At 41.1% G+C, this 144,179-nt stretch overlaps 2 protein-coding genes and 1 long non-coding RNA gene across 3 annotated transcripts; all 3 read right to left on the reverse strand.

The window, feature by feature from the left end:
• Positions 1–3,266: 3,266 nt before the first annotated feature.
• Positions 3,267–31,988, reverse strand: LOC126278265 (uncharacterized). Its single transcript, XR_007550681.1, has 4 exons — positions 31,904–31,988; positions 17,368–17,553; positions 4,447–4,681; positions 3,267–3,810 (listed from the first exon to the last, which is right to left on the reverse strand). It is a non-coding gene; the product is annotated as an uncharacterized LOC126278265 (long non-coding RNA).
• A 1,810-nt stretch (positions 31,989–33,798) lies between these two features.
• On the reverse strand, positions 33,799–49,353 carry LOC126278263 (methyltransferase N6AMT1). The gene is made up of 2 exons (XM_049978266.1): positions 48,886–49,353; positions 33,799–34,225 (listed from the first exon to the last, which is right to left on the reverse strand). Exons 1-2 carry the CDS (start codon positions 49,351–49,353, stop codon positions 34,025–34,027), a joined length of 669 nt encoding a protein of 222 aa, XP_049834223.1. The 3' UTR covers positions 33,799–34,024.
• Positions 49,354–49,552: 199 nt separating this feature from the next.
• Positions 49,553–78,444, reverse strand: LOC126278264 (SNAPIN protein homolog). Its single transcript, XM_049978267.1, has 3 exons — positions 78,276–78,444; positions 78,028–78,193; positions 49,553–49,669 (listed from the first exon to the last, which is right to left on the reverse strand). The coding sequence occupies exons 1-3, from the start codon at positions 78,425–78,427 to the stop codon at positions 49,553–49,555; spliced, it is 435 nt and encodes a 144-aa protein (XP_049834224.1). The 5' UTR covers positions 78,428–78,444.
• Between the last annotated feature and the right edge of the window lie 65,735 nt (positions 78,445–144,179).

Below are 144,179 nucleotides of genomic sequence, written 5' to 3' on the forward strand. Positions count from 1 at the left end.
TATGTAGTGCCTCGAGAAATTCATGGTAGATTCTAGAGACACTCCTAATTCCAACATCGCAAACACACATTATTTTAAAGATAAGTGTGGTAAAGTAGAACAATGTTTACTGCCCCACAATTATGTGTGTGCAGGACACACGTGTATCGGGCAGATGACCAGCACAAGCAGGTAGTCACCGAGCCCACCTAAAAGTTACATGTCCCGCTCATGGAATAAATGCGTCGTACTCAGTGAGATGTAAAACATTATTGTTGAGAACATCTGAAGTGTGTTGAAAGAAAAGAAGGGACTTTGATTCATTCATTCACTCACTTATTGTCATAAGATATGGACAGTTGTCTTGTTAAACTTGGAGAGATTTATAGACTGTATTTATAGAGAGATGATTGTAATAGCTTCTGTCAGACCGGAAGGTGTCGAGCTTACGAGAAATATTTTAGTGTATGAAAACTGTCATGTGTTATGAAAATACAGTGAGATAGGGTTAAAAGTATTCTCAAGTGTACTGAGTTACTTAAAAGTATAGAAAATTCCCCCAGAGTAGCATCTATTCTTCAGAGGAGAAGCTTGGCAGAATATTGCAGCCAGCTATGCCGAAAGAAGATTGGCGGAGCAACTCCAAGCAAGTTTGACAGTCAAGGGGGAGTGTAAGTCTTGCACATCAATACCACACTGCCACCCTTAAGCACTGGAAACCACCAGACTGTGATTGCCTGGTATGTTTGCGGTAGTGCACATGAATCAAGTAAACATGGCCATCCCTAGGTTTCGATTTTACTGTTACTGTTGTTACTTTTGTGTCTCATTTCAGTCACGACTCCTGATCGAGGTTGGTCCCAATATTAGATAAGAGCAACATGGGGTAATTTCCTATTGGAGATTTTAATGCATTATAGAGAAGATATTATCAGAGATTTTGTTTCCTTTGTACATGCCTATGGCAATGTATGTTTCAAATTCTTTAGGTTCAGTAGACTCCGTGTATAATTAATATTAAAAAATCTGTAGTTCAATTTTTGGATTCACCTAAATCTACAAAGATACTCAGCAAGCCACCATAAGGTGAATGGCACAGGCCACCCCGTACCAATAATTGTCATTTCCCATCCTGTTCCACTCACAAATAGAGCAAGGGAAAAACGACTGTCTGTACGCATTGATATGAGCTCTAATTTCTCATATCTTGTCTTTGTGGTCCTTATGTGTACTGTATGTTGGTGTCAACAGAATCGTTTGACAGTCAACTTCAAATGCGGGTTCTCTAAATTCTCTTATAGAGTTTCCCAAAAAGAACGCAGCCCTCTAGGGACTCCCAGTTGAGTTCCTGAACCATTTCTGTAACACTTGCATTTTGTTTGAAACTAGAGGTTCGAGCCCTCCTGTGAATTGCTTCGATGTCCTGCAGATCTGGTGCAGATCCTAAACACTCGAGGAGTACTCAAGAACAGGTTGCATCAGCATCGTATATGCGATCTTCTTCCTAAAATTCACCCAATAAACTGAGGTTAACCATTTGCCTCCCCTATCACAGTTTTCACATGATCATTTTGCAAAATTACGCCTGGATATCTTAACGACTTGATTGTGTCAAACTGGACACTAGTAATACTGTATCCAAGCATTACAAGTTTGTTCTTCCTACTCATCCACATAAACTTTCATTTTTTCCACATTTACGGCTAGCTCCCATTCAGCATATCAACTGGAATCATTTTATATAGAGTGTACAACAGTGGTCCTATCACCATTTCTGATGCACTCCTGATGATACCTTTGCCTCTGATGAACACTCTCCGTCAAGGACAGCATACTGGATTCTATTATTTAAGAAGTCTTTGAGACACTTGCATATCTCTGAACTTATTCCATATGCTTGTACCTTCATTAACAACATGCAATGGGACATCACATCAAATGCTTTCTGGAAATATAGAAATACAGAATCTGCCTGTTGCCTTAGTCTATAGTTCTCGATATATCATGTGAGGAAAGGGCAAGTTGAGTTTCGCACGAGTGATGTTTTCAAAACCATGCTGATTTGTGAACATAAGAAGCTTAGCCTCAAGAAATGTTATTATATTCAAACTGAGCATGCCTTCAACGATTCTGAAGCAAACCGAAATTAGGGAAATTGGTCTGTAATTTTGCAGATCTGTTCTTTCACCTTTCTTATATACTGGTGTCATTAGCACTTATTTTTTTCAGTCATCTAAGAGTGTGGGCTAGTAATTCAAATAATTTAAGTATATAAAATGCAAGCTAGGTAATGGACCAATGCCTTGCAGTAATCTTTGTAAAATCAAACTGGGATTCCACCCGGACCTGGTGATTTGTTTATTTTCAAATCTTTCAGTTGCTTCTCTATGTCAGGTACACTTATTTATATGTGATCATATGGTAGTCTGCCCGAAAGTCATGTCTTGAATATGAAATTTAAAACTTCAGCTTTTGTTTTGCTGTCTTCAACTGTCACACCGGACTGTTCAACAAGAGACTGAACAGAAGCCTTACACTCGGTTACTGATTTTACATATTACCACAATTTTCTCAGTTCCGTGCTGGATCTTTTGCTAAGGTGTGACGGTGGTAGTAGTATGCTTCATGCATTAATATTTTGTTAGCCATCTAATCGGTTACGAGGTCTCAGTTCAATCTATTAAAAGCTAATATCAATTAAATTATACATCATCTTTATTTCAATTTATGTTGACACTACTTGATTCCTACAGGAATCTAATGAATACATAAGTCCACTTGTGGTTGGAAGCAATACTGTGCGACTGGAAAAAACACATTCAATGAGGAAAATAAAGTTCTGCGAACCTAGTTTTATACAGCTTACATGCGGTATTGGTTAGTGCTCTTTGCAGTTACAAGTACCGATCAATATATGGGAGGTTTATGATAAAAGTGATATTATCTGACTCGAAATGACTGAGTATCTATGGCAGGGTCTGTTATACACAGAAAATTCATGGTGGATTTCAGTGTACAACTGATACTGTGTGCATATGAGGCATAGAAATAATCCCCCCCCCTCCCCCACCAGAAGAAATACTGGACCGCCTAGCAACAGAACCACCACCACCAACACCACCACCACCACCACCACTGCAAGATGCACCACCACCAGGATGGTACAGGCAGCCTGAGGAAGATGATAGTGACGATAATGTCTGTGACTTAGGAAGTCGGGATGAGGGGTTCGCTTAGCATGGATGGTCAAGGCCCATACTATGTCACTCATTATCACAACAACTAGCAAATCAATAATTGACAATTTATTCAAAACAAGCTTTTATAAAACAGATAAGAGGCAATCAAACGTGGCCTTGTTTAAGACAATATCAACATACACAATCACATGACTTAAAAGATTAGCCATGGAGATTTCAATACTTAAGATACATAAGTTACAATCTGAAGGTGATTTTAAAAGGTGGCAAAGATAGTTTTTTTAAGGCAAGAATCTTCAATATGAAAGTGATTTACAAGCACACCAGTTTGTTACGAACCCAAATAACACAAGGAGCACAACAAGTTAATTAATACAATCGATTCACAAGCAAATTAAAAAACCACCTTTTTTTAAATACATGACACAGGTTAAATGGGCAATGATGCCAGGCTGCCCTGGGCAAAAGGTGACTTAACTTAAAATGTGGGAAGCAACAGACCAGCCTTCCAAAACAATGCCTAAATGCTGGGGCCCAACCGGGAGTCACTTCCCATTAGACGACAAGTCATAGCTTCTGAGCACCAAAGCAGAATGTGGCGCCTCTCCCATACACCCCAGCTCGCAGAAAACTGGAACACAAACAGATCACAGAAAACATGGCAAACACCAAGCAAACATCAATAAATACAAGTTAAGTGATCAATAAACAACAATACAAATGAAGAACCAATAAATGCTTTCAACAGAAGTGACAAGTGTTATGGCAATATCAATGCTGTAAAACATTTAAACCAAGAACTGTACACAATTCCAATGCTGAAAATATAGTATCAGACTTTTACACTCTCATAGTTTGTCAAACAATATTTCCACATGTTATTAAGGCCGACAATGTGTACAAAGATGAAACGGAAAAAAATTCAAGATAATACCACATTATTCAAATGCACAACATCACAATGATACTAGGTTTTGTGTACTTTAATTTGATTGCATAGGTCTGCAATGTAGCTGCCAATTGTGTAAGCTTGGTATGCAGAAAATTACAGCTAGACTATGACCTAATATCTTCAATACCTTACCGTTACTACCTCATTTGGGAACACTGCTTTTTTAAAGGAAGTATTGACTACTGTGCTCCATTTGGTCACACATCTTGCCAGTTGCTCTTACTTCAGCAATGTGTATGTTAGGGCAACCAACGAACAAGTGCACTCACTGCAACGCAAATCGTTCATTGAAACAAAAGCACCAAAATCACTTACACCTTCGATGGAGAGCGTTGTTCGAAATGGTCCAAGGGATGGTTCTCTCCAAGAAAACAGGCACCAAGGCAATGTGACAAACAGTGCCCAGAGTTGACATCAGGCAGGTCCACCACAAACTCACAACTGTCTGCAAGGTAGACCGACCGCACCGCTGATGGCCAAGCCTGCGTGATTTCCTCCTTCATTCCCACGAGCACATCCTTCCGCCTCACAGTGAGTCTGACCCCAACTGCTGCAACCGCAAAACAGCTCCCAGATCACAACAGGGGCAAAGATCATAGTACAGCTAGGTAATTTATAGTGACATGCCAAAGAGCTATATCATGTACCTTTACAAAGTAATAAATATAGGTTAAGAGGTCTACATTTTTTATATACAGTAGAGTCTCGATTATCCAATCTTTGGTTATCCGACCTTATGTGTTATCCAACCCTTTCACCACGCCAGCCGTGCACCAGCCAATGACAGGTCAGTGACTAACGTGTTGTTTGTTGATACTCAGTTCATTGTCGCTGTCTGCTGCTCCTCACTCCTCAGTGCTAACTTAGATCTGTAGTGGAGTGAATGTGTTGCACTTTGACATTGTAAAAAATTGTGCTTGAAAACCGAAAAAGGTGGTCGTTTCAATGGAAGAAAAACTTAAAACTTTAAAAGTGGTGCAAGATTATAACATCGGGAAAACAAGAGTTGGAGACTGCAAAAGAAATCACAATGAAATTGAGAAGTGGTGTTCTCAGCGAGCAACCTCGGCTGTTTTGGAAGATCGGAAAACCATGAGAAAATGTAATTATGAAAAAGTAAGTGAAGCTTTGTTCCTATGGTTTACTCAACAGAGAGATAAAGGTGTACCCATGTCAGGGACTATTTTGCAGGAAAAAGCCTTAAAGTTTCATAACGAACTAAACGAAGGTGAACCTGATTTCACAGCTAGTGTAGGCTGGCTCGGTAGATGGAAGAAAAGATATGAAATTTGGCAACTTAATGTCTGTGGTGAAAAGCTTTCAGAAAACTTTGAAGCTGTTCAATTGTTTAGGAATAAACTTCACAAGGTATTGGACAAGGAAAACTTAACAGGCGATCAAATTTTTAACTGCGATGAGACTGGTCTCAATTACAAAATGTTACCAGAAAAAACATCAGCGTCATGGGCCAAAAAGGGAGCTCCAGGCTACAAACATAGCAAAGAAAGAGTGACAATTCTTGCATGCACCAACGCCACAGCAAATTTGAAAATGAAACTATCTATGATAAGTAAGCCAAAAAAACGAGAGCATTTAAAAATGTATCTAAAAATGATTTACCAGTGAAATATTACAACCAAAAAAAATGCTTGGATGAGCTCAGACATTTTTAAAGTATGATTTTTTAATGAGTTCATGCCACAAACTGAAAAGTTTTTGAAAGCCAACAACTTGCCCTGCGAGCACTGTTTCTTCTAGACAATTCCACTGGTCATCCCAATGAAGGTGAACTTCAAGATCAATATATAAAGGCCATGTTTTTACCCCTCCAAATGTCACATCCTTATGTCAGCCTATTGACCAAGGGACCTTAGAGACACCGAAGAGAAACTACCGCAGAAACTTGCTTTCCTCTTTAATTAATGCTATGGACAAGGGAGAAGACATGCTAGAGCAGTTCTGTCGTATTAATTTGAAAGACATAGCTTATGATGTGGCCCAATCTTGGGAGAGTGTTGGAGCAAATACAATTTCAAAATCCTGGAAAATTTTGCTACAGGAAAATCAAGAAAATTCTCCAGATGCTGAAAATCTACAGCAGCAGATCGAATCAGAAAATACTACCCTGCTTTCATTGTTATGAGTAGTTCTGGGATGCTGATGCTGTAGAAGATGACATAAATGAATGGATTGTCCAAGATGAATAATTTGAAGAGACAGATGAAGAAATAGTCAACATGGTAAATGAAAAAGAAGAAGATGGAGAAGCGGATGTAGTGGAGGAAAGTGCGCCCAAGATTTCTGACAACGAAGGACACAAGGCCTTAGAAACTGTTGTAAAATATGTAGAGCAACTGGAGGAAACATCATCTACCAAGGTTTTACTTCTTAAGAGATTATGCGATTTAGCGGCGAAAAAACGGCAAGCAGCAGGCAAACAAAAGACAATTACTAACTTCTTCACACAGTAAATATCTATTCAGTCTTATTTGATTTGTATTGTATTACATGTTTAACTCATTTGGCCTACTTTAGTTTCATCTTTTTTTTTTATTATTTCCCGTGTTATCCGACCTTGCAGCAGCCGGTTTAGGTCAGATAATCGAGACTCTACTGTATAGAAAAAGAACCCACTTTCTTATGTATTAGCATTTTCTTGTGGTCTCACAGTTGCATTTTCACTTCCCGAGCACGGGGTCCTAGGTTCGATTCCTGGCGGGGTCAGGGATTTTCACCTGCCTCGAGATGACTGGGTGTTTGTGTTGTCCTCATCATTTCATCATCATTCATGAAGGGGGCAAGATTGGACTGAGCAAAGGTTGGGCATTTGTATGGGCACTGATAACCACGCAGTTGAGTGCCCCACAAACAAAACATCATCATCATCATCTTCTACAAGATGAATCCCTTACACCAAAGTATACCACCACAGCGCATGTGTGATGCTTTAGAAATATGCCATGTGATGCCTCTATAGCTGTTAATGTCATCATAGCATGCACAGGGAGTAAATGATACACTAGCACTGTTGCTGCTGAAGATGCAAATGCTGAGATAGAATGTGTTGTACTTAAACTGCCAACTGCCTTCAATATTTGTCAGTCTACTGTACAGCTTCTTTCAATTTATTGCAATTACACCCACCATTGTACCTCACTATATACCCTCAATTTACACTATAACTTTGATGCCACCAGCTGATTACCATTACAGCAACAACTCTGTACTTGTGATGTAATACATCTTTACCCTCTCAAAAGTATAACACCCATCAGATTCTGTTTCGGAAAACTCATCTGTCATTCAGTTTGATTTCATTTGGCACCTATCCAGCTCAGGAGATGACACCATCCTTAGGCAGAATAAGTTCACTCCTATTTCAATAGGAGTGCAGTGTCATGTTGATGCAATGAATTGAGTCAGGCTGATGTAGTAAACGGGCATGCTCATTCCAGTCGAAATTAGTAAATAATGCTTTAGCGATTTTCAGTACATTTTAGATATCCACCAACCCACACACACTGATGTAATTGACTTTCATTTGATGAACACTCCTTAACAATCAAATTCATCTGATCTGAATGCCAGTTATACTGTTCTAGTTGGGAGCTACTTTCTATATGATGGTAGTTACAGCACTTGTCTGGGAATACGGTGCACATTATGTTTTGTGTCCATATCTTGTAGAGTCAGACACTTGTGTTATAAAACACGAGTTAGATGGGGTTTTGGTGTAACACCAGACAACTACTACTCCATCACTGTTGAAGAGGAGCTTAACTGCATAGGGCATCACTTTCGGATAGCTGTTGGAACCACTCTGCAATACAGCAAACTCTTCCAGTTTCCATATGTTGCAATGTCTTCCACATTTTTGTCAATGACAAACATCACCTCTGTGTTTTATTTCTACCATCTTGTGTTGTGGTAGCTGTATAGTTTATGCCATGCAATGTTCAGCTTTCTGTGAGAGTCAGATAATCGAAACATGTTAATGTTGGTTTAAGAGCAGCTGACACGAACCTCTAAGTCATGGAAGAAAAAACAAAGGGTATGGCTGTATACACTGAATTGGTGTGTTACAACAAAAAAAATTATTAATTGGATTATGAAGGAACAATACAGGAACACTCTCATCTGATTGATAGTCTGTTGGATACGATCCTTCTACAGTAGAGGTGATGAAACTTTACACCAGTCTGTGGAAGTGACTTTGATCACAAACCACCTGCTCCAGTGAACCAATAACTGTATATTTAATAGCATCACCAGATATGGCCAATGCACAAAAGCAGGCTGTTTTTGTTTCATGATTCCAAATTGCAGACAACATTCCTACCTGAAAGCGTAATGCTATCAGCAACTCGTGTGTATGCCTGTAAACTCGAGACCACTTTTCTTGCAGGGTGATGGTAACATAGTCACTACGATCGTGTTCTAATAGCACAGTCCTTACGTGAAATGTATGGGTTGGGCTGTAGAATCCCTCTGCAGTCAGCTTCCAATATCGGTTCTCAATAGTGTTCCTCAAAAAGAAGATCATCTTCCATCCACGGATTCTCATTTAATCCACTTGTTGTGTGTAATCCAAGTATTTCTAAAAAAAAAAGGTGCAAACTGACCCTTGTGATCAACTTAATTACTTAGTGTATCAAATTTATATCAGTGATGTGCCGCCTGGTGGGTGGAGGAGATGGCTGGGCACCAGGCAATGATTCTTGACAGGAGTTCCTTTTTTCATTGTGGTGATATCTTTGGTAAAACGGGACCTGCCACAGTGTACAAAACAGCCACGTCCTCTTGAATTATAACTTGTTGCCGAATGTAAAATGATTTTTTTTTTCTCGACATGTGAGCCAATTTCATTGTAATACAATCATTGTAATACAAATGTGCATGACAGTTTTTTACAGGCACTGAACATGAGAGGTGCTCTCAGACCATGTAATTTCTTCAAAAAGCTGAAAGAAATTGCTTAATATCAATTTTTTTTTACTCTGATGATGGTTTCTAGATAATGAGGACATTCAGTGGTGATTGGTAATTTTCAAAGCAAAATAGTTGAAGATTTTTTTCCCTGATTTTATGTAAGCGGACATGTCTCTGCTGATCATTTGTGATCGGCAGTGGTGCACTTCATTGGATGTTGCAAAATAATGAGATGCAAATTGTATACTGCAGTTGAACATAAAAATTATACAAATTTTGCTCATAAAAATAAAAGAAAATGGACTTTGCCTATTTTCGTGGAAAGAGGACATTTATTATCATCATGATTGTGTTTTCCTTTTTTAATAGTTGCTTTATTATAGGAGTCATATTGATGTTAAATAGTCACTGCTTGGAATGGCACAGTGGCCGAGTTCCCTAACAGGTCATGGCTGGCCTTTTAGACAAACAACACTCAGTTGGGATAGCAATCATTTATCATGGTTTTGTTCTGAGGGATGCCACCTTCATGCTTTGTACTAAAGGCACTGTGGTGTGTGGCTGCAGTTGCTTTAGGCAGAAGGAGCTTTCTGTTTTGCAAGCAGTTAACTTTTGAAAAAGCCATTTGGAGCATTCTTGGGAGGAGTGGGGGGTTGTGCTGGTAAATTCCCCTTTTGTGCTATGGAGCACCACTCAAGGCATGCCGCATGTCACAAGTGACTGTGGAGGGTCGAGTGTGACCAGCAGCCCCAGACTGGTGGCAGCGGGGTGCAGACAAACTACGAGATGCTCAGTGGAGCAGCTAGCTGGCTGCAGAGGCTTGTGTCCTCTCTGTAGGTGGGTGGAGTGGGTCGCGAGGAAGAGAGCCTTGATTTTTGGCATTTTGTGATTGTACATCGAGGGGAATGCATGTTCAACTACCACCCCCTTTGCAGTCTTTCATGACATGTGCTACATTATGACCTGTTCATTATGAGTGCTGTTTTTTTTCATGACGATTTCAAAGTGTAATTAGAACTGTGATGCATTTTTTCCATCAGTTGTGGTATTGTGTACTGACTTCGATTACCTGAGCTGTAGGGTGGTTTTTGAGCAGGCGTCTGTAGCGAACTCTTACATTAAGCAATGATAGGTACTGTAGGCTTACAGGTAATACACTTTTTAAATGCCTCTCTGTTAAACACCAGCATCTCATCCATTGAAAATACTTCCCAGCAAAAAGAATAAAGATAGTACCTTACTCCCCTGCCTTTTTTCCACCAGCTTGTAAGTGAAGGGCAGAGTTTTGAGTGTGTCTGTCACTAATTTTGAGTGATATTGCAAAACATTTTCCCAGCAGGATAACACCAGTTGTATGGCATCATCAATTTTTGAGCTGTAATGTGATTGTAGGCCATTCTTGTGAAGTGATATGCATATTGTTGTGTAATTAGGCCCACTCTTTATAATTAATTGCATAATTAGGATTGATATTTGAGTTAGTTTCCCAACCAAAATAAATAAAGTACACTAACCTAACTATCCTCCCCTGTATCTAGAGTTTCCATTTTTTTTTTTTTTTTTTTTTTGGGGGGGGGGGGGGGGGGGTCTGCGCTTGGGCTCTTGATCCAGAAGAATCAGGGTTCTAGTCCTGGGAAGGGCACCATCATTTTTAATTTCATGTCAATTCCAAGTCCCTCTGGTGGTATAACTGTGTTAGAGGGTTGCAATTGGGCTTTCCATCCAGGAGGACCAGGGTTTGAGTCAAAGGGTACTGCCAATTTTAATTTCCCACCAATTCCTGGGTGGGGGAGGGTGAGGTGGGACATCAGCACAGCCCTAGGACAAAGAAATTCCTGCCAATAGGATAGGTTGGGGGAGGGGGATGGGGGAGGGGAGTAGGAGGCTGGTGGCCATGTGCAGGCATGTGACATCATCTGGGAGTGGGAGTGGGGCTGGGGGTGGAGGTAGGGGTGGAGGTGGGGGTGGGCTGGTCAGGGAGGGGTGATTAATTGATCAATTTAATTAATTTTCACATCAATTTGATATCAAAAGTGTCCTTGTGCCCCTAACTCCCTGCTCACTATTGACACATTCCTGCTAAGAAGACTTTCAGCAAGTGACCACCTTACTGACACAGAAGCTCAACAGATTGTTTCAGGAAGATATAAAGGCAGAGTATAAACACTGTCCTAAAAACAGAATTGTGTGAAAATGTCATAGTGTTAAGGGACATTTTACTCAAACTCTTAATATATCCTAATTCAGATTACCAATATAACAAATTAGCTTCAATAGCTGATGTCTTCTACTACCCAACGAAAACAAATGCCAGAGCAGAACAATTAGTAAAAACCTGCATTTCTGATAATCTATGGAAATATTTCCATATTTATACTGGTAGCTCCAAAACCCCAGATGCCCAGGTACATGTTACAAGAAATTGATTTTGCTTCCCATTGAAATTTCTACCTTTTTGGCAGAAGCCACAGCTTTACCCGCAGCTTTAAATTACTTGCAGAGCCTCATAGTCACAAATACTTTGATTTTAACAGACTGTGGAAACTTACTCCAAGATGTGCAGACACCTGCCATTCTCAAGCAAAATAATCTACTGATAATGTGCTACTAAGGAGAATGAATATCACGGAAAAAAATAAAATTTATTTGGATCAAAGGACATGCAAGCACTAAATACAATGAGATGATCCATGACTTAGCAAAAACCACTGGTCAAAATGGCACTTTTAAAAATATCTTGTGGGTAGTTTTACCATGGCCTAGACAAGGAAAGACCCAAAGATACACAGAGATCTAGACTCTCAATGTATGCCATTTATTTTACACAGCTTGATACACAATCATTTTACAATCACAGTCACTCAATCCAAATTAACAGTTCTGGGTGGAGACACTTCACTTTGTGCTGCATTACTGGTCAGCGACAGACTTTGGGGCAATGTCCCCACAGGGGCCCACTCAACCAGAATGTGAAACACTGAAGAAGGGAGGAAAGTTTGTTGACAACCAATGGGCAGCACTTGTTGCTGTGGGTGTTGTGCAAGTTTGCATGACTGGCCACACCAAGGCCAGCACTTTTGTGAGACACAACTGGAAAGTTTCTCGATTGGCTGCTGTGCGAGGTCATATGACTGGCCATACCACAGCCAGCACTTTCGCGAGACATGACCACATCATTTCATATGGCTTAGAGTGCTGCAGATGTTGTTAGTAGGAGAGTGCTGATTGACCTCATTGATGGTTTTTGATTGGAGACAGCATAAAAGCAATAGGGAGGGAGCTGCCAAGAAAGGCGTAACGGTGGGATGTCGTGTGCTGTGCTGGGTGCTAATGGCACTTCCTCATCTGCTGGAGACTGTATATGTTGGTTGTGTGTGAAACCTGCCACATTGTAGGGGTCATTTCTACGTCACAGGTTGTGCCGATTTGTGTGGAAAGCAAAAAGTGCAGATAAGTTTTGTAGCAAAGGATGCACTCACACAATCCAGTACTGTTGTATGGCTTCTATAGACAGGTGATTATCCATCAGTTTTACTACTACTTCTCCAGGCTGAAATTCCTTAACATCTATGATTATATCTGCTGTTTGTGCTGGCAGAGGCTAGTGGCAGGGGTGTTGCCTGAGGTGTTATCTTGTTGGAGATGGGTTGTGTTATCTGAGGGGTGAAGGATCCATGCGGGCTAAGTTTATTTATAGATACTGCTGTTATTTTGTTGTTTAAGTCTATATAAAATGTGTGGCTATGCCATTTCAGCCCCTGAAATGGTCCATTATAAAGCAGATGCAGTGCTGGCCCTATGGTGTCATCTTGAATCACTACACACTCAGTGAGTCCTTTATGAACGAACAGCATCTGTAGCATAAAAGCTGATGGAGGAGGCACAAGTGAGTTCTGTACATGCCTTTTGACACATAAGAATTCATTTAATCACTACAATACATGCATAAATAAGATTGTTCCTTGAAACTTGATAGTAACAGCTGACTATTACTTTAAATGGACAAGAGCCCTCCAGAACTACACTTTCATGGAATCTGATGTATTTTTATGAGACAGCATAGTATTTTGTTACTCGTAAACTAAGGTAAAAATTTTGGTACCTAATCACCAAGGTTACAACAATTTTAAATGTACCATCACTCAATAATGAGGAGCTCACCAAGCTTCCTTACATATAGCTGCAGATACTTCATCAAGAGACAGGAAACTAAGATGGAAAGCCCAAGCCCTGTTATCATGCCATGTGTGACATAACTATGACATATCAGACTCATCACCAAATTCACACTAAAGACAACACTAGTTAACCATTAACAAATCTAGATAAGCACATAATTGCACCTGCTTAACACACCATAGGCACAGGCAAATGGTTAATGCCAGGTGATGCTCCAGCAAGCTCTTCTTCTCAACATGCACTAGGTGGTGAGAAAAGCCAAACACCACACCTCATGCCAGAACCCAAAACCTTTCCACCATCTCTGGCCGCAGCAATCCAGTAATACCACGTGCAATGAACATGTGCACCAAGTAAGGGCTAACCTCCTGATGGTGTTGTAATCACAACTGACAGACCACTCAGTGAGATCTGCGGCCTCGATGCTGCTGACTTAAATAGACAAACCCATGATGAACATCTGACTTGCAGCCAGCCGAAGCGAAATCTATGGAAAAATTACAATACAAGAAAGAGGTACTGGCACCAGCCTTGCGACATATCAACCTCCCCCACTCATACTCAGACCTGGCCCCAAGCAGCCAACCACTCTCAGCCAGACTCACTCTTGCCCAGCATGGACGTGAAATACTTTGCCAGACGACATCTCACTAACCTCAAGATTAACCTGAATAATTATTCTAATAATCCTGCTAGGACCTCTATATGACGGTCTCATTTTCCCCTTAACATCTTGCCCAGTTCTAGCAGCACGATTCCTGATAGAAATGAGATTGCCGATCTTACCCTTAAAGGGACAACATCCTTGATTATATCTAACAGCCTGGCGATGATGAGCCAAATTAATATTTCACCTGGTCCTCTTCCAAATTTCTCTTAGAGCCACCAGTGTTATAGTCACAAGCAAAATGTCACTAATACTCCAGAGATAAGATAATGGAGAACAGAGAGTGTATGCAAACATAAGTGACACAGGCATTGCCCCGGTAGCCTTATGGTGGGCCAAATTAAAAGCCTGGTTAAGCATTGGTAAATTCGCGTGCCAGTGGGTTGGAGTCTTGGCATGGTAAATACTAAGAGCAGCCTTAAGGTTCCTATTAACCCATTCTGCAAAACAGAGGTTGGAATAATATGTTGTGGTGGTGAAGTGTTTAATTCCATGGTTAAAGCAAAAGTTCTTAAAGAGCCTTGAACCAACAGCAGGGGCTTCATTACTCACAAGAGATTTCAGTGGACCAAACCAAGGGAAGACAAATGGTTGACAAATGGTTGATGGTGATCTTGGCCATAACACCACGAGTAGGGAGCAACCACATGAAATGCGAAAATGCGTCAACAACTACTAAGACATAATTGTTACTTCCCCTTGTATGAGGCAAAGGACCTATATAATCCAGGAATATTCTATCTAGTGGATAGATTTTCCTCTGAGACCGAAGAAGCACCCGAATCGGGCTTGGCGCATTTGCAGTGATCGCAGCTCGCCACAGTTCGATGACTACCGCAATACATATGTAGACTCGGTTCGGAGTTTTATAAAGGCCGAGATTGCTGTCGACAGCAGAATCATGAAAATAGTGCTGCACCGTGGGTACCAAATGATTGGGTAGGCAGACCCTGAACTCCTGGCTGGCTCCCACCCATTTACATAAAACACCCTAACTCAGGCAGTACTCTGCACTCTGCTCTCCCACCTCAAGGCGCTGGTGAATGGGTCCCCCTATGGGATCTTCCCCTGTTTAGACTTCAGATCACAAAAGAGCCCAGGTGTTTCAGTTAGTATGTTATTCGTATTGAGAACCGGCTGAGAATTCTCCTTGCCTTCCCCTGACTCTTCCGTGAACATCCAACTAAGAGCATTGGTAATGACATTCTCAGATCTCCATACAGGCTTAACAGTAAAGCAGAAGGCAGATATCTGGACCGTCCAACGAGCTATTCAACCGGTGTTGCGGGGCCTGGCTCACACCCAACTCAGGGCTTGATTGTCCATCTCAAGAAGAAATAAAAATTAAACTTTTCGAGAGTGAACAACACCATCAAGCCTCACATTCATAGATGGAATAATTAGCCTCGGCTGAAGTAAGCTGACGTGAGGCGTAAGCTACTGGATGCCTTTCACCCTGTTGTTCTTGAAGAAGAACAGCAGCAATTCCAGCATGAGAGGCAACAGTCTGCACAATAAAAGTCTCATTAAAGTCAGGTACTGCAAAAACCAGAGGATTGGCGATAATGGTTTTAATTGCTTCAAAGGCATGCTGCTCCTCTTCCCCCCAAACAAATGGGTGATGCTTCTTATGCAGAGCATTAAGTGGTGTGGCCAGTTGCACAAAATTAGCAATGAATTTACAAAATAAATTTGCCATGCCAATGAGCCTTGGCTTAATAAGCTCCACACTTCGAGTCTAGAAAAACCCGATCAAGATGCTAAAGATGGTCAGAGAAAGATTTGCTAAAAATAACCTATCATGCAGATAGTTATATACAGAGCTGTACTTAAGACATCCTAGAACATTATCCAAGAGATGGGAAAGAACAGATGCACCAGTGGCAACCCCAAATAGAATGCAATTGAACTCAAATAAATTTCAAACGCAATTGATCTCAAATAAATTTCAAATGGTACAGAATGCCATAGCCACCTTCGAGTCCTCAGCCAGTGTTATTTGGTAGTATGCCTGATTTAAGTCCACAATGGTAAAGAAGCACGCTCCTGAAAACCAAGAGAAACAGTTGTGAAAGTCAGGCAAGGTAACTGATTCCAGGACAACTTTCTTGTTCAGGACCCTTTAATAAATGACAGCTCGAAAATCGCCTTCCTGCCCTTTAGGCACATGGAAGACCGGTGAAGCATAAGGGGAGGTAGAATAATGGATAACATCATCCTCCAACATACAGTCAATTTTAGCCTGCAGGATTTTCATCTAAGGAGGAGAAAGTCTGTGCAGCATCTGGCACAAAGGAATTCTATCCTGAAGCTGGATATTATACTGTATAAGGGTTGCAATGCTCAGTCTCTCCGACACAACATCAGGCTAACGATTCAACTATTCCTTCACAGACTTATGCTGCACATCATCTAAGTGACTGAGATCAATGTTGCCCTCACAGATGTGCACAGTATGTACCCCACTGCCATTATAGCATACACAGAATCCAAAACAATCTCCAGGCAAGAACTGAAAGTGTAAGGTAGTGCCAGCATAATCAAGTACTAACTGGGTACAATGCATAAAATCACAGCCTAGGATGATTGGTATGCTCAAGTTTTTTGCAACAATAAATTCCATGGGCCATGAAAAGCCCTGCACCTCTAAACTGACTTGCACGTTGCCTAACAAACGCAACTCTTGGCCATCCACAAATCTACATTTTTGTGCGACTGGCCTAGGAACCGAAAACCAACACAAATGTTGATACTCCAGGTGCCAATTTGGATCACTGAGAGAAACTGAACTGCCTGAATCAAGCAGGGCAAATATGGCTTTGTTGTCAATGCATGTACAAATTCAAGGGAGAGAGTGGATAGCCAATGATCCAATCGCCCTACAATTAACTGTACATTTCCTATGACAAACTGAGCCCCTTTTCTTTAAATATCAACTATTAGGACGGGAAGTTCATTGCTTCGAATGCTATTGAACAGAATGGTCATCAGCACCACAGTGAAAACAATGTCGGATCTTGGGTGATTGCTTCTGTTTAAACGTGAACTCACTAACACTGTCCTGACCATCCCTCAAAGCAATGCGCCATTTGTCAGCAAATGCGAGACCTTCTGCCATATCTACAAGATCTTGCAACTGACTCAGCTAAACTATCTGGTGCCGACTGTTCAGTCAATGAAGTTTGTATCTGCCTCATATTTAGACCCAAAACCTCCCCCCTGTAAACCAATAACCAGCAGGTGAATCTGCAATGAGCACACTTTATCACATAATTTCTGATGAAGATGGATATCCAACCCCACAGGATTAACGACTGTTATATCAGATGAATAGTTACTGTAATGCACCAAATGTGTCTGAACTCAATACAACTGACGCACGGTAGGTTGAGATGATTCTAAAAATTCTACAGTTTGTTTTAGTTCCTGAACTGTTGCTCAGACATGGAAAAGACACTCACCAAGAGCAGCAAAAAGTTGCAGAGGGAAGGTAATTGGTGTTTGCGCTGCGGCACGAAGACGGGTGGCGAAATCAGATACTCATCCTTCGGCAGATAATCCTCTGATTTGGAGTTCATGTATCAGATGTTCCTTGCATAAATGGGCAATGCCGGGAACCGCGTGTGCGTTAACAATGGCCATGGTAACTGCAAAACACAACAGAAAAAGTATAGATGAAGATACACAAAGTTACTACAATCGATAGCACAAAAAAGGGAAAGAAAACAGCTTGTATTAAACAATGTTTATTACCTTGCAAAGAGCCCTGTTAAAATGTGCATAACAAATGCATAAAACATTGGCATAATTTCTGTTAGTGTATCTACTTAATACAATCAAATCAAAACATGCCAATCTCTGAACCCACAAGACTATTCTGTACAATGACTTCTCTTTTGCAATGTAAATTAATACCAATGTATAACATTAAGGCATAACATAAGGCACACAAGTAATAACAAAAGCAACTTCTAAAACTTCAATGCTCAGCAATGAAGACACCGGGCACCTGAACTTCTGACTAAGGAATAATACAGTTAATGCCAGTAAAGGGAGGCACTAATTAAATAACAAACAATTAATAAAAAACAGTGCCTCAGCATTTAAACATTCCCTGAGAACATACACACATGAAACTCTCCTTCATAAAAATGAAACTTCACAACCTGCATACAAAGTATGAATATCATAAACAAATGGCTGATAAAGGAATACAGAATTATTAAGGTTGAGCTTCCAGCAATCTGATCGGGTACTAATTACAGAGTGAAATCCAGTATTACAAGTTTAAATCCACATTTCGAGTGAAAAGTGTATTTGCCAGAGCGGAAGAGGAACAAGCTATGAACCTTAACGACCTGACAGAACCAGGAACAAAGAGAACAGTAATACTCAATTTAAAGATGAGATCAAGACAGAAAACCAGCAACAAGGAGCTCAGTCAAATGAATCACAGTTCCACTGGCAACAGCCGAGTCGTCAAGCCCTGGTGCCACCTCCCATTACACTGGACAAAATAAAATGTGCTCTGCACAATTGCAACATCAATCAACTACAACAACATACTAGCAATTGCACATTCATATTACATAAAAGAATAAAACATAACATTATAACAGGAAAACTCACCAATTTTTTTTTTACCTCGACGCATAAGAATTCATTTAATACATGCATAAATAAGATTGTTTCTTGAAACTTGATAGTAACAGCTGACTATTACTTTAAATGGGCAAGAGCCCTCCAGAACTACACTTTCATGGAATCTGATGTAGTTTTATGAGACATCATAGTATTTTGTTGCTCGTAAACTAAGGTAAAAATTTTGGTACTTAATCACCAAGGTTACAACGATTTTAAATATAACATCACTCAATAATGAGGAGCTCACCAAGCTTCCTTACATATAGCTGCAGATCCTTCATCAAGAGACAGGAAACTAAGATGGAAAGCCCAAGCCCTGTTATCATGCCATGTGTGACATAACTCTGAAATATCAGACTCATCCCCAAATTCAAACTAAAGACAACACTAGTTAACCATTAACAAATATAGATAAGCACATAATTGCACCTGCTTAACACACCATATGCCCAGGCAAATGGTTAATGCCAGGTGATGCTCCGGCAAGCTCTTCTTCTCAACATGCAATGGGTGGCGAGAAAAGCCAAACACCACACCTTGTGCCAGAACCTGAAACCTTTACACTGTCTCTGGCCACAGCAGTCCAGTAGTACAACGCGCAATGAGCATGAGCACCAAGTAAGGGACAGCCTTCCGACTGTCTTGTAACCACAACTGACACACCACACAGTGAGACCTGCTACCTCCACCATAGCTGAACCTGCTCTGAACAACTGACTCACGACCGGCCGAAGTGAAATCGATGGCAAAAATGACACTACAAGAAAGAGGTACTGGCACCAGCTGTGCGACATATCAGTAGGCACTCCTTTGCACAGGCAAATACAGCTTTCATTTACAGTGTGCATAACAGTTATGCTTGCTTTGCATATTAGGGTCTGCAAGAGTGTTTCTCAATGGTGTTTGGGCCTGTGCAGCATGTGGGAGATATCATATACAAAAATTAAGGAGTCCTGGGAATCAGCAAAGGTCATGTATGTGCGAGGAGGTGACAGCTGCTGAATTGGCTGAGTGCATACTGGTGTGGGCTTAGTTCCCTCTAATTTGAATGTGTGTCCTCAAAACATGACATTGCTTTCTATGTAACTGTCACTTGTCTTCATGTAACATTGCTCCTGCATCACAGAAATCCATGAGAATACGTTTGAGGTGAACTTTATGGCTCTGATTGTCATCAGAATAAGTTAGTATGTTATCTAAATAAACATAGCAAAAGTCCGCATTAAACAGTACCCCATTGTAAGGTCTGCATAGCATTTTTTGAGCTGTACAACAGCACCAGAAACTCAAATAAGCTGAATGGCCTGATGATGACCACTTTAGTAACATTGTCTGGATGCATATGGATGTGGTAGTGTGCTATTTACAATCAGTAACAGAAAAAAAAAAACAGTTGTCCCCATGTATGCATGTGTACAGGGTAACTACCATAAATCATGCGTGAGTTAAGTGTGCTGTAGTTCCCACACTGTCATACAGAACTGTCTTTCTGAGCTACTAATGTAATGCGAGACATCCATGCACTGTCTGATGGGCATACAATGCTTGTGTGCAAGTCATTCATTACCATCTTAGCTGCCTGTAGGAAGGCCAGAGCGACTTTCTCTGTGCCAAACAGGGGGTACTCGTATTGTGTTTCTGTGTGCACCATGCCATTTTTAATGATGCACTGATATCATAGAACACGCTGTGCATCACTGGTCACTGTGTTCTTTGCGGCCACTGTGACCTGAGTTTGTTGTCACTGTAGCAAGTCAGGCTGCCTTACTTCCTCAACCTGTTGCAGAGGGGTATGGCTGACCATCAGAAGTGGGGCCGCATCATTCGTGGCCACAATTGCACATGTTTATTGTCATATCAGGTGAGGCTGTGTAGCTACATTGGCATGATGCAGTAAGGGATGCCTGGTGGTCAGAGGTGTGGTTGCATCATCCCACCAGGCATGTGTTTGTTGTCAGTGGAGAAGGCTGGGCTGCACAGAATCCTTGGCATGTTTCAGAAGGGCAAGCAGCCAACCAAACATGAATTCTAAACTGTACGGCAAAGTTTGGAGATGCATCACACCTGAATTTTGATTGGAAGGCTACTCTTCATTTCACATTTTACCACAAGTCAAAGCCACAGCCACCACACAGTTGGCAAAGAAAGCATTTGTTTGGCCTGGTACAGAGGAAGACTGCAAAGAGGCATCTTATAATTTAAATCTTGTCAATAACACAAGATTAGCCAATTTTTTCAGCTACATTTGGCACGTTTGTTTTACCAAACCAGTGTTTTGAACATATACAGACTGACATTGTTCGACCACGTCCACTGTGTAAAGGATGTATACTGGTTTTCTGCAGTAAACAATTGTTCATATTGGCCTGGAGCCCTTCTAAAGGAAGAAGCCAAAGCTGAAACTGTACCCAAAGCTTTCCTTCTGCTCACAAAGGTAGAAAATCACACACCTTGCAGAAGCGTCTTCAAAGTTAGTTGTACATAAAATAATCAATTTTTGAAAATATAATCTAACTGCATAGATAAAACATCTACTCACCAAGCACCAGCAGGAGAAAACACATGCCATATAAAGGTACTAAAATTTGCAAGCTTTTGGAGCTAGTAGTTCCTTCTTCTGGCATAAGGATTGGGAAAAGGGGTGAAGGAGAAGGACTGGTGAAATTTAGAAAATTGGGAGAGTTTACCAAAGTCGTGCAGAAATCCAGGTCAGGGGAGACTTGTGTGATGTGATGAAAAGGAAAGACAGAATGTTGGGGACTGCACCAGAGCAGATTTGAAAACCTGAGAGCTTAAAGAGGGGAGATAGTGTAATGTGCAAGACAGAGATCCCTGACAAAATATCATGTACATGTTTTAAGAGTGGAAAATTAAGTGCATTGTATGTAGTAGAAGTGAGGGGCATGGAAAAATAGACACACCAGAAGATAAAAGATGTAGAAAACTAAAAGGAGTGAAGAAAGGAAGTTACTGACGATAAATGCTGCAATCGAGAAATGAACATAAATTGAGGCCATGTGGGTGACAAGAATGAAGGACTTATTGTAATGTCAGTTCCCACTTGCAGAGTACTGAGAAATTGGTATCCAGGGGAAGACTGCAAATGGCACATGTGATGAAACAGGCACCACGGTTACGACTGTCGTGTTGTGCAACATGCTCTGCAACAGATATTCTATGTTGACAGTATATGCCTTATACCCTTTCATCCTAGCTGATACTCTGGTGATTGTTATGCCCTGTGAAAGGCTGAACAGTGTTTACATAACATCTGGTACACAATGTGTCATTCCACAGGTGGCTCTCCTTTTGATAGCACGTTTTGCCACTTACGGGACTAGTACAGGTGGTGGTAGAAGGGAGGGCCACTGGGGCAGGTGCTTAAGGGTAGAGAATGGGTGCAGAAAGAGCATACAGTCTGAAAAAGATACCGTGTTGATTGGAGGGTGACAAAAAACTATTCTAGGTTTGGTGGGCAAAATGTCGGACAGAAAGGATCTCGTTTCACGATATGATTTTAGGAAGTCATTGCCTTGTCAAAGTTGCAAAGCCTGCAAATTTCAATACCTTTATATGGTATGTGTTTTCTCCTGCTGCCCCTTTGTGTCTCTTCTAATGGCACATACTGGGTGTGCGTGAATGCCTCTACTTTTCAGTAAGTAGTAGTAGCAGCAGCAGCAGCAGCAGCAGCAGCAGCAGCAGTAAAAGTAACAGCAGTGATAGTTGTAGGTGAAGGGGTGCTCCTGCATGCACGTATGTTTGTACAAATCCTTAGCGGTGGTTATTTAACTAGCAATTGTAGTTAAATAAGAACTACTTAACACAACTCAGAAACCAGTAGCTTTTCTGATAATAATACTATGTTAAACACAGCTATGATGAGATCAAATAGCTTATAGTTGTTTAACAGCAATTAATTATTAATGCAGTTTCTGTCAATTGGTTCACACTATTAATGTGTATGTTGAGTTATCCTTCATCCCTAAAGGTTTTTCTTTATAATGTGAGCCACATAACAATGAATAAATGGGTGATTGTAGGTTTCTTAGTCTTCTTGTTTAGGATTTTGTGTAAAGAATTCATTCATGTTGTTCCACGCATTGTCTTGTTAAGACTGAATGGTTACCAGTTTCATATCGTTACGTTAGGATGTGGTGGTAGCAAAAAACGTTTAACTAAGCAAGAACATAATTTAAATTGTTATTTTCACTATTACATTTTATTGTTTATGTATTGTGAAGTGTATTTACACCTTGAACTTTCAGCAGTGAGTTAAGGAACTACATACCATCAAATACATCCAGTCTGTTACCCCCGGAAACCATCCTTGTAACCATTGATGCCACTTCCCTATACACAAATATCCCGCACATCCAGGGCCTCACTGCGATGGAGCACTTCCTTTCACGCCGATCACCTGCCACCCTACCTAAAACCTCTTTTCTCATTACCTTAGCCAGCTTCATCCTGACCCACAACTTCTTCACTTTTGAAGGCCAGACATACCAACAATTAAAGGGAACAGCCATGGGTACCAGGATGGCCCCCTCGTATGCCAACCTATTTATGGGTTGCTTAGTGGAAGCCTTCTTGGTAACCCAAGCCTGCCAACCCAAAGTTTGGTACAGATTTATTGATGACATCTTCATGATCTGGACTCACAGTGAAGAACAACTCCTGAATTTCCTCTCCAACCTCAACTCCTTTGGTTCCATCAGATTCACCTGGTCCTACTCCAAATCCCATGCCACTTTCCTTGACATTGACCTCCATCTGTCCAATGGCCAACTTCACACATCCGTCCACATCAAACCCACAAACAAGCAACAGTACCTTCATTATGACAGCTGCCACCCATTCCATATCAAACGGTCCCTTCCCTACAGCCTAGGCCTTCGTGGAAAATGAATCTGCTCCAGTCCTGAATCCCTGAACCATTACACCAACAACCTGAAAACAGCTTTCGCATCCCGCAACTACCCTCCCGACCTGGTACAGAAGCAAATAACCAGAGCCACTTCCTCATCTCCTCAAACCCAGAACCTCTCACAGAAGAACCCTAAAAGTGCCCCACTTGTGACAGGATACTTCCCGGGACTGGATCAGACTCTGAACGTGGCTCTCCAGCAGGGATATGACTTCCTAAAATCCTGCCCCGAAATGAGATCCATCCTTCAGGAAATCCTCCCCACTCCACCAAGAGTCTCTTTCCGCCGTCCACCTAACCTTCGTAACCTCTTGGTTCATCCCTATGAAATCCCCAAACCACCTTCCCTACCCTCTGGCTCCTACCCTTGTAACCACCCCCGGCGTAAAACCTGTCCTATGCACCCTCCCACCACCACCTACTCCAGTCCTGTAACCCAGAAGGTGTACACGATCAAAGGCAGAGCCACATGTGAAAACACCCACGTTATTTACCAACTGACCTGCCTACACTGTGATGCTTTCTATGTGGGAATGACCAGCAACAAACTGTCCATTCGCATGAATGGACACAGGCAGACAGTGTTTGTTGGTAATGAGGATCACCCTGTGGCTAAACATGCCTTGGTGCACGGCCAGCACATCTTGGCACAGTGTTACACCGTCCGGATTATCTGGATACTTCCCACCAACACCAACCTATCCGAACTCCGGAGATGGGAACTTGCCCTTCAGTATATCCTCTCTTCTCGATGTCCGCCAGGCCTCAACCTCCGCTAATTTCAAGTTGCCGCCACTCATACCTCACCTGTCTTTCAACAACGTCTTTGGCTCTGTACTTCCGCCTCGACTGATATCTGCCTGAACTCTTTGCCTTTACAAATGTCTGCTTGTGTCTGTGTATGTGCGGATGGATATGTGTGTGTGTTCGAGTGTACACCTGTCCTTTTTTCCACCCTAAGGTAAGTCTTTTTGCTCCCGGGATTGGAATGACTCCTTACCATCTCCCTTAAAACCCACATCCTTTCGTCTTTCCCTCTCCTTCCCTCTTTCCTGAAGAAGCAACCGTTGGTTGCGAAAGCTAGAAAGAAACTTCCACATGGGAAAAATATATTAAAAGCAAACATTCCAAGACTTACCAAGCGGGAAAGCGCTGGTAGACAGGCACAATAAAATAACACACAAACACACACACAAAATTTCTAGCTTTCGCAACCAACGGTCAGAATAGCTCAATCCTCAAAATATTTGCTGATTTTGGAACTACTACAAATTGCGTAGCTTTTCTGTTCCCTTGCTGAATGGATGAGTGTAGGACAAGCAATGAGACAGCTCTACACTGAAACCCAAGTGCCCAAACAACAGAAAGAATCCAGACATTGCATTTTTTTTTTATTCTGACAATGTATGAGCGAAACATGTTGCAGCCAAATAGTGTGATATTGGCATATTGACTACAGGAAGCAACAAATCAAAGTGAGGAAAGGAAACTGCTTACTTATAATGACACACAGTCACACACAATAGCAGAGAGACTAAACTAACTTTTGAGCTACAATTGGTAATGGTAAATCCTTGTGGAAAGCAAACAATTTTAGCAGCAAAGGCAACAAAGTCCTATTACCCAAAATCCACAAAGAGAACCATCCTGGCTGTCCCATTGTAGCAGGCTTCAAAGCCCCAGCAGAACGTATCTCAACTCTGGTAGACCAACACCTCCAACCTATCACCCGCAGACTCCCATCCTACATCAAGGACACAAACCACTTCCTAGAACGCCTCAAATCTATTCCCACTCCTCTCCCACCTGAAACCTTTCTTGTCACCATAGATGCTACATCCCTTTACACAAACATCCCACACACCAATGGTCTCTCTGCCCTTGAGCACTACCTCTCCCAACGCCCACCCGAAGATCTTCCAAAAACCTCGTTCCTTATCACACTTACCAACTTCATCCTCACCAATAATTACTTCACTTTTGAAGGCCAGACCTACAAACAAATCAGGGGAACTACCATGGGAACCAGGATGGCTCCGTCCTATGCCAACCTCTTAATGGGCCGCATGGAGGAGGCTTTCCTGAAGACCCAACAGCTGCTTCCCCTAGCCTGGTATAGGTTTATAGATGACATCTTTGTGGTCTGGACTCGTGGTGAAGAAACACTCCTTAATTTCCTCCATAACCTCAACTCCTTTTTGAATCTGAATTTCACCTGGTCCTTCTCCAAAACCCAAGCCACCTTCCTGGATGTTGACCTTCATCTTGTTGAAGCTCACATCCACACCTCTGTCCATATCAAACCCACAAACAAACAACAGTACCTTCACTTTGATAGCTGCCATCCATTCCACATCAAACGCTCCCTTCCCTACAGCCTAGGTATTCGTGGCAAACGTATCTGATCCAGTGATGAATCCCTCAACAATTACACCAATAACCTGACCAATGCTTTCCTCTCCCGCAACTATCCTGCAGACCTTGTCCGCAAACAGATCTCCCGAGCAATACATTCCTCCCCGTCCAACAACAATGTTCCTACCCTCAGACCACACAGAAGCATCTCCCTTGTCACCCAATATTATCCTGGCCTCCGCCAGGGATATGACTTTCTCAAGTCAACCTCTGAAATGAGATCATCCCTTGACAAAATTCTCCCCACACCACCCAGAGTTGCCTTTCGTCACCCCCGTAACCTCCGTAACATCCTCGTTAAACGCTACAATATTCCCAGACTACCTTCTCTACCCAGCGGTTCCTACCCCTGTAACCAACCCCGCTGCAAAACCTGCCCCATGCATCCCCCCACAACCACCTACTCCAGCCCCGCTACTGGTAAAACACACACAATTCAAGGCAGGGCCACGTGTGAAACTACACATGCCATTTATCAGCTGACATGCCTGCACTGCACAGCCTTTTACATTGGTATAACAACTAAACTGGCTGAGCGCATGAACGGACACAGACGAACTGTACGCCTAGGAGATATCCAATACCCAGTAGCGGAGCATGCCCTCCAGCATAATTCTAGGGACCTAGGAACCTGCTACACCGCATGTGCCATTTGGCTTCTCCCACCCAACACCAGTCCCTCTGAACTGCAGAGATGGGAACTTGCACTCCAGCACATCCTTTCATCCTGCCATCCCCCTGGACTGAACCTATGTTAAACAACCTCACTCCCATTTACTCTTCAGTCTTCTCCTCTCTCCTCTTTCCTCTTTCCCTTTCCTTTTTAGCCATTCATGCATCTTTTCATCCTACATCTTTATACTACATACCTCTTTACTTCTGTATGCATCCTCTTTGGTTTGAAGCTGGCACAGTACCTACAGTAGAATATCTTTGGCTTCCCTCTGACAATCATGCCTCCATCCTTGCTTCCCTCCCTGTTTTCCTTTCCCTGTTGCTTCATTACCTGGGTTGTGAGTAACTAAATCCACTTTCCCTTTCTTTCCCCTCTCTCCTCCCTGATGAAGGAACATTTATTCCGAAAGCTAGTAACTTAAATTTTCGGTTTCCTTTTTTTTTTTTTTTTTTTTTTTTTTTTTTTTTTTTTTTTTTGTGTTTCTATCGGCTGTACTGAGCTGAGGTAAGTACTGGCGAGCCCACATATAATGTTGATCTTTTTTGCACGTGTTACACTTTAAGATACATCACACAAATGTGCCAGTAACATTTTTAATAACGACTCAAATGTCTGAGCTTCTGGGCTCAAAATTCTTCTAAATGATCGCCCTCAAAGAGTTGATTTTTAAATGAGAGTCTGACGCCTTGTGATTTAAGAAACTCATCGTACATTCTTGCATATAGTGCATCTTGCGTAAAATGAAATCTACTTATGTAACGCTTTTCAAATCACCATTCGCAATATTTTCCCGCGACCTGTTAGAAATAGGTTCGTTTCAGCAGTTGCAAGAAAGCACCAGATAACAGGCTCACCGCACTTGCGCAGCTACGATGACGCTGGAAGCCCACGTATTCATACGTGTAAAACATTAAAAGATCTTACATATACTATGAAAGAAACAAGACATGAGACGATACTTCAAGAGCGTCAGGATTTCGCGAACCATACTGAAATGCATAATTCGGCTTAAAATGCACATCCGTATGTAAATTTTCTTGGAGTACCAGTACTCATATTTGGTTCTCTATTATGGCATAATGCCATACGTGCACTTGAAATGCAGCGAACAGTTGAAACTAGTCTATAGAGTGAAATTAAACACTTCGTTTCATATAAATTGACTGCCTTAGTAGAAAGGATTAATAAAAGCCAAATCTCTTTAGCAAACTGGCAAAAATAACTTCATTATTCTATAAGGTGATTAATGGTTTACTATCAGAAAGGTGGGGAAAAAATCAAACTACGTGGGAAAAAAATCAAACTATTAACATATTTTAGCCTGCCGTAATTATACGAACGTATTTTAATTCATTTGATAGCTCCCGGCACACAAATCCGTTTTGCTATCATTTAACGTGAGAGCAATAAATGAAGAGGAAATAACAAAATCACTGAACGTAATCACAGGTCACGTGGAGACAACCCACCTCCCCACAACAACTTGGACTGCTCTGTGGAGCCGGCCGCAGTGGCCGAGCGGTTCTAGGCGCTACAATCTGGAACCGCGCGACCGCTGTGGTCGCAGGGTGACTCCTGCCTCGGGCATCGATGTGTGTGATGTCCTTAGGTTAGTTAGGTTTAAGTCGTTCTACGTAGTGGCGCCCAGCCACACTACTGTAACCAGAAGCGGGAGGAGGTACTACTCATACGCGACTCAACTGCGCGTGCGCAAGATCCCGTGCGCAACTACTCATACGAATCTAATTTAAACAGTTGTCACGTCACGCTCATCAGAGGCAATTTGTAGTTATAAAGAATTGCATAGTGTTCCTAAAGCCTTTGACACACTTTGCTGTTGGCAGACACTTGTATGAGCACTGTTTTGCTGTTGTATATGGCGCATTTCCTTTGCAACTTAAATTTTATTTTCGTGTTTTTCCTCTCGTTCATGTTTTGTTGCTGCAGTATTATTCTGCAGTAGCGGGATATAATATCCTTTGTTAGAGTATTGGTTCTTACCAGTCAAAATCACAAAAATTTAGCTGAAAACTAAAACAATGGAAAATTTCCAGAATTCTAAACAATTCCCGGGTTTTTCCCGGATCTCCTCGGTCATACACACCCTGTGCACACATTCTCTCCATAACTGATGTTCATTATTCTAGTTAACAAGATTAAACTTTTTATAAGTTATCATTTTCACGACAAAATTTGGTGTAAAAATCTTACAAAATGGCTTTATGTGCTTGTTATACTTCAGTATCAATCAATGCACATGAAAACCTTTTAGATATTGTAAAGTTATATTAGTGTGCATGTAAAAAGTCAGATAGTGAAGTGATTTGCAGTGAAAAGGGATTGAGTACCATGTGATGCTTCACCCAATAGTATTATCTTGCTACCTCTGCCTTAAGCATGTAAACCAGGGTGCATGAAGGTCATTTGGTGTTAATTTCCATGTTGGTACAGGTATGACAAAGATACTCAGCCTTTGTAGCATTCATTTAGGACAGCACATAGCGAACATGATAAGTATTATTTAGGAAGTGATAGCAATTGTTTTCTTAGCTTTTATATTTATCTACAGGAAAGCCGAAACATTGGCCCATTGCGTTGCTTACTAGGAACACCACAAAGTACGCTACATTTGGAACACGTACATACCTGCTATCGTATTTGCACTTCACTAAAATTAAAGTACCCGTGGTCTAGGGGTAGCGTCTTTGATTCCTAATCAAAACGTCTTCGGTCCTGGGTTCGATCCCCGCCACTGCCTCAATTTTGATAAATAATCAGCATTGGCGGCCGAAGACTTCCGGCATAAGAAGTCAGCCTCATTCTGCCAACGGCTTTGTCAAAGACAGCGGAGGAGCGGATAGAGGTTCAGGGCACTCTTGTCCTAGGGGTGGGAAATTGTCCCTAAAGGCAGAAGAATCAGCAATGATCAACGACATGAGGATGCAGAAGGCAATGGAAACCACTGCATTAAAGACACATAACGTGTATCCACAGGACATGTGGCCTGTAGTTGAAGAAGTGTCATGATGATCTCTCCATTGGCAAAAGATTCCAGAATAGTCCCCCATTCGGATCTCTGGGAGGGGACTGCCAAGGGGGAGGTTACCATGAGAAAAAAGATTGAATAATCAACGAAAGGATAATGTTCTACGAGTCGGAGCATGGAATGTCAGAAGCTTGAATGTGGTAGGGAAACTAGAAAATCTGAAAAGGGAAATGCACAGGCTCAATCTAGATATAGTAGGGGTCAGTGAAGTGAAGTGGAAGGAAGACAAGGATTTCTGGTCAGATGAGAATCGGGTAATATCAACAGCAGCAGAAAATGGTATAACAGGTGTAGGATTCGTTATGAATAGGAAGGTAGGGCAGAGGGTCTGTTACTGTGAACAGTTCAGTGACCGGGTTGTTCTAATCAGAATCGACAGCAGACCAACACCGACAACGATAGTTCAGGCATACATGCCGACGTCGCAAGCTGAAGATGAACGGATAGAGAAAGTGTATGAGGATATTGAAAGGGTAATGCAGTATGTAAAGGGGGGCGGAAATCTAATAGTCATGGGCGACTGGAATGCAGTTGTAGGGGAAGGAGTAGAAGAAAAGGTTACAGGAGAATATGGCTTGGGACAAGGAATGAAAGAGGAGAAAGACTAATTGAGTTCTGTACCAAGTTTCAGCTAGTAATAGCGAATACCCTGTTCAAGAATCACAAGAGGAGGAGGTATACTTTTAAAGGCAGGGAGATACGGGAAGATTTCAATTAGATTACATCATGGTCAGACAGAGATACCGAAATCAGATACTGGAATGTAAGGCGTTCCCAGGAGCAGATATAGACGCAGATCACAATATAGTAGTAATGAAGAGTAGGCTGAAGTTCAAGACATTAGTCAGGAAGAATCAATACGCTAAGAAGTGGGATACGGAAGTTCTAAGGAATGACGAGATACGTTTGAAGTTCTCTAACGCTATAGATACAGCAATAAGGAATCGCACAGTAGGCAACACAGTTGAAGAGGAATGGACGTCTCTAAAAAGGGCCATCACAGAAGTTGGGAAGGAAAACATAGGTACAAAGAAGGTAGCTGCGAAGAAACCATGGGTAACAGAAGAAATACTTCAGTTGATTGATAAAAGGAGGAAGCACAAACATGTTCCGGGAAAATCAGGAATACAGAAATACAAGTCGCTGAGTACTGAAATAAATAGGAAGTGCAGGGAAGCTAAGACGAAATGGCTGCAAGAAAAATGTGAAGACATCGAAAAAGATATGATTGTCGGAAGGACAGACTCAGCATACAGGAAAGTCAAAGCAATCTTTGGTGACATTAAAAGCAACGGTGGTAACATTAAGAGTGCAACGGGAATTCCACTGTTAAATGCAAAGGAGAGAGCAGATAGGTGGAAAGAATACATTGAAAGCCTCTATGAGGGTGAAGATTTGTTTGATGTGATAGAAAAAGAAACAGGAGTAGATTTAGAAGAGATAGGGGATCCAGTATTAGAATCGGAATTTAAAAGAGCTTTGGAGGACTTATGGTCAAATAAGGCAGAAGGAATAGATAACTTTCCATCAGAATTTCTAAAATCATTAGGGGAAGTGGCAACAAAACGACTATTCATGTTGGTGTTGTAACATTACAGGACATATTGAAGTATTCGATACTGTAGACTTTTAGGGGATGTCGATACAGATATGCAAAATGTAAAGGGAAACTTTGGTGATGTTTAAATATTGTACTGTGTCAATATTAGGACATTTTGCACAGAAAGAACAAAAATAGAATTAATGTAAATATATATTAGTGTTAGTAACCTATTTTCATTCAATTTTGTAATTATATTTCATTTTGTAAAAGAAAGACTCACTGTTTGCTGTAGCTCTGATTAATTGTATAAATTATCAGTTTTGAGCTAAATTATTTCGTATAATATGGACAAGATACTTTTAAAAACTCACCAGCTAAAGAGAAAGACTGTAAATGAACGTTTAATGCACACTTCTGGAACTTTCTATGGAGAAATTCTATATTATGATCGCAAAAATACAAAAACTTGTGAAAACTGTTTCATAACCTAATTTCGAAAGACGATTTGTATCAAGAAATATTGCTAAAAAGATTTATTTACGTTTTGAAACACGATTTAAATCATTTTACATATAAATAGTTGTTCAAAATCACTCAAGAAATATCCAGAATCAAATGTCAAGATATTTCTGGAAACATCGGTACAAATCTGGTGAAGGTTATCCAGAAGCTGATAGAAAAATGTTATAAAATCTATTTGGAAATTATGCTTGTAAGAATTTATATGTACTGATCCTTTTACTTACTTTAATCTATACTAAAATTCTGTAATGTCTAATTTAGTTTTAAGTCGTGAATTGCTATCGTATTGTAAACAAAACATTGTCAAAGACTCTCATTGTTTGGAAAGATATTAATACACCTAGGAGTTGTCAGTTGCCAGTTCGGATATGCAGTGCGGTTAGCTCTGAGAGTCAGTTGTTGAGTCTGTGAAGTCTGTCAGTTCTGTTTGTAAATAAACGTCTGTAATGAAGAATTTCTTGTTGTCGTCAATATGAACTCAAGACCTTTTGCACGAAGCAGACACCTCCTAATGCAACGTTTTAATTTGGTTGAGGAAGCTGGGATCGCTATAAGTGCAAACAAATTGAAGTGGAACGTTTTAATGTGGTGTTGAGGAGCTGGGATGTTATAGTGTGTAGAATATATGAGTCTGGTGACATACCATCTGACTTTCGGAAAAGCATCATCCACGCAATTCCGAAGACGGCAAGAGCTGACTAGTGCGAGAATTATCGCACAATCAGCTTAACAGCTCATGCATCGAAGCTGCTTACAAGAATAATATACAGAAGAATGGAAAAGAAAATTGAGAATGCGCTAGGTGACGATCAATTTGGCTTTAGGAAAAGTAAAGGCACGAGAGAGGCAATTCTGACGTTGCGCCTAATAATGGAAGCAAGGCTTAAGAAAAATCAAGACACGTTCATAGTATTTGTCGACCTGGAAAAAGCGTTCGACAACATAAAATGGTGCAAGCTGTTCAAGATGCTGAAAAAAGTAGGGGTAAGCTATAGGGAGAGACGGGTCATATACAATATGTACAACAACCAAGAGGGCATAATAAGAGTGGACGATCAAGAACGAAGTGCTCGTATTAAGAAGGGGGTAAGACAAGGCTGTAGCCTTTCGCCCCTACTCTTCAATCTGTACATCGAGGAAGCAATGATGGAAATAAAAGAAAGGTTCAGGAGTGGAATTAAAATACAAGGTGAAAGGATATCAATGGTACGATTCGCTGATGACATTGCAATCCTGAGTGAAAGTGAAAAAGAATTAAATGATCTGCTGAACGGAATGAACAGTCTAATGAGTACACAGTATGGTTTGAGAGTAAATCAGAGAAAGACGAAGGTAATGAGAAGTAGTAGAAATGAGAACAGCGAGAAACTTAACATCAGGATTGATGGGCACGAAGTCAATGAAGTTAAGGAATTCTGCTACCTAGGCAGTAAAATAACCAATGACGGACGGAGCAAGGAGGACGTCAAAAGCAGACTCGCTATGACAAAAAAGGCATTTCTGGCCAAGAGAAGTCTACTAATATCAAATACCGGCCTTAATCTGAGGAAAAAATTTCTGAGGATGTACGTCTGGAGTACAGCATTGTATGGTAGTGAAACATGGACTGTGGGAAAATCGGAACAGAAGAGAATCGAAGCATTTGAGATGTGGTGCTATAGACAAATGTTGAAAATTAGGTGGACTGATAAGGTAAGGAATGAGGAGGTTCTACGCAGAATCGGAGAGGAAAGGAATATGTGGAAAACACTGATAAGGAGAAGGGACAGGATGATAGGACATCTGCTAAGACATGAGGGAATGACTTCCATGGTACCAGAGGGAGCTGTAGAGGGCATGAACTGTAGAGGAAGACAGAGATTGGAATACGTCAAGCAAATAATTGAGGACGTAGGTTGCAAGTGCTACTCTGAGATGAAGAGGTTAGCACAGGAAAGGAATTCGTGGTGGGCCGCATCAAGCCAGTCAGTAGACTGATGACAAAAAACTGTCAAAAGGCAGTTTTGACAACATTTTAAATTCTTTGGGATTAAGATTTCTGTTTGTTCAGACACCCGATTCATGTTAAGAGGATAAAAGATAGAGATAAATGCAAAAGGTTGGAAATGAAACAACTTCGTCTTACATATTCTTTATTACTTTAACAAACACTTCATGACAGCCAGGTAGTATTTTTTCTCATTTCTGAGTAAAATATAATTCTGTGTTTTCTGCTTGGTTGCAGAAGGAATGTATCAGTTACTAATCTTTTGCCAAAAACAAGAAATTAATAAATTCCTGTAACCAAGAACAGCATACTGGAAAACATACAAAATATTTTTTGAAAAACATCAACTTCACTCTCCCTAAGCTGCAGCCCTTCTGAAACGTAGAACCAAAAGATGTTCACCTCTGATTTTTCTTTGCATCAGAATATTCATTGAAAATCCCACACTGTTCATAATTTTTTCAATTTCAGAAGGACAGTTATCAGAAATAACCAGAAGATAGAAGACACCTGTCTCTGATAACAGTAATGGCACTTGTGAGAAAATACGATCCATCACCTGTGAAAAAATAAATAAATAACAGTTTAAATAGAATATTACAAAAGTACAGAGTAAATCTATGAAAAACAATATGACATAATTGTAACCATGTAAACATTTACTGTGATTTTAGTGTATCTGCATCTGTAACAGTTTAATTAAATAACTGATGCCCTGATACAAGGAGATTCCATTTTCAAGAAAGGATCCAGTGTAAAGTTTCTTAAACTGTTTTACATTCCCTGTAATGCTCTTTAGCACCATATAAATAGAGAATGGTAACAGTTTTCTAAGTGATCAATTCCTTTCTTTTGATTTAACAGAATTTTTTTGACACAGTCCAGCACTGCATGTTGAGTGAAATGTCATTAGGGTTGCAGCCTCAAACTCTCAGCTTGTCTGAAGCTGGTGTTAGTCAGTTATCCCTGAGAGCAATTGGCTATGTTGAATATGGTCCATTTAGGTTCTTTGAGTAGCTAGGAAATGAACAGTGTGAATTAGTAGACAGACATGTGCCATGCCCAGCATTATGTAAATGGAAGAAAGCACAGACAGAGAGATCTTCAAGAAGGGTAGAAAAAGTGATGCACAAAACTACCGTCAAATATCACTGACACATCTGTTTGAGCTCAAATGTAATGAGGTATCTCAAATAGAATAATATCCATTCTAGTCAGGATGGGTTTTGAAAACATCAATCATGCGAGGTGCACCTCATGCTTTTCTGACTTGACATGGTGAAAGTCTTGTATCAAGCAGTCCGATAGATGAAGTATGAAGCCATTTGACTCATTATCAGTACCACACGTACATTTATTGGAAGTACAATCACATGGGGGATCAACTGAAATTTGTGACTGGATTGAGGAAATTTTTCTTGGTAGGGTGGATGCAGCATGGATGACGTTTTATCGGCAGATGTACTTTCAGGCATGCCCCAGGGAAGGGTGCTGGGATAACTACTGTTCATGTTGTATATCAATGACCTTGCAGACAATATTAACATTAACCCCAGATTTTCACAAATGATGTGGCTACCTATAATAAAGTACTGTCTGAAAAGAGCTGCAGAAATCTTTAGTCAGATTTTAAAATGGTGCAAAGATTTGCTACTCATTTTAAATGTTCAGAAATGTAATGTGTAACTCATGAAATGTAAAACATGTCATTTTACTACAATATTAATAAGTCAGAACTGCACATGGCGACTCACAAGTACCTATTGTGACAAGCTTGTTGTGGTATAAAATGGAAGGACACAAAGGCTCAATGACAGTTAAAGCGCATAGCAAACTTCAATTCACAGGTAGGCTAACAGAAAAAAAGCAACCAGTTTCCAAAGGAGATTGCTTACAAAACACTTGTGAACTCATCTTTGGATATTGCTCATGTGTAGGACCGATGTAGGTTTACACACTTTCTGAACATGCCAGGTCAGTATTCTTGTTTCTTAGAAAATATCAGACTTCTTGGTAACATAGCTGCATTTCATCATCTAGCAAATTTCAATGAAGCATAATTGGACTGAATTATGAGCTTATCAAAACTAGGTATATCCATCATTAGGAAACGTCCATGGTCCGTATTTGTGCAAAAATGTCCAATCCGCAGACTTAAATTAGATATTTTTGAATTATGTGACATACACTCTAAGCAACATATTTTTCATGAGGGTCACTACCAATGGTGCAGCTGTTTGTAGAAGCACTTCATTCGTACCTGACGTATAACGCTGTCTCAATTTGAGATATTGTAGTTTATCCAGCACTGTCTCAATATTTTCGTGTTCTAAAACTAAAGCTTCTTAGTTAATCATCTGAAGCTGGATATGTTGTATGTTGCCTTGTTTAGAAACATTCATTCACTGACAATATAGGTGAAGTATTGTAGCAGTACATGATTGCATCCTACTAATTAGAAGTATGCCATCTTCTTTGATAAATAGTAGTTTTTTTTAATACTAGTGCAGATTTTCAATGTATTACTTTCTGCTCATGCTGGCAGTGGAGCATGTTTACAATTTCACTGTGTAAAATTTAAACAATTTATTGATTCTAAAATTATCATGTTTTTTTAAGGCAGTTCCATTTTGAGTTAACAGGGAATATTAAATGTATACAAACAGTTAAAAGGTTTGTTTCGTCCATGGGAGAGTGTCGTGGAGATGCTGAAGAAATTGAACTGGCAAGATAGCTGAAGATGGACACAAACTATACCAAGGAAGCCTGCTTACAATGTTTCAAGATCCAGCTTTAAGTGATGAACCTAGGACTATACTGTAACTTCACATCTATCACTCCTAAGAACTGCAAAGACAAATTTACACTAATTACAGCATGCACTGAGGCATTTAAGCAATATTTTAATGGAACGAGTTAAAAGCCCTATTAACTCGTGCAATGGGTACCACACACTTCACAGTAATTTGTAGAGTACAGATATAGATAAAATTAAATTGCAGAAGACATCACCAGGATTACATATTAACTATTGTTTCATATCTCACCACCAATTCGCTACTGCTGTGGGTTGCTCCTTATGACACAGCGATTCTTTAAAATTAGATCAGTGAAAATTGTGATACCCCTAGAACAGTAGGAAGGGGTCATTTTGAGCCCTAATGAAATATGCCTTAAAAGTACACTATATTTGAACCCTTTCGTAGACATTGGGAATTATACTTCCCAGCTTAAAAGTACCGAAAAAGCTTCTATGGAGTGCAGATTTCCATGGATCATGACATTCTGCCATCTGTAGGAGTCCCTCATGAACTTATTACCACCCACCATTTTCCGTTTCTCGCCAATACTTCTGATTGTTGTGTTATGGCGACTGTCCGTGGCGCTGTTTTGTCAGAAAAGTCAGGTTTTTTTTTCATTATTTTTGTGTTAAAGGAAAGTTTTAACAATATATTCATTATAGAAACATCTTAATATATTTCTTTGACGTTCATAACTGATTCCTGGGTAATTGTGATGCTATTCCAAAAAGTTATGACAATATCTTTTGGTGTGTAGCATGCTTCCCACTGACTTTTTCATGATCCTGTCAGTCAGATCTTTTCCTTGGAACAACTGTAACCTAATTCACACTGAAAAGTAAGTTTTCAGTGAGTATTACTTACCGACATGTGTTTACACAAATACAGCATATTGTTGTACTGATTGTGATGATATACTTCGATATTGTAGTTACTTATATCTAAACATAGCATTACCTTTACAGATGCCTGAAAAACTAGATTTCAGTAACCTAAAGCATGTGGAAGAGATTCCGAATATTCTGTTTCCTTTGCCAGAGCATGACAGCGATTCTAAAAAGGATGTGACTTTGGAGCCCATGGCCATTTTAACAGCTTGGATAAATCGTTTCGTGCCACATCAGTATAGTCGCACATACCATATGATTATGTGCATGAGGAATGTGTAGACGACCTGGCTGAAGGAGGAGGCACTCAAGACGACTCAGATCAACATAGTGTTGAAGACTGAGGTGATGACTGTTCACCTCTTATCAGTGAAGGAGACAGGTGTCATTCAGTAAAAAGTGCTGCTTCAAAACATGTTTTCAGTAAAGTGACAAGAACTATACAACTTTCAAAACTTTTTAATAATGATATTTTCAGCATAATCGTAAATGAAATAGAATAGGTTTTTTGTTGTTGTTGTTGTTGTGGTCTTCAGTCCTGAGACTGGTTTGATGCAGCTCTCCATGCTACTCTATCCTGTGCAAGCCTCTTCATCTCCCAGTACCTACTGCAACCTACATCCTTCTCAATCTGCTTGGTGTATTCATCTCTTGGTCTCCTCCTACAATTTTTACCCTCCACGCTCTCTCCAATACCAAATTGGTGATCCCTTGATGCCTCAGAACATGTCCTACCAACCGATCATTTCTTCTAGTCAAGTTGTGCCACAAACTTCTCTCCAATCCTCTGCAACACCTCATTAGTTACTTGATCTATCCATCCAATCTTCAGCATTCTTCTGTAGCACCACATTTCAAAAGCTTCTATTCTCTTCTTGTCAAAACTATTTATTGTCCATGTTTCACTTCCATACATGGTTACACTCCATACAAATACTTTCAGAAATGACTTCCTGACACTTAAATCTATACTTGATGTTAACAAATTTCTCTTCTTCAGAAACGCTTTCCTTGGCATTGCCAGTCTACATTTTATATCCTCTCTACTTCGACCATCAGCAGTTATTTTGCTCACCAAATAGCAAAATTCCTTTACTACTTTAAATGTCTCATTTCCTAATCTAATTCCATCAGCATCACCCGACTTAATTCGACTACATTCCATTATCCTTGTTTTGCTTTTGTTGATGTTCATCTTATACCCTCCTTTCAAGACACTTTCCATTCCATTCAACTGCTCTTCCAAGTCCTTTGCTGTCTCTGACAGAATTACAATGTCATCAGTGAACCTCAAAGTTTTTATTTCTTCTCCATGGATTTTAATACCTACTCCAAATTTTTCTTTTGTTTCCTTCACTTCTTGCTCAATATACAGACTGAATAACATCGGGGAGAGGCTACAACCCTGTCTCACTCCCTTCCCAACCACTGCTTCCCTTTCATGCCCCTCAACTCTTGTAACTGCCATTTGGTTTCTATACAAATTGTAAATAGCCTTTCGCTCCCTATATTTTGCACCTGCCACCTTCGGAATTTGAAAGAGAGTATTCCAGTCAACATTGTCAAAAGCTTTCTCTAAGTCTACAAATGCTAGAAACGTAGGTTTGCCTTTCCTTAATCCAGCTTCTAAGATAAGTCATAGGGTCAGTATTGCCTCAAGTGTTCCAATATTTCTATGGAATCAAAACTGATCTTCCCCTAGGTCGGTTTATACTAGTTTTTCCATTCGTCTGTAAAGAATTCGCGTTAGTATTTTGCAGCTGTGACTTATTAAACTGATAGTTCGGTAATTTTCACATCTGTCAACACCTGCTTTCTTTGGGATTGGAATTATTATGTTCTTCTTGAAGTCTGAGGGTATTTCGCCTGTCTCGTACATCTTCCTCACCAGATGGTAGAGTTTTGTCAGGACTGGCTCTCCCAAGGCTGTCAATAGTTCAAATGGAATGTTGTCTACTCCCAGGGCCTTGTTTCGACTTAGGTCTTTCAGTGCTCTGTCAAACTCTTCATGCAGTATCATATCTCCCATTTCCATTTCCATCTTCATCTACATCCTCTTCCATTTCCCTAATATTGTCCTCAAGTACATCGCCCTTGTATAAACCCTTTGTATACTCCTTTCCACCTTTCTGCTTTCCCTTCTTTGCTTAGAACTGGGTTTCCATTTGAGCTCTTAATATTCATACACGTGGTTCTCTTTCCTCCAAAGGTCTCTCTAATTTTCCTATAGGCAGTATCTATCTTGCCTCTACATCCTTACATTTATCCTCTAGCCATCCCTGCTTAGCCATTTTGCACTGCCTGTCGATCTCATTTTTGAGACGTTTGTATTTCTTTTTGCCTGTTTCATCTACTGCATTTTTATATTTTCTCCTTTCATCAATTAAATTCAATATTTCTTCTGTTACCCAAGGATTTCTACTAGCCCTCGTCTTTTTACCTACTTGATCCTCTGCTGGCTTCACTACTTCATCCCTCAAAGCTATCCATTCTTCTTCTACTGTATTTCTTTCCCCCATTCCTGTCAATTGTTCCCTTATGCTCTCCCTGTAACTCTGTAAAACCTCTGGTTCTTTCAGGTTATCCAGGTCCCATCTCCTTAAATTCCCACCTTTTTGCAGTTTCTTCAGTTTCAATCTACAGGTCATAACCAATAGATTGTGGCCAGAGTCCACATCTGCCCCTGGAAATGTCTTGCAATTTAAAATCTGGTTCCTAAGTCTCTGTCTTACCATTATATAATCTATCTGATACCTTTTAGTATCTCTAGCGTTCTTCTATGTATACAATCTTCTTTCATGAGTCTTGAACCAAGTGTTAGCTATGATTAAGTTATGCTCTGCACAAAATTCTACCAGACGGCTTCCTCTTTCCTTTCTTACCCCCAATCCATATTCACCTACTGTTTCCTTCTCTCCCATTTCCTACTACCAAATTCCAGTCACCCATGACTATTAAATTTTCGTCTCCCTTCACTATCTGAATAATTTCTTTTATTTCGTCATACATTTCTTCAATTTCTTCGTCATCTACAGAACTACTTGGTATATAAACTTTTACTACTGTAGTAGGCATGGGCTTCATGTCTATCTTGGCCACAATAATGCATTCAGTATGCAGTTTGTAGTAGCTTAACCGCATTGCTATGTATTCGCCTGACCAAAAGTCTTGTTCCTCCTGCCACCGAACTTCACTAATTCCCACTATATCTAACTTTAACCTATCCATTTCCCTTTTTAAATTTTCTAACCTACCTGCCCGATTAAGGGACCTGACATTCCACGCTCCGATCCGTAGAACGCCAGTTTTCTTTCTCCTGATAACAACGTCCTCTTGAGTAGTCCCTGCCCGGAGATCCGAATGGGGGACTATTTTACCTCCGGAATATTTTACCCAAGAGGACGCCATTATCATTAACCATACAGTAAAGCTGCATGCCCTCGGGAAAATTTACGGCTGTAGTTTCCCCTTCCTTTCAACCGTTCGCAGTACCAGCACAGCAAGGCTCTTTTGGTTAGTGTTACAAGGCCAGATCAGTCAATCATCCAGACTGTTGCCCCTGCAACTACTGAAAAGGCTGCTCCTCCTCTTCAGGAACCACACATTTGTCTGGCCTCTCAACAGATACCCCTCCGTTGTGGTTGCACCTACGGTACGGCTATCTGTATCGCTGAGGCACGCAAACCTCCCCACCAATGGAAAGGTCCATGGTTCATTGGGGGGGATAAAATAGGTATGCTACTCAAAATAGAGCTTTGTAACAGGGGAATGTTGGTAAAACAAAAGGATGGAGTCCTACAAACATTAAGGAGATGCAGGCATTTATTGGATGCCTTATTATTATTATTATTATTATTATTGGCATTCATTCAGGAACGTCCAGCATTGTCAAATTTTTGGAGTTCAGATCCAATTCTAAGAGCTGATGCTGTAGCAGAAGTAACGAGCAGTAAGACATTTAAAAAAAGTTGAGAACATCCACTGCAACAACGAGGGTCATAAATTTTGAAGCCACCCAGAGCATTACAAGCTTCACAAACTGCGACCTCTTTCAAAAAAACTTTTAGAGAATTTCAAAGCAAATTACAACCCCTCCTCTTTCCTATCTATTGACAAGAGCACGACTGCTTTTAACGGCTGCTCCAGTATGAAGCTGAGGAAACCAGTCAAGAGAGGAGGTAAAGTGTGGTCTTTATGTGATGCAGAGACAGGATACATATTGACTTTCGATATCTATAGTGGAAAATTAAAAGAAAAGAATGATGGTTACTCACTAGAGGTAAGAGTAGTCCGAAAACTAATACAATGTGTGCATCAGAGGGCTGCACATATGGTGTTTGACAACTTTTTTACATCGCCATGTCCATCTTACTGAAGAAAGGTGTTTACTCCTGTGGAACTGCCAAACTGAATCACAAAGCTGTCCCTATTAAAGTAGGTTATCAAGTGGAGACTTTCAGTTTCAAATAAAAGGTGCCATCTCAGCTGTGAAGTGAATGGACAACTGTGCTGTCACATTGCTGTCTACATTTCATGATCCATGAGAGACAACAGCAGTCGGATCATGAGAGACAACAGCAGTCACTAGCAAGAATAAAGATGAGACACAGTCACATGTACTCTACCAATTAGTTGTGGCTGATTATAACAAAATCATGGTAAGGTTGACAGATTTGAGGAACAGAGAAAGATATGCTCTAGGTAGACATTCTGTCAATTGGTGGCATTGAATTCTTTATTTCTTGACTCATCTAACTATAGTCAACAGCTCTTTGTTGTGGAAGATTCAGAAGTGCTCTACACCAAACCAGGATTAGATAACATTTTGTCCCAAATTAGTGTGACAGCTCACTGCTGGATATTCTAATATGAAATGTAGGGGCAAAATACCTTCATCCACAGCTAGTAATGTCCCACTGCGTATGATTAATATTTTTGCTAGTTTCTTGGGAAATAATTTGTTTTTACTCAGTAGTGTGTTATTTAAAACTCTTCCTAATATTTTATGAGAACACATCAATAAATAATTTAAAAAATAGATATTGTCATCATATTTCTTCATGATGAAAAGTGCCAGTGGGAAAAATACTTCCCATCTGCTGGTATCAGTCAACTGTAGATTGTAAACTAAAACAAGCCACAAAATTGTAATTACGTATTAATTGTAATATTATTTCAAATCTAACATAATTCAGTTCCCCTCCCCATCTATTTTGCGCATGAAATGGTAAGTGAGACTCATTTTTCCATTCTCCAGTGTGTCATGCACATACTTCTGCCACACACTTTGTAGTGGTCTCCAGAGTGTGAATGTAGTTTAAGATCTAGAATTTGTAGATTACTGCTTTGGATTCAAAATATCAAAATTTATAAACAGAAATGTTACCTATTTCTAAAGTTCCTAATATTTCTTAATTTATTTCACATTTGTTTCAAATACCAAAGTCTAACTTTGAACATATTATTGGTACAGTACTCTTTATATATATATATATCTTCGATCGACAGCTTTTTCACATTTCTCACAGATGTCTTTGGTCTTACTACCTTTGCGTATTCCACTATGACACTTCTTTTTCTTTTTGATTTGTCCAATAAAGCATACAATGAAAATGATACAATGTAAATTTTTTAATGCTATTCTTTCTATGATAATGAAATATATTGTACAAATTGAAGATAAAAATGTTTACATTCTGACAACTAAGTAAAAGCAATGATAACCTAAATCATTAAAACAATTTATGATAATTGTATCAATACATAAGGAGAAGCTACTATCAGTTGTCAAAACACTAGAAAGATTTCCTGTTTACTTTTCAATTTTGCTTGTTCCTTCTGATTTACTCTGAACAACAATTATTTGCAACTGTGAGTACAATTCATGTTGCACCTTACAGATTTCTCACATATGTTTTTATATTATATATTTTCTGTTATAGAAAAAGGTGTTTCAGAATGGGTGCCATACATTGTTAAAAAGCTAGCAGGTTGATCATATATTGTGTCTTGCTGTTTTAAGCATTTCATTTCAAACTGGTCCTGCATCTTTTAAAATGAAGTCTGAATCAGTGTTACTACCACTACTTAAGGTGGAAACTAAATTAATACTTTTCAAGGTCAATTCGTTTATCGAAGAATGGTATGCGCAGCAACACCCACAGCCTGATAAACTCATCAATCAGACAAATGGTGGCTATTTTATTTTTCAAGGAAGGAAGTCTAATTAAAGGAGTAATTAAATATTTGATATGTGGATTTAAATTCAGTATGTCACATCATCACTTTTGTGATGTGTTGTTAAGACAGCAATCCTTTATTTGCACACTGTGTACTGTTGTTTTCTATGATTGGTCTCGCCATTAATTTTAAAAAGACACAAGACATTCAATGCTGCACATCTATACTACACCAATGATAAACGTGACACATAGCGAGGAAATAATAAATAGGGTGGAAACTTCAAAATTCTTAAGCTTCCATACTGATCAGGATATAAACAAGAAAAAGCACATTTTGGAACTTTTAAAAACAACTTTGCACTTAGAATCATTGTAAATCTTGGGTAGAGAAAAATCAGTAAGTTGACATATTTTGCATACTTTCATTAAATAATGTCATATGGAATAATGTTCTGTAGTAACTCGTCTTTACAAAAGAAAGTCTTTGTTGCTCAAAAACGTACTGGAAGAATAATATGTAGTGCTCACCCATGATATCTTGAAGACATCTGTTTAAGGAGTTGAACATTCTGACTGCTACTTCACGGTATATTTACTCCCTCATGAAGTTTGTTGTAAATTAGCCACTACAGTTCAAAAGGAACAACGATGTACATAATTGCAACAACAGAAGGAAGAATGACACTCATTACTACACATTAAGATTGTCTTTAGTACAAGAAAAATTTTGAAACATCTTTAAAAAGTTTCTCCTTGACAACTCCTTCTGCACCACAGAAGATTTTCTGTTATTGTAATTTCTAAAATTTGGTTGGTAGGAACTACTAACTCACATCTGCGTATTTTTTTAAGTACCCTATGCAAGTTCAGCATGTAGTCATATTAACAAATTAATTTATATTAAAAACAAAGATTCCAAGACTTACCAAGTGGGAAAGCGCCGGTAGATAGGCACAATAAATAAAACACACAAACACAGACACAGAATTTCTAGCTTTCGCAACCGACGGTTGCTTCTTCAGGAAAGAGAGAAGGAGAGGGAAAGACGAAAGGATGTGGGTTACATCCTTTCGTCTTCCCCTCTCCTTCCCTCTTTCCTGAAGAGGCAACCATCGGTTGCGAAAGCTAGAAATTCTGTGTGTGTGTTTGTGTGTTTAATTTATTTTAAAGGATGTGGGTTACATCCTTTCGTCTTTCCCTCTCCTTCCCTCTTTCCTGAAGAAGCAACCGTCGGTTGTGAAAGCTAGAAATTCTGTGTGTGTGTTTGTGTGTTTTATTTATTGTGCCTATCTACCAGCGCTTTCCCGCTTGGTAAGTCTTGGAATCTTTGTTTTTAATATATAACAAATTAATTTGTAATGTGAATGTAAAATGACTTGTTCCATATCATTACAATTTATAATGCACAATGATTCATAGAATATCTAACTAAGTAAGTAATGTTGAGCAGATTCATTTATCTTTAACCTTGTCATCTACTCTTTGCTGCCAGACAAAGGATACATTAAACCACACATACAGTCACTTCTTCAATTTCTTGTTGTTGTCCTGCTCTTTGTTCTTTACTGCCCATGAATTCATCTACAAGCTCAAGAATGTATGCTTGCTTTTTCAGATTAGTTTTAGTCATTTGGTTGTGGATGATACATACATTTAGTGCGCCTTTAAATGTATGTATCTCCTGCAAGCAACCACAGTTGAGGGTTTATGAATCATTTGATCAATGAAACCACATCAAATTCCATGGTATTATAGAAGGAAACAGTTTCTTGTTTCTTTCTTTCTTTCTTTCTTTCTTGACTCCCTGACACTTCAGGATGTACAGTTATGATAATACCATTATTATTATTATTATTATTCTGCAAACAAAGGAAAATCTGGGATGGAATAATGTCAATATGATAAAAAGGATAGATTGCTACTCACAATATAGTGGAGACGTTGAGTCAGACAGGCACACAGAAAAGACCTCCTTCAAAATTAGGAGGGGGGCGGGGGGGGGGGACCAACAACAAAGACACACACACACACACACACACACACACACACACACAAACACACACACACACACACACACGAATGTGCATCTCTCTCTCTCTCTCTCTCTCTCTCTCTCTCTCTCTCTCTCTCTCTCACACACACACACACACACACACACACACACACACACATGACCACACTCTCTGGCTGATGAGCCTCTGCAGCTGGAGATAGTGGTCATGTGTATGTGACTTGCATTTGCATGTGGGCGTGTGTACTGTTTAGTTGGGAAGAAGGCCATTTGGCCAAAAGCTTGCTTGTTTGACAGTCTTTTCATTGTACCTATCTGTGACTCAACATCTTACTCTTCTTCCCTTGGGATACTGCCAGGGTGAATTATGCTTTATCAGTGGTTCCCAAGATGGATGAATAATTCGGAACAGTTGTTTATCGAGCAACTGGGTATTGCAAATCTTGTTCATTGTTCCACTAATGACACTTTCTTGTTTTGAAGATTATTTGAAAGATGAAAAAATGTGAAAAAGTTGTCTGTTGTCACATTCCTTCCCTAGTTTAGAAATAGCTCCACAAGGCAAAGAATGACTACTCTCCCAATGGACAGTTGTATGCTTGGCCTTCCTCCTAACTGACTTATAGGAATGCACTGCAAATGTACTTTGACGTCTGCAGCTAACCAAAATTTAGGTCCATAATTATTAGGTCAATGTGGATTAAACTGGGTAAACCTGCACTTATCTGTAACTGCTGATCAGTTGCAATATTTTCACCAGAATTGTAACTGTGGAAACAGTTTTCCATAAGCTTGTTCCACTTTTCAGAAATAGATTGAACTTATTTGCACGAATGCATTGAGCTCACAATGGCTTCTTTTCAAATAAAACGTATCTGACAAGTTGGCGGAATCCCTGTCTTTTAGGCTCCCAAAAATACAACTAAAGGTCATCTAAGGAAACATCTGTGGCACAAAGAACACCTCTAAAGCACATGACAGCAGTCATTGCCTTCAATTCCTGCAACAACACAGTCCAAACTGTGGTTTTCATTTCTTTCTGAGCATTTGATTATGTGTAGTATGTTTCCTAAGATACACAGCATAGAATATCTTAACTAAGTCGAAAAGCATAGGTGATGGAACTGTCCACTCAGTAGCACACATAGGGACAGGGCTATCTTTTCTTCAGGATATTCAAAGCAGCGCCTCTGGCAATGGCTTGTTAGTTATTTTCCATTCCATTTCATCTTTAGCAGCCAACTCCACTGTTGTGTGGCAGTTGACTCCCAAGACTATTGTGGAGAGAATTGAGATAGAGCAATGTCTGCTGACAATAGCTCCCCCTCAACCATACTATCTTTGTCATAAAGCTGTATCTGACAGAAAATCATTGTCTGAATCTGATCAGTCACTCTCTGATTCAACATCTGTGTTTTCAAGAATACTCAACATATCTCACTTACAAGGGAACAACACCTACTTGTCATCACTGATTTTGTCCAAATTTGGCCAGAAATGAAAATGAAAACAGTGGGAGCTCCAGATGGCTGAAAGTTTGGGAAAGAAATAGCAGATTTGGCATGGGTCAGGTAAGGCATGACTCGAGGTAATGACTGGCACAGCAGAAAGTGTGTGCAACAGTAACCCGATAGTCACGGGATTGAGCCCCTATGCTTTTTCTTTCTGATTTTCAATTTTTGTGTTACTTATAATGTAAGTAAACTAAGATATTGCACGATATAATATATTTACATGACTGAACTTTACGTGTTGGGGAACAAGTTTCCTTTATTAATTAACTCATGGGGAGGCCAAAAACATCCAAAAGTATGCAATGAGATTTTTCAACATGAAGAGCAACTATCATCGTGCAGTCTAACAGTGAGTCTGGAAACGATCATATTAGCAGTTTATGCCAGTAAGACCAATACTTTGACAAGTCAGCAATCTCTGACTAGAGTACCAAATAAGAAAGTCGCAGTGTAAACAACCGCAACAGTCTTTTCTAATGGATGGAGCGAGAACGAGAATGTATTTCTGCACAGATGCAAAGTCATTTTGTACAAGCTAATCTGAATGTATCCACTAATTTAGTCACCCACTTCTACTGGCCCTTAATGTAAGCTAACACCACATATATCGTGTCTCTCCTAAGAGTTGTCAGACGTATTTTCCATGGTGTTTTGCAGATTTTTCAATTTCATTTTTCGAATGTGTAGCTGGTGTCAGTCCAAACAAATACTGATGATCATATGTTTCACACAACAACCAGTGTCAATGGAATGCACTAGTTTGTTTCCCATTTCAAACAAAATTATTTTTAATTTGAAATTTTATGTGCTCATTTGACATTCATTTTACTGATACATATTACCAGATATACTAAGACACAAGGAATAACTGGTACTCCAACAGCAATTTAGCAGCATGCTCCTGTATGGTGGTAGCATTCAGTGCACGACAGTGCAGTGCTGTCATTGCTCATTATTCTTCATATTTTCTTGTCCTGTTGATACATGTTGGTAAAATGAATATCGTGCTTAACTACTTTGAATTGCTCTGTCAAATGGGCATGTAAAATCCTGCATTTAAAAATCATTTTTTTGTAATGGGGAACAAACTGACACTCTCAATCAATGCTGGGCATTGCATGAAAGATGCGATGAGCAGTATTTGTTTGGGCTGACTCCAGTTACACACTGCAAAACCAAAATTGCAAGTACTTCCAAAACATCACACAAAATGTGCCTGATGACTTATGAGGGACACCCTGTATTACATACATAAATTTGGTAGCATCTGTATAGTCTTACAAATGATATATCACAATCTTTAATTTTATAATGCAGGTAATGTGGAGATATAAATTTGATTCGCTGGGGAAGGGGGAAGGGGGGGGGGGGGGGGTGTGCCTGCTGCTCACCCTGCCCCCCGCCCCCCTCAACTCATGAGAGTGTTTTGTTCAATAAATATAAATCTGCAATAGATTACATTCACTGGAAACATGAAAACATAAATCCAAGCCACTACAGTAAATTGTGGCCTATACTAACTGAGAAAATGAATTATTTATATAAATCAATTCACAAATTCCACATCAACTAAATAAAATATGTTATTTTAGTACTGCATTATATTTTAACTATGGCTGCAACTAGTTAAGTAGATTTTCTTTTCTTGTTGGCTATTCTCACTGTTGTGACTGAGCTGTAGAAAAAAAATGATATCATCGGTATAGACAATGGCTTCAAATGTCTCAAAAACTCTTATTGTGACTGAATCTAAAAATCTGCCTTACAACTTTTATGTATTTACAGAAAAGGGAACAAGGTTTGCATAATAAAATAGATACTAACCTCCCTTCCTTTCAATCCGCCAGCCCAAGAGCGTGTTATGTCATCACTTCTGCCACATGAGCTTATCTCTTCTGAAGGAGTTACAACATATGGAGGATTAAATATCAATATGTCCACTACTCCCCGAAGTACTACAGCACTGACCAAATCAGTATTTATTGTATCAACATTTGCGCTGTTAGAGAGACTTGTTTTCTGTGTTGCTTTGCAAGCCACAAAACTGATATCTGTAGCCATGCAGTGACAGCTGTTACCAAGAAACATAGATATAGCTGTAATTACAGCCCCAGAACCACTTCCAACTTCCAAGCACACTGAGGGTTTGAGTGTACTGATTAACTGTAGATCATCTTCCAAGGCATCAATAAGCAAAAATGTATCCTCAGCTGGTTCATAAACAGCATCAAAATCACAACTTGACATATGTGAAAGTGATGGTGTGATAATTTTGAATTCATACTTGCTCATTTTAGAATAGCAAGCAGAAAATCAGTTCCCCAGTTTCCTAACAAAAATGCTATGTGCAGAAGGTAAATGTCCACAATTACACCATGCTGAAATGCCCAGTTGGACAAATCAAAATATTTTAACAAAGCAAGAAAGTCCTATCACAATCAAATAATCACAGCAAATAAAAGATGCATCGGCATCTGATATAAGATATCCTTCACTGTATTGAAGGGTTTGTTGCCTCCAGTGGTGAAGTACTTGGTGTTGGATCGAGTAAAGCTCGTCGCCGTGCTGACTCTTTCTCTATCAGCAAATGAACTTTGTTCAGTCGATCCTGTAAACAAGACGAATATGTTTGTATTAACAAACAACACCACCACTATTTATATGTTTTACAAGTTCTGTATCATAAAGGTATCAAAACAACTGTTGAAAACTATGCCAAGCTACAGTCATGGGAAAAAGGATTCGTATACCATTACTCATGTAGAACAACTTTATTTACTAGAGTTAAAAATCACAGCCAGGGATGTGCTTTGGCATACTAACAGTATGGGGTATCCTCCCTAACCTGTAACTATAAAAGAGTTAACTAAATTAGCCTTCTGCAAAAAGTAAATAAAAATTCTGTACCAAGTGGCTTCACACAGTATGGGAAAAGTAGTCATACAAACAAAATTATAATTTACATAAATATAATGACAATACTTTGTACGCATTCCTCCCCTGTGTATCATTTCTGTTAACCTCTTTGGCATAGAATGAAACAGATTTTTAGTAGCCTCTGAAGCGATACTTTGCCATTCTTGTTGTAGACAAGTCTTTCTATGTAATTCATGTTTTCTGACAGTTACTTCAAGCATACTCCAAAGAGACATTCAGTCAGATTAAGGACTGCATTAGAAACTTGAGAACATGGCGAGTTTGGTACAACAACACAGACGAACACTTTCCACAGTATGCTTAATGCCAGTGTCTTGTCGAAAGTAGTAAACTGTGCCTAAACCCATGCTATCAACATTTTTTTGCAGATTTTCCTTTACGATATTTCAATACTGAAATCTATCCATGTTACCAGATATAGCCATACATCCCCATATCATCATTCTTACTCCACCTTGCTTCACAATGGGTTGAATGTGATTGTGATTCTGTTCAGTATTTGGTCATCTCTACACCAAAATTCTGCCATCATTTACATTCACATTCAATTTAATTAAATTTACTATCACTAGGTGTAAGATAGATACTGCCTACAGGAAAAGAGAACCACCTGTATGAATATCAAGAGCTCAGATGGAAAACCAGTTCTAAGCAAAGAAGAGAAAGCAGAAAGGTGGAAGGAGTACATAGAGGGTCCATACAAGGGCGATGTACAGGAGGGCAATATTATGGAAATGGAAGAGGATGTAGATGAAATGGGAGATATGATACTGCGTGACGAGTTGCCAGATCACTGAAAGACCTGAGTCAAAACAAGGCCCTGGGAGTAGACAACATTCCATTAGAACTACTGATAGTCTTGGGAGAGCCAGTGCTGACAAAACTCTACCATCCGGTGAGCAAGATGTATGAGACAGGTGAAATACCCTCAGACTTCAAGAAGAATATAATAATTCCAATCCCAAAGAAAGCAGGTGTTGACAGGTGTGAAAATTACTGAACTATCAGTTTCATAAGTCATAGCTGCAAAATACTAACACAAATTCTTTACAGACGAATGGAAAAACTGTTAGAAGCCGACCTTGTGGAATATCAGTTTGGATTCCGTAGAAATGCTAGAACACATGAGGCAATACTGACCCTACGACTTATTTTAGAAGATAGGTTAAGGAAAGGCAAACCTACATTTCTGGCATTTCTAGATTTAGAGATAACTTTTGACAATGTTGACTAGAGTACTCTCTTTCAAATTTTGAAGGTGGCAGGGATCAAATACAGGGAGCAAAAGGCTATTTACAATTTGTACAGAAACCAGACGGCAGTTATAAGAGGGACATGAAAGGAAAGCAGTGGTTGGGAAGGGAGTGAGGCAGGGTTGTAGTCTATCCTCAATGTTATTCAATCTGTATATTAAGCAAGTAGTAAAGGAAATAAAAGAAAAATTTGGAGTAGGAATTAAAAATCATGTAGAAGAAATAAAAACTTTGAGGTTTGTCGATGACATTGTCATTCTGTCAGAGACAGCAAAGGACTTGGAAGAGCAGTTGAATGGAATGAACAGTGTCTTGAAAGGAGGATAAAAGATGAACATCAACATAAGCAAAACGAGGATAATGTAATACAGTCGAATTAAATCAGGTGATGCTGAGGGAATTAGGTTAGAAAATGAAACACTTAAAGTAGTAGATGAGTTTTACTATTTGGAGAGCAAAATAATTAATGATGGTCAAAGTAGTAGGGAGGATATAAAATGTAGACTAGCAATGGCAAGGAAAGTGTTTCTAAAAAAGAGAAATTTTTTAACATCAAGTACCAATTTAAGTGTCAGGAAGTCGTTTCTGAAAGTATTTGTATGGAGTGTAGTCATGTATGGAAGTGAAACACGGCCAATAAATAATTTGGACAAGAAGACAATAGAAGCATTCGAAATGTGGTGTTACAGAAGAATGCTGAAGATTAGATGGATAGATCACATAGTCATAGCTAATGAGGAGGTACTGAATAGAATTGGGGAGAAGAGAAATTTGTGGCACAACTTGATTAGAAGGAGAGATTGGCTGGTAGGACGTGTTCTGAGGCATCAAGCAATCACCAATTTATATCAGAGGCCAGAGTGGAGATACAAATTGCAGAGAGAGAGCACGAGATGAATACACTAAGCAGATTCAGAAGGATGTAGGGTGCAGTAGTTACTTCAAGATGAAGAAGCTTGCACAGGATAGGGTAGCACGGAGAGCTGCATCAAACCAGTCTCTGGACTGAAGACCAGAATTTGCTTTCATCTGCGAACAGTTCTTTGTCTCAGAAACTTGTGTTCTTACTTATATGCTCTCAAACAAATTCAAGTCTCAATTTCTTATTGTTCTTGCTGAGGTTTTCTTCTAAATACTCTAGATATATAGCCTGCAGTAGTTAAGATATAGTGAGCAGCCCTCGGTATGACTTCCTTCCTGAACAGATCATTAACACATGCAGACAATGCAGAAGCTGACAATGTGTGGTCTTTTTGACCATCCTTATTAACATCTACATCTATACAGATGCTCTGCAAATCACATTTAAGTGCCTGGCAGGGGGTGAGCATTGAACCCCTTCACAATAAATCTATGATATTCTACTCTTGAACAATGCGCAAAAAACACCTATTTCATTCTGTGTGTGTTCTAATTTCCCTTATTTTATTATAATGATCATTTCTAGCTATGTAGTTCGGCGTCAACAAAATATTTTCGTATTTGGAGGCGAAAGTTGGTGATTGAAATTTCATGAGAAGATCCTGCTACAATGAGAAATGCCCTTGTTTTAATTATGCCTACCCCAAATCCCTTATCATGTCTGTAACACACTCTCTCCCCTATTTCTCAGTAACACAAAATGTACTGCTCTTCTACACCTACATGACTACTCTGCAATTCACATTTAAGTGCTTGGCAGAGGGTTCACTGAACCACAATCATACTATCTCTCTACCATTCCACTCCCGAACAGTGCGCGGGAAAAACGAACACCTAAACCTTTCTGTTCGAGCTCTGATTTCTCTTATTTTATTTTGATGATCATTCCTACCTATATAGGTTTGGCTCAACAACATATTTTTGCATTCGGAAGAGAAAGTTGGTGACTGAAATTTCGTAAAAAGGTCTCGCCGCGACGAAAAACGTCTTTGCCGTAATGACTTCCATCCCAACTCGCGTATCATATCTGCCACACTCTCTCCCCTATTATGTGATAATACAAAACGAGCTGCCCTTTTTTGCACCCTTTCAATGTCCTCCGTCAATCCCACCTGGTAAGGATCCCACACCGCGCAGCAATATTCTAACAGACGACGAACGAGTGTAGTGTAAGCTGTCTCTTTAGTGAACTTGTTGCATCTTCTAAGTGTCCTGCCAATGAAACGCAACCTTTGGCTCGTCTTCCCCACAATATTATCTATGTGGTCCTTCCAACTGAAGTTGTTCGTAATTTTAACACCCAGGTACTTAGTTGAATTGACAGCCTTGAGAATTGTACTATTTATCGAGTAATCGAATTCCAACGGATTTCTTTTGGAACTCATGTGGATCACCTCACACTTTTCGTTATTTAGCGTCAACTGCCACCTGCCACACCATACAGCAATCTTTTCTAAATCGCTTTGTAACTGATACTGGTCTTCGGATGACCTTACTAGACGGTAAATTACAGCATCATCTGCGAACAACCTAAGAGAACTGCTCAGATTGTCACCCAGGTCATTTATATAGATCAGGAACAGCAGAGGTCCAAGGACACTTCCCTGGGGAACACCTGATATCCCTTCAGTTTTACTCGATGATTTGCCGTCTATTACTACGAACTGCGACCTTCCTGACAGGAAATCACGAATCCAGTCGCACAACTGAGACGATACCCCATAGGTCCGCAGCTTGATTGGAAGTCGCTTGTGAGGAACAGTGTCAAATGCTTTCCGGAAATCTAGAAATACGGAATAAACTTGAGATCCCCTGTCAATAGCGGCCTTTACTTCGTGCAAATAAAGAGCTAGCTGCGTTGCACAAGAGCGATGTTTTCTGAAGCCATGTTGATTACGTGTCAGTAGATCGCTCCCTTCGAGGTCATTCATAATGTTTGAATACAGTATATGCTCCAAAACCCTACTGCAAACCAACGTCAATTATTATATGTCTGTAGTTAGATGGATTAACCTACTACCCTTCTTAAACACTGGTGCGACCTGCGCAATTTTCCAATCTGTAGGTACAGATCTATCGGTGAGCGAGCGGTTGTATATGAGTGCTAAGTAGGGAGCTATTGTATCAGCGTAATCTGAAAGGAACCTAATCGGTATACAATCTGGACCTGAAGACTTGCCCGTATCAAGCGATTTGAGTTGCTTCGCAACCCCTAAGGTACCTACTTCTAAGAAACTCATGTTAGCAGATGTTCGTGTTTCAAATTCTGGACTATTCCATTCGTCTTCCCTGGTGAAGGAATTTCGGAAAACTGCGTTCAATAACTCCGCTTTAGCAGCACAGTCGTTGGTAACAGTACCATTGGCACTACGCAGCGAAGGTATTGACTGCGTCTTGCCGCTTGTGTACTTTACATACGACCAGAATTTCTTCGGATTTTCTACCAAATTTCGAGACAATGTTTCGTTGTGGAACCTATTAAAGGCACCTCGCATTGAAGTCCGTTCCAAATTTCGCGCGTCTGTAAATTTTAGCCAATATTCGGGATTTTGCATTATTCTGAACTTCGCATGCTGCTTCTGTTGCCTCTGCAACAGCGTTCGGACCTTTTTTTGTGTACCATGGGGGATCCATTCCATCTCTTACCAATTTATGAGGTATGAATCTCTCAATTGCTGTTGCTACTATATCTTTGAATTTGAGCCACATCTTGTCTACATTTGCATAGTCAGTTCGGAAAGAATGGAGATTGTCTTTTAGGAAGGCTTCTAGTGACACTTTATCCGCTTTTTTAAATAAAATTATTTTGCGTTTGTTTCTGATGGATTTGGAAGAAACTGTATTGAACCTAGCTACAACGACCTTGTGATCACTAATCCCTGTATCAGTCATGATGCTCTCTGTCAGCTCTGAATTGTTTGTGGCTAAGAGGTCAAGTGTGTTTTCGCAACCATTTACAATTCGCGTGGGTTCGTGGACTAACTGCTCGAAATAATTTTCAGAGAAAGCATTTAGGACAATCTCGGAAGATGTTTTCTGCCTACCACCGATTTTGAACAAGTATTTTTGCCAACATACAGAGGGAAGGTTGAAGTCCCCACCAACTATAACCGTATGAGTGGGGTATTTATTTGTTACGAGACTCAAACTTTCTCTGAACTGTTCCGCAACTGTATCATCGGAGTCTGGGGGTCGGTAGAAGGAGCCAATTATTAACTTAATTCGGCTGTTAAGTATAACCTCCACCCATGCCAATTCACACTGAGTATCTACTTCGACTTCACTACAAGATAAACCACTACTGACAGACACAAACACTCCACCACCAATTCTGCCTAATCTATCTTTCCTGAACACCGTCTGAGACTTCGCAAAAATTTCTGCAAAACTTATTTCAGGCTTTAGCCAGCTTTCTGTACCTATAACGATATCAGCTTCTGTGCTTTCCATCAGCGCTTGAAGCTCAGGGACTTTTCCAGCACAACAACAACAATTTACAACTATAATTCCGACTGTTCCTTGATCCAAGCACGTCCTGTATTTGCCATGCACCCTTTGACATTTCAGCCCACCCTGTACTTTCCAGAGGCCTTCTAACCTAAAAAACCGCCCAGCCCATGCAGCCTCCGCTACCCGTGTAGCCGCCAGCTGAGTGTAGTGAACTCCTGACCTATTCAGCAGAACCCGAAACCCCACCACCCTATGGCGCAAGTCAAGGAATCTGCAGCCAACATGGTCGCAAAACCGTCTGAGCCTCTGATTCAGACCCTCCACCCAGCTCTGCACCAAAGGTCCGCAGTCGGTTCTGTCGACGATGCTGCTGTGCCTGGTGAGCTGTGCCTTCATCTCGTAAGCAAGACCGGCAGCCTTCACCAAATCAGATAGCCACTGGAATCCAGAGAGAATTTCCTCAGATCCAAAGTGACACACGTCATTAGTGCCGACATGTGCCACCGCCTGCAGCTGGCTGCACCCTGTGCTCTTCATGGCATCCGGAAGGACCCTTTCCACATCAGGAGTGACTCCACACGGAGTGCACACTGGATTTCTTCCCCTCCTTCGCCGCCATATCCCTAAGGAGCCCCATTACGCACCTAACATTGGAGCTCCCAACTACCAATAAGCCCACTCTCTGCAATTGCCCGGACCTTGAAGGCTGAGAATGATCCTCTGAAACAGGGCAGGCAGCTGCATCTGGCTCAGCCAGAGACAGTGCCTGAAACCGGTTTGTCAGACGCACCGGGGAGGCTTTCTGATCAGCCTCCGGGGATGCCTTTTGCTGCCTGTCACGCCTTGGAACGACCTCCCAATCAACCACAGGCAAGGGCTCAGCCCCACTGCGGGCAGCAACCGGGGCAACCATAGGGGCAGACCAATCTGGGGACAGACGTGACGAGGTTGACATCCCTGTGATACCCAAGTCCGGCTCCCCACAGTTGTGCCCATTGACAACAGCCTCAAGCTGCATGACCGAAGTCAGCGCCGCTTGCAGCTGTGAGCGAAGGGATGCCAAGTCAGCCCTCATCCGAACACAGCAATCACAGTCCCTGTCCATTCTAATCAATGTTGAACAACAGTTACTGTAACACGAGTCCATGCCTAGATAACGCAAGCGAAACACGCAAAGAATGTATCAACTAACCTGTACAAATGCCTAACGACTGCGCTACAATCTGCCTGAATTTACGATTAGAGTAACTAAAACTTGAAATTACATCTCCTATACGAAACTCACATGCAATTTAAGTAAGAATCTACGAAGTAAACACTAAAGCGCAATGCTACAACTGTCAAATACTATAATATGCCCGAAATATATGAATTAAACAATGCAAGTACCCAAAAACATGCAAAGAAATTAATTAAACTATCTAACAAATAAGTAAGCTAGGGGTATACGACTTGCTGCTGGCAGCTGCTTATCCAACGGCGGCAGGGAGCACACTGGCTGTGACCAACCGACACTGGCTGTTCAAAACAAAAACAGAAGACAAACGACTAAGCGAATTTACACTATTCAGGTACTAAGGCGCGATGCTACAACCCTCAAATACTATAATACGCCCAAAATATATGAATTAAACAATGCAAGTACCCAAAAACACGCAAAGAAATTAATTAAACTATCTGACAAATAAGTAAGCTAGGGGTATACGACTTGCTGCTGGCAGCTGCTTATCCAACGGCGGCAGGGAGCTCGATGTATTCCACTAATCCTATCTGATAAGGATCCAATACCACACAGCAGTACTACAAAATATGGTGGACAAGTGTTGTGTAGCCAGTCTCTTTAGCAGATCTGTTGCATCTTTGAAGTATTTTGCCAATAAAACACAGTTTTTTGTTAGCTTTCCCCCAACATTTTCTATATGTTATTTCCAGTTTACGTTGTTTGTAATTGTAATTGCTAAGTATTTAGTTGAATTTAAGGCCTTTAGATTTAAATGATTTATTGTGTAACCAAAATTTAAGGAATTTGTTTTAGCACTCGTGGATGACCTCACGCTTTTCACTACTTAAGGTTAAGTGCCAATTTTCGCACCATGCAGAATTTTTTCTAAATCATTCTATGATTTGTTTTGATTTTCTGATGACTATACTAGAAGACAAATGACAGCATCATTTACAAACAACTGACGAAGGCTGCTCAGATTGTCTCCTATATCATTTATACAGATGAGGAGCAGAAGAGGGCCTATAACACTACCTCTGGGAACGTCAAAAATCACTTCTCTTTTACTCGATGACTTTTCATCACTTATTACAAACTGTGATCTCTCTGACAGGAAATCATGAATCCAGTCAGATAACTGAGACAAAAATCACAAGCTGCTTGTGAGCTACAGTGTTAAAAGCCTAGTGGAAATCTTGAAATGCGAAATCAATTTGAAATCCCTTGTCAACAGCACTCAACATTTCAAGTGAGTAACGAGCTACTTGTGTTTCAAAAGACTGATGTTTTCTAAAACTGTGTTGACTATGTATCAATAGAGCATTCTCGTTAAGGTAATTCATAATGTTCAAACACTATATATGTTTCAAAAACCTGCTGCATATTGACATTAATGATGTGGGCCTGTAATTTTCTGGATTACTCCTATTGCCTTTCTTGAATATTTCATTCTCTTTGTGTTAGCTACTATGATCAATTTCTTCTCTCATAATTAATGAGAGAATTTCTTCCTCAATACTATGGACTGCATAGTTGTCTGGCTTCTTCTAATAATATCACTTATTTCTGAAAATGATCTTCCCTTTTCATATTGGGAGATAACTATCTGCCCTTCCTCTGAAGTTGTTTCCATCCGTTTGTGGCCCATTTTGCTGTGCATGACATTCACCGCATTGCCAGAACTAAAAAGCATGAGGTGCAGCTTGCTGCTGAAGGCATCCTTTGCTGCAAGTGGTTTGTTAGCCATTTCTATGTTTACGTATCAAGTAGTGCACAAATAGTTTTTCTCCATAGTGTGAAGCCAGCTGGTAATTTGTTTAATTTTGCAAAAGGCCAATCCTTTCATATGTGCAAATTAGGAAGGAAACACCACACTGTTAGTTTACCAAAAACATTTATGTTTTTGACCTTTAAAGTTATTCTTCATCAACAACAGTGTATGAATACTTTTTCCTGTTATTGTAGAGGTCTGTTCAAGAAATTACGGAACATTCACAATTTAGCGCCAGTGGTTTATTGGAGTGAAACGCAGTTGGCATCCCTGCACATGCTTGTGTCCAATGTGTAACTGCCGGAAGTTTCACTGTTGTATGTCAGTTAGTTATTGTTCAGTGCTGTATTGAGTAGAGTGTTGAATCATACAGTTTGCGAATTTCAATATGGTAAGATTATAGGAGCAATGCGTCTGCATTAAATTTTGCATGAAACTCAAGAAAACCTTTACACAGACACATTAAATGATGCTGTAAGCCTATGGTGATAAGTGCTTGAGCAGTACTTGGTGTTACAAATGGTTCACACAGTTTAAAAATGGGCAGATGGAAGTTAAAGATGACCCTCGCTTAGGATGCCCTTCGACATCTACCGACAATGCTCATGCCAAGAATGTCAACAAAAATGTGCTTGTCAGTCAAAGCTGACTATTTGAGAAATTGCAGAAGAATGTAACATTTTTGTTGGATCATGTCTTCAAATCCTGACACAGCATCTTTGGATGTGTTGTCTTGCTACCAAATTTGTCCCACGGTTCAAGAGTCAAGACCAGAAAGACCTTCGCCTCAAAATATGTGAAGAGCTTTTGAATTGCACATATGAGAATAAGACGTTCCTTAAGAGAATCATAACTGGTGAGCAGTGAGTTTAGATTTTGTGGCATATGGTTGCAGGTGTGGTGGTTCTAAAGCTAAGTGATAACAATATTTTTTATGCACTATATTTGAATATTAAATTCAGTAGTTTCCAATCGTTCATCCAAATATTAGCAGTGTGTTTACATTTCTCAGCATGCTGTTGCAGATGTAGTGATTCTTAAGTTCTGACAAGGTTGTTTGTGCACTGTTATTCAGTTATTAAATTTAGTAGTTTTTAACAGTGTCTCATGCTGTTTCTGATGAAATAATGGTTTAATAAACTTTTGCCCACTGTTTTTTATAGAGTTGTTTGCACGTTGAAGTCATTTATTAAATTTAGTATGGTAGTTTGCAGTCGATGTTTCTTATTGTTTGTAGTGAAATATTTCAGTAAAACTTTCGCTCAACATGTTTAATTTCATTGAGTGTTCCAGTGGTCACTTGAATTTTTGTTTTGAGATATGAAATTGTGAGAATTTTTTGTGCTATTCATATTACTTGTGGTTTAGTAGAATTAATAACAGTAGTTGCTTTTTTAGTAGAGAGAGAAATTCGAGATTAATTAATTCTTTATTCCGCTCCTGGGATTGGAATGACTACTTACCCTCTCCCTTAAAACCCACATCCTTTCATCTTTCCTTTTCCTTCCCTCTTTCCTGACGAAGCAGCCGCCGGTTGCGAAAGCTCAAATTCTGTGTGTGTGTTTGTGTGTTTTATTCATTGTGCCTATCTACCGGCGCTTTCCCGCTTGGTAAGTCTTGGAATCTGTTTTTAATATAATTCTTTAAACAGTTCTACTATTGCAATTGAATTTAGATAACACAGAAATTTAGTTCTTTCAGTAACTGTTAACATTTTACCATGAATGAGAAGTGGGGGCCTTGTCGTAGGTTGGTAAGTAGTAGAGAGTGATGTGAGATATGTTCAAAGTATTTTCACTGGGGGGAATGCAGTGGCGAACCCAGCAAGCATTCTAGTGAGATCCTCTCCCGAAAAGGCAGAATTTGTAGTAGAAATAAGTTGATAGAGGAGCAGGAGCGTAAAATCTGTGCCCTTCAGGTGCAGTTACGAAATGCAAAGGAGGAACTAAATAGGGTGAGGAGGGTGATGCGTGAGAAACAAAATGGCAGTTTCTGTAGATGGCTAAAAACTCTGCTGTGAACAACTACATGATCCTAGCAATAAATAGTGTTCTAAGCCAGTAGGAGACATGAAAGCGTATCCCACCTTATCTATTGTCTTAGAACCATCAGTGTAGAAGATGATGGCACCCTGGAATTCTGCAAGGATGGCATGTACAAGAAGCCGAAAAACCACAGGAGTGACAGAGACCTAAAGGACCCAGGAATGGTTCAGTCCTAATATGTGGTCTAGGCACCATCCAAGAGGGGGCAGTGAGTGGAGATGGAGATCCTGAGAGAGAGAAGTGATATGCATTCTAACTGGCAATCCCACTCGTGGGCAGTTGTCATGAGGGAGACATCCCTCGTTTGCAAAGAGGTCAGGGTACACAGGATGGTCAGGGAATTGGTGAATGGTGATTGTATAAGAAACCAGGAGTTGACTCCATTGTATCTATAGAGGGGGAATCCCCATTTCTGTGAAGAGACTGTCAACAGGGCTAGTGCGAAAGGCACCAATAGCCAGAGGCACCCCACAATGGTGCATGTCAAGTATTTGCACAGTGGAAGAAGCTGCTGAGCCATTAACCTGAGTACCATAGTCTAGTCTGGAGAAGACCAGAGCATGGTAAAGATGGAACAGACTGGTACTGTCTGCACTCCAAATTGTGTGGGCCAGAGGCAGAGAGCATTAAGCTTCCGCATGCATGTAGTCCTTAAGTGATAAATATGGGGCAACCTGTCAGCTTTCTATTTTTGGACCACCACAGTACCTGTCAATAATGAGGGGGGACCCATGGATATGGGGACAGCAGTGACAGCAACATGGAGAATAGTGGCAGAGATGCCTTGCATGACTGTATCAATGCAATTCAAGAGGGAGGTGTTGAAGCGGAAAGTGGCCACCGTCGCAAATATCATCATGGGATGACCAATATAGGGAAGCCACGAGAGCAGGGAGGAGATCGTGAAATAAACAGCAGTAAAGGTGCCATGAGCGGCACTGAAGTGGGTGGAGGAACCATCACTGAGGAGATGCAAATCAAAGTCTCTGATAAGATGGTGAATTAGGCACTCCCCCACAGGGGATGGTATGCATTGAAGTCCCCAAGGAGGAGAAACGGAAGCAGAAGTTGCTATATTAAGGTAGACAGTTCAACATAAGGAAGTGGCCTATCTGAAGGGAGGTAGACATTACAAAGGGTAATTGCCATAGTCATTTGCTCTCTGTTCACTATTGTTTCCAGGTTGTTACAAAGGGGGATCTAGTCATTAATGACATTGGAGTGAATCAAAGTGCAGTCCCCGCCAGATGCTATCCTGGGGCTGGCATGGTTCTGACAGAACTCCCCATAACCATGAAATGTTGGAGAGTAGTCATCACAGAAGTGTGCTTCTTGAAGAGCAAGACAGAATGCAGAATGGGAGGAAACAAGATGTTTTATTTCCAGTACGTGAAGATAGTACCTGTTGCCACTGGATGATCATGTGGCAAGAGTCCAGGATAGACATAAAGAAGCCAAGAGGTGGTCATGTCACTCAGTCAGTGGTTGTCACTAACAAAGATGGGGTGACATCCATAAATAAGATGTCAGCCATGGGTTGTGAAGGGCAGATGGCGCCTCCAGGGAAGAGAGTAGGCAACCTTGGTGGGCACAGGTGGTGTGTTTCATGGCCAAGTTGTGGTAGGAGGCTTCCGGCCTGAGAAATGTCTGGGAGAGGGGTACTTGGGAGGGCAATGTGGGAGGGGGGGAGCCCCACCATCGGCAGGCGTCGAAGAAGGGGGGCGGGGGGACACACTTCTTCGGCCCAGGAGGGGGAGCGGCTCCTGGATGGGAGGTCATGGGAACTAAAGGGGAGGGGGACAGGCTGAGGTAAGGAAGAGGTAGGAGTGGAAAAGATTGTAACAGAGGCACAAGTTGAAGAAATGGACACTGGTTGGAGTCTCTCATATTTTTTGCGAGCCTCAGCATAAGACAGGGATCCAGGGCTCCGTACTCTTGGATCTTCTTTCCTCTCTTGTTAGCTGGGCAATCCGGCGAGCTAGGGGAGTGGCGCTCATGACAATTGACACACAAAGGTGGCAGAACGCAGGGGCTTCTCTCATAGAGTGGGTGTCTACATCACTACAGAGAGGGTCCGCAGTACAGCAGGAAGACATATGTCCAAAATGCAAGCATCAAAAGCACTTCGTGGGTGGTGGGACATGCGGCTTCATGTCTCATTTGTAGCACATAACCTTGACTTTCTCTGGGTGGGTATCCCCCTCGAAATCTAGAATGAAGACCCTGGTATTAGTGTGGCTGTCTTTGTGGCTCTTATGCACATACCAAACAAAATGAACACAGCACAGAGTTCCTGATCAGTTTGCATGATGAAGTCCCTATGAAAAATAACTTCCTGGCCCACATTCACAGATTGGTGAGGGGTAATAGACACTGGGACATTGCCAGGATGATCACAAGCATGAAAAGCTGTAGACTAGGTGGGAGAAGCAGCTTTAGTCAACAGGGAGCCTGACCACATCTTACTGAGAGACTCTACTTCACCAAACTTGTCCTTGATATTCTCCACAAAAGACAATGACTTTGTGGTGGTGAATGTGTCCCCATCGGTCCTAGTACAGATGAGGTAGCGGCGAAACTGTTCCATCCCAAGATGTAAAGCCTGGCCCTCCTCCCACGGTGTAGCCAGGAAGGGAAGGCTGCCGGATCATACAAAGCAGCATTCAATGATCCTTCACCATTCTAAGAGATGGCAATTTGAGAACAGGCAGATTTTTGCAGCTTGATATGCTTCATGCACCAAGCATCCACCCTGATACCACTCACCCTGATTAACGCTCTCCCCATGGATGCCACCCAGTCAGAGCCACCTGGCACAGCAGTCGTTGCCGGGAGTTCTGATGCTCTGGGAAGCAACCGCTCCTTGGTATACATGGAGAAGGAACAGCTCTTGTATCAGTAGTGTGATCCCTGTGTTGTCAGGGTCTCAGGCAGATGGGTGCACAACAGCCCGACCACATGGACTAGCCACTAGCTACATGTGCTGGTGACTTAGCAAGATGGAGTGGGCTACAGTGAGGAAGGAATGGGGGAGAGGAATCCACACCATAGACGCTAGAGTTGCTGCTACAGGGCACAGAAACAGAAGGATCCTGCTCCATGAGGTCCACAGAAGCATCAGCTGGCTTGTGCTGTTGGTCTGTGGAGTCCAACGCAGATAAACAGTTGGTGGTGCACACTGGTGACACGGAGGCTGGCCAGGCTAAGGTATCACGTGGCAACACCATCAAAGACAAACTTCAAGTCGGCAAAGGAGAAGACCATTTGCCTTTGGTGGATCCCCCTGGGGGATCTCATGCTCTTTGAAAGTTGCTTTCCATTAGAATGTTCTAAAAAGGGTAACAGCAGTAAAAGGAAGCCCAGGTGGCTGACTAGTGGCATAAGGATATCATGTACAACAAAGTGGGAATTGTATCAAATGTTAGAAATAGTCACAATCAAGCTACAGTATCCCATTGCAAACAGTATTCTAAGATGCTTAAAAATATTATTAGGAAGGCAAAGAGTATATGGTACACAAATAGAATAGCTAATTCACAGGATAAAATTAAAACCATATGGTCAGTCATGCAAGAAGTGTCTGGTCAGCAGCACAAGGTCAACGACATTAAGTCAGTTCATAGTAAAAACATTTCTGTTACTGACATGTCAGATATATGTACAGTATTTAGGGGTTGGGTTGGGTGTGGGATTGAAGGGACCAGACTGCTAAGGTCATCGGTCCCTTGTTCCACGATAAAATCACACGAAATAAAAACTGTCAGTCGTTAAAAACGGAGAACTGAGACAAGGGACGACACAATACAAGAAAGACAGACAAAGACCAGACAAACGGAACTAAAATCACACCGAGTGTGAAGGTGGTTGGCCGACCATGAAAATAAGGAAAAGCCAACCACCAAATGACATTAAAACCCACAGTTTAAAACCACAGGCCAAAGGCCCAAGTCAATACAGGAAATAAAAGGACAAACACTCAAATCATACGATAAAAACCCCCTGCCCGAATAAAACTCAACACGAAGTCCGCCATAGCAACGTCATCACATAAAAGGGCAGGGAGGGTATCAGGCAGCGCAAACGTCTGCCTGAGTCCTGTTAAAAGCGGGCAGTCCACCAAAATGAGGACCACCGTCAGAGCTGCCCCGCAGCGACATAGCGGTGGGTCCTCCCGGCGCAACAAATGGCCGTGCGTCAGCCACGTGTGGCCAACGCGCAGCCGGCAGAGGACGACAGAGTCCTTCCGAGAGGCCCGCATGGAGGAGCGCCACACACCGGTCGTCTCCTTCACCGCCCGAAGTTTGTTGGGCGTGGGCAGGGTGCGCCACTCGTCACCCCAGGCACCAAGCACTTTCTGGCACAAAAGCGACAGGAGATCACACTCCATAAGGCCGAGTTCCAGAGCCGGTGAACTCACTGCCTGTTTAGCCAGCGTGTCAACCCGCTCATTGCCCGGGATGCCGACATGACCTGGGGTCCAAACAAAGACCACGGAGCGGCCGCAACGGGCAAGAGCATGGAGCGACTCGTGGATGGCCATCACCAGACGGGAACGAGGAAAGCACTGGTCAAGAGCTCGTAAACCACTCAGGGAGTCACTACAGATGACAAAGGACTCACCTGAGCGGGAGCGGATATACTCTAGGGCGCGATAGATGGCAACCAACTCGGCAGTGTATACACTGTTCCCGGGTGCCAGCGACCGTTGCTCACAATGATCCTCTAGAGTAAGAGTGTAACCAGTGCGACCAGAGACCATCGAACCGTCGGTATAGGCCACGGCAGATCGGGGAAACTCGGCAAGGAGAGAAACAAAGCGGCGGCGGAGGGCCGGAGGAGGGACCGAGTCTTTCGGACCCTGTGCCAAATCCAGCCGAACGCATGGTCGGCGCACACACCAAGGGGGCACACGGAGATTGGCCCGGAAAACAGGCGGGAGAGGAAAACACTCAATCCCACACAGTAGAGCCCGGATGCGAACCGCGATCGTACACCCTGACCGGGGCCGCCTGTCGGGAAGATGGACGATCGAGTTCGGGAACAGGAGACGGTAGTCGGGATGCCCTGGCAAGCTACAAACGTGGGCAGCATAAGCGGCCAGAAGTCGGTCGCACCGGATCCGCAATGGAGGAACACCAGCCTCCACAAGTAAGCTGTCAACAGGGCTTGTCCGAAATGCTCCTGTGGCGAGTCGGATCCCGCAGCGATGGATGGGATTCAGCAATTGCAATGCTGATGGCGATGCCGAACCATAAGCCACACACCCATAATCAAGGCGGGACTGGATCAGCGCTTGATACAGCCGGAGAAGGGTGGACTGATCGGCACCCCATCCGGTGTGGCTAAGGCAACGGAGAGCGTTTAAATGCCGCCAGCATGTTTGTTTAAGCTGCCTAATATGAGGCAGCCAACTCAACCGGGCATCAAAAACCAGTCCCAAGAACCGATGCGTCTCTACCACAGCAAGAGGTTCACCGTCAAGGTAAAGGCGTGGCTCAGGGTGAACCGTGCGACGCCGGCAGAAATGCATAACGCAGGTCTTAGCGGCTGAAAACTGGAAGCCGTGCGCTACAGCCCACGACTGCGCCTTGCGGATAGCGCCCTGCAGCTGGCGCTCAGCAACTGGAATGCCAGCGGAGCTGTAGTAGAGGCAGAAGTCGTCTGAGTACAACGAAGCTGCGACGGACGATCCCACCGCCTCAGCGAGCCCATTGATCGCAATTAAAAGCAGGGAGACACTGAGGACAGACCCCTGTGGCACCCCGTTCTCCTGGACCCGGGAGGAACTATGGGACGCAGCAACTTGCACGCGGAAGGAACGATACGACAGAAAATTCTGAATAAAAATCGGGAGCGGGCCCCTAAGACCCCACCCATGAAGTGTGGCCAGGATGTGATATCGCCAAGTCGTATCGTACGCCTTCCGCATGTCGAAGAAGACGGCAACCAGATGTTGGCGGCGTGCAAAGGCTGTACAGACGGCAGACTCTTGGGAGACCAGATTATTGACGGCAGAGCGGCCTTTACGGAACCCACCCTGAGACGGAGCCAGAAGGCCTCGAGACTCGAGGAGCCAACTCAACCTCCACTCACCATACGTTCTAGCAACTTGCAAAGAACGTTGGTGAGGCTTATGGGGCGGTAGCTGTCCACCTCCAGCGGGTTCTTGCCAGGTTTCAACACGGGGAGGACGATGCTTTCTCGCCATTGAGACGGGAACACATCCTCAACCCAGATGCGGTTGAAAACATCTAGGAGGCGTCGCTGGCAATTCACAGAGAGGTGTTTCAGCATCTGGCTGTGGATGCGGTCTGGCCCAGGAACCGTATCAGGGCAAGCAGATAGTGCACTCTGGAATTCCCAGTCGCTGAAAGGAGCATTGTACGACTCCGCGTGGCGCGTGTGAAAGGAAAGCCTCCAACTTTCCAACCGCTCTTTCCGGGAGCGGAAGGCCAGTGGGTAATTCGTAGATGCGGAACACTGAGCAAAATGCACTGCTAACCGGTCCGCAATCGTGTCGGAGTCAGGACACACCACTCCATTCAGCGAAAGCCCAGGGACAGAGACAGGTGGCCGATAGCCATGGAGTCGCCTTATCTTAGCCCAAACCTGCGATGCAGAGGTACGGACACCAATGGTGGAAACATACCGTTCCCAGCACTCCTGCTTCCGTTGGCGAATAAGGCGTCGGGCACGGGCACGGAGCTGTTTAAAAACGATGAGGTTCTCCAAGGACGGGTGCCGCTTATGGCGTTGAAGAGCCCGCCGGCGATCTCTAATCGCCTCTGCGATCTCGGGCGCCCACCAAGGCACAGTCCTCCGCCGAGGGGACCCGGATGAACAGGGAATCGCAGATGCCGCCGCAGAAACGATGCCGGTGGTGACCGACTGAACCACCGCATCAATGGTGTCATGGGAAGGAGGTGCGATAGTGGCGAGAAAGGAGAACAAGCCCCAATCAGCCTTATTCAGAGCCCATCTGGAGGGGCGTTCAGAAGAGTGACGCTGTGGTAGTGACAGAAAGATGGGGAAATGGTCACTACCACATAAGTCGTCATGGACACTCCAGTGGATGGATGATGAAAGTCCGGGGCTGCAGATAGAAAGGTCGATGGCCGAAAATGTGCCATGGACTACGCTGAAATGTGTCGGCTCTCCCGTGTTTAAGAGGCAGAGGTCAAGCTGCGAGAAAAGAGTCTCGACATCTCTACCCCGGCCAGTAATCGCGGCGCTACCCCACAGGGGGTTATGGGCGTTAAGGTCGCCCAGTAACACAAAAGGAGGAGGCAGTTGTGCTATCAATGCAGCCAACACATGACGCGAGACATCACCATCTGGCGGAAGATACAAACTGCAGACAGTAATAGGCTGGGGCGTCCACATCCTTACAGCGACAGCCTCTAAAGGTGTGTGAAGAGGTACACATTCGCTGTAGACAGAGTTAAGGATGTAGACGCAGACTGTACTGTATTTAACAATCACTTTCTGAGCATTGCTTGTGGGTTAAATAAAATCTTAGTTTCTACAGGGAATCATATAACTCTCTTGGGAAATACTTTTCTGAGACTAATGTCTGAAATCATCGTCTGTGATACTTACAAGGGGGCTCATGGATATGACGGCATACCTAACAGAGTACTAAAGTAGTGTGCTGCACATGTTTGTCCGATACCTAGCTACATTTGTAATTTTTCCTTTAAGAATGGTATCTTTCCTGAACGATTAAAGCACTCAGCAGTAAAGTTTCTTTATAAAAAGGAAGAAAGGGATAATGTAGACAATTTTAGACTTATTTCCATGCCATTAGCGATTGCTAAAGTTATTGGAAAAACTGTGTACATAAGGATAATTGACAATTTCATTTCAGATAATTTACTATCAAATATAAAGTTCAGTTTAAGAAATGGTTTAACAACTGAAAATGCTATTTCTCTTTTCTCTGTGATGTACTAAATGGATTAAACAAAAGATTTTAGAACACTAAGCTTCTTTTTTTATTTAACCATGGTATTTGACCATGTTGATCACAAAATATTGCTCCAGAAGTTGGATTACTATGGGTAGCTCACAACTGGTTCACCTCTTACTTTAACAACACCAGAAGGTCATTATCCACAGTGTTGAAAATGGCTACAATGTGGGGTCTGAGTGGGGGCATGGTTAAATGGGGGCAGGGAGGTGCCCCCGGGGTCACTGTTGGGACCACTCCTGTTCCTTATTTATATAAATGATATGCCCTTTAGTATTACAGATGATTCTAAAGTACTTCTGTTTTCAGATAATAATAGCTTGGTAGTAAAGGGTGTTGTGTGAAATGTTGGCACTATTTCAAATAGCGCAGTTCACGACAAGTTCATGGTCTGTAGAAAGTAATCTAATGCTAAATTTTTCCAGTTTCTAACAAACAATTCAACAAAACCCAATGTTTTAATTTCACAGAATGGGCATATGCTTAGTAAAACTGAACAGTTCAAATTTCAAGGTGTTTGGAATATCAGCTTATTCCAAAGAATTAGCAGCTTTCACTCAGTTAATACTAGGCAGAAATCCAATCTGCATTTGGATCACACTTCCTTGTGCAGAAAAGAATACTACTGCTTCCATTTTCAATAAGTTACTACAAGAATTCAAAAATCTTAGCAATAATCCAAGAACCTACAAATATACATGAAGAGTTTCTTCATGTGTCACTCCTCCTATTCTGTTGAGAAGTTCCCTGAAAACTTAAGCTAATTCCTGTGTTATATTGTTCACTACATTTACATAAACTTATGGCTTGTCTTTTTTTGGGTTCATGGAAAATGTGAGGGAAATGGCCTGAATGTGGTGACAATTCATGGCTCTTGCAGCACAATAATGCACCTGCACATTTATCTACATCTACATCCATACTCCGCAAGCCACCTGACGGTGTGTGGTGGAGGGTACCCCATACTCCGCAAGCCACCTGACGGTGTGTGGTGGAGGGTACCTTGAGTACCTCTATTGGTTCTCCCTTCTATTCCAGTCTTGTACTGTTTGTGGAAAGAAGTATTGTTGGTATGTCTCTGTGTGGGCTCTTATCTCTCTGATTTTATCCTCACGGTCTCTTCGTGAGATATACGTAGGAGGGAGCAATGTACTGCTTGACTACTCAGTGAAGGTATGTTCTCGAAACTTCAACAAAAGCCCATACTGAGCTACTGAGCGTCTCTCCAGCAGAGTCTTCCACTGGAGGTTATCTATCATCTTCGTAATGCTTTCGCAATTACTAAATGATCCTGTAACGAAGCGCGCTGTTCTCCGTTGGATCTTCTCTATCTCATCTATCAACCCTACCTGGTACGGATCCCACACTGGTGAGCAGTATTCAAGCAGTGGGCGAAGAAGTGTACTGTAACCTACTTCCTTTGTTTTCGGATTGCATTTCCCTAGGATGCTTCCAAAGAATCTCAGTCTGGCATCTGCTTTATATGATTATTCCATTTCAAATCACTCCTAATGAGTACTCCCAGATAATTTATGGTATTAACTGCTTCCAGTTGCTGACCTGCTATATTGTAGCTAAATGATAAGGGATCTTTCTCTCCATGTCTTCACAGCACATTACACTTGTCTACATTGAGATTCAATTGCCATTCCCTGCACCATGTGTCAATTCGCTGCAGATCCTCCTGCATTTCAGTACAATTTTCCATTGTTCAACCTCTCGATGTACCACAGCATCATCCACAAAAAGCCTCAGTGAACTTCCGATGTTTTCCACAAGGTCATTTATGTATATTGTGAATAGCAACAGTCCTACGACACTCCCCTGCACCACACCTGAAATCACTCTTACTTCGGAAGACTTGTGCCCACTGAAAATGACATGGTGTGTTCTGTTATCTAGGAACTCTTCAATCCAATCACACAATTGGTCTGATAGTCCGTATGCTCTTACTTTGTTCATTAAATGACTGTGGGGAACTGTATCGAACGCCTTGCGGAAGTCAAGAAACACAGCAGCTACCTGGGAACCCATGTCTATGGCCCTCTGAATCTCATGGACGAATAGCGTGAGCTGGGTTTCACACGATCGTCTTATCTGAAACCCATGCTGATTCCTATAGAATAGATTTCTAGTCTCCAGAAAAGTCATTATACTCTAACATAATACGTGTTCCAAAATTCTACAACTGATCGACGTTAGAGATATAAGTCTACAGTTCTGCACATCTATTTGATGTCCCTTCTTGAAAATGGGGCTGAGCTGTGCCCTTTTCCAATCCTTTGGAACACTACGCTCTTCTAGAGATCCATGGTACACTGCTGCAAGAAGGGGGGCAAGTTCCTTCGTGTACTCTGTGTTAAATCGAACTGGTATCCCATCAGGTCCAACAGCCTTTCCTCTGTTGAGCGATTTTAATTGTTCTCTATCCCTCTGTCGTCTATTTCGATATCTACCATTTTTTCATCTGTGCGACAATCTAGAGAAGGAACTACAATGCAGTCTTCCTCTGTGAAACAACTTTGGAAGAAGACATTTAGTATTTCAGCCTTTAGTCTGTCATCCTCGGTTTCAGTACCATTTTGGTCACAGAGAGCCTGGACATTTTTTTTTGATCCACCTACCGCTTGGACAGAAGACCAAAATTTCTTAGGATTTTCTGCCAATTCAGTACATAGAGCTTTACTTTCGAATTCATTGACGTCTCTCGCATAGCCTTCCTCACACTACATTTCGCTTCGCGTAATTTTTGTTTGTCTGCAAGGCTTTGGCTATATTTATGTTTGCTGTGAAGTTCCCTTTGCTTCCACAGCAGTTTTCTAACTCGGTTGTTGTACCACGGTGGTTCTTTTCCATCTCTTACGATCTTGCTTGGCACATACTCATCTAATGCATATTGTACAATGGTTTTGAACTTTGTCCATTGATCCTCAACACTATCTGTACTTGAGACAAAACTTTTGTGTTGAGCCATCAAGTACTCTGAAATCACTTCTGCTAACCAGAAAAATCTTCCTACCATTTTTAATATTTCTATTTACGGCCAAAATCATTGATGCAGTAACCACTTTATGATCGCTGATTCCCTGTTCTGCGTTAACTGTTTCAACGAGTCGGTTCTCTGTTTAACTACTCAATGTAGTTTTCAGGTAAAGCACTTAAAAATATTTCACTGGATTTTTTTGTCCCTGCCACCCGTTATAAATGCTTGAGTCTCCCAGTCTATATCCAGCAAATTAAAATCTCCACCCAGAACTGTAACATGGTGGGGAAATCTACTCAAAATATTTTCCAACTTTTCCTTCAGGTGCTCTGCCACCACAGCTGCTGAACCAGGGGGTCTATAGAGATATCCAATTACCATGTTTGAGCCTGCTTTAACCGTGACCTTCACACAAATTATTTCACATTTCGGATCTCCGTCAATTTGCTTTGATACTATTGCACTTTTTATTGCTATAAACACGTCTCCCCCTTCACTGTCCAGCCTGTCTCTGCAGTACACATTCCAATCTGAGTTTAGAATTTCATTATTGTTTACATCTGGTTTCAGCCAACTCACTGTTGGTGCACGACTATTGCACAAAAAATGAAATCGCTGTGCCGCTTCATCTGCCACACACTACAGATCTGGCCCCTGTGGACTTTTATTTATTTCCAGAGTTGAAATCCTGTTGAAAGGATGAAGATGTGCAATGATAGATGAGATAAAAGAAAATTGAAGATAGCACTTTGTACAATCCAGCAAAAGGTGTACCAAGACCAGTTCCAAAAGTTGAAATGGCATTGGGAGCAGGATAATAATTGTGGAGGATAGTGTTTCGGAGGATACCATGCACAGTAAGTAAAAGGTAAGCATGGACAAATTTTCAGGGCAAAGTTCCAGAATTTTTTGAACAGACCTCGTTTATGAAGGTAGCACTAATCAGCCGAGCAACTGGGGGCACTGTGGTTCAGGTCTAACTTTAAATCACCACAAGTCAAAGGTATTAAACACATCCCACCAGTGCAAGAAATATAGTGACCTTTTCTTCCTGAAAGATTATCTTCAACAAATAACTGGTAGCCAAACAAAATTGACTATCTGCACGCAAGACATGATGGAATTAATGTTATCTATAACACAGCTATATAATAAAATGTCAATTATTTTCCTAGAGCTTTAAGTAATATTTGCACATTTACTTTATCTCTCAGTATTTTGGTCCTGAACCGGCAGATGTTTTCACAGCTCCACAAATAGTGGTGAACTTATTTACATCTAAAAGCCCTACACGTTACCTCTGCCCACCAGTTTTAGCTGCATAAATAGGCAGCACGAAGCACAAAACAATTGACAGAAAACAAGCCACACTAATAAATTATAGCCCCCAGGAATGTATCACACATGGTGCAGCCTGTATCCCACAATTCATTATTTCATTCACGCCCCATGTTCTGTAAATCCTACTATCAATGAGAGCCTTCAGGGCTGTGGAATGAATCAAGTTATAAATTAATAAGCAGCAGCAGCCACTGTAGGGTACATCTATAAATACACTCACAACAAAGCGTAACTAGTACTAACCTAATTAATGATGACTAGACGCATTACTTAACAGAAAATACAGGCTGGAATAACAATATGAATATGGATAGATTACTACTGGCCACTTAGAGAAGGCACTTTTAAAAGTAGACTATGAGATTTTTTAGCAGTCAGACAAAATAATCATCAGGCTGAGAAACAAGCAAAAACACACAAACGCATGCACACAAAAGCATGCACACACGCGTATATATGTGTTTCTCAGTCTGATAAAGGATTCTGGCCAATAGCTTAAAAAGAGGCCAACACTGTATCTTCTCTCAATTGCTGATTTTATCAACTACATCATACTAAGCATTTATTTAACTCTAATGGTTTCAAAGAAACGATAGCTGTCTATGTTCCAGTGAAACTGAAAGCCTCTTTAATGTGAACTCTAGTATTAACAGATATTTACATCACAAAAGTCCAATTGTTCTCATTAAATTGCAGGAGAAACGATTCATAAGGCACTTGTTTATTTTGCTTTTGAGTATCTGAGGACTTCAAATTTACAGGCTTATATCTTCTGGCAGCCTAGACACCTCTGGAGGGGTGCATATGCCATATACATCATTTTCACTTACTTCACACTACCAACAGAACAAAAGAAAATACACACACACACACACACGTGCATGCATGCTGACACCGCCACATTTAGCCGTCCCTGGTCCGAGACGACTGAACTCTGATCAACCTCATGTTCTCGCAACAAATATTACTCTCTTTGCAATTTCACCAATCAGTCCAAATAACTGGAGGAATTTAATAACAGACAACATTTCCTCCCCCATCTCTGACGGCAACATAGGACTGTTCTATTTCAAATGTAATATTCATACCTAACCACAGAAGCTACACAATATATTAAACGCCTTACTGCACTACAAACAGCAAAACCAATTAGGAAAAAAATAATAATAAAATTAAATTAAATTGGTAACTCACTGAAGAAGCTTCCAGACCTTACGTCCCTAACTACAAACACTGCTAATGATTTCACACATCAAAAACCAAGGCTCAAACGAACCCAATTCAACATATTACACCCAGTACATACACACAAAACAGCAGAGGGCACCATCAAACACAATAAGACAATATCTAGAAGCACAACCAACTCAAACTCCGCCCCGTAATGACATCACACACCACAACACCCTTATGTCACGGGTCAAAGCGGACGGAATCGGACACTTCCATTGCCCCGACATCTATTATGTATTTGTGGTTTTTGTTAAGGCAGCTGCATCAGGCTTCCTCAGTCTCCAACATCTATGACTGGCAGTGTCCACAAAAGCTGAATCAGGCTTCCTCAGCCTCCATCTATGATTTTCTTCAAGCCTAGTGCAGACTGGCCTCCCAATCTGCTCCACATAGCTAGACTGACACTTCTGGAATATGATCTTACAAACCCCACTTTTTATGATGGCTAGCCAGTTGACTTTTGCATTGAACAAGCAACTACCTATTGTCTGAGGGACATAAAAAAAGCACACAGAAACCCTCTGCCTTAAAAATTTCACTTATCCGATAAGAGGTAATCTGCATCAGTTCTTTTCCAGTTTGTCTTTGTTGTTCATTGGGGACAGTAGGGACTTTGCTTCCTTCTTCACTTATAATTCTGTCAATGATTCATTATTTGTAGCTATTTTTTTACTGTATTAAGTTCCTGGTCAAATTATTCTTGGAACATAGGGGTAAGAAGGAGATAGTGGATTATGTGGTGGATTGCTGCATGTTTACAGGTTCTAGGATGTTGGGAGGTGCTGGGATGAATGTGTCAGTGAAGGAGACTTTACAATAATTTTTAAATTTATGGTTGCTGTATTCTATCTTCAAGCTACTGCCTCAACAAAAACCCCAAATACATAACTGATGAAGTCTTACACACACAGAAAAACAGGGCAAAACTTAACCAGTTAGAAATTGAGAGACAGATGAGTATATCCCTGCACCTATTATGAAGTGAGCAATCCCAATTCAATTATTCTACCACAACTAGACAGAAGTAAAACTTTGGGCCACAATCTGCGAGTGCATAAAAAGTTTTAGGCTGATGCATAACTTTATTCCTAGGTATGTTTAGTCATGTTAGTGTTGAATACAGTAATTCCATATGTAATTTGTCAAAAAATCATCACTGAAGTAATTTCACATTAAGTGAAGGATTGATGCGTTAAGAAGTTGATATGTTTATCTTTACCTTATCATCATGTTTATCTTTGTTTTATCATCTTTGGAGTCAGTCGTGTACTTGAAAATGGGATTATGACCCAAAACCTGAGTTGTGCAGTAACCATAACAAAATCCATGAAACAAGGAAAAAATAGTGTGTGTTTATTTACTATAAGGCAACACATTGAAGGCTGCTAGTAATTACAATGAGTTTTTCACTCTGCAGTGGAGTGTGTTTCCCGGTAGATTAAAACTGTGCACTGGACCAAGACTCCAGCACTTAACTTTTGCCAAGTACTCTAACAACTAAGTTCCCCAAGCACGACTCACAGCCCATCCTCACATCTTTATTTCCACCAGCAGCTCATCTCCTACGTTCCTAAGGTCAAAGAAACTCTCCTGTGAGTCATGCTTGGGTAGCTCTGTCAGTAGGGCACATGTCCGCAATAGACAAAGGTTCTGAGCTCAAGTCTCAGTCCGACACACAGTTTTAATCTGCCATCAAGTATCACAGCTTGCTAATTTTTAAAAAAATATTTACTAACAATGACAGTCACAAACAGTTGTAAAACTGTTTGCGCATTTATGCCAGAAATATAACTAAAAATTAGTCTGAACAACTTTCTATAATGTAAATACTATTCAGCAAACATTCCTTGATCAGTTACTGAGGGATTTGTGAGAAGCAGAGGATTACGCTCTATGCAGCACATGGGCTTCTCCCATTTCATGCCTTGCTGGTATTATACATTTGTTTTGTAATTAGTGCTGGAAATCAATATAAAAATACAAGAGTGACACACACACACACACACACACACACACACACACACACACACACACACACACACACACAAAAATCACATAATATCATAACACAGACACTAATGGCAGTAGCAATATGGCCTAGATGATGAAGACTAATAATTGCTTGCATGTATGATTTGCTCAATCAAAGCCTACCAGTCAAATCAATCAAGGATACAATGGCAATACCAGAGTTCAGGTTCATGGGAGACTTTCATGATCAACATGACATGCTGGAAGGCACATATATGAACCCTAATGGTGAAGCATTATTCAAATTCCTGACAACCAAATATGTAAACAGTCTCTCTCTCTCTCTCTCTCTCTCTCTCTCTCTCCCCACACCACTATTTACTGGACAACAGAACACTTGCTCTCAAACCACAGGTTCCATAGCCCTAACATCACTAACACACTAACAGCTCAGGTGACACAAACATTAGAGTCCTCCAATCATCTTCTCCTTACTTTGTCAACAACCATAACCTCCCCCTGACCGTCTGTCCCCCAACCAACAAGCAGGGCTATCAAACACTATGTAGCAGCTGCCAGCAAAAAGATATGAACAAATCATAGATGTTGAAGTAAATGCTCCAAATATTTGCAGACAAAGCTGATCTTAATCACAAAAATAATCAGATTGTGCCTGGCACACAATAAGTGGAAACAGAATAATACACCTGACAACACCAACATAAAAGGACCCCATCTCCACAAAAAAAACCCAAATGAACATTTTTCTAACTCAACTCGGCAACTTCTGCATAAAGACTGGCTCTACAGCTTTGCATTAAAACTGACCAACACAATGATTCCCATACTAGGAAAACCAAAGACAGATTCATCTCATTCATAGACATCATCAGAACGACTCTTTAATAAAGACTGATTGCCATGCTGACTAAATTTAATTAAAGTTAGAGAGAGAGAGAGAGAGAGAGAGAGAGAGAGAGAGAGAGAGAGAGAGAATACTTCCATTCTAGCAACTGAGTTCCAGGAACAACCACTCAAGTAACAGTCTACCATCATGGCTCATGACACAGTACACAAAGTTAATGCCATGTTAGAAATCAAGAATGATTTCCCATCATACATGTAAAGCCACAAACTTAATCAAACATAGTGCAAACAAACAACTGTAAATCAATTTGAGCAAGTAATAATTGAAAAGTGTCTAATAAATGAACTAACTAAAGGATGAGCATCATAATTAGAATTACATTGTACATTTATAAATAACCGCAAGAGACCAACTTTCAGATAAAAGATTGTTGTAAAAATGCAGTAAAATATATAAACTGCCCAATACACTTAAAGCTGTACCAGCCATCACGAAGGGGAGTGATATTTTTTTTTTAAAAAAATCTGCAACACTGACAGACAATACACTGCTGGCCTGATGATCACCCCAAGAGTTCAATAATGCCAACAGATGATGTCTTACAAACAGGCCTACCAAACTGGCAGTGTCTGGATATTACAAATCAGTTACTTGTGGCTCAAAGTAAATACTTCGGGTAGCCCCTTTGTTAAATAACTAGGTTCATTCTGCCACATCTGTGTGTACCAAGGGGAAAGTGGCAGCTCTACTTATAACGTACTTATGCGGCTTAAGCTTTCAGCTGATGTGTAAAATGTTTCTGTATTATACGAAATTATTTAAAATTGGTTTGCTAAAAAATAATACCGTAATTTAAATTCTTTTTCGTCCATTCCTCTGCAATTTGTTGTACTGAGCATTCACTCTCATATTTCACAAAATACTAACTAGTACTCTACAGTAAAGCAACGCCTGTGATGCTATTGTGACATGTGATTGGTTCATAAACCGATCTTCCCTTACTTGTGCCGTCTGCAGGATGTTACTAACGACAGTTACTTTTTGTTTCGCTGTCATAAGTTTTTTCACATAGGCGTCCAAATCCAAGGGGCACTGCTGGGAATCTGAAATTTTCCTTAATTCCTCCGCGAGGCCTTCAATCTGTTGTTTCAACTCAACTTGGCTTATTCTGTTGGCAAAAGAAACAAGTGGTTCGTTTCGGATAGGCTATTATGACACTTGTAAGTTAACCATAATCTCTATTACAGTACCGAGTTGCGCGAACTCTTTCATCCAGTTGATCAATCGTTGGCTTCAATAAACACATCAATCCTTCAGCCAAAGTATCGCGGGTAGGATTTTCGCAGAAATCTTCTGTTTTGTCATCAATTGAAGTTGTCGTACTCTCGGTGTCTAATTCCATGATGTTTATCACTGGTTTACATTTTACATTGCGCTAGTGCAATCTTTGGAGGGTGACGCGAAAGATCACTGCTGTACGCAAGTAAAGAAAATTTTGGTGACGCTACCAGTCAAAATAACAATTAATTCATGGAACAATACATCCTATGTACGCTTAGGCTGGAAGTTTAGTGATACTTCGGTAAATAAAGCAGTGCAAAAAGGAAGCAAGTGTCAAATTGTAATGAGCCTAATAACTTACAAGAAAAACAAAATGTGATGATGGTACGGCACCTCGGTTGCTAAATCCTGATGAATCTGATCAAAAACGAAAAGCGAACATAGTTATTTAAGTTAATGGGCTTGTTGAGCGCAATCAATTTCCATAAATTTTTTCTGGGCTGTAAACGGCATCATGTTGTAAATTTTCCAATGTTTAAGTCACTGTTGCAAGTAGCCTTCACTGTTGTGCATAAACTACAGGTACGTCGCAAATTTTAACACTTAATACTGCCTTCACTACTGCAGTATATTTACTTAAAATGAGTGTACTTAAGATTCATCAAATGAATGGATGCCACAAGTGGAATGGAAGGGAGCTTGTATTCTTTATTTACTGTAATTTAAGGCTGAATTTTACAGACTCACATTGACGAATTAGAGGAGAACTGTATTTGTGACATGGTTTTGCTCCCACGGTGTTTGGCAATGGTTAGGATCGGCCAGTACTTTATGTGCCTTCAGCAGAAGAGCATACAGCCTCACTTTGAGGGACAGCTTTGTCGAGAATAAATTAACGTCCGATTCCAGCTGTCTGATTTGACCGATGACGCTATAATACGCAAAAGCGATCGTTTGCCTTAGTTGGTAAGGAAATCATAAATGATTTTAATAACAGGCTGATTACACTCTCCAAGATAGCGACAACAAGACAGATGATTAAGTTAGTGGCTAAACCTAAAAAAAGGATAGTATTTATCTCACAAGACTTTCTGCAAGTCACATGCAATATCGACAGCCGCAGGAAATGGTACTGATTTTGGAACAAGGAAGAATTTGAATGTTACTGTTCCTCATTTCATTTACAGCAATTTAAGCTGTCCTGCCAAACCACATTCTTGGAAATAGCCAGTTAGTTATTAATTTGGTTTCACGTTCCATTGACCATTTGCACGATAATTCGTAATGGTGTGGAGCGAGTAATTTCACGTACACGTCACAATTAAATTTTTAAGTATTAGTACATCCTGAATGTTTAACTTTTTTTGTTGATATCTTCAGATGTGAGTTAGTATTTCCTCTCCACTATCTTTTACACATCACAGTAGTAGAAATTCCTCTACAAAACAGAAGGAATTGTTAGTTTGTTTTAAAAATTCTCCTTCAGTTTCTGTCAGACATTTTATATACCCTTTAACCAGATGTCTACAAGATGATCATTTATTTGCATCACATATTAATCCTACAGCAATTTTTTGAGAAATGAAGACTTTCCTTCTTGACGATGTGTTATTTCAAAACATTATTCCATATGACATTGTTGAATTAAGTTGTTTTAGGAGTTCCAAAATGTGTCCTTTCCAGTTTAAATTCTCGTCTAATGAACATTTAAGTAATATGAAGGTTATGCACTGTTTATTATTTCCTCACCTTGTGTTACGATTATCACTACTGTAGAACCTCCACATATGCAGAATTGAATATGTTGTGACTTTTTAAAATTGGGTGTGAGACCGTTCACAAAATACCAGTCAACGATACTTTTAAGAACATTGTTTAACGTTTCTTCTGTTTCTGTGGTTATACTTGCATTGATTACGATATTAATTTCATCTACAAATACACAAAACATGTCAACTTACTGATCTGACTGTTCCCAAGATTTGAAACAATTCTAATTGCAACTGTGGCTGTGTTAAGATGTTATAAGAGTTCTAAAATGTGTGTTTTCCAGTTTAATTGCCTTAACTATGAACAGTTAAGGATTTTGAAGTTTCCATCCTATTTATTATTACCTCAACATGTGTTATGATTATCATTGCTGTAGAACCCCCAGATTTGCAGAACTGAATATGTTGTGTCTTTTTATAAAGGACAGTGAGACCTTTCGCAAAAAAAAACATTTCTTCTGTTTCTGTGTATATACTTGTGTGGATTACAATATTAGGGTCATCTACAAAAATAACTAACTGTGCTTGTTGTATATTAGATGAAAGACCGTTTACATATACAAGGAACAAGAGTGAACCTAAGACTGAGCCTTGGGGAACCTCATATGTGATTTCTTCCCAGTCATAATACTGCCCCTATACTACATTGATTGGATTACTAAGTACAACTTCTCCTTTTTTTTTGCTTAGGTGTGACATAATCCACTGCTTGGGTATACCACCAATCCCACAAAACTGCAGTTTATCTATGACAGTATTGTGATTCACACCATCAAATCCCTTAGACAGATCACAGAAAATAGCTACTGACACTGTTTTTAGTATTTAATGCTTGCAAAATTTGGTTGATGAACATGTAAAAGTCATTCTCAGTAAAGAAACTCTTCTGAAATTAAAACTATAATTTGCTGAGGATGTTATTGTTGCTCAAGTGAGATACTACTCTAAAATACATCACTTCCTCAAAAATTTGGGAAAATGATGTCAGTAGTGAAACTGGTTGGTAGTTATTGACATATCTCGAATCATCTTGCTTTTGGAGAGGTTTGACAATGGAGTCTCTCTGGAAAAATTCCTTGTTTTAGTATTGCATTAAATATTTCTGCTAAGACAGGGATTATTATATGGGAACAAATTCTTAGCATTCTCTTGAAAACATCATCAAAACCAGATGAGCTTTTGTGTTTGAGGAAATATATAATTTTCTTAATATCATAAGGAGAAATTGGTGATATATTTATTTCACTGAGTTCTATTAGAGCTACTTTTACAATGTACTGCTGTGATATTTCTCTTGATCTGTTTGTTCCTGTAATTTGTACTATGCTGAACAAATAATTATTAAATATATTTGCCACTTGTGACTCATCATTTATAGCCTTTACATTTGCTTCAGTAGTGATGTTATCCTGTTATGTGGCTGGTTCTCCTGTCTCTAATTTCACTACATTCAACTATTTTCAAAATAATAATTCAGTTCAGAAATAAAGAGCTAAATATTTTTGAAAAGGAAGAATATGAATTTTATTGCTACTCATTTTAGTTGCAGCTAATAAAGCTGTTCTCTTAGGTTCCTGCCTAACAATGCACTCAGAATCCTCCACACATTCAGAAATGCACAATGAAATATTTGCGACACAGAAGATTCTGAATTTTATTGTTCCTCGTTTCAGACAGAGTAATTTAAGCTGCCCTCTTATATTCCTGCCTAACCAAACACTCAAAATTGCCAAATATTTATTTCATCCTTCATTCTTCACCAGTCAGAAATATAAATAACATGGAATACTGCAAAACATACTTATATTACAGTCATGTGGAAGTATCAGAATGTGTTAACAACGCTAAGAAGTAAAAAATATTAAAATTTAAGTGGGAAATAAACCTATACCATCTCACCTCCATAAGCCACCATACTAGCCATTGCAATATCACTTGGACACTATATTTTGGTCTTCTGCCTTGATTATTATAGTATATTTTAAAGGCTTATATCACTGATGCATTATTAGCTGAAATTCAATTATAATACAATTATCAATGCGCCATTGGTTGGAAATGGTACAATGCAAATTGTAAAACAAAACATCTGAATATGACAAAATGAATATGGTGCCTCCCCCAGCGATAGTCGATATTGTTTGTGATGACAAAATGACAACATTTGTAGAAAATCTTTGGTGTTACCCATAAAAAAACACACAAAGTGTTTCAATCAGCAAATAAAATGAAATTAATGGTATTTTGGGTGCAGACAAACTTGAAAAAGATTAATAAAGATAAGGTGATGCAAGTGCTACCAAGACCTCGAAAAACAGATTGCGCGAAATTGTCTGGAATAAATGAAGCGAAAATATAAATAAAATTCGAAATTAGAATCGAATAATTCTCTTGAGTTATATAGTTCAAATGGAGACAGGAATAACAGACACATTCCACCAAGAAACGAAAAAGTCAAATAATGCACACAACTTCTCACAAAAAAAGCAAACCAAAATACAAAATAGACGATAATGTATGATAAACCTATATATCTTGATGGATGACACCAATAAAAGGTACTTCACTGCAAAATACACACACAAAGGAAAAATGCACAAACAAAAAAAATTAGACAATTGCAATTGTATTCGTCCCTTGATGTGTATAACTCAAACTAAAACAGGGACACCACTCACACACCAAGAAAACAATGAATTAACCTTAGAAAACACAAGCTTCTCCACAATAAACAGAACAAAAATACATATAAAAATTGAAATCGCTGTACAAACGATAATTAACAAGTCAGTAAAGGCAAAGGAAAAAAGTAACCAAGGACTCAGTCCCACACAATTAAATCATTACATCTAAACATATCACAAAAAAATACGCATCCACTGCAAGTGTGACCGACCAATAAAAACATGACAGAAGAATCGATTTCATATGTACAAGACCTAGACACTGCCACAATTGAAACAGGAAGCAAATTATTCGAAAAAACTAAAATTATCAATAGCATTACAACTTCTTTCGGTCTTGAGCATATTAGAAATGCATTTACATTCTTGGCTAAACCTAACCTGAAAAAATTGCAAAAACAGAAAAAATAATTGTAAAAAACAGCATAATATTTATAATTACTAATCATTTCAGACACAGTAATTTAACTTCTGCTCTGAAGTCACTACCTAAACTTATCTTCAGAAATCACGCCCAATTAAGAATTATAGAGTCAAGTATTTGTGTAGTATATGTATACTGTTTCTTTATCAACAATTTTAGCTATACTATCAGATTCGATCAAGATCACCACATCACCACATATTTGGATTAAACAGAATAGTTTTCAAATATAATATATTACATGGGAAACTAAGAAAAGCACAGAAAACATTTAATAACGTGTCAGTGTTGGGGATATGTGAAAAAAACATTTTCCAGCGTGCATAGTGGCACACAAGATATGATGTGCAGAATACATTAGACTCTGTGGAATATAGATTTTCCGTGTTTGTTGTTGGTGCAACATAATATAATTTGGTAGTCAGATGTATTAAAATGTGTTGTGCGAATAAAGCATAAGTTTATTTTGTCCCGTAAATCGTGTTACCTGTCATTTAGCTGCGTTAACCTGCATAAACTACAACAGGTTATAGGCCCAGGTACTGGATTAAAGAAATAATAAGCTTTAAGATGACGTGTATTTGCGCAAAAGGTGCGTGGAATTTCGTATAAACTTGTATGGTGTACGTTATATGAAGAAGAAAATAACTGTAAAATGAGTTCAACACAGATACCGCAAATAGAGCGGCTTGCAGGGGGCGAAAATTACGAGACCTGGAAATTTGCCGTTAAGATATATTTGCACCTGGATGACTTATGGGACGTCGTAAACGGTAAATTGGCACCTACAGAATCAAGTTTTGCTACTAAGGATCGGAAGGGGAAATCAAAACTAATCCTTTAGATTGATGCAGTGAATTATGTTCACATAGAAAAGGCTACGTCAGCAAAGGAGATGTGAGACAAACTGAAAAACGCATTTGAAGATGGTGGTTTAACCAGAAAAGTAGGATTATTTCGTGAGCTGATAACCACAAGACTGAATAAGTGTAAAAGCGTCGATGAATATGTGAATAAAATAATTTCAGCCTCCAATCATCCCAGGGATATTGGTTTTGAAATTGTGGATGAATGGATTGGAACTTTATTGTTAGCTGGACTACCTGAGAAATATTCGCCAATGATTATGGGTTTGGAAAGTTCGGTAATATCCATTACAGCGGATAGTGTGAAGGTGAAGATTCGACAGGACGTGAAGAATGAACCAGATTCTAATGCTCCAGAAAAAGAAACAGTTGGCTTTATACTCTAAGTACAAGAAAAAGAAGCCAATAAGATGTTTCAGATCGCAATAATTTTTTATTTTTAGAACATGGTGCTATATATAAGGAAATAAGTTTTGTATTTATTTTTTTCAGCACATGGTGCTTATATATATATATATATATATATATATATATATATATATATATATATATATATATATATATATATATATATATATAACTAGATGTATTTACACATCCATACATATTTTACACTCACACATATATACACACTCATTCCTACATATTTTTACACTCACACACATGCACACACACTTACACCACATATCACACACACAACCAATAAATACACTATGACAAAAGGGCCATACTATTTGATACATAACCCCCCCCACTCCTTTCACACACTCATTCTCTCTCTATCTCTCAATAGAGTCCCCCACCTTTACTTTTGCTTCAAATAAATAGTGTATGGGAGGGTTTCCACCTGATCCTCGCAAATGACTCTTTTATCGTCATGAGGAGACAATCCGACTTTAGATTTCAGTACAGTGTACACTTTGTCACCTCACGATCGAATACTAGTTTGCCAAACAATGTGCAGAGGAGCGGCTTGAATGCTGCGACCATACTGGCACTGCAAATACTCTTCCACCGTGAGGGCACGAGATGCCACACGTCTAACTCCCTTTACCTGCTTATGGGTGCACCCATCCATTGTACGATATGCGTACATTTTGGACCTCAATCCTACAAACTCTACAATCTGGAAACCATTCGCTTCATCTTTCAAGCGATGGATAACCTCTTTGTTCTTAGGAACAATACTGTAAGGATTATCGGCCTCATAAGAAGACATGTCGAATTCTTTACTGTGGCACCCAATTACTTCATATGGATTGCACTTCTTGATCCAGTAGATAAAGCTGTTTGTATTCATATAAAGCAACTTTGGTTCTATGGAATGAGGTCTCATGAACTCATAGTGGAAGTGCTGCATCTAGAATTTGGATATATCCAGTATGCACATCCCCAAATAAATAGGCTTCATAAACTCTATTGCAGTCTTCGACATCTCCACAGCAACGAAGTTTTGATTGAAGATGGTGGCAAGCTTAAAATTTGGCCTGGTGATACACTTTCTCACGCCATAACGCCCTTCCAATTCGGTTCTAATCAAAATATCGCGTTCACATCTTACATTCTGCATAGTTTTCTCAAAAATGGAATTGTTTAATTTATAAAAATCTTTTTCAAAATCATTACTCTCAACCGCCTTCTTTTCGGTATTTAGTTCGATATACTCTTTCAACCAGGACGATTGCTTGAAGGAGATAGGCCAGGTGATTGTAAGAAGTTTCATCCCTAAGCTGAGGCAATGCTGGAGATTACAATAATGAATAACATACCTCTGCTCATCTCCAACAGTAGCCACCAGTTTAGAGACAGTGCTTCCTCATAGAATTTGTCGCTCTGGACATAACGGGAAGTCACTTGTCTGTTCATGCAAATTATTAGGATATGTGATGTCTGCCTCAAGCACATACTCTACATCAGAATCTGCTGCAAAATCCATTATTTTTCTACCTAATCCGTTCACTTCGTCATTGGGCACCCATTGGAACCCACAATCTGGCAGTGGCTGCATCATGGCGTGCCCAAAAAAGTTATTCACATTTAATTACATAATGTAACTCGAATCAAGGGATGTGTTAAACCCAAAACCCATCCTTGGGTTATTTGCATTGGCATGACAAAGTCCCCCACAGATCCCGCGCTCAAAAAATAGAAGCATTGCAGCATGAGTCAAAAGTTCGATGATGCACCCCGTTTTTTTTAGCATAGCATCCCAGGACAACCCAGGTGCCGCATAATAAAAGGTGGGGTCCAGAGAGTACGTGGCCATACATACACTCTGGGGCATTTTGAAAACATCTGCAAGTAAATGCATGTCTGTATCCATGTACAGTCTTACATATTCTCCCAAACTGGGAATGTTGAATTCCCGCCAGACATTCCCAGCATGTTCATTATCTGGTGTAGTTAAGGCATCGCCTGTGAGAGTACTGGTAAATACAGATATGTCGGAAAACCTGGTTCATCGAGTTTTGCCGTACTATCAACATACTCGTATGAGAAAACTCCTTTCCTAGTCGGAAGTTGGAGCTTTTCCTCATCAGGAAATGCAGATCGAGTGATATGCATATGGCTCTGAGGTTGAGTTTCAACGAATTTGTGGAGTGAAGTCTGCATAAATCGTAAAGAGTCAAGGAAGCAGAGCATAATTTTTGGCGTCATTCGTTTTCAGAAAGAAATGTACTTGTCAACACCTTCAGGCAGGACACCGACCAGAACATTCTTCATAGCGAAATTAGCCAAGTGCTCAACGAGAAAATGAGCGTCATACTCACTCAAATTATGAAAAGAGACAGGTATGTGGCATGGTAACTTATACTTCAAATTGCATGTGTTGTGAGCTGCACTGCGGAACTTTCCTGTAAGATGGCAACAATCACTACAGGGAGTTTCCGTTGACAATTAACCACTTTTTCATACAATTCATCATCTTCCTTTGATTTTGTCATGCGAATGTTGGTGCCGTAGAGCTTATCAACTTTCCATGAAAGTTTTTCAGGCTCAGTGAGAAGCCAAACCGCAGGATCGTCCCCAACATAAGACTTGTAGCAGTTAAGTTTAGAATCATATCCACATACAGCTTGGAGTGCTGCCATATAAGGTACGTGTTTCTGGGTGAAGGTTGTATGTGTGGCTAAGGGGTTCCCTTCACAACGAGTAATAGGAGCCAGAAGGCATTCAAAGTTGGCATACACTACAAACGGGCATCGGTGCTGGTGGTGGACATTTTGAAATTTAATGAAGTTATTTTACTCTGTGGGCGTAATAACACATACAGAGTCCTTGGAAGCACAATCTAATAAATGTATCGCTAAAAACTCTTCTAATTAAAAATACTTCAGACAACTTAAACAAATATGTTTTACACCATTTGTTACTTAACTGGAAACAAAGGAGGTGGGACATGTCTTTGATCCATACATAGTGATAATTATCACCTTCAGAGAAGAGTGGCATGTTTACATGCAGCTCTTGATCACCTGCAGATTTTGAGAAATGGAGGGGCCCGACGAGGGTGTGCTTGTCTTGCTCATCTGACTTGTCATTATTCTTCTCTAGGCCACAAACATGAACCAATATTCCGGTATTCTGCGCCTCAAATTTAGGTATGTGCTTAATCATGATGGGGAATTCTATACCATCAAAGTTGTAATACGTCTTAATATCATGGAGACTGTAACTTTTTGGACACTACGGATAATCTATGTATCTGTACTTTCTCTCGCAAGCCATGCAAAACAAGCTTGATCCTTTTTATTTTCGACGTTAAAGCACGCCTTCTTGTTAGCTATATCTTTAAGGAGCTTGATATAGCTGGACCCTCCATTTACTGGATCGTAGACATGTATATGGATGTCAAGGTATGGTACAGTAGAGCCCCTCTAATCCGACCTTGGATGGTCCGCCACTCCGGTTAGTCCGACCATGCTGAGGCTCGCGAGCCTGTGCCGACTTGTCACTGACTGGACGCCTGTCGGGCCATTGTTGCGGTGTCTACCACTGTGAATATTGTTATACTGTACGTTATTGTGCAGTTTCATCCTTTGTTGGGATTAAAAAACTTCGTTGTTTGCTTTATTTAGTGTTCTCTACCGTATTTATTACTGTAGATTCACTGTGTGTACAGTTGTCTGTTTTTCAACATGTCTGCATTCGAATGTAAACACGTAACTCTTTCACTACATGAAATATTAGCAGTGCTACAAAGACTGGACGAAGGAGATTCTCCCCAAAAAATTGCAAAGAAACTGAAGGATTGCAGGAAGAATCGGAAAGACATTCACTCCAATGCAGTTACGATTTATGGTAAAAACACTCTGATGAATCGCAAAACATTAAAAAAGCCTAAACTTGAACTGCTTGATAACGCATTGTGGATGTAGTTTTGTCAAGAAAGAAGGAAAGGAACTCCAATATCCGGGCCAATTCTCAAAGAAAAAGCGATAGTTTTGCACAAAAAATTGGAAGCCGAAAGTAAATTTGCTGCCAGTGAAGGCTGGATTGATCCTTGGAAAACTCGTCAAAAATGTATCCCTGACTTTTTTTCCAAGTAATTTGTTTTCGTTTTTACTGTAAAAACAATGCATACAGTATAATCATTTCTTAGTTTATACATAAAGTAGTTTATTTCTTTGTAAAAAATTTCTTTTTTATGTACAGTGCTATAAACATTTTTAGTTTACAGTATATATCGTTTATACGTTATTATGTACAGTACAGTACTATAATTTGTTTGTCGTTTTTCCTTTTAAAACCAATACATATTATAATGTGTATAGACATTTTTTAGTTAATATACTGTTTAACACTGTGTAAAAAACATCTTTTTATATTACTGTAGATATCTTTTAGTTCTTAAATCGTTTAATTTTTGTACTAAATGTCTTTTTATATTTTTTGCAATAAATATTAGATTTTTCGGATAATTCGACCTTTTTCGCGTTCCGACCATGGTCCCGGTCCCAAAGGTGACGGATTAGAGCGGTTCTAAAGTATATTGCTGAGCACTTTATCGGATCCGTGAACTTCCATCTTGGAAAACTGGACAGTATAGTGCTCAAGGTCGATTCATGATACCACTCAACAATGGAAGTGCTCCCAGAAATAACGCCATTATCACCCTATATATAATGCAGAGTTGAAGCCTCTGCATCACCAAAATGTTTAGGTGGGTGATTCAAATCGCAGCATAGAACTGCGCTGCATTTAATGGCGTTAAATCTCGGCTCATCTAGGACTCTGAGGAGCTCGGTCTCCAAGAAATGGAGGCATACTTCTAAAAACCCGACAGGGTCGCGATACCTCCCTCCCAAATTCTCAATCCTTGTGAATGATACACTCCCCTCAATAGTTCTAGCAACTGCTGAGTATTCTAGAGGCCATCCCATCGATGATAGGGCTGGTAAGGATGCGTCTGCTGCAGGGAGAGGTATGTGCCATGATACAGACGCCTTTCATTGATGGCGAGAGCTTGACGGCGGAGGAGGAGGCAGTGTGGAATTAGACCGCTGCAAGCAGTCTGGCTGCTGCAGTCCTAACCTGCTAGCCTGAGGGAGGGTGGCCTGTGGAGGCCAGAGCGTTGATGTAGTGGCCAGGGTAGCAGCAGCTGCCCCGGTGGTGGCGGGGTGGGTGGGTTACGGTGGCTGCTTCCCAGTGAGAGCAGCCAGGGACAGGGTCGCCCCCGGGTGTACCAGGTGTGGTTGCTGTGGAGCGCTCTTCCCGAGCAACGACTAGCGGTGCATGCCTTTCCGGACGCCACTTTAATGACAATGACGATGGTTTAGCTGCCGCTGGTATAAGCACGATGCCGTGTTGAGGCATAACCACTGAAGAAGAACAAGTAGTGATAAAATAAATAATAATAGTTAAGTACAATGTTTACCGCTGCTGGTGTAGTGAAAGAATGAATTATAATGATCACATGGTTATAAGCATAATGAGTAATTACTTTTTTCGCCCTGGCTCCAGGGCATAAAAATTCATTAGGTGACTCCACCGCAGTGTTAAAGAAATCATCATGATTGTCGTACAGGAGCGAGAGATATGATTGATCTTTTCGGTCCTCGCCTAGAACAAAGAAGATATATAAATGAATTTCTTAGAGAATAAAACTTCCTATACTACTACTAGCACTACTATTAGAGATAGGTAATCTTTTCAAAAACTTTCGAGTATTCTGCTGGGCCATCTCATTATTATTCGCTCGGGGCTGCTCCTGCATCCACCGATGAACAGCCTCCAGCCGCCTGTTCAGTAAATCTAGAGCTGTTCCTGTAACAGGAGGAGAGATAATTTTATTTATTTTGAATGCCTAGTTACACTGAAAGATCAAAAACATGGATGTATTTCTCTACACTTATGTGAGTGCTGTTGTTGGTTATCTACAGCTGGGGGCTGAAAACAATTATCTACTGCAGCATTGCTACGTCGAACATCCCCCAGATCTGCCTCCAACTGAATCTGAATTTGTTTCAGGTGATCTAGAAATAAAAAACATAAGAAGTATGAAAAAAGAAAAAAATTGAATGGCTAATATAGAAGAAAAATACAAATTAGAATGAAAATTATACTCACAAGGCAATTCCGACTGTGCATTAAACGCAGGAGGCTGGACTTCCAGAACTTCTTGCAGTCGAGCCCACTCCTCACACTCAAGGACAAAATTCGCGAGTTGTACCATAACAAGGAGACAGGATTAATAAGGAGAATTTAACATAAACACGAAAATTCACACTCAAAATATAAATTATTTTCTGACTTGGCAATCCCATATCCTGGACTCAAAGTCTCTTCCCACTAGACTCTGAGGTTGGAGTTAACTCTCTTCATCTTTGCAGGGATAAAAGAAATAGCAAACACCCACACAAACAAACGAACGATCCGACGAACAACAGACGATTAAGAAAGACTGTTGAAGAGCGATTCCTTACGTACATGTGATGACGAAGTATCACGTGATCTCAGTGTGAACCAATGGGTATTGAACATTTTAGGGGGGGGGGGTGGAGGGTAGGCTCACTAGCGGTCATAGTGACTAAAAGCTGAAGTAGCCAGATGCTTCCAGTACCTCGAGGAGAACTGAGCATATGATAATTTTTTGATTTACAGTGAAAGAATTCATACTATAGGTGGAGATGCTATTTGGAATACACACTGGATGATATTGAATTCAACCTTTGAATATGGAGTCATTGTGTGTATATTACGAACTCATCTGAGGAGAATGCAATTAGATATATTCTTGAGCAAGTATTTGTTGCATCTCGCTCAAAGTCTGTGAGCTTAGTGATTTTTTCGAACATGAGAGCTATACACGTGTAATTCTAGGTTGCTCGTATTAGGACTAGTGTTTGTCAGATTTAGTTTAGCTTCGTAAACGCTGAAGCAAATCATTTAGAAAGTCCTGAGATGATAAAATAGAGAATTTTTTATAGTACTTATGAATGTGTACAGCAGAAAAGATGAAATTCTGGGCTACTTTGGTAAACATCTTACATAAGGGCATGAATTTTTCTATAGAGACATCAAGAAAGTCGAATGTTAAATATTTGTGGGAGACTATAGAATTTCCAAGAGTTCGACTTGGTTGTTATTTTTTTACATAGTCAAGTGTCAGCTACACGTGACACATGTTCTATTATAATTGCTAGCTAATTTCTAGAACACAATCTGTGACATCAGTATGCACTTGCGGGCTAGGCACTGTGACGTCAGTATGCGTTCACATGCGGGCTATACACGTCAGACATGTCCCATTAAAATAGCTGGGGAGAGAAAGCGGTCTAACAGATGAAATAGATGACAGCACTTTCTGGCAGTGGTACTGTGTACTAGGTCCGGACCTCATGGTGAAAACACTGTATTGCCATCTTGAGTAACGAACTCACATCATCAGCTGATATCACAGTGGCCATTTTGGATTATGTCACAGAATGGACGACAGTGTGCTCTAGTGGTGATACTGTGTTCTAGACCTGGACCTCATGGCGAACAAACTGTTTGCCACTATCTTGGATTACGGTACTTGCATCATCAGCTGATGTCATGGCCTCCGTCTTGGATTACATAATAGCGACCTCTGGTGGCAGTACTGTGTACTAGGCCAAGACCTCATGGTGAACACACTGTTTTCTGCCATCTCGGTAATGGTACTCGTGTCATCAGCTGACGTCACAGCGGCCATCTTGGTTTACGTCATGGAACAGATGACAGAGCCCTCTGGTGGTGGTACTGCACAGTAGTCAGTTGGATGGCTGTACTGAATCAAATTGTTTAAATAAATAGAGCACGCAAAATATTAAATACTTAAATCGAGCACAGTGAAACTTTGTTATTAAGATGAAACTTCTTTATTAAATATTTTACTTAAACTGCTGAGCAAAATTGAGTGCAAACGAACCTACTTTCTCTTTACTTTTTCTTATCATGTGAACACTGACCCACAATATTCCAGCAAAATACAATCTGACTGCTCAAAAAAAAATTACAACCTGACTTCAAATAATTAATTCAAAAGAATGGCCCTGACTAAAAAGAAATCTTAACAATAACTTATACATTCCATTAAGCACTTACCTCACAAAAATCTTCATTATGCAAACTACTGCAATACAGCGAGCGTCAATACTGCTAGCTAAATAAAAGATTCTAACTAGTAAAGCCACTAATCACTAATTGGCGCATGGTTAGCAAAGGAAAGATTTTTTTGCGAACCAAATGATATATTTTTTACCTTAATAATGTGACAGATATAAAAACATGAATAATTTTCAATTTCCAAGTCGAACATGTACAGATCATTAGCCTACGCCAACACTTCAGACCCTACCCTCCATCAATACTAACTTCTAACATCTAACATCCATCGCTGCTGGCCATTCACCTCTAACTAGCATCACTGCTGGCGACTAACTTCCAACTGCCCAACGCTATTGGTGATTAATGTCCAATAACGAGTCCAACCAGCCACAGAGGCTCTTACAAAGAAAGCACAGTTACAGATCCAATGCAAAGCGCTACACAGCGCTGCCAACACAGAAGAAGCCCTCTTACAACAGGTAGAGTCCTCTCTCCACCAATCCCTAGGAAGAGTTGGTGGTCGAGTGACTTATGTTTCTGGAGGTACCCGAAGTGATCTATTTTCCCGCCATTTTCTTAGGTTAGTAGAGGTGTGTTGCATTATCCTGATGTAATTTGAAATTCCTGCCATTTTCTGGGAGGAGGGGGTTACGTTAGTGGAGGTAGCCCAATTGATCTATCTTCCCACCAAAATTCAAACTTCCCACCAAAATCAGCCACCTAGAATGATGTATGGCTCCCATCTTTGATGACGTCATGCGCTGTTGTCAAGTATATGTCACCACTTGGATACTTCTGACAACAACGCCGAGTGGCTCCGAATCCCCTTGCATGTCAGCTGGAGACTGTTCAAGCTGATGGAGACTCTGTAATGGTGTGAGGTGTATGCAGCTGGAGTGATATGAGACCCTTGATATGTCTAGATACGACTCAGGTGACACATATGTAAACATCCTGTCTTATCACCTGTTTCCATTCATGTCCATTGCGCATTCCGACAGATTTGGCAATTCCAGCAGGATAATGCGACACTGTACATGTCCAGAATTGCCGCAGAGTGGCTCAAGGAACACTATTCTGAGTTTAAACACTTCTGCTGGCTACCAAACTTCACTGACATGAACATTATTGTGCCTATCTGGAGTGCCTTGCAATGTGCTGTACAGAAGAGATCCCACCCCCTCGTACTCGTATGGATTTATGGACAGCCCTACAGGATTCATGGTGTCAGTTCCCTCCAGCATTACTTCAGACATGAGCCAAGTACAAACCACGTAGTGTTGTGGCACTTCTGCGTGCCTGCGGGGGCCCTACGCGATATTGGGCAGGTGTATAAGTTGCTTAGGCTCTTCAGTGTATAATACATTCCATTTGCAGATGGCCGCCTCATATTTTTCTACATGTTTAGGACAATTTCACTGTTTCGATGTTCTCTGTCTTATCCACAATTGGAGTTCAGAGTCTGCTATAGAGTTGAGTCAGCATCATATTCTCTAAAAGTATGTGTGTCAATCAATTGTGGTACTATTCTGGGGTTAGAATTTGCACAGTCAGTGTGGGATCTAGGCCCTCTTGCACTGTCGTACATAATGTATTTATTAATTTATTTCTTGAAAAATAAGGTGCTGAATATATTCAGGTAATTAAATGTGGGGCTGTCACTAAGCTTTTGGTCATTTTTGTTGATTCATTTTTCTTTGTATGTCCCACTACCTGTTACATTGGTGTTTTGCCACCTCTTGCATTCAGGTCTCTAAATATGTCTTGTTTATTGTGCTGATTGGTGACTTGTGGTATAGTTTCATAGAGGATATTCCATCATTTCTACACTTGTCTGTAGCATGAACACTTATCACCGACAGATATCTCCTATCAGTTATAAAATAAGCTAGTATTATCCTCTCATTGATATGTGTGTGATAGTTTGTTTCATTTTTCTATTTCCGATCAGTTATTAAAGCTATCTCTGCAGTTGCTCGTTTTTCTTTCTCATCTCTGCTATTTATCATGGTGAAAGGGCGGCTGTTCTTGGTACTTGTCTATTTCTTTTTTGTTTTATAAAGACACTGGTGTTGGCTTATTGCAAAACCTTTACTTAATTGTGGCATGAGGGTGTAGCTGGTTGTAGCAGCCTACACATCACATGAGATTTGCATGTGGGTATGTACAATGTCAGGCAGATGTGGCCAGAATCCTAATTGCTCACATATCGGTTTTCAAAGTTGATGTCCCTCTTGCAGGTGAACACTCTCAGTTGTGGTTCTGTTTACGATTTGGCACAGTGAAATTATTGCAGAAAATGTACAGGACAATTTTTTCCTAGTAAGTTCATAGCTTCCTCGAAAGGATACCATGAATTTATTCCACAAGTGCAATTCTTGTCGTTACACTTGTCACAAGAATATCGTCGTTACTTCCTACTGCTGATATACTCAAATAATAAAAAAAGTTATACTTTCACATACATAATTACTTTATTTGACCTACTAATCGGAACAGAAGTCATGACCTTAAGCTTGTAATCATAATGCACATTACATTTAATAACACTTTATTATATTCTGAGCAGTGAATACACTATGCAATGGGTCCCCCAGCTTCCTAGTGTTGCGATTGGGCTTCATTAGTCTGTTCGTTCAGCTAGGGTTTCACTGCCTTATCCATTAAGATTTTGTATGTTTTCATGCAAAAAGAATCAGCTTCCCAGACTGAGTTGGTTCTTTGATCCTAATTTTTCGATACATCTAAACCGACCACTCATTTCCTTAGTGTGGGATGTTCATCACTTATAGTGTGACCCCCAGCAGCCATCTCCGAAAATAAAAACACCAGCTGGGCGAGAGCATCAGCCGTCCATTCAGGTTGGTAAGAAATACAGAAAAGATACAATCACTAGCCCACAGTGCACGATTGGCCATTCGGTCAGATGACTATCACTTTTCTTCTGGGGTAAAATTACTTCGTCGTGGCTGCTGTTTATTGCGCTGGCATAAGCCGGTGCCAGCACGTCGTTCGGCAAAGATGTAGCAAGCAGATCGATAGCAGGCGCTGGACCAAGTGTGCCTGTCAGGAGAGAGGCCAAAGACACTCACAAACAACACTCCTCCAATGCCCTCTCGAATGCAAGTATTTAAATCGCTGCCATTGACCAGAGGGCTCTCTCACTCAGTGTCCCAGTCACTAGCTCAGTCTGTCACTCACTCAGTCTCTCAGTCACTAGCTCAGTCTCCGTCTCAGGCACTAGCGCAGTCATTCAGTCAGTACCTCAGTTACTGACGCACCAACTCGCACTCCAGTTTGTTGCCTGTCATTCATCGCATAGCAGGACTTGTACTTCTCTAGCAGTGAGGCTAACTTGGACTATTACAGAAGAGCTTGTACCACAACGCATCCTCCTGTTCATACAAATAAGGAATCCTGTTAATCCATGTGTGCAGTTCTGTTGTGGAAAGAGGATACTGCCCCCAAAACAACATCCTCTCCCTTGCTCCCTTGGTGCAGGACACTACAGTGGCGCCAAAGTTAATTCAGAAAGCGATCGAAGTTAATCAACTTGGCCGACGGTTTTGCTTGCTTCTCTTGTGTTTTGCTTGCAAGGGTGGTAATGTTCGCCGGCCGCGGTGGTCTCGCGGTTAAGGCGCTCAGTCCGGAACCGCGTGAATGCTATGGTCGCAGGTTCGAATCCTGCCTCGGGCATGAACGTGTGTGATGTCCGTAGGTTAGTTAGGTTTAAGTAGTTCTAAGTTCTAGGGGACTGATGACCACGGATGTTAAGTCCCATAGTGCTCAGAGCCATTTGAACCATTTGGTAATGTTCAAGTATTTGATAATTCGTTGTTATGTTCTTGCATGTATTTCAGGAGGGGAGCAACAGACCTAATCAAATTTCTCTTTTCAGAAGCTGTGCTTGCTTTTTGATACAAGGTATTTCTGTAAGCCATGGCTACACTGCCCCCTCCACCCCTGCGCCTCAGCTGCAGATGGTCCATGTGAAGGATCTAACACAAGTTTTTCAATTTCAGAGCAAACAAATTGCTATCCTACTGACCACTTCAAGCAGCCACAACAACAAGCGAGTATACAGTCGCGCGGACAGCCATGTAGACACGTAAACAGACCTATGAATTTAGTGAAGTCTTGACCTATATGTTTTGCTCGCCATAGAAGACATTATTGCCCATCACGTAACACAACGCGTTACACATGTTGAAAAAAAGGCCATATCCTAACAGTTAGTTTGCCAATTTTGCCCGCTCCAAAATAAAAGAAAAGGCTCGTGCACATGCAGTCAACGCTGTGTTTTCAAAACCTATAACAGGTTCTGACAAAAGTAAGCTTTAGGTTTTGCCTCCTTCTCGTCCTAGTGCTATGCAACGATGTTCTAACTATTTGTCTCATTACGAAATGCTGGCCGTTGTGTGAACTTCCAGGTAGACACAGGTGCCTCAGTAACCTTACTTAATCATGCCACGTACGAACAGTTAGGTTCACCATGCCTTTCTAAATGTAGCAAGCATCTCACTTCACTGCTCATAGCGGAAAGGTAATTTCAGTGCTTGGAAAGTTCAGTTTTCCTGTCACTTACAAATCTCACTCTAGGACAGTGAACATTACTGTGCTGAAATCACGAGACAGTGAGAACATATCCGGTTTAGATGCCTTTGATTCGTCTGGCCTTAGCATCTTTTGACCCAAAAGACAATGTAGCTATAGTCTGTCGATAAGCTGAAGAGCGAGCGAGCGAGTCCCCCTCTACCTACCCAGATACATCACAAGGCGGTACTACAGCTTCACAACGTAGTACCAGCCCTACCACGGCGCGCGCTTTAAATCTGTTTCGACGCCGTGTACATATCCCGGCCGCGTTTATTTTTAGACAAGTGCGTTAAGACCATAAGGAATACAAAAGACGGTAGCCTGTTCCGAAACACAGCATTATAGAGTAAATAATATTAACAAAAGAATGGAAGTCAGGATTCTACTACAAACATAGAGCCGAATTCCCGTTCATGTGAATGTGTGTTCCTCTACTCCTATTTGTAAGGCAAACCACATATAGTGCAATCAGTTTGTGGAATTCAAAGCTTGTTCTTACTCTGTGTTTCTACTAAAAAGTAGAAGTTCTCTTTGAAGGGCTACATTGAAACCTAATTCTTGCAACACGAAGATTGTTTAAAAAGTAACCAGAAATTTATAATTTCGTGTTTTGTATCAGTCCGATTTGCACTCCTTTTTTTGCCACTGTCTTCGTAATCATGCCAGAAATGTATTTCAACAACGTTATGCATACTAGCTATTTACTCTGTTGTCAGCTGTCAAAAAGGTTACATGTGTTTCAATAGCACCAACAGCCATTTTGCATCTGGGATGTGATGCATCAACTAGAATGTATTTTGGTGTGTAGAATCCGAATATACCTTTCAAAATTTTCTAGCATGTACCAACTTTGAGTTTTTATAGGTTTTTTTTATCGCATTCAGTATTTTGCTTTTTTGCTGTTCTTCTGTTTTGCTGTTTAATTGTGTGTTTTTTATTTGCAAAGGAGAGCTAGAAAATCTACAAATCCTCAGTAAATGGTTGGTGTGGTGCTCCAGCGGTGTGAAAGAGATAGTCAGTGAGATTTCCTGTGAAAGACAGCGCAAAATTCTTGTGTTGAAAATTTACACTGAGAAAAATTGCAGCTAATAAATCTCGATGCTGCCTAAACCATCCTGACAACTTTTGTTATGTGTATGGGAAATTCACTCCGAAAGCCCAAAGAAAACCAATCACCGGTTTGGTTAACAAGGCACATAAATCGTATTTTGATTGTCCTGTTGGTGATCAAGATAAGAATTTTGCACTTCATAACGCCTGCATAACCTATACTACAGCCTTAACCGAGTGGCAGAAAGGAAAACGTCGAGCCATGCCATTCGCTGTTCCAATGATGTGGTGTGAGCCATAAGACCATTATTCAGACTGTTACTTCCATCTTAGAAATTTTTCGGGACATTCAAGCAAAACTAGGCATAAAATAAAGTATATAAATGTATCTTCAGTGCATTTGCTGAGCCCCATGATGAGAGGTTTCCTGTTCCTGTCTGTAACTTGAAAGCCACGAAACCAGAAACTGAATCAGAAAGTATTGAATATATAGAAGAGTACTGCCCCCGATATCTTGACACTTCGCCTCACCTCTTTAATCAAAAGGAACTGAACAATTTGGTTCGCGATTTAAAACTTTCAAAGCAGAAAGCTGAAGTCTTGGCGTCTGTTGAGACTGCAACAACGGAACCTTCTAGCTCCAGGGACAAAAATCTCCTGTTTCAGATCAAGAGGTGCTTCCTTCTCTCAGTATTTCGTGATGAAGAATTCTATGTTTGTATGTATATGTCAATGGTCTGATAATGCAGCTAGGTGTACAACATAATTCACAGGAATAGCGGCTACTTATTGACTCCAGTAAAACCAGCTTGAAAGCAGTACTACTGCGTAATGGCAATGCATTTCCATCGGTACCTTTGGCTTATGCAGTAGACATGGAAAAAACTTATGAAACGATGACTTTGCTGCTAGAGGCAATCAAATATAAGGATCATGAATGTCAGCTTTGCTGTGATTTAAAAGTTGTTGCACCCCTTACAGGTTTACAGGATTAATTCACGAAATACTGCTGCTTTTTGTGCCTTTTGAAAATCCGTGGCACCAATAACCAGTATACAGTCAAGGAATGGCCTAAACGGAAGTCATAAGTTCCTGAAAACATAAATGTGAACAATACTCCATTTGTTGAGCCCGATAACATCATTTTGCCTCCCCTTCATACCAAGTTGGACCTTATCAAGAACTTTCTAAAAGCTCTGGAAAAAGGAGATAAGACTTTCAATCACTTAATAGAAAAGTTTCCCAAATTAATTGGGCAAAGCTGAAAGAGGGAATATTTGCTGCACCACAAATAAGAAAATTGCTGAAAGGTCCAGCCTTTGATACCAGACTCACCGATTTTCAATAAGCTGCTTGGTCTTCTTTTAAAGCAACTGTGAAGGGCTTTTTAGGTACAGAAAAACAAAAACTATGTTACCATTGTGAATGATCTGCTGGACAACTAAAAGAACGTGGAGTGTAGAATGCCACTTAAAATTCACTTTTTACATTCTCACCTTGATTTCTTCCTGGAAAATTTAGGAGCTGTAAGCGATAAGCATGGTGAACGCTTTCACCAAGACATTCTTATCATGGAACGCTGTTACCTAGGCCATTGGAACCCTTCATTGATGGGCGACTACTGGCTCGGTCGTCGAGTTTTTTAAAAGTAAAGACGATTAAAGGTGAAAATATCTTCTGAGTTAATGTGGACCTTTTATTGGCATCATGCCTATAAACACATGCAAATTAGTATTGATTTCAAACGTTGTGAATGTGTATTTTTGTTTGACTTAATTGTGTCAATTTTCGCTATTACAATTTTTTATTCTGCTGTATATCTACGAAATGTGACATCATAAAGAAAAACTGATTTCACCAGTGTATTCAGCACCCCATAATTAAGTAAATCCACCCATTTACAAACCAGATGCAAAAAAGTAGAAATTTGCTAACCAGTGTTATTTGCTTTTTATAAAGATAGATTACAGAATCTGTTTTAATTTTGTTATAAGAATGGAATAAAGAGTATCAAATTTTTAGAAACATTAAATATTACTTCTAGTGAATCTATTATGAGTAAACCAAGGGCATAAAGTGGTGTAAACATTTCAAAGCAGACCTTAAATGATAACGGTTTTACAAGGGTGGATGAGATTAAAAATCCACAGTTAAGAGACCTATAAACTATCCTGAGGAAACAGTATCTAATGTGTTTTGGGAATTGGAAAAAGCACTGGCATACGTGTATAGTATGTAATTGGGAATATTTTAAAGAGGAAAACATTGCTGTAGATTAACAAACAAAATCGTTACCAAAAAAATTAAAAATTAATATGTGAACACACCTCGAACATTAAGCTTTTTATGTAGAAGTCCAGAATCGGTGTACATGTTTCGAAGGAAATTGCAGCAATGTTTAGAACAGCTATTGGGCATATGTTTTATGCGAAATGTCTTAGAATTGGGTGAATAGTAATCGAGGTAGAGATTTAGTGATAGAATACATTCAAATGTTACTGTTCCATAAGCATCAAAGGTTTTATGTCATTGAATCGCATTCTACTAGCTATAAGTTAACTAATTTTACCATGAAGTTCTTAAATTATTACTGATTTTGTACAACTTGTGATAAAGGTACTTATTGCTCTGGGCCACATTTGACCGTATTTACTTTGCAAAATTGTTTAACACTTTTACTACCATGTAGTACATTTCTTCCAAAAGAAACTTTATCATGTATGAGCAGAGTCGGGGTTGAAAGGACACAAAAATGATTTTTTAAGAAATTATACATTGCCTGTTTACATACATCGTATTTTAGGATTCATCATCAACAGTATTATCGTCCTCGTCGTCATTTTCTAAATTAATAACTATGGTGTCTAGTATGTATTCAACACTCTTATCCTGAACTCAGTACTGTCTTTCAAGTTTCTCCACATGGAGGTAATATGCTCTCTAGTCATCTTGAGTAATCGTTTCAAAACCTATAACAATTGGGACAAGTGTTTGTAAATGCTTTTTTTCGGTTACTGCAAAATTTAGTTTGGAATGAAAGATGGAAGCTCAAAAAATGGCTACATACCTTTTTTCATCGACTGCAGTAACTTCGTCGTGCAAATATCTCCAACAATATTTCTTCCTCTGACGAAATATTTGAGTTTTGCCCACGCCACTTCAATTGGATTTAAGTCACAGTTGTATGGCGGAAGTCGCAGCACTGTGTGTCCATGAGCTTCAAATATTTTATTAGTTTCAAATAGTTTGCCTTCCAGCTTATGCTGTTTAATTAAATCAAATAATTTTGTTTTTCTCATTGACAAATCAGCTTTCACCTTAATTTTTAATAACCACTTAATCATTTCCCATTTACATGTGGACCTAGTTGGAGCTTTGTTATGCTCCTTGTGATACGAAGCGTTGTCCATAACGATAACACACGTTCACTTGCACATGGTAGTTTCCTGTGTGTTGGGTAAGAACCGATCTTTTGCTCCAGTATTGACCACTGTAATCCTATTGCTTCTGCTAACATTGTCCATAACACCATCAACGCCAGAGCCCTGCCAACATTTTCTGCAAGTAATGTTGTTGTCCACCCAAGTTTTATCAATATTAAAGATTTTCTGCCTAACTCCCTTAATTACCTCACTTGGATCAGGTACTTACATCGTCAGTCAATTATACCCGTTCTCTCTACCAGAATTTTTCGTTTACTTATAGATCTCTTCAAGGTAAATCGCATTTCACGCAGTGTCTTGCGTAAAACATCTTTCTGCCAAGGAAAATGTATTTTTTGTTTCACAGCAGTAAGTAATTTCCATAATGTCAGCACTATTTTTTGGCATATGTAAAAGTCCTCCATCGTTCGTCAAATGTTCCATTTTGTGAAACTGACTGTAACGATGGGTTTCCTCCCAAAATTATTAGTTTTCCTTTGTGGCGATTCTAGTAAACCATTATGCTTATTTTCGCGTTCCTTCCTTAAGCATCCAGTTGTGGCGCGGCTGAAGTTGAATAAACTGAAGCTCTTTCATTAGGACTGGTAACATTAGTCAACAGTTCTTTTTGTGTTGCCTCCTAAACACACGCTTAATAACATTAGAGACGATCAAACGCTTGTTACTCCGCAAATACCTCCTGTTCTTCGTATTCTGCTAATTTTCTTGCAGTGCAGGGCGATTATTCATCACGAGGTACACACATCAAAAACGAAAATGATGTTTATGTTGAACTCTATTCTGTACAAGTTCCGGAACTCTCGGAACCTGTACAGAAAGGGCGGACGTTGTGGACGAGCGGTTCTAGGCGCTTCAGTCCGGAACCGCGTGACTGCTACGGTCGCAGATTCGAATCCTGCCTCGGTCATGGATGTGTGTGATGTCCTTAGGTTAGTTAGGTTTAAGTAGTTCTAAGTTCTAGGGGCTGATGACCTCAGAAGTCCCATAGTACTCAGGGCCATTAGAATCATTTGTACAGAAAGTTGAAATAGAGATCAACATAAACATCATTTCCGTCCTTGGTATTGGTCATGAATATCACACATTGCATGTTTTACAACCATACAGCGAGACCGTCAGAGGTGGTGGTCCAGATTGCTGTACACGCCGCTACCTCTAATACCCAGCAGCACGTCTTCTTGCATTGATGCATTCCTGTATTCGTCGTGGCATACTATCCACAAGTTCATCAAGGCACTGTTAGTCCAGATTGTCCTACTCCTCAACGACGAATCGGCGTAGATCCCTCAGAGTGGTTGGTGCGTGACATCATCCATAAACAGCCCTTTTCAATCTATCCCAGGCATGTCCGATAGTGTTCATGTCTGGAGAACATGCTGGTCACTCTAGTCAAGCAATGTCGTTATCCTGAAGGAAGTCAGTCACAAGATGTGCACGATGGAGGCGCAAATTGTCGTCAATGAAGACGAATGCATCGCCAATATGCTGCCAATATGGTTGCACTATAGGTCGGAGGATGGCATTCACTTATCGTACAGCCGTTCTGGCGCCTTCCATGACCACCAGCGGCGTACATAGGACCCACATTATGCACCCCAAGACGGCAGGTAATCTCCACCTTGCTGCACGCGCTGGACAGTGTGTATAAGACGTTCAGATTGACCAGGCTGCCTCCAAACACGTCTCTGATGATTGTGTGATTGAAGGCATACGTGACACTCATCGGTGAAGAGAACGTGATGACAATCCTGAGCGGTCCATTCGACATATTATTAGGCCCATTGTACCGCACTGCTTGGTATCGTGGTTGCAAAGACGGTGCACGCCATGGACGTCGGGACTGGATTTGCGCATCATGCAGCCTCTTGCACACAGTTTAAGTCGTAACGCGAGGTCCTGTGGATGCAAGAAAAGCATTATTCAACAGGGTGGCGTTGCTGTCAGGGTTCCTACGAGCCATAATCCGTAGGTAGCGATCATCTATTGCAGTAATAGCACTTGGGCAGCCTGAGCGAGGCATGTCATCGACAGTACCTGTCTCTTTGTATCACCCCTCCATGTCCGAACAACATCGGTTTGGTTCACTCCGAGACTCCTGAACACTTCCCTTGTTGAAAGCCCTCCGTCTCATAGGCGATGCTCATGCATGGTTGTTTACACCTCTGGGCGAGTTTAGTGACATCTCTGAACAGTCAAAGGGACTGTGTCTGTGATACGGTATCCATAGTCAACATCTATCTTAATGAGTTCTGCGAACTGGGATGATGCAAAACTGTTTTTGATGTGTACATCAGTGAGTACACAAAATTAACTGACTGACACTGGCTACTAACATCCCACGAAGATAAAGCACGCCGATCTACACTGCTAAACAGGTAACAGGCAACTGATTATGGGTGCCACTACTGCCACCTAAAGCGCTGCTCGCCCTTGAGTTTACAGACGGAATATAGCTTGCTTAAAGAATTTCATGAACTGTTTTCAGAAGGAATGGGAAAAGCTAATAACTTAGTATTACATGTTACATTGAAAGACAATGCACAGCCTAAGTTTTTACAGGCATGCCCCATTCCAATTGCTTTAAGGGGACCACACCCAGCCTATCTAACCCATGTTAATTTAGGCAAGTATTTGACCCATTTCTGAAAAAAACTACTTGATGCAGGACCTTAATGTTTTCACTGTATGTTACATTATGCTAATAGAGTCAACTGGATTAAAATCTACTTTATCCATTTTATAGTTTTTAAGAAATACTTATTATAATTTATTAACAAAAATATTAAGGCGTTTCTGCAGAAAATATTTTTTTGTGAACTTCCTAATGGGGGAATATTAATGAATGTAGTACCAGAGGTGGGTTTTTATGTTATTCAGAGTCTCTGAAAATTTCATTTATTTATCTATGATAGTTTCTGATATAATGGGGCGTATGTATTGAAAATTTAAGTTTGTGGGAAATTGACTTTAAAGAAAAAACTTCTGAAATTTGTTACTTAGAGTTAATTAAAACTGTACTGCTGCATATGATGGCCCTTCTTTGGCCTCTAGCAGGTCTTCCAGCTTCTTTTTCGCCTTCCTGGATGTTTGTATTACTTTATTGGCCGTATTAGAAACAAACCTGTCTGCATTGGCTATCCTCATTTTATCGCAATGTTGCAGCCCAGTGATCATATTTTCACCAGGATTCAAATGGTTCAAATGGCTCTGATCACTATGGAATTTAACATCTGAGGTCATCAGTCCCCTAGAACTTAGAACTACTTAAAAATAAGTACCCTAAGGACATCACACACATCCATGCCCGAGGCAGGATTCAAACTTGCGACTTTAGCGGTCGCGCGGTTCCAGACTGAAGCGCCTAGAACCGCTCGCCCACACCAGCCAGCAGTCACCAGGATTAACTACCAGCTTTTTAAGTACCCAACACTTTCCAACATTACCACAATTGAATGTAATAACAGCTAGTTTCATTGTAGGCATGGCTACAAATACAGTTTTAGGAAAGCGGTTCCAAATTATGCTGTTGAAACATTCATTTGTGTGCTGTGTCTGCCCATGCAGACATTTCCTTAGAAGGTCAGGATGAGCCAAGTCTCTGAAAATAGGTTTAATTGCTGTAATAACAGCAGCAGGTAGAGAATGCTGGTGAGAATAAGATTCTCCAGTTGCGCCTGAGCCCTGTTGTATTTGCATCACGAGTTTTCTCCTCATGGAGACAATCCATGACATGGCTTATCATCAGTAGAGGACTTATGGAAGAATATGGCCCAAACATCTCTCTTCATTTCCTCAAGATTCTCTTTATGTCTCCTAACTGCCTGCCGATAGTATTCCTGCAAGTTTTCTGTTTCAGTTTTAGTTGACTGATCCTGTCTGGTCAACAATTTTCCATCTTCTAATTTTTTTCCTCGCATATCAACAGTTAGTTTTCTCAGACTTGTTCCCAAACGTTTTTGAAAATGGTCTACACATTCTATTTTGCTAATAATGGCATCTCCATATGGCTTAGATTTCACAACATTGTTGTTTACCTCACTGTCACCATCGCCCAAATATTTGGTGTACCATATACCTCTTGTTTCTATGGAGCGATGAAATATTTGTCGTATTCCATGAATTCCCATACCACCACTTCCTCCTCTAAAATTAACCACACAGTCGTGTTCTTTATGTTCATTGATTTTACAACATTTGCAATATTTAGACATCTCCACACCTAGCACTTTACCGGTGTCTACATTCGTGGCAGTCACTACTCATTCAAGGAAGTATGTCCTCTTTTATGTCAACTTCCATCAGGTGTGACTGCAAAATTCGAACACCCATCACTTTCTTCCACTGCTTCACTAGCAGCCAGTTTCATGCTTTCTTCACTGACCTCACATACAGCTTTCTCCAATATTGCAGTCAGTTTTTCAAATTTATTTGGTGGTTGATGTAAGTCCGTCACTGAACAAAATATTCTCCCTGCACCCACTCCCTTGCCAGTGGATCGTAAGGCATAAACTAATCTAGTATTGATTTCATAATGGCCACTTGCATCTGGTTTTGAAGAACTCATAAATAAAATCTTAGCTGAGCATTTAGTGCAAATTAAATCCAAAGCAATTGCTAGGCCTTTTCTCCCACTGGAACTCTCACAAATTGTCACACTCTGTGACTCACCACACCATCTACATTGTACAAATTTAGAAATTACATCTGATAATATTCTCAAATTTATAATAATGTTACTGCAACCCTTGTCACTTACAGTAAATTCGTTGTAACTTTCTTGAGACAGTTAGAGCTTCTTTGATGATGCATTTGTTGAAGAACTACAATTAGAAACATCGTTGCCAGGTGTGATATACCTTTTGCATTTCTTACTTTTATGTTTTCATCCTCTTTAAAAGCAAAGAGAAAAGATGAGGTGGTAGTAGCCCAGCGTAGAGCCTGTGCCTACCGTCAGGTATTTTTGACTTTCAGATGTTAAAAGACAGAGCAGTTTTTGTTCTTGTACGAGTTGTTGGAAGGAAGGTTTCGCTCAGTGAGTGAACGAGTGAGAACCGCCATTTTTAGCGAGTAATTGCAGACCGCCATTGTGTGTATTTTCTATGTGCATCGAACAGAAATATAGTAGTGTTTTATTAACAGAATATTTGCGAGAGTTATTATTATTTCAAGTAGTAATGCAATAAGAAGAACGGAAGCCCACCTGTGTACTTCGGAAAATTTACGAAGATCCGAATATAACAACACGGCCACAGTCAAGGAGATGGCGATCGGACATAATATTAATAATTGGTACGCATAAAATACTATGAAGACGATTGATTTATATAAATATAAACTAAAATGATTCCTTTCCCGTTACAGGCAATGCCTAGCTTATTGTGCTTGTCCTTCATGCCAAAGAATTAATCTCTTTAATTCATCCATTTTAAAAAAGCCACACATTCCAACATTTTATTATCATTCATTCCCTATCCTATTATATTATCATTTTATTATATTATACAGGCGACATAACCTCTTGTACAGAAAGCTTTCTAAACTTGTTTCCTCTAAATTGTCGTTTCTTGAAAATGCCTTTGCATTTCGTCATCTTCAATAAACACAACAAAACCGTAAACAAGCACTGCAAACGTAAGAATAACAACTACTAACAGTTACACTTGATCAAAACTAAACGCGTGTTTGAAAGTGTGTTGCTTACAAACAGCAGATACAAAAGAATACCGACCGTTGTCTTCCAAGGATAGCCAATACCCTCGGTACTAAAAAAGTCCCTAACGTGCAATGTAGGGGATATAATTATCTAAAATATATGCAGAAAATTGGGTGACAGAAAAGTGGGCGTGGCACATAAACACATGTGGTAGGAAAATGCTCATTAAATGCTCGAAAAAAATTTTTTCAGCAAAATCCTTTTCCGAGTACTTAAGTAAAACCTTAATCTATCGAAATATGCTGAAAAACGAAAATCGATTTTTTTGCAACTGAACTATTGTGTGGTCCCCTTAAGAGGCAAAGTAGCCAGTGAATTGAAAGAATTGCAAGATAATGGTGTTAACGTATAGGGTAAATTCGGGGACGAATTTAAGTTTTAGCAGGAGGCGGTGTTGCAGCCACATGTAGTAAGCGTTGCTTCACGCAGTGGAGAATGGCAAAACAGAGGCACGCCGGCTATCAAGGCGTTGCAAAGTAAGCAGGCACAGATAGCCTTGCTGACAGCAGCAGTCTACCGACAGGCTGACGCAAGGACACACACAGACTGAGCGCACAGCGATGCCAGGAGTGCTGAGTAAGGGGAAGTGAGGCCAGCACGCTAAGTTACGCTGCAATATACTGCAGGAGTAATAACAAAAAGCTACCACTGAGGGTAAAAAACGTCCTTCTGCTGGATATAAATAGTGGAGTGCAGGCAGCAACAGACAGAAGCTATTAGGAAGCAGTTCGGATCTGAGGACGGACGTGGTCCGTGTCCAAATGTTCAATCTTCTTGGGTGACGATCCCGGAAGTCTGTTCCAGCTCTCAGGAGTCATCCGTTCGCCACCAGATATCAACTTCAGCTCTGGAGGACGGCCCGAGTTCGGTCGGCACCATGGATGACTAACTACAGCCAGAACTTCCAGCAGGACCGGCCGTAGCGCGGTCTTGGTCACAGGCGCCGCCGGGTACTGACGCCCGAACTTCACGGCAACCCAACCCCACGGCGCGTGGTCCATCCATGACGGGACCTCATGGACATCGCGAGTGACGGCTTCCCAGCCGCCGGTGCAGCAGGCGTCGGCAGTTCACCTCACGACGACGAGGCTCCGTGGGCGTGCCCGTACTGGGGCGGCAGGCAGCGACGAGTTAATCTCAATCACAGGGAATCCTGGTTTCAGAGGAGCACTGGTGGCCTGAGGCTCCCGAGTATGATCTGCGGCGCGCGTTGCAGCATTATTGGAGAATCTACACAGCGGCAGCCAGGCAGAGGGATCCGCAGGGCTGGGCAGTGACGACGAGGGAGAAATTGTAAAGAAAGTTCAATAAATAACTGTAAAACTACACGCCGTCTCAGTCTTTGGCGCAGCCACTGTGTCTGCTGCTCACACAGGGTACTGTCACCCTGGTTAGTTGAAACAAATTATTTTAATGAGGTGTTACTCCTCCCCATACTCCTTTCGCAACTGAACTTGAGGCACTATGATGGAGTAGTATATATATATATATATATATATATATATATATATATATATATATATATGTGTGTGTGTGTGTGTGTGTGTGTGTGTGTGTGTGTGTGTGTGTGTGTGTGTCTCGTTGTGTCAGTTGTTGAGTGTGAAAAAGAAGCCATCGCCATTTGATACTGTTTAGCGGACAGGGAGTAGGAGAAAACAGTCAGTTTGAGAGTTCGCCAGAAGTGTGAGAGAAGTTTGGGAGAGGGTCCAACAAGTGAACACCAAGCTATTGTAGAGGCAAGAGGAGGCAGTAAAGCATACAGAAACTTTACCTCAATACAGGGTGTCCCAGTGGATTAAGTTGTCAAGCCCACATACACTGAAAGGGAAGACAAAGAAGTTTGTAATATAGTACCTGCTGAGCCATGCCAAGTGACAGAAATCATGTCACCTGTGAATGTGAAGCTACAGTTGCCAACAAGATCAAAGGTTACGTGCCATACACTTATGACCATTGAAGTGTGCACCAGAGTCGATCCCATGGACAATAATGGTAGGTGCAAAGAAAAGAGCAAAAACTGAGGAGTGGAGGATTGAGTAACATGAGAAGGAGCACCATGCAGATTGTATACCATATTCGTTAAGGCCAAGAAGGTCATCAATGTGTTTCACGTTTTTTATGATTGTTGTGATTTTGCTTATTTTGTTTTTTGTATGTTGTGTTGATTGTTAAAAAACAATGACAGGTAGGATCATATATGTTAGGGCAGGGATTATCTTTTGTTATTGGGTGAGTAAAGCTGATTGGAGAAAACTTTCTTCCGGAGGAAGGAGAGATGATAATGGTTCCTATCCTCAGGGTGCTATTCAGCGAGGGAGAGGAAGGAAGAATACCAATTTTACTGGTGCTATATGTCTTTGCTTAGGGCAAAGTATGGGCGCTGCATAATCATCATCTGGAAAGGGGAGTTCTGTTTTGTGGGCAGCAGGACCTGGTATTTTCTAGCCACAAATGGACTTAACGTCCACTGATGTTTAATGTATGGGGACTTCTGAAAGAAGTAAGGGCATTGGAAGAGACATTTTTGAGTTTGACAGAGTTAGCGAGCAGTAATGGAGCACTCAGTGTGGTGGTAGAGAAGCACAAGAAGGTACTTGTAGTCTACATCTACATCCATACTCCGCAAGCCACCTGACGGTGTGTGGTGGAGGGTACCCTGAGTACCTCTATCAGTTCTCCCTTCTATTCCAGTCTCGTATTGTTCGTGGAAAGAAGGATTGTCGGTATGCTTCTGTGTGGGCTCTGATCTCTCTGATTTTATGCTTATGGTCTCTTCGCGAGATATATGTAGGAGGGAGCAATATACTGCTTGACTTTTCGGTGAAGGTATGTTCTCGAAACTTTAACAAAAGCCCGTACCGAGCTACTGAGCGTCTCTCCTGCAGAGTCTTTCACTGGAGCTTATCTATCATCTCCGTAACGCTTTCGCTATTACTAAATGATCCTGTAACGAAGCGCACTGCTCTCCGTTGGATCTTTTCTATCTCTTCTATCAACCCTATCTGGTACGGATCCCACACTGCTGAGCAGTATTCAAGCAGTGGGCGAAGAAGTGTACTGTAACCTACTTCCTTTGTTTTCGGATTGCATTTCCTTAGGATTCTTCCAATGAATCTCAGTCTGGCATCTGCTTTACCGACTATCAACTTTATATGATCATTCCATTTTAAATCACTCCTAATGTGTACTCCCAGATAATTTATGGTATTAACTGCTTCCAGTTGCTGACCTGCTATTTTGTAGCTAAATGATAAGGGATCTATCTTTCTATGTATTCGCAACACATTGCACTTGCCTACATTGCGATTCATTGCCATTCCCTGCACCATGTGTCAATTCACTGCAGATCCTCCTGCATTTCAGTACAATTTTCCATTGTTACAACCTCTCGATACACCACAGCATCATCTGCAAAAAGCCTCAGTGAACTTCTGATGTCATCCACCAGGTGATTTATGTGTATTGTAAATAGCAACGGTCCTATGACACTACCCTGCGGCACACCTGAAATCACTCTTACTTCGGAAGACTTCTCTCCATTAAGAATGACATGCTGCGTTCTGTTATCTAGGAACTCGTCAATCCAATACTCTTACTTTGTTCATTAAACGACTGTATATACTCTTACTTTGTTCATTAAACGACTGTGGGGAACTGTATCGAACGCCTTGTGGAAGTCAAGAAACATGGCATGTACCTGTGAACCCGTGTCTATGGCCCTCTGAGTCTCGTGGACGAATAGCGCGAGCTGGGTTTCACACGACCGTCTTTTTCGAAACCCATGCTGATTCCTACAGAGTAGATTTCTAGTCTCCAGAAAAGTCATAATGCTCGAACATAATACGTGTTCCAAAATTCTACAACTGATCGACGTTAGAGATATAGGTCTATAGTTCTCCACATCTGTTCGATGTCCCTTCTTAAAAACGGGGATGACCTGTGCCCTTTTCCTATCCTTTGGACCGCTACGCTTTTCTAGAGACCTACGGTACACCGCTGCAAGAAGGGGGGGGGCAAGTTCCTTCGCGTACTCTGTGTAAAATCGAACTGGTATCCCATCAGGTCCAGCGGTCTTTCCTCTTTTGAGCGATTTTAATTGTTTCTCTATGTGTGTGTGTGTGTGTGTGTGTGTGCGTGGTTGAAGGTGCAGATGTAAAAAGTGCTAGGAGTGGTATCAAACAAATTGTGGCAAGAATTACAACTGTAACTACAGTTAGTAGCAGAGCATAGCAGTCAGAACCTTCCTTTTTACTTCCATGAAACAACTGTGGAACTAATAACGGACAGTGTACTGTTGCATGTGTCAGTGACAGTACGGTGGAGGACAAGTATGCATTGTGCAGGTGCTACACGGTGCACACCTTGAAACTTCCCCTTTATATGTAAAGAATGACGGTGCTGGAAAAACTCTTACGTTATTTTATTTTCAAACAATTGAGCAAAACTGAACGTACTCAGACATTTCTCTCTTTACTTATTCTGATCATCACTAAACTGACATAATATTTTTAGCGCAACACAATCTGACTTGCAAAAATCCCTACAAAAGAATGGCCCTGACTAACAATAACCTATACCATTCGCAATGACTTACCTCACAAAAATCTTCGTTACTCGAACTACTGCAATGCAGCGAGCGACAATACCGCCAGCTAAATAAAAGATTCTAACTACTGAAGGCACTCACTACTGATAGGCATAGTTAGCAAATGAAAGAGTTTAATAGAGAACAAACAATGTATTTACCTTAATAGCGTTCAAAAGTCATTTATATATATATATATATATATATATATATATATATATATATATATATATATATATATATCCAATTAAACAAATTTCCTTTTTCTGATGGACGACAGATCGTCTGCTCGTAGTAACCTCTCAAAACAATGGCATCTCTCTTCCCGCATTCACCACTGCTGGCGGCTCACATCCAACTGCCCACGATACGTGCTGTTCACATCCAACTTCCCAACACTACACAAGCGAATATTTCAAGTATGACTCCAACCAGCCACAGACTACACACAGCGCAGTCAGCGATTATCATACAGGGCACCACGTGGAGTTACTAACATAAAAACCTATACAGCCTACTTACAACCTATCCACTAAGACTGGGAACGGTAGGGAAGTTTGTGCAGATAAAAGAGGATGGTGTGTTACAGGTAGTGGAAGACAAAGATCGGCATGTATTGATGATCGAGAGAGACCTACAGCAATATTAAAGAAGGGTGGTCACCCTGTTTCCCTCATGTGAGATCCAGACAGGACAAAGCGTTTGCACCATCTGGTTGATCAGGAGCAAGGCACTGGGTCGACCATACTGAGAAGATACAATATCACAGTGCCTGTGTTATTCCAAATACGATGCAAAACTCCTTTGGAGATGCATGCATGACCAAAGGAAGAGGCACGGCAGCGACCACAGCCTTTATGAAATATATTAAATGTATTCACAATTGCAAATATGGACAACCATCAGCTGCAGAATGGAATGACGACAATGAAAATTTTTGTCAGGCCAGGTCTCGCACCCAAATTCCCCGCTTATCGCAAGCAGTCACATAACCATTTGGCTGTCGGTGCACGATTCACGGCCATACCCAAAATTTCCATATGTTGTCACCTATGTGCCAGCAACCTGTACTTGTACATTCATTAAGTGTCTTTCTGTACAGGCGAAACATTTTACTTGAATGTGCCCCATGTCAGCAGATAAATACGTAATTGCAGTGCCCATGTTATTCTGAATATGGTGTAAAGTTCTCTTAGACATGCATATATGTCTGAAGGAACATTGCCTGGGTAATAGTGCAACAGACCGCGGGATTAGCCTAGCGGTCTAAGGTGCTGCAGTCATGGACTGTGCGGCTGGTCCCAGCGGAGGTTCGAGTCCTCCCTCGGGCATGGGTGGGTGTGTTTGTCCGTAGGTTAATTAAGGTTAAGTAGTGTGTAAGCTTATGGACTGATGACCTTAGCAGTTAAGTCCCACGTTTTTTGAATAGTGAAACAAATGCGCCATAGGGCCACATAATGACTGTGTATTTTGAGGCAGATTCATTCAGAGTTCAGGAGCACCACCATGATGCCAGGGCAATGCTTTGTAACAAGACGACTAGGCGCTGCCAGCTGCAGCCACATGTTTGAGTGCAGGGGGGAAAGCTACCTCCTGCACTAATATCACCCTGTAGGCCTTGGTGCCTCCATACTGTCCACCTACTGCCACCAGACTCCTTATAAGGATCAGAGGGCTGTGAACCATGTATGGTCTTCTTTCATCAACGTAGTGGACGTGAGCTGGATCATAGTCACCTGCACCTGGGTGTTCTGCAGTGGAATTCAGTCACAGCAGATGAAGGAGAGTACTGCTGACGTTGAGCCTTGGCTGACTGATGGGCCACTGGATTGCTGCTGGTCTGATCTCAGCATTGCAGAATGCTGACGCATGTACCTCTTTGCAAGGACAGAAATCAGCAGTCCACTGGCTGTTGTTGGTCTGCTCTGTCACAGAGGGCAGTGTCTGACTCAGTTTGTCGTTACTGAGATGTGTAACTGAAACCCAACAAAATATTTCTCTCAAGCACATGGTCGATGATGGATGTGCAATTGAAGCATAATAAAATATTTCTCTCGCCCACCAGTCTGCCACTGGGTCCCACTGGCCCTTTACTCCATCTCACCCAACGATGACCTGCAATCTGTGTCAACCCCACAGCGCTGCCAGGCAACAGCATAGTGGTGCCAACAACCATGTGCTCTCTACACATTGAAGCTACTAGGTCTGTTAACAAAAACTGGTTGCAAACGGTCCTCCGCCTGCATACGTCAGTTATATTGCCAGAAAATGCACTTTTGCTGAACTTAGCATGGAATACTATAGCCCACGTCTTGTAGGACAGCTCTTCTGTGCACAGAGGCAGACCAGTAAGCAAGCGTGGGGGGTGAGAACTGTTCTTGCGCGGCAGCAGAGAGTAGCGGAAGTCCATGTTGCGAACGGCGTTGCTGCGGACAGTAGTCAGGTCCATTTGCCGATGGTACAACGCTTGTATTATATGTCCAGATGTATGAGGGGAATAGTAAATATTAAAACCAATTTTGACCAATTGTCATGAGAGAAATGTTAATTTATATCTTGACCATGTTGAGTGCACTGCTCCACAGAATTACTCTGCGTGACGTAGGGAGGCTAGAAAAGCTGACACAGCTTTGTGAAAATGTAAAATACAATTTTTCTCAAAATGACAGTTGTATAACGACAAGATAATTGAAACTGCTTGCAATAATTATCATTCATTGCGATCTGAGCTCTATTATAAGTAAAAATTTAATACACAACAAAATTAACTTTAAGTACAAACCGAAATCATTCAATTTGCTTGACAACTGCTTCTGCTTAATATAACTCTTAAAAATGTATATATGGTGTATGAGTGTGGATGTGGATGACTGTAGTTAAGCGTAATCACGGCGCGTAAAAAGAATTAGTGGTAGAAAAGAATAATATAAAGGACTGGCGCAAAAATGGTCAGTAAGTCGTCATATTTTTCGCTGTTAATGGGCATCATGAGTGTAAACTAACTCGTTCCACATTACAGTGAGAGACAGCATGTATAATCTATTGAACAAGCAGACAATTAACCATCACCTGCGAATAATTCCACGGGGTGCTGACTGATAACATCGGAAACCGTCGATATGTCGACAAGTAGCAGCTACTGTCATTTTAGGACCTTATCCAGTCCATGCCTTCAAAATGACAGGGGTTTGCAAGTGTAAATATCGGACTTTTGACGAATTTATTCAGTGGCATTCTCGCGTGTTGTTAGAGGGTGCAACATGGTGAGAGAAGCTTAACTTCTCCTTGGGTAATATGTTGAACATCATAGTCTGCATAATTCAAAGGATTCTAAGTCATAATCAAAAAGGGTCGGAAGTTTTCATTTTATGTATGCAACTGATATGTTGAAAAACACATTTTTTTAACTATGAGTCTTTAAAACTAAGAAAAATTATTACTTTGTCCCAAAGTCTACATCCTAGTACCATCGTAACTTCTATTTGAGACTTTTTCTGAACAATCCGATTGTAAATTTACGATGAGATGTTCAAGGCTTATATCCTTCATCACTTCCTTGTCAAATTCTTCTTTCTGAGCCTTTTAAACGAGCCACACAGACTGTGTCCACGTTCCAGGTGGGATGTTGTCTATTGCCTCATGCACCAACGATTTAGTGCGTGTTACATTGAAGGTTTTGTTTTTTCTCCCACATAGCCTTAACCTGTTGCCCAAATTAATTCCATGGGGATTAACACGTAACACGTGGCTAAACGCAAAACTGTGTGGCTCCATTCACGTGCAAGGAAGTCAAGTTTGTACGTTATGTCGCGTGACTTGTATGAATTAACGGGAGATCGGCACGAATCTGGTTTATACTGTGCTTAATAGTTTTATGTTTAGACCAGGGAAAAATATCCGCTCTTCTGGTGTTTCCTATGTAAGAGTTGAATTATAACTGGCAATGACCGACAAGGTATGACAAGAATTGTGATTCACGTCACGAAACTGACAGCATTCATTTCAGAATAGTAGTCACTGCTTTTACTCTCACAAACAAAACCAGAAGAAGAGTCAGCTTGCAGAATAATTATCCAATAACCTATACCTATGAGAACTTTAAAACCGCCAGTGGCCGGCCGCGGTGGTCTCGCAGTTAAGGTGCTCAGTCCAGAACCGCGTGACTGCTACGGTCGCAGGTTCGAATCCTGCCTCGGGCATGGATGTGTGTGATGTCCTTAGGTTAGTTAGGTTTAAGTAGTTCTAAGTTCTAGGGGACTGATGACCACAGATGTTAAGTCCCATAGTGCTCAGAGCCATTTGAACCATTTTTGAAACCTCCAGTGCCATCACTCATTTTCCAGCAGATTTCCGTGAATGATTCTAATTGACCCATGTTTCATAAAGGTAATACACTGTTGAACTACCTCCTCTTGTATTGTGAAACTTTATATCAGATGTAGTTTGTGCTGCACCTATGTCACATCTTTGAACTAAAAACTTAATATTCTGTACATCGACAAAGCACTTACGACTGAAGGCAATTTTCTCTTGCATAACTGTAACAAGTTTTTGTGATGTCGAGCATTCATCATTCACATGGAGCCCTTTAAAACGTCATTGTTAAAACCATCCATTTGTGTTACAGGTTACTTGCAACTTCGATGCTTTCCAGGTTACACGAAACCAACTTTTTCTACGCTTCCTACAGCTCTGAAATTTTCGTTTACAATTCTCTTAACGCTTATCTTGTCGACGCCACATTGCTCTGGAGTCCGTTCTTGTGTCTTCAAATGTCAACAGTAGAAGACCTGCTTTCAAATTCACGGTTAAAAAAGTTATAAATGCGGTAAATAATCCCCCTCGCCTGTTTTTTAATAGCACTTAAACATTTACAGATACACATTCACAGCTATACTGATACAAGAAAAAAAAGAAAACAAAAAACTGACAGTTGAACAAATAATTCGGATGTCACGAAGGACGGCAACAGTGCAGCATGTAAGAGCCCAAGTCTCGTCTAGCTGTAACTCGCTGATAGCCGCTCGGAAAGAGAATGAATATTATTGGCTGTTAGTGGCTAGTAGAGGGGGATAAGTTGAACGGATGAAAATTGGGCCGCCACCCTACATGATGCAGACTTTAATTGCGCATATGTAGTAATTTCAACGTAATTTCAAGGGTTTCTTGTTGACTTTTGACCCAGATATAATACCTGCTAACCAACAGGTTTCTCGATCTATCTAGCAGCGTTTGGTTAACAATTCTGCCACACAAACCACTCAAGGTACCCCTCTCCTGAATAACCTGACCGCCAAGCCTAGCCAACTTCTCGCTGGTTAGTGGTAAGTAATCTGAAGAACTTCAAGATCAGGAACCTACAGTGCAGTAGCCTATTGTTGTAACTTGATAAATACAAAAAAAAATTCTACAATCTGTTCACTAGACTCCATTTGAAACTTACTAATCCTTTGTATAATAGCCATAAAAGGATATGGTAAATGGATAAAATGTCTCTGCATCTCCTCACCCTCACCATTCCATAAACTATTGTTAGACTCAGGATTATTCCTTTCCTTATCTGCTCCTCAGAATTTAATTCTCTCTGCCACAGATTAGCCCAGTTTGGAAGTTACTTAACCCTTAGAAACGAAATTTTCCCTCAGCAGCACTGTTTGTGCTGATATGAAATTTCCTGGCAGATTAAAACTGTGTGCTAGACCATGATTCAAACGTCGGACCTTCGCCTCTCATCAAGCATGAGTCACGACCCATCCTCGTAGCTATATTCCCCCAGTACCTCATCTCCTACCTTCCAAACTTCGCAGGAGTTCTCCTGCAAACCTTGAAGGACTAGCACTCCTGGAAGAAAGGATATTGTAGAGACGTGGCTTCACCACAACCTGGAGGATGTTTCTAGGATAAAATTTTCACTCTGCAGTGGCGCGTGGTTGATATGAATATTCATGGCAGATTAAAACTGTGTGCTGGACTGAGACTCAAGTTAGGGACCTTTGCCTTTTGCAAATGAAGTGATCTACTGACTGAGCTACCCAAGCATGACTCACCAAACATCCACATAGTTTTTATCTGACAGTAAGTTTCATATCAGCTCATACTCCACTACAGAGTGAAAATTTTGCTCTGGAAACATCCCCCAAACCATGCCTAAGGCATGTCTCTGCAATATTCTTTCATTTAGGAGTGCTAGTTCTGAAGTTTCACAGGGGAAGTTCTGTGACGTTTGGAAGGTAGGAGATGAGGTTCTGGAGAAGTGCAGCCGTGAGGGCGGGTTGTGACTCATGGATGGGTAATTCAGTCTGTGGAACACTTGCTTGTGAGATGCAAAGGTACCAGGTTGGAGTCACAGTCCAGCACACACTTTTAATCTTCCAGGAAGATTCATATCAGCACACACAGCGCTGCAGAGTGAGAATTTCCCTCTGGAAACACTCCCTAGCTTCTGGCTAAGCCATGTCTCTGCAGTATCCTTTCTTCCAGGAGTGCTAGTCTTGCAAGTTTGCCACCCACGCTGGCTGAGTGGTTCTAGGTGCTTCAGTCCGGAACCGTGCTACTGCTATGGTCGTAGGCTCGAATCCTGCCTTGGGCATGGATGTGTGTGATGTCCTTAGGTTAGTCAGGTTTAAGTAGTTCTAAGTTCTAGGGGACTGATGACCTCAGATGTTAAGTCCCATAGTGCTCAGAGCCATTTGAACCATCTTGCGAGTTTTGCAGGAGACCTTCTGTGAAGTTTGGAAGGTAGGGGACGCGGTATTGGCGGAAGTAAAACTTTGAGGGTAGGTTGTGACTTATGCTTATGTAGCTCAGTCAGTAGAGGTTTTGCCCACAAAGGCAAAGGTCCTGTCTTAAAGCCTCAGTCCAGCACTCAATTCATATCTTCCAGGAAATTTTTTTACCTAACTGTTTCTTGCAGCTCTTCAATTTCTGCTGCCTGATTAACAATGAAGTATATTGTACATAATTCCTGTACCCAAGGGATATTGGTAAGGGGAAAGAGACTGGTTACATGAAAAACAACTTAGTAGAACAATAGGATAAGTCATAAAGCAATTAACTGCCACAATTAAAGTAATCTGCGTATCAGTTTGATACCAGAAACAGCCATCAGAACTTGCATTTCCCAACTAATTCTCTTTTTCCACAACTGTCTGATTCACATAGGAAACATTGTTCCTTCTACACTACTTAATACACTCGGCATGGATACACATTACTTGTACTGTTCCCCAACTTTTACGCTAAAGTATTCAAAATAGACATATTTGGCAAAGTATGAGATTGTCTGCTGCAGCTTTTTCATTACAAGTTTGTGACAAATATATTAGAAGTCGCCAGGAGAATTAATATAACCTCTTAAACAAAGTTTCCAAACGCAGGCATCATTCAAGTTATCACTCATTGCAGAAATTTGTACACTTGACAGCAAAAAAAGTGGGTCACTGCCGAATGCAACCAACATAACCTAGCTGTGTTGCAGGTCCTCTAAACGCCAAAACTTCGTGGGGTACAGTCGTTTGACTATACACATGGGTACCGCAAGAGACTACTAAGAGACCAAAGGTCCTTATGGCAGTTAGTCTAAGTGTCAACTAATATGGTCATACAAAACATATTAGAAAACACGTTCTTAGCGATGAGACACCCATTAACACTCATAAACTAACCTTAATTACAACAAGTTACATTCTGAAACTTCTGAGAAAACAGATTATTTTACATATATTGTACAGTAATCCTTAGTCAAAATTAATTACTTGAGACATTATATGGAGTTACAAAGCTGTATGGCAATTGGAAAAAAGTTTTTCGCTCTCTTAAAGGTTTTCCATCCACGTGCTATGCTTCTCGAAAATCAGGAATATGTCAAACATAGCACAAATAGTAAAACGTAAAAGTGAAGTATTATAGGTTAAAACTCAAATTCGAGAAGCATAAAATGAAAGACAAGTTAAATAGAGAAGCTTTTAATCTTCACTTGATTATAGGTGACCTTTTATCTCCATTACAGTTCACATACGTAAGCAGAGAGATTGAAAATAGAATAGAAAGGGAGCGAGAATTAACTCTAAACAGACATCGGAAGAAACTTTTTAACCTAGGTGTAGATTTTAATATTGATAACGAAATGGCGTATAAAAAGTCGCATACTTTTTGTGAAAGAGTCGTTAACTTAACAGAGATAGAATTAACAAAGGATGAGCAGAACCTTTTAAATAAAGGACTGCAATATAACCTAAATCCCGCAATTAACTCAAATACAATAAAAAAGACTGTCGCAGAAGTGAAAATTGCATGTGATATCGCAAAAATGAATAGATACGAACAGACTAACACGGAAGTTTAAGTAAAGAAGTCGATTATAGAGGAAATGCAGTCTGCTCACAAGAACAGAAACGAACTACTAACTCTTAAGGGCTTGAATAAGAAATTAGAATCACATAAGGCTATAATCACAAAGGCAGATAAGGGCGGCACTATGGTTATAATACATGATACAGACTATATACAGAAAACTGAAAAGTTCTTTATGGAAAATGGAATAGTAGAAGTCAAGAAAGATCCAACCAAGAAATTTCAAACAGAAATAAGGAAACAAATAGATAACAGTGTGTTTTTATTCACAGAGGAGGAAAAGTTTAAACTGAAAGTAATGAATCCTCAAATCCCCGAATTGCGGTCACAAATAAAGCTCCATAAAGTTGAAAAATCGATTCGCCCAATCGTCAATAACACCAGCAGCCCAAGTCATAAATTAAATAAAGAGCTAAATAACAAATTGAAGGTGGCATATACATATCGTCGGACTTTCAACATTAGCAACAGTTACGAATTTGCCGAGCAAATTAAAGACATACTTATACCTCAGAATGCGTCATTAGCTTCATTGGATATCACCAATCTGTACACAAACATGCCCGTAAAAGAAACGATTGAGATCATTAAGGACAATCTCCTCACTCATGGTAAATTGGCACTGAGGGAAGTGATTGAACTAGTGGAAATGTTGGAACAAGTCTTGTCGTTCAATTACTTTATTTTCAATGGTAAAATTTATCAACATGAAGACGGGCTGGCAATGGGGAACAGTTTAGCTGGGACGCTGGCTGACATATTTGTAAATCACTTAGAAAACAAATTCTTTGATGAAAGTCCTAATATCGCTGAGAAAATTGTATATTACAGGAGAAATGTTGACGACTCCATTTTATTATACAAAGGAGATAAAAATGATATCGAAAACTTAGCACAAAAAATGAGCTCTCAACACCCGAAAATTAGATTCACCATGGAATTTGAAGAAAACAACCGTATAGATTACTTAGATTTAACACTAATAAAGAAAGATGGCAAACATGAATTTAGCATATTCAGAAAACCTACGTGTACAGATCTCCTTATCAATGAGAGCTCTTGTCACCCACCGCAGTACAAATGGGCATATTTTACTTTGATGGTATACAGGCTACTAAGATTGCCACTAAGCCAACAGGAAGTAGAAAAGGAGTTAAGCGTTTTAAAACAAGTGGCCGTAGCGAACGGATATAAGTGTAAGCAGGTGATGAATATTTATAGGAAGATAAAGAAGAGGCAAATGGAACAAATAAAAGCAAGTCAAGTAGCAGTTAAGAGGAACAACATGAAAAAATATGTAGCTCTCACTTACAATGGGAGAATCACAAATAAAATTGAAAGATGCTTTCGTAAATCCGACGTTAAAATAGGGTTCCGAACAAATAACACGTTAAAATTGAAGCTCCGGCATAGAATATGTACTAGTAGGAATAAATTTCAGGATTCAGGTGTATATAAGATCAAATGTAATGACTGCTGTAAACAACATATAGGGCAGACTGGTAGGAACTTTGAAACCAGATTCAGGGAGCATACCTACTCTCAAAACAAAACAGCTTTTGGGGCGCATATGGCTGCGACAAAGCACTCAGTCACGAACATTGAACACAATTTAGACATCCTGCATAGAGCCCATAAGGGACGGTTTCTTAACATTTTGGAAGAAATTGAAATATACACCCACAAAAATAAAGATCCGGATTTAATCCTCAACGAGCAAAGCGAATTCAATCATAACGCCTATTTTAGCATTTATGATGACCTACTAAGATGACAAGTGTTGCGTGTGGAGATCCAGGCCGAGGGATGAGAGATGGTGCGCGGTGGAGAAGCCAGAAGACGCGTGCAGTGCCTGGCGTCGTTGACGGGGCCCTCCTGTGCAACCCTCTTGCCCGTGGCGATGGACATCAGACGACTGAGCGGACCGCGGCACAACACCGAAATGGCGGGAAATACGGAAGCAGACCGTAGAGGAAAACAAGTTCACACCATCACCATAGATATACAAATCGCCCTATGTTTTTTAGATCGTATAAAAATGATAATTTTACTGTTTTTTATTATTGCTGACAAGTACAGATTTTAACCTTGACATCTACATATTTTAATTAAGTATTTTTAATTAATAAAAAAAGATCTACTGAATATAGTATGTGCAAATGGAATGTAACAAATGTACCAGACGCCACCTGTCGGTAATAGTGTTATAATTAATATAAATGACGTGCACTCTGCCAACCAATTTTATGTGACGTAGCATGTGAAAACTGCTGGATTTTGACGGGTTACTCCTGTAACTGAAATATCAGGTACGCTCTGGTACATTTGATGTTGATTAGATAGGATGAAAAAGATTTGCTTCCGTGAAATAGTAAATTAGTATCATTATTTTTACAGATCTGAAGATGGTTCTGAATGAACCGAAACCGGTCATATGAATAAAAATATTTGCAATCAAGACGGTTTTTAAGTAACATTATAATAAAGTAAGCAGTGGCGACATGTAGAAACTCTATCACAAGTAACCTTTCTTATACTAGTTATTTATGTCTAGTGACGAAACAAACCCTGTGTATGGTCACAGGACACTTCTTCCATCATTTATTTGAGATTCTGTATGTCGATAAAATTGGTTCTGAACTGGGAATGCAACTCAGACCGCCTTTAAAGCGGAATTTGATCCCTTGGTGGCAATACAGTTCGACTACAACTTGTTGTTTGTTCAAAACTGCAGATTCCTCAACGTCTCCACATATTGCACATGAGTGGGTTTGAATCCTGGCCCAGCACTAAACTTTTCACTATGTATTATCAAGATCTAGCATGAGAACACCTATCTGTTGTTGGATAACAATTTTTATTTTTAATGCATTTTCATTCGTTGTCAACACCAACGGTATCTGACGTTTTTGACTCCCAGTGAGACACAACTGTTTGCGAGATCACTGTAAGTTCAAGGATGTTATTCCGAGCTGCTGGTGGAGAAAAATTCGTTAGCTGTCGTCTCTTTGTGTCTAGTCAACAACGATATGTTTGGGGATCGTTACTCAGTCAGCACTGAATACTTCGTCATATTATTTTTAGTTCAAACATGCTCACATGTCGCTGCTGGTGTAACAAACCCATACTTCACGTTCCTTTTCTCTAGAATATAACAGCGATACGTGCCGGGTTGGAGTCCTCGGGAGGTAAAATCAATGTTTCGTCTCGTCATTTTATTTAATACATCTAGCTACTGCCGAGAAAATACGATATGTCAAAGTTGATTGTGCTTCAATAGGTTCTGGTTTCGAATCCCTGTTCAACACAAAGCTTTACCACACTGCATTTCAAGTAAGTTACTTGTGAAGAAGCAGTATTTAACATCTCTCGTAGGTCGTTAACAGGGACAATAGATGCTGAGTAGGAATTCGTGTCCGTTGAAAATATTAGTTATGTAATGTAAAGTTGATATTTGCTAACTGATACTGTCCAAAAATGAGGTATATCACTCTCTTTATGCCCAGTCAGGAATGACTGTTAATTTCCGTCAGCCAGGAAATCTTAGCCTGCATGATTGGTTCAATTGGCTCTGAGCACCACGGGCCTTAACATCTGAGGTCATCAATCCCCTAGAACCTAGAACTACTTAAACCTAACTAACCCAAGGACATCACACACATCCATGCCCGAGGCAGGATTTGAACCTGCGACCGTAGCAGTCACGCGGTTCCAGACTGAAGTGCCTAGAACCGCACAGCCACTGCGGCCTAGCCTGCATTACCTGGGTTTGAATCCATATGCAGAACGAGGCGGTTCGTCGTGTCATTTGAAGTTCATGCATAGTCTCAACTAGCTGCTCGTGAATAACGTAATTTTTAATGACATTTTGTGTTAAATAACAAGTATAGTATGTTACTTTGAAGAGGGAATCATGAACACGGCGAACTTACTACGTGCATTACCTATCTGACGTAATAATGAGAGTGCTAACATTTCAGGTATGTCATTTGTTGCGATAAATGTGAGCTTACAAGCCTTAAGGACAGTCTTATCTGTGATGAGGTGTTCCCTGATATTTTTAGTATCGTGGTATTGCTTTACCTCTTGAGTTATTGCGATACAGAGCAGTGTTTTCTAGTGGTGATTTGTTGGAACCATTTTCAACAGTCAAACGACTGTACCAAGGTGCGATTAGAGGACCTCCTAGACAGCTGCGTTATGTGGGTTGCATGGGAATCAGGTGAAATGCAATTCAGATTGTTCGGATACTTTTGAGCACGACTGTACACAAAATCAGAAGTTAAATATCAAATGTTTTCAGCAATAGCGAAATGCTGGAACCTTAATTGACGATAGAATTGTTTTTGCCTGACTGGGATTCGAACCCAGCATCTAGCACCGTCGTTTTCTCTTTTCCAATAATAGCTAGGAATGGCATGTTTGTACTTTCAATGATGTGATGGAAAATACTCTGCTGGTTAGAAGATGAATCCACAACATGTCGTCGTTGGTGATCACAACGAATATAACATAAAACCCAAATCCGTTTTCACCAGTAGGATGGAGAGGAATGTTTGAACTTGAAAAGATGTAAGGAAACGTTTGATCTTGTAATGTTGTGATAAAACGCTCATCATGTGGCTGTGAGTTGAAACGAACACGTTACAGCTGACAACGCACGAAGAGACGTTGAAAATGCAACTATTTTTCACCAGTAGTTCGGAGTGCACATGCTAGGGCTTGAAATGAAATAATGAATATTTTGTGCTGATCAGGATTCGAAACCAGATAGGTGCATTTCGAGGACGCCTAGAAGAGTTTGCAATCTTCGGGAACACAGTGAAATCGAAATCTAATCCCAGTCCAGCAGCACATTTTGACGTCTCAGTTTCAAATAAAATAAGACCCCTGTAAACTTACATGGCCATTGGTTCATTAAATGAAATACGTTTTCTAGTTTACGACGGCTTGCTGATGACAAAGTCTCTGCCTTACGGGGTTTCTCCATCTGTCACAGCTCAAACGAATGCCCAGTCGGCAGCGAAGGGATGTTATCTTTACTGCGGATATTGAACTACGGAGCTTACTGGCGTTCTGTACTTGGCGTTACTAAGAGTGAAGGAGAGCTACTTGTGTGTGTTAAAATATACGACTGACGTGAGATGTAAACCTACACGTTTTACACATCAATACAAGATTAATCCACCAGAGAACAGAACCCCCTGCCAAGCACATAATTATGAATTGCAGAGTATTCATTTAGATGTAGATGCAGATGTCAAGGGACGCGTAACGGGAAGGAGGGCGGGATCTGGGAATGGAGAGAAGTGCGGAAGTGCAAAATATAAGCGTGAAATGCTTGCAAAGTATTGCTTACATAGACGTGTGCCACAGTTCGTTATATCTTGGGACCGAGAGATAAGGAAGGACTGTTCTCAGAACGAAGAATGGCTTGTATGGAAGGGGAGATCAAAGAATACGGTTTCATAGGTGGTGAGAGGAATGATAGAGAGTAAAGATAGCAGCAATTAAAAGAGAAAATGTTGCGTCATTGGAAACCGCTAGATTTGTTTACAAAGTTTTGGGGGAGTGTAATAGAAGGGCACTTGCGACGATAGTGTCAGAGAGAGAGTGTGTGAGTGAAAATAGAAGAGATATTAACAACGAGTAAACATAAATGTTCATATGTGTGTGAAATCTTATGGGACTTAACTGCTAAGGTCATCAGTCCCTAATCTTACAAACTACTTAACCTAACTTATCCTAAGGACAAACATACACACCCATGCCCGAGGGAGGTCTCGAACCTCCGCCGGGACCAGCCTATCAGTCCATGACTGCAGCGCCCTAGACCTATCGGCTAATCCCGCGCGGCTAGTAAACATAATATGAAATAGTTGGCGTATTGTGTGGAGGACGGAGGGTGTATTCATGGATGGAGGGGAAGAGAGGGACGTATTTGAAATAACAAAAACTACTGTGACAGAGTCCACCTACGCTAATTAGTTTGTAAGTATGTAGACAGGGCATAAATGAAATCAAAATAGAATACTTAACAAACTGTATATTCAAAAGAAACCAACTTGAATTAAAAGGGCAACTCAAAGTAAAGTTAACCCATACTTTATCTTTTCTGTTGCCATGCGATCTTCCACTAGCTCCCAATGAGGAAAAATGACGAAAAAGAAGACAACAAAACATTTTAAGAACTCTAATATTTTATCCAGAATTCTTCAATATTTTGTACTTCTATCACGCGTCTTGGCATAGAATGTATAAGCCGTCGAACGTAACAGCCTGAAGAAGCAACTTCCTCCCAGGCTTCCAGGACGCAGTCCCAAAGAGCGTCCGCAGTAGTTTTTTGGTTTCGTGACCAGTTCTCTGTTAATGTTCTGACGACCTCAGCCCACATGTTTTTCATGGAGTTCATATAAGCCGCCCGTGGCGGCCAGTCCATGACGTTGACGCCAATAGTGGAGAGCCGCTGCTGAACAAATGCAGACTTGTGAATGGGAGAATGGTCCTCTTCCAATGCGACGTCCCCTTCTGCATACAGCATTCCCACTGACAGAAGCATCACATTTTCCAATATGTGGGCATACTTCGCGCTGTCCAGAGTTCCTTCTATCCTGTGAAGAATTCCCGCCCCTCTCGCAGAATTCCAACCCCAGCAGGTAACAGATAGCCGGCCACTTCTCGTCGTGGTTACATATTCGCGTCCATGGCGAGTCCCTTGCGGCCTGTAAACGTCGTTATTGGTGGAAAACAACTTCTCATCAGTGAAAATGACGTTGTCCCACGACGCCCTCAGATGGAGCTCCGCAAATGCTAGCCGGTATAAAACGTTGTCTTCGCTGAGCTCTTGTTTCACGGCGGATCGTCGTGCATGCAGTCCAGCGTCCCACAGCCTTCGGCGAATCGTGTCACTGGAGCCGGGGAAGTTGGTCTCCCGCCGCAACTGCTTCGCGTTCAGAAAGAGATTTTCTCTGCTCCTAGACACGAGGTCCCTGTCTTCCTGCTGTCAGATCACTCTCTTCCTGCGTGAACCAGAAGCCCTGTTGGTGGTGCCTCTTTCAAGGCAGATCCTCCACCATCCCGTAGCAATGGTATGTGGTACGCCATACCGTCTGCCAGCTTCTCTGATGGAACATCCTCCTTCCTCAATGAGAGCGACGACTCTACCCCTGCCGGCCGGAGTAGCCGAGCGGTTCTAGGCGCTTCAGTCTGGAACCGCGCGACCGCTACGGTCGCAGGTTCGAATCCTGCCTCGGGCATGAATGTGTGTGATGTTCTTAGGTTAGTTAGGTTTAAGTAGTTCTAAGTTCTAGGGGACTGGTGACCTCAGATGTTAAGTCCCATAGTGCTCAGAGCCATTTGAACTATTTTTTTTTTACTCTACCTCGCATAGACCTCTCCCAGTGAGCCATTACGGCAGACAGCCTGATGTATATTTCTGCTCGCCGCTTTTACACTGATGCCAGGAGAGGAGGTAAACATATTTACGTCAAACGGAACGGCAGAGGCAGAGGCATGCGGCGCAGCCGTGCCGGCTCGTCCCGGGCTGTTGGCCCACCAACGCCACCGCCAGCTCGCTCACATGCGTCACGCCTCGGCCAGCCTGGCTGGACCGTAGCTTGCGACCGCGGCTAGTACAGACCCGGGCCGCATGGCCACAATCACCCCTTGAAGGATCAAAAGTTATACCTAACCTACTCAAGTCTGTAGTACAAACTAACGCAGCTACAGCTATTATGCTGTAACTTGTGCAGGCACACCTACAGTTGACGATTTATTCAAATATTGGACGAACAATACTTTCAAAAATACATTCATTTTAAACATAGCTACCACAAAATATTTCACCTAGCTAGCAATAGCATGACGTAGGAAACTATACTTTCTTGTAAGCGCGTAAGCGCTGTGCATTAGATTTAGCCTGCAGAAAACCTGTATTCAACCACGACAACTAAGCGGAATATAAAAGTAAACAGGTTTGGCGGCAGCTTCTCCAAATAACAGTATATACTTACAAGGGAACCTCCCCATCATACCCCCCTCAGATTTTGTTATAGGCTGGCACAGTGGATAGGCCTTGAAAAACTGAACACAGATCAATCGAGCAAACAGGAGGAAGTTGTGTGGAAATATGAAAAAAATTAGCAAAATATACGAACTGAGTAATCCATGCGCAACATATGCAACATCAAGAGAGTATGAGCTCAGGAACGCCGTGATCCCGTGGTTAGCGTGAACAGCTGTGGAACGGAAGGTTCTTGGTTCAAGTCTTCCCTTGAGTGAATATTTCAATTTTTATTTTTTCAGACAATTATGTGACGCACATGCCGTTACCAGTATCGTATAGAATATATCAGACGTGTTTTCCTGTGGAGGAATCGGTTGACCTATGACCTTGCGATCAAATGTTATCGGTTCCCATTGGAGAGGCACGTCCTTCCGTCTGCTAATCGCACGGTTTTGCGGTGCGGCCGCAAAACACAGACACTAAACTTGTTACAGTGAACAGAGACGTCAATGAACTAACGGACAGATCATAACTTCGCGAAAATAAAGAACGTAAGCTTTTCACTCGAGGGAAGACTTGAAGTAATGACCTCTCGTTCCGCAGCTGTTCACGCTTACCACAGAACCACGGCGTTCCTGAGCTCACACTCTCCTTGATGTTGCCTATCTTAGGCATGGACTACTCAGTTTGTATATTTTGCTTATTTTTTTCATAGTTCCACACAATTTCTTCCCGTTTTCTCGATTGATCTGTGTTCAGTTTTTCAAGGCCTATCCACTGTGCCAACTTATAATTAAGTCTGAGGGGGGTGCGATGGGTAGGTTCCCTTGTTAGTATATAATACACGTTTTGTGCACTTATAAGATGTACTCAGTGTCTCTGAAACAATACGTGCTCTACACGGAAATTACTTTCTGCTGAGGCGCTTCATTTACATCTCAATGATACACGACTACTAGAGAACATTGCTCTTTACGACAGTCAATCCACTTGTAAATTATCATCATGATATCGCAGATATTAGGCAACACGTTACTAGGGATGAGAAAGGCTTTAAGGTTTGCAACTAAACATGCTACTCCTAGCTACTACTGAATATGAAGTTGATTATTAACGTGTCTTCATTACCATGTGTGCAGCGTTCGACTCTCAGACAGCATAGACGTTTTCGTCACTTTATTTCTAGTTAAACGTGTGCACATCTCGTTGTTGGTGGACCGACATTGGACATTTCTCGTCTGTTCCTGGTTAGACAACGACGGCCTTTGGCTCCGGATTCGACTCCCGGTCAGGCAATACAACTTCAGTCGCTATTTAAGGTTCCAACCCCACTACTGGTCACAAACCGTGATATCTACATTCTGATTTTACGTACTTATTCACCAATCCGATTAGGTGCTGGGTTCGCATCCTTTTTCCCAGCATTACATGATGGCATTTCAATTTTAAACATGTGCATCCTTTATTCCTTGACAATGCAATGCTATACAAAATCTTTCGAGGTTAATTACCAAGAAGGTAATTGTCATGTTAGGGTTCCTGCTTTCGTACAAACATTATCGTCATTTACGTTCAAATTGAGAACTGATAACTGATACTGGAGGAAACGTCAATATTTGACGTCTCTTTCTGCCTTGTGATCGAGTCTCGATAAGGCACAAAGCTTTGCTTGGTTAACAATGGCTTTACGTTCTGGGTTTGCATCCAAATCCAGAACGAAGACGTTGGTCATGTCATTTAAAGTACAACTTCGTGTACAAGTAACTGTTGATGAGTAATGTGAACAATGATATTACTTGTGATTCGCTGTTAATGTTGGGATTTCCGTAAAGTGGTTGTCGCCGTTAATCACGTTTTCTTTTAACTGCTTAATATTACATAAAGTTGATGCGAAACCACTCCCCGTTGAACGTTGAACGACGTTCAGCATGTGTTGGGTAAACCTTTTAGACAGCAAAGAACTTGTTTCCAATTGCCATACAACTTTATAAATCCATATACTGTCTCAAATATTTAATTGTGCCTAAGGATTACTGAACGATTTATGTGACAAAACTAGTTGTCCGATGACATTTGAAATGTCACTTATTGTAATTAAGTTTAGTTTACAAACGTTAAGGACTGTCTGATCTCTTCTGAACTATCGTGGTTTTACTTTACATCTAGACAGACTGTCATAAAGACTGGTGTTCTCTAGTAGTCTCTAGTGGTACCCATTGTGTATCTTACAATGACTGTCCTGTGGAGGGTTGCGACTATGTGCAACACAGATATTCTATGTTGGTTGCATACATTCAGGTGCAGCCTACACGTTGGAATTCAGGGGTGACCCACTTTTTTTGCTGATGAGTTTACATAAAATGATAAGTAAAACAAACATATGGGATTCAATTATACAACATTGCTGAGTTATACAGGGAGTGTGCTATAGAGTATAAAATTAAATATGTTTTTGTAGCAAGTGACATTGTGAACTTCCACAAATCAACACAGGCGTTAATGAGAGGATTAAGTAGCTACACTTTGCATACCTCACAGAAATTACAAAATTGTGTCAAAACTGGATGTGATTGAACTTTATAAATACCTGAAATAATCACCCAAAAATATACCAGAATAAACCTCTACCTCCAAGGAAAAACTTTCATTGTCAGTCAGTGTTATCTGAGATTAGTATACAGTGCGAGTTTCTCCCAAGCATCAGCAGAGACACGTCTGCGGTAAAGTCGCACGGAGAACAATTCCCGTAGAAAGTGTGTTGTAAAGTTCATGTCAACCTGACAGACTTTGTAAAGGCCAACTCGCTTTGACCATCACATCAAGTCCCACAAGCACTTCAAATGGCAGAGTCTACACTGGCCGTCAGTGCACGTCCTGATATGGCACAGCATCATCAAGATTTCTGGGAAAGAAAGTTGTGACAGCTGACGTCATCGTCCGTTGCTGATCACGTGACCCTGAAGCCCATTTTCTCCCAACACACAGCCATACGATCATCTCCATACTTCATTACATTGCCTTTTCGTGGTTAATATTTGTTATTTTAAGTCTTTGTTATTCGTTATTTTTGTTATTTGTTATTAAGTGTTTCGTTTCATTATTTCTTTTGTTAAAATGTACAATTCTGCAATGAATGATGAAAGATTAACTGAATCTGTGAGGGCAACAGTCTGAACTGTACGACGTGAGTGTCCTAAAATACTTGCCCTCTATTACATTTATAAAGTGGACTTTTATACATAATATCACCATATTTAATATTTTACAATGAAATACATTGCCATGTGGCTGCAGGTTGAAGTGGGAAAACTATTATGGGTGGAGTCAGATTCATTATTAAGTGCAATTTATTTGTATAATGTCAGACATTTGTAATATTTAATAAAGAAATAGACTGAAACCTTCAGACGCTACACTAGAGGCAAAATACTTTTTATTTGTGATGTATACATCAAATAATGTATTAGAGTTGTTTGTTTAAATATGTGTTTGTGGCAGGCTTGTCTATTGTTAAGTAGCTCTCTGGGTAGTGTTTGCAACAGTTTTACAAACATCAGTGGTCAGTATTCATGTGGCTTCACTAGCTAACCTCAGTACAAATAAAGTACTTGAACTATTGAAACCCAAATACAAGATGTAAAGAAAATCTCTAAATCTTTAAGAAATAGGTATTGAGGGAGATATGGCAATTGCACAAATATTGGCACTGGAGTGGCAAATAAACTTAACCTTAAATAAACAAATTTATCATAGGCTGTGATGGCAGCTCGTGACACTGTATTCATTTTTGTAATTCTAGGTGCAATTTGACATAACAAATGATGAAACTGGTAAATTTTTATCGAGCTACCAGTAACATCAAGTGGTTTGAAATCCATGAGCTTTCAGCCGATTACTCCTTGGGCATTGTCGAGTGGTGACTGTCTCATTGTTGCTGCTACCGTCCTTATATTTACATGTCACCTTCTGTGAATCTGCTGGTGCTCACTCCAGCGCTGTATAAGATAATGTTTACATTGTATAGCTGCTTCAACCTTAAAATGAGCAGGTCCCAAGCCATCCTTAGTTACACACTACCATCGTTATTGAGGCTGTTGTCACAAATATTTTCTCTCGATCGCTTCTTTTATGACGCTGTTCCAGAAATTATTAGTCCATGTAATAACAGATACCTCACTGAATGTTATACAGCGTTCGTTTTCTAGAGCATGCTCTGCTACCGCTGATTTCTCAGGGTGCCAAAGATTAAAACGTCTCTCATATTCTACACATAACTTTTCAATAGCACAGACCATCTGTCCAACTTCAAATTATCTATACCCATACGGTATTTTACGCCACTTACGTTTTGAAACCTATGTCGCCTTTCACAGATCTCACTACTCGTAGAATTTTTGCTGGAGACCTGAAGACTGAATCGATTTCATGCCTCTTTAGGAGCCAGAAATTCTTTCCTGGTACTGAGTCACAGAATAGCAAAACCACAAGCATCTTCGATTCCTCCTTGGGGTCTTTCTTTTTACATGGTTTCAGAAATATGGCTTGCGATATCTAGCGGTCGTTGTAGCCAATTTTCTTGAATGTTTTCGACAAGTGGTTCAGTTTCTTTGGCAGGTTTTCATTGTCTGAGATGGCTACCACTCAGTACACCAAGTCCTCAGAACAGAAAGATGCTATGTCATTCATTACTAGTAGTGGGAGCAAAGGGGATGTCATCCTACTCTACATTATTGCCAAATTTATTCAAGATGGCGGATCCAAGATGGCAGCCATAAATGTGGTAACATCCACAGACATCATGCCACCAAGTTTTGGTGGGACAATAGGTCAATGGAGATACCTCCACTAACCTAACTCCATCTTTTCCCCTCCCCTCCCACTTTCTCCATTACGACAGCCAGCCAGAGTGGCCGAGCAGTTCTAGGCGCTACAGTGTGGAGCCTCGTGACCGCTACGGTCGCAGGTTCGAATCCTGCCTCGGGCATGGATGTGTGTGATGTCCTTAGGTTAGTTAGGTTTCAGTAGTTCTAAGTTCTAGGGGACTGATGACCTTTGTAGTTAAGTCCCATAGTGCTCAGAGCCATATATTACAACAAATACACTCGAAAATATTTGGCTATGGAATATTGTTTATAAGTTGAGTACAAAAACTCCAAGTCGAAACTCTGAAGACAGCCCTACATCATGTAAAAAAATGGTTAAATACACTATTATAGTAGTTTGCTACAGAAGGCACGGTTGTAATATGGGACCCGTGAAGCGGGTCGCATCGGTCAGCAGTCGCAACTCCAACAAGTGAAGCGGCGACCGGAAGCGGAGGCACTTCAGCGTACAAAGAACATATCAGTAGAACAAGTTGGTATTTCCAGAGTCCCATAAGCAATTCCCTTTAAATGAGTGCATCTATATAATCCCTAACCCATCAACTCCCGGTCTCATTCTGCCAGTGATTGTTCTTTTAGTTGTGTGTGCCTCCGTTTGTTGTTGAAAATGATGCATTCAGCAACATCAAACACCATCACTGTTAGTGTAAAACGAAGTGCAATTGTAGGATAGGAAGAATATGAGCCGCCATGTAAATAAATAATTCATTTTTGTAAATATGTGGTTGTGGAGTTGAAAAATTCTCGTCATTGATTCAGTTCCTTTCCTTGTTTTTACAATGCAACGTCAGGATTTTATCCTGGATTGTAAGGGTAGACAAGAGGAGGAATGGGGGAGGCTGGACGACAGCAAACTTCCTCTGTTAAGGTCCAGCCTCCTATTGAAGGCCTGCAACAGAGCTGCCACGTGAGTATTAAAAAATTCCTGGCAGTGGTATTGGTTTATTTCATATTTGATACTCGTTCTTGATATAACTCACATTCTGACAACACAGCTCGAATTGGAGGTTTAAAAAAATACAGCAGCCAGTTGCTGTGGAACAGCTGCCGCCGTTGGATAAGCAGCCGCTGCAGCAAGTCGTATAACCCTAGCTTACTTATTTGTTAGATAGTTTAATTAATTTCTTTGCGTGTTTTTGGGTACTTGCATTGTTTAATTCATATATTTCGGGCGTATTATAGTATTTGAGGGTTGTAGCATCGCGCCTTAGTACCTGAATAGTGCAAATTCGCGTAGTCGTCTGTCTTCTGTTTTTGTTGTGAACGGCCAGTGTCGGTTGGCCAGTCAGTGTGCTCCCTGCCGCCGTTGGATGGGCGGCCGCTGCAGCAAGTCGTATAACCCTGGCTTGCTTGTTTGTTAGATAGTTTGATTAATTTCTTTGCGTGTTTTTGGGTGCTTGCATTGTTTAATTCATGTATTTCGGGCGTATTATAGTATTTGACAGTTGTAGCATCGCGCTTTGGTGTTTACTTCGTGGATTCTTATTTGGGTTGCGTGTGAGTTTCGTATAGGAGGTGCAATTTCGAGTTTTGGTTACTGTAGTCGTAAATTCAGCAGATTGTAGCGCAGTCGTTAGGCATTTGTACAGGTTGGTTGATACATTCTTTGTGTGTTCCACTTGCGTTATCTAGGCACGGACTCGTGTTTCAGTAACTGTTGTTAAACATCAATTAGAATGGACAGGGACTGCGATTGCTGTGTTCGGATGAGGGCTGACTTGGCATCCCTTCGCTCACAGCTGCAATCGGCGCTGACTTCGGTCGCGCAGCTTGAGGCTGTTGCCAATGGGCACCACTGTGGGGAGCCGGACTCGGGTATCACGGGGATGTCAACCTCGTCCCGTCTGTCCCCAGATCGGTCTGCCGCTGTGGTTGCCCCGGTTGCTGCCCGCAGTGGGGCTGAGCCCTCGCCTGTGGTTGATTGGGAGGTCGTTCCAAGGCGTGGCAGGCAGCGAAAGGAGTCCCCGGAGGCTGATCAGAAAGCCTCCCCGGTGCGTCTGACAAACCGGTTTCAGGCACTGTCTCTGGCTGAGCCAGATGCAGCCGCCTGCCCTGTTTCAGAGGATCATTCTCAGCCTTCAAGGTCCGGGCAATCGCAGAGGGTGGGCTTACTGGTAGTTGGGAGCTCCAATGTTAGGCGCGTAATGGGGCCCCTTAGGGATATGGCGGCTAAGGAGGGGAAGAAATCCAGTGTCCACTCCGTGTGCATTCCGGGAGGAGTCATTCCTGATGTGGAAAGGGTCCTTCCGGATGCCATGAAGAGCACAGGGTGCAGCCAGCTGCAGGTGGTGGCACATGTCGGCACTAATGACGTGTGTCGCTTTGGATCTGAGGAAATTCTCTCTGGATTCCAGCGGCTATCTGATTTGGTGAAGGCTGCCGGTCTTGCTTACGAGATGAAGGCAGAGCTCACCATCTGCAGCATCGTTGACAGAACCGACTGCGGACCTTTGGTGCAGAGCCGGGTGGAGGGTCTGAATCAGAGGCTCAGACGGTTTTGCGACCGTATTGGCTGCAGATTCCTTGACTTGCGCCATAGGGTGGTGGGGTTTCGGGTTCCGCTGAATAGGTCAGGAGTTCACTACACTCAGCTGGCGGCTACACGGGTAGCGGAGGCTGTGTGGCATGGACTGGGCGGTTTTTTAGGTTAGAAGGCCTCGGGAAAGTGCGGGATGGGCTGCAATGTCAAAGGGTGCTTGGCAATTACAGGACGTGCTTGGATCAAGGAACAGTCGGAATTATAGTTGTAAACTGTTGTAGTTGTGCTGGAAAAGTCCCTGAGCTTCAAGCGCTAATAGAAAGCACAGAAGCTGATATCGTTATAGGTACAGAAAGCTGGCTAAAGCCTGAAATAAGTTCTGCAGAAATTTTTACGAAGTCTCAGACGGTGTTCAGGAAAGATAGATTAGGCAGAATTGGTGGTGGAGTGTTGGTGTCTGTCAGTAGTGGTTTATCTTGTAGTGAAGTCGAAGTACACTCCTGGAAATTGAAATAAGAACACCGTGAATTCATTGTCCCAGGAAGGGGAAACTTTATTGACACATTCCCGGGGTCAGATACATCACATGATCACACTGACAGAACCACAGGCACATAGACACAGGCAAGAGAGCATGCACAATGTCGGCACTAGTACAGTGTGTATCCACCTTTCGCAGCAATGCAGGCTGCTATTCTCCCATGGAGACGATCGTAGAGATGCTGGATGTAGTCCTGTGGAACGGCTTGCCATGCCATTTCCACCTGGCGCCTCAGTTGGACCAGCGTTCGTGCTGGACGTGCAGACCGCGTGAGACGACGCTTCATCCAGTCCCAAACATGCTCAATGGGGGACAGATACGGAGATCTTGCTGGCCAGGGTAGTTGACTTACACCTTCTTGAGCACGTTGGGTGGCACGGGATACATGCGGACGTGCAGTGTCCTGTTGGAACAGCAAGTTCCCTTGCAGTCTAGGAATGGAAGAACGATGGGTTCGATGACGGTTTGGATGTACCGTGCACTATTCAGTGTCCCCTCGACGATCACCAGACGTGTATGGCCAGTGTAGGAGATCGCTCCCCACACCATGATGCCGGGTGTTGGCCCTGTGTGCCCCGGTTGTATGCAGTCTTGATTGCGGCGCTCACCTGCACGGCGCCAAACACGCATACGACCATAATTGGCATCAAGGCAGAAGCGACTCTCATCGCTGAAGACGACACGTCTCCATTCGTCCCTCCATTCACGCCTGTCGCGACACCACTGGAGGCGGGCTGCACGATGTTGGGGCGTGAGCGGAAGACGGCCTAACGGTGTGCGGGACCGTAGTCCAGCTTCATGGAGACGGTTGCGAATGGTCCTCGCCGATACCCCAGGAGCAACAGTGTCCCTAATTTGCTGGGAAGTGGCGGTGCGGTCCCCTACGGCACTGCGTAGGATCCTACGGTCTTGGCGCTCATCCGTGCGTCACTGCGGTCCGGTCCCAGGTCGACGGGCACGTGCGCCTTCCGCCGACCACTGGCGACAACATCGATGTACTGTGGAGACCTCACGCCCCACGTGTTGAGCAATTCGGCGGTACGTCCACCCGGCCTCCCGCATGCCCACTATACGCCCTCGCTCAAAGTCCATCAACTGCACATACGGTTCACGTCCACGCTGTCGCGGCATGCTACCAGTGTTAAAGACTGCGATGGAGCTCCGTATGCCACGGCAAACTGGCTGACACTGACGGCGGCGGTGCACAAATGCTGCGCAGCTAGCGCCATTCGACGGCCAACACCGCGGTTCCTGGTGTGTCCGCTGTGCCGTGCGTGTGATCATTGCTTGTACAGCCCTCTCGCAGTGTCCGGAGCAAGTATGGTGGGTCTGACACACCGGTGTCAATGTGTTCTTTTTTCCATTTCCAGGAGTGTAGATACTCCGTGCGAATTGGTGTGGGTGGAGGTTATACTTAACAGCCGAATTAAGTTAATAATTGGCTCCTTCTACCGACCCCCAGACTCCGATGATACAGTTGCGGAACTGTTCAGAGAAAGTTTGAGTCTCGTAACAAATAAATACCCCACTCATACGGTTATAGTTGGTGGGGACTTCAACCTACCCTCGGTATGTTGGCAAAAATACTTGTTCAAAATCGGTGGTAGGCAGAAAACGTCTTCCGAGATTGTCCTAAATGCATTCTCCGAAAATTATTTAGAGCAGTTAGTCCACGAACCCACGCGAATTGTAAATGGTTGCGAAAACACACTTGACCTCTTGGCCACAAACAATCCAGAGCTGATAGAGAGAATCATGACTGATACAGGGATTAGTGATCACAAGGTCATTGTAGCTAGGCTCAATAACATTTCTTCCAAATCCATCAGAAACAAACGCAAAATAATTTTATTTAAAAAAGCGGATAAAGTGCCACTAGAAGCCTTCCTAAAAGACAATTTCCATTCCTTCCGAACTGACTATGCGAATGTAGACGAGATGTGGCTCAAATTCAAAGATATAGTAGCAACAGCAATTGAGATATTCATACCTCATAAATTGGTAAGAGATGGAATGGATCCCCCGTGGTACACAAAAAAGGTCCGAACGCTGTTGCAGAGGCAACGGAAAAAGCATGCGAAGTTCAGAAGAACGCGAAATCCTGAAGATGGGCTAAAATTTACAGACGCGCGAAATTTGGCACGTACTTCGATGCTAGATGCCTTTAATGGGTTCCACAACGAAACATTGTCTCGAAATTTGGTAGAAAATCCGAAGAAATTCTGGTCGTATGTAAAGTACACAAGCGGCAAGACGCAGTCAATACCTTCGCTGCGCAGTGCCGATGGCACTGTTATCGACGACTGTGCCGCTAAAGCGGAGTTATTGAACGCAGTTTTCCGAAATTCCTTCACCAGGGAAGACGAATGGAATATTCCAGAATTTGAAACACGAACATCTGCTAGCATGAGTTTCTTAGAAGTAGATACCTTAGGGGTTGCGAAGCAACTCAAATCGCTTGATACGGGCAAGTCTTCAGGTCCAGATTGTATACCGATTAGGTTCCTTTCAGATTACGCTGATACTATAGCTCCCTACTTAGCACTCATATACAACCGCTCGCTCACCGATAGATCTGTACCTACAGATTGGAAAATTGCGCAGGTCGCACCAGTGTTCAAGAAGGGTAGTAGGAGTAATCCATTTAACTACAGACCTATATCATTGACGTCGGTTTGCAGTAGGGTTTTGGAGCATATACTGTATTCAAACATTATGAATCACCTCGAAGAGAACGATCTATTGACACGTAATCAGCATGGCTTCAGAAAACATCGCTCTTGTGCAATGCAGCTAGCTCTTTATTCGCACGAAGTAATGGCCGCTATCGACAGGGGATCTCAAGTTGATTCCGTATTTCTAGATTTCCGGAAAGCTTTTGACACCGTTCCTCACAAGCGACTTCTAATCAAGCTGCGGAGCTATGGGGTATCGTCTCAGTTGTGCGACTGGATTCGTGATTTCCTGTCAGGAAGGTCGCAGTTCGTAGTAATAGACGGCAAATCATCGAGTAAAACTGAAGTGATATCAGGCGTTCCCCAGGGAAGCGTCCTGGGACCTCTACTGTTCCTGATCTATATAAATGACCTGGGTGACAATCTGAGCAGTTCTCTTAGACTGTTCGCAGATGATGCTGTAATTTACCGTCTAGTAAGGTCATCTAAAGACCAGTATCAGCTGCAAAGCGATTTAGAAAAGATTGCTGTATGGTGTGTCAGGTGGCAGTTGACGCTAAATAACGAAAAGTGTGAGATGATCCACATGAGTTCCAAAAGAACTCCGTTGGAATTCGATTACTCGATAAATAGTACAATTCTCAAGGCTGTCAATTCAACTAAGTACCTGGGTGTTAAAATTACGAACAACTTCAGTTGGAAGGACCACATAGATAATATTGTCGGGAAGGCGAGCCAAAGGTTGCGTTTCATTGGCAGGACACTTAGAAGATGCAACAAGTCCACTAAAGAGACAGCTTACACTACACTCGTTCGTCCTCTGTTAGAATATTGCTGCGCGGTGTGGGATCCTTACCAGGTGGGATTGACGGAGAACATCGAGAGGGTGCAAAGAAGGGCAGCTCGTTTTGTATTATCGCGTTATAGAGGAGAGAGTGTGGCAGATATGATACGCGAGTTGGGATGGAAGTCATTACAGCATAGACGTTTTTCGTCGCGGCGAGACCTTTTTACGAAATTTCAGTCACCAACTTTCTCTTCCGAATGCGAAAATATTTTGTTGAGCCCAACCTACATAGGTAGGAATGATCATCAAAATAAAATAAGAGAAATCAGAGCTCGAACAGAAAGGTTTAGGTGTTCGTTTTTCCCGCTCGCTGTTCGGGAGTGGAGTAGTAGAGAGATAGTATGATTGTGGTTCGATGAACCCTCTGCCAAGCACTTAAATGTGAATTGCAGAGTAGTCATGTAGATGTAGATGTAGAACAGCCTCCAACAGAGAATGCACAACGCTAGCAGTGATGTAAGTATAGAAAAAAATCTCTATGTAGTAAAAATTATGTTTCGTCTTGTTACAACAATTGTAGGGAGATTAGACCTCCTAGGCAGGCAGCTGGAGGCTATTCGTCGACTGCATCAGCAGTCTGTGACAACCAGCGAGACAGCAGAGCAGTAGTGTAAGTGGAAAACAAAGAATTCTATTTTTTGTTGTTTGTTTGTGTCTGTAGCGTAGAAGGTTTTTCTTATTTTTTAACAAATCTGTACGTATATCTTTATGTTGGTTTAGACGAGATGGATCCAGGGCACCATAATGGTTCTGATGAGGAAGTGATCCCTGAATGCGTGAGGGAAATGGCCATAGATGAAGAGCTGCAAAGGCAGCGTGACTTGGCCCTTTCAGACGATGAGTTTCCTGAAGGAATGGTAGCGATACTTGACAATGTCAATGAAATGTTCATGCCTTGGACATAGAGTGTGAAAGGTAATTACTAAAGACCAGATTATATGCATCATAAAAATCTTAAAATATGCATGAAAATGCTTAAAATACAAGAAAAGTACAGAAACAATAATAAAGAAACATGGTAGTTACTGCGTCCATTATATCTCAGAATCGAACCTGTGCATATCAATTACGAGGAAGAGCTTCGGCCACGCAAAAAATCGGTACATTTAGAACGCTGATACCTTTTTCTGACCAGTTTTTGGTAGAGGTTAGGAAGGGAGCCTTTCTGGGATTATTTTCTAAAAAATTGCAATATTGGGACGCATATCGTGTTTCAAGAATTGTAACATCTTTACTATTGTTGTCGGTAACAAGCAAATGCGATGCGAGTGAATCGCAGCGAAACAATCGATATGTACAGGACCAACTTCGAGATATATCGCACGCAGAGGGGGCACGCCCAAAACATCCATAATATTTTTTTTAAAAAACAACATGCAGTCATAAATGTTTTTGAACAGTATTAACTTTTTTCTATAGTTGTAAACATAAAGAAGTGTTCAAAATGTTTGGTAGTAAGATTATGCCTTCGATCACTCAAAACATTTTTGTAAGCAAAAAAGGACGGTGCTACATCAACTGAGGAAACTGGGCAGTATTTGAATTTCCGTGCTATGTTAGCACTTATTGTTCCTGGTAAAAGCTCACCAGCCTCATTAATAAAACTACCAATTTGGCACAGGGGTTCAAGGTGTGTTATTGTTTAAAATGTTTTCAAACTTTTCTTCAAGTTTTCTTGGGATGCCTCCAGTAATGAGGAGTTCAATAGAATAACTTTATTCATTAACTCAATAGATTCAATCATCTCTAAACCTTGAGTTTCAAGCTTTTTAATACTTGCAGGTATATGGCAAAAAGAAGTGCTAATCACAGCAATGTCTTTTTTAATAGTGGAATCATTAAAAGCTTCCTTGCACTAACAGACTGCCAAAGCATCTGCACTCTCGAAGTCGTTTACCATCCCTGTAATGGCCTTGAAATGTTCATTGTAAAACAACACTGCGACGACCCACATATTCCAAAGAGGTACCCCAACGAGTAACCAGTGGTTCGGGAGGTAAAGGCACATATGGTGGTTTTTCTTTGTAGGTCTTTATGCGAGCAGGAGCCTTTAGAAACACTTTCTTTGTGGATGAAATCAATTTATCTAATTCAAAAACGTGGAACGTAGTTCTTTAGCAAGGCGACGTACTCCATGAGCAAATAACGTCACATGAATCAAATTGGGATAAAATACTCAGAGGACTTTTCCTACTTGGGACATATAGGGAGCAGTAACTCAAGTAACACAAACATCCTTTAATCTGCAGAATGGCTCTGCGCACTATGGGACTTAACATCTGAGTTCATGAGTCCCCTAGAACTTAGAACTACTTAAACCTAACTAACCTAATGACATCACACGCATCCATGCCCAAGGCAGGATATGAACCTGCGATCGTAGAAGTCCCACGGTTCTGGACTGAAGCGCCTAAGAACCGCTCGGTCACCTCCGCTTTCATCTGCAGAATATTCTGGAATTATTTTCTAATACTCTCATTCGCAAATCTGGCGATCGTAGAGTGATTCACTTTTTCAAGTTCTTTGCAGGCCGCTAAATATGAAGAAGAAAGCTCTTCTTTTAAAGCACTAACAATTAAATTTGCACTGTAACAGTCACAACTGTCTGTAGTTTCGTCGACTGAAAACCAGATAATGCTGTCCTTGAGGTCACTGCGTATTTCTTCCAGAACATTTACGTAAATTATCGCTATGTAATTTTCACACAATGTTGATTCATCTGGAGTATTTTGATTTAAGCAATATTTGCGCAGGAAGGCTTAGGGTTTGCAAGTTTCTGAAGAGGAATATTGCTTGCAAATGGTGCTTTACATAGATGTATGTCAAACAGACATTTTTGGTTATCTTTGGATGAATTCCTGCTATTGGAACTTGCTGTTGTCAGAAGTTGTTGTCGTGGGTCCTTTCGTCTGCATTCCTGCGATATGAAGGCTTGTCTTGACATGCTGATCTACTTGATTTTTTTGTTGTTGTTGCACGAAACGTTTTTCTCGCAAACTCGACAGTATAAAACAATTCTGTCATATGAAAATGTCCCGGGATGGTCAGCTATCCACGAAAAGACGTTTCTTTTTCCTGGCGGCATGGCGCACTACACGTCGTAAACACGTCAACTATGTGTGAGTAAATAGAAAGCTAAACCGAAACAAGAGCGACCGACTAAAAGCTTGCGTAGTTTAATTTAACTGTTGGCGACGTGTACGGTATGACAGCGGAGAGGATTAACCGGGTGCGCGGGCGCAGGACCATTAACTCTGTCTGCCTGTTCCTGTCCCTCTTCTGTAATGATTTCGCTAGACAGTGGTCTCTCGATTAGCGACTGCACGCAGTTCTAGGTCGCGGTCAGTCTGTGAGACATCAAAACTAGATCGAACCACCCGTCTAAATTTTAAAAATGTTGTAAATGCGAAATAGGCGAAAATATGCATCGTCACTAGTTTTTAGTTAAAGTATGCTAAAACCAGTGAAAAGGAGCCAACTGTGCAAATGCATAAGCAACATGCAAATGCATATAATCCGGTCTCTAGTAACTACTCACTCTAGTTACAGACAATCAATGTCCTTTCTGTCCTTGCAGCAGCAGCAAGCAGTGCCTAGAACGTTGAACTTAGTAGTATTGTTTTTTTTTTCATCTTTTCTACAGTAGCTACATCCTTGCAACCACAGGACACTGTGATGTGAGTACCGGTGACGGCGAGGCCTGTAGCATCGAGGCGAGATCCTGTGTGGCGGCATGCTTCGCCAGCAAGGGCACCGCTAGTCGCCGCACAAGAGGTCGCAGTCGCCACTAAAGGCGGCACAGCCGCCCCAGCATCGCGTCTCTGGATTGAGCAACGAGCTACCACCAGTCACGCTAGCGCATCAAGCCTACAGCAGCAGCAAAAGTAGCACTAGGAGCCGTCGCCACAGCCTGATTGTTATCACTGGCCTGACCCAGTAGTGCCAGCTCATCCTCCCTCTCAGCCTCGTCAGAACCATCGCCGGCAACGAAAGCTATGTGTGCCTTGGCAGAAACCCCTGTCTATATCGCCGACTCAGTCATCAGCAGGATAGACCTCATCATCCTCTAGTAGTAATTTTATTGGTAATAGAGGTGATCCTGCGATTAGCACTAGTTTCTTCTCCCATTCTTTTAGTGAAGGACATCAGGTCACAGACACCATACTGCAGTTGGAATACTTGGTGATTGCAGATGCCTTTGAGGAGCGAATCTCGTTCACAATGATCGAGAACCCGTCAGGACGGTATCACAACCCTGTTGGATTTCTATGAGTGTGCCTTCCTGTCATGAAAAAGGAGTTCCTCAAAGTAGTCAATGAATTGCGGAATCACGCCATTAAATGCAGTATGGTGCTCTGCGTCGAACTATTGCACTCATACAAAATTG

This window comes from Schistocerca gregaria, chromosome 6 (assembly GCF_023897955.1).
Source record: "Schistocerca gregaria isolate iqSchGreg1 chromosome 6, iqSchGreg1.2, whole genome shotgun sequence".
In the NCBI taxonomy this organism is placed as follows: Eukaryota; Metazoa; Arthropoda; class Insecta; order Orthoptera; family Acrididae; genus Schistocerca; species Schistocerca gregaria.

Excerpts from the sequence above, each read along its gene's own strand:
- LOC126278263 (XM_049978266.1), bottom strand. The coding sequence starts at position 49,353 with ATGAGCAAGTATGAATTCAAAATTATCACACCATCACTTTCACATATG. Across the intron at positions 34,226-48,885 it reads GCGGATTGAAAGGAAGGGAG|GTGATGGATCGTATTTTCTC; the intron begins GTTAGTATCTAT and ends ATTTTTTCACAG.
- LOC126278264 (XM_049978267.1), bottom strand. The coding sequence starts at position 78,427 with ATGGAATTAGACACCGAGAGTACGACAACTTCAATTGATGACAAAACA. Across the intron at positions 78,194-78,275 it reads GAAAGAGTTCGCGCAACTCG|AATAAGCCAAGTTGAGTTGA; the intron begins GTACTGTAATAG and ends TTTTGCCAACAG. Across the intron at positions 49,670-78,027 it reads ACATCCTGCAGACGGCACAA|GATCGACTGAACAAAGTTCA; the intron begins GTAAGGGAAGAT and ends TCTTGTTTACAG.